General features: G+C 32.8%; 5 protein-coding genes across 7 annotated transcripts; 1 reads left to right on the forward strand and 4 right to left on the reverse strand.

The window, feature by feature from the left end:
• Window positions 1-399: 399 nt before the first annotated feature.
• LOC106666244 (vesicle transport through interaction with t-SNAREs homolog 1B) lies at window positions 400-5,754 on the reverse strand. Its single transcript, XM_024229666.1, has 3 exons — window positions 5,712-5,754; window positions 5,599-5,627; window positions 400-957 (listed from the first exon to the last, which is right to left on the reverse strand). Exons 1-3 carry the CDS (start codon window positions 5,737-5,739, stop codon window positions 604-606), a joined length of 411 nt encoding a protein of 136 aa, XP_024085434.1. The 5' UTR covers window positions 5,740-5,754; the 3' UTR covers window positions 400-603.
• A 148-nt stretch (window positions 5,755-5,902) lies between these two features.
• LOC106666245 (TRAF3-interacting protein 1) lies at window positions 5,903-13,445 on the forward strand. Of its 3 annotated transcripts, none has more exons than XM_014393305.2 (11): window positions 5,903-6,223; window positions 6,290-6,404; window positions 10,941-11,053; window positions 11,120-11,595; window positions 11,657-11,853; window positions 11,910-12,012; window positions 12,069-12,164; window positions 12,234-12,357; window positions 12,425-12,565; window positions 12,635-12,846; window positions 13,100-13,445. In XM_014393305.2, the coding sequence occupies exons 1-11, from the start codon at window positions 6,089-6,091 to the stop codon at window positions 13,248-13,250; spliced, it is 1,863 nt and encodes a 620-aa protein (XP_014248791.1). In that variant the 5' UTR covers window positions 5,903-6,088; the 3' UTR covers window positions 13,251-13,445. The 3 variants fall into 3 exon arrangements, with proteins under 3 accessions (XP_014248791.1, XP_014248792.1, XP_014248790.1); XM_014393306.2 differs by having other exon boundaries at window positions 5,905-6,223; window positions 11,654-11,853; window positions 12,237-12,357; XM_014393304.2 differs by having other exon boundaries at window positions 5,906-6,223; window positions 11,654-11,853.
• A 2,105-nt stretch (window positions 13,446-15,550) lies between these two features.
• LOC106666236 (lysM and putative peptidoglycan-binding domain-containing protein 2) lies at window positions 15,551-27,959 on the reverse strand. Its single transcript, XM_014393291.2, has 3 exons — window positions 27,551-27,959; window positions 17,302-17,573; window positions 15,551-16,969 (listed from the first exon to the last, which is right to left on the reverse strand). Exons 1-3 carry the CDS (start codon window positions 27,716-27,718, stop codon window positions 16,729-16,731), a joined length of 681 nt encoding a protein of 226 aa, XP_014248777.1. The 5' UTR covers window positions 27,719-27,959; the 3' UTR covers window positions 15,551-16,728.
• A 6,796-nt stretch (window positions 27,960-34,755) lies between these two features.
• Window positions 34,756-40,720, reverse strand: LOC106666267 (glucose-induced degradation protein 4 homolog). The gene is made up of 4 exons (XM_014393345.2): window positions 40,405-40,720; window positions 40,042-40,209; window positions 35,930-36,162; window positions 34,756-35,477 (listed from the first exon to the last, which is right to left on the reverse strand). Exons 1-4 carry the CDS (start codon window positions 40,549-40,551, stop codon window positions 35,414-35,416), a joined length of 612 nt encoding a protein of 203 aa, XP_014248831.1. The 5' UTR covers window positions 40,552-40,720; the 3' UTR covers window positions 34,756-35,413.
• A 1,770-nt stretch (window positions 40,721-42,490) lies between these two features.
• On the reverse strand, window positions 42,491-51,440 carry LOC106666241 (ribonuclease Z, mitochondrial). Its single transcript, XM_014393299.2, has 13 exons — window positions 51,064-51,440; window positions 45,293-45,479; window positions 45,064-45,230; window positions 44,876-45,006; window positions 44,562-44,786; window positions 44,352-44,496; window positions 44,129-44,288; window positions 43,940-44,052; window positions 43,669-43,875; window positions 43,426-43,605; window positions 43,243-43,360; window positions 42,771-43,187; window positions 42,491-42,695 (listed from the first exon to the last, which is right to left on the reverse strand). The coding sequence occupies exons 1-13, from the start codon at window positions 51,321-51,323 to the stop codon at window positions 42,528-42,530; spliced, it is 2,478 nt and encodes an 825-aa protein (XP_014248785.1). The 5' UTR covers window positions 51,324-51,440; the 3' UTR covers window positions 42,491-42,527.
• Window positions 51,441-144,179: the final 92,739 nt, after the last annotated feature.

Consider the following 144,179-nt stretch of genomic DNA (forward strand, 5'->3'; position numbering starts at 1 on the left):
TACTTCCAAAAGCTCCTTTTGATTACGTGCAGATTTTGTAAAAATATTTATAAGTCCCTTTTGAGTACTTGAAGATTAATTCTATCATAAATTGTTCTATTTTATGTTGTTTAAACAATTCAATATTTCTCATTGGTCAAGATAGCAGATTTTGTTTTTTAAATACAAGTTAGACATGGTTAAAAACAAGCCTTTTAAGATAAATGTTTATTTCTAATAATATATGTACACAGTATATGAATATAAAAATATTCTATCACAAATAAATGTTATAATGGGATGATCTATGATGATCAGTTTATTAATGCCCATTAGCAAAAGGTCAATATTAAACAAATTGTAATTTTTTTAAATGAATAAATGCAAGTAAAATAACTAAACAACACATTAAAAATCAAGAATAGAATGTATATTAATTTGTGTTAGAAAAAATTATTTTAAAAAGATATATATATATTTTTTTAAATAATTAGTCATATAGGAATGCTAACATGTGTGAATATAACTTAATAAAAGATAGACAATTAAATAAAACGGTAATTAAAAATGGTAAAAAATAATTGAATAAAAATACATTGAGGAACTATTATACAATGGGTATAATTAATGGCGGATAAATTTTAAATAAATCAAAGCCGCGAGTATGCAAATTTCACTTATAATAATAACAACAAGTATGACTTTGTTCATCAGTACCCCCCTTTTCATAAAATTGATCAACTGTTGTGATTTTGTGAGGGAGGTCTCAACGTCACCAAGGCGGTTTGAAGCCCTGAGCAGTGTCTCTCTCTGCTCGGCGAGCTCAGAAATGACGTTAGTCCCTAACGACTCGGTCTCGACAGCGCACTGCTCAGCCCTTGTGAGACTCGCAGACGTCCTGTTAAGAGCTTCAGTGCCCTCCACGAGGACAGATCTCTGTCTCTCTTCCCACATTGTAACGAGGGAAAGCTTAAAGGCCTGCAACAATTAATTATAACATCAAATAAATAATTCATAACTGGAATTTTATTTAATTTTTTTTTTAAATGCAATAAAACTTCACTATTTACTATAATTACCTATAAATAAATAATCTTTAAAAAATATATTACATTTTAAAAAATTCAAATTTAATGTTTAAAGCTATAAATATAAAGCGAGATAAATCACAAATCTATCATGTGTTATCTTCAAAAGGCAATGTACAAAATAAAAAAATCAAATTAGTCTTATAGCAAAGCTTGCACAACTTTATCCCTCAGGGTCAATGATAAAGAAAAATCCTGGGAAAGTTTTTAACATTCAAATTACCATACATAGAGAATCAAAGTTGATAAATAAATCTCAGTACATACAGAAAAAAAACTTTATTCTTCTTTTTTGTACAAGTAACTGAACTACCGAAAGCCATCAGCCGGTGGTGGGTCCAAATATATTGTATTTGCTAAAGGAGACACAAACCGAATCACTGAGGATGGCAAATTCCCTAAATGGCCAAACTTCTATATTAAAACTGTACAAATGTTAATAAATAATGTCCAGCAAGCAATGTTACTCATTTTGTTCGTATAATTCAGTGATTCCCAAAGTGGTCCCTACGGACCCCCAGTAGTCCCCGGTATCATTCAGGGGGTCCGTGAAAAATTAAAATTGATTTGGGGGGGGGGGTCTATGAACATCGTCAGGGTGTCCTTGCAAGGTTTGATATAAAATAATGAAAATGATTTGCGACACAATTTAATTAACTTAAGAAATGACATAGCCTATATGTCTGATTTATTTGCCAAATTTAACAAAACTAATTTGAAACTACAAGGTGACCAATTAAATTCAATCAAAACTGAAAGAGTAATATCTGCGTTTGTTGCAAAACTTTTTCTTTACAAACAAATCTTGGGATTCAGTTTCCAAATCTTTCGAAATGGCAAATTAGAGATGAAGATTTGCTTCCTTACAGCCAACACATAACGGCTCTTCATTCAGACCTGAACCAAAGATTTGAAGATATTCTTCACTAGGACATTCCCGACTGGGTGTTGAACCCTTTTGCGCGTGGACAAACTCAGAACATAATACAGGAGCAGCTTATTGAAATATCCACAAATGAGGAACTGAAACCAATGTTTGAACAAGGATACCACAAATTCTGGTTACAAAAACAAATCTCAATTTTATATCCTGCATTATGGGTTAATGTACAGAAATTGTTGACAGCTTTTCTGCCTTCCTATTTGGTAGAACGTAGATTCAGTGCCGTTATGAACCTCATCACAAAAGAAAGAAACCGATTAGAAATTATACACTCATAACATCTCGCATTTATAATTTATAATTTCAAAAATACTTCTTCAACAAATCTTTTTTTTTTTAATTTGTAATTTTTATATTATGCATTTATGTGGCTTTTTCACTTGGGGGTCCGTGTGTAATTTTTGACTATAAAAAGGGGTCCATGGGTCAAAAAAGTTTGGGAACCACTGATATAATTGAAGGGTGTTAGCTCCATATTGAGAGTGGGTACGAGTATGTGTCTCCATTCCAGTTTTTGGAAGAAACTAATGCTCTTCCCTAAATAAAAGTAATTCCTGCCATACACGAAGGCTTAACATCCGACTAACAACAGGTTTCATGGACAAGAAGGGGCTTAAACCACTTCACAATATTTTCTTTCGCGTTATTTTCAATTACAAAGCTGTGAACTATGATGGAATTTGAACACAGAACCACTAGCATGGCCAATTCAAGTTGGATGCCTTAACCACTCAGTTTCTTTTGAGTGTAAAATTAAGTGTATTTATTAGCGTGAATGTGAAGTATGAGAAGGCTGATGGCAGAATATATACCATGAACCCTCAATTAGATTTGTTGTATAGTTTGTGAATAGAGTGATGGAGGAACATCGATTCTACATATTCCCCTTGATAACATGTACAGGTGTATGTGGGGAAAAAAGTATTAAGGAACTAAACATATTAATACATGTCTAGGTTAAAAACTACCCTTGCGGGTTGAAATGGTCAACCAGTTGATTCAGAATGAAACTTGGTGGGTAGGATGGACATGTCCGAGATCTAATTTCTAATAAAACTGTAATAATAAAAATTTGAAAACTGCTTCTAAACTTTGTGAATATGTCAACATCGGCAATTTTACCATGGAAATGAGTATTTTGGTCCCCATTCGTTCTCATGGCGTTCTCTTCCACTCGCCATCATCTCACTTTTCCATTTAATTGAGATTAAATATATATTAAATAGATTAATTGATTTATTATCATGAGAGTTCTGATGGCGGAATATTGAGTACCCTATAAACCAAATCAGACGTATATTTTCTGTAAAAATTAACGGAGGATTATCAAATATTACGATGTATTAAGTATGACGATAACCCAGATCGTAACTTCAGTGTGCAAGACAAATAAGACTCAGGTCTGAACCCAGACTGCCAACAACCCCGGAATGGTGTCTAAGTATAAGTGTATAAGTCTAGAAGTATAATTTCCGATAAAACTGTAAATAAAAATATCTTGGTCCTCTGTTCCAACTTTTCCAAGAAACAGGGCTGTTTTACTGAATATAATGCTTTAAAGTTTCTCAACAGAACCCTGAATGATTATTCAGAAATTGTGACACGCGGTCTGGTGTGATATAGGTTTCAGAAAAACATTTTCTTTATCATGCCACCTATGATTGAATATAAAAAATATATTTTTTGCATTGTATAAATTCACTTTTTTCCACATCCTACATGTATTTGTTAAATTTAAACAATGCTTGTAAATCCCAGGCCCTGAAGATGATCTCAATAAAGATCGAAACGGCACGATAAAGAAAATGTTTTTCTAAAACCTACATCACACCAGACTGCATCTCATGATTTCTGAATAATCATCGGCTAACGGTCACTAATCACCACACATTTCTATACGAGAACCCTGAATCTTAGGGGCGTCGGTGGCCGCAACGGTTTAGGCGTTGACACAGCACTCATCACTGTAAGGTAAAGGTCCTGGGTTCGAATCCAGCGGCCCTGCATTCTAACCCGACATACTTACAAATGGGCTTTTTTTCAAAAACACCGGCACCCTGAGGGTTGATATAACCTCTGCTGTTGCGAACCCTTGTAAAATAAAAATTTAAAAAAACCCTGAATCTTCATCATGAAAAGTTGGGAACTAAAAATTATTAAACTGATGGAACACATTTGCATTTTTCTTGCCTGTTTTCCTATATTTTTTTTTCCATTTTGTATTATGGGTCATTTATTATGTGATTTGAACCTTTGGCCATGTTTCATTCATGTGAAATCCAGAAGACTAATTTCCTATAAAACTTTAAAAACAAGGTCCATGGTACCAGTGGTTATTCTTGGCTCATAGACAACTGTACTATTAAAAAATCATAACAAGTGATGTGATACCAATTTGTATTATATTGTTATTAAAACGGACAATTTGGACCATATTTTGGAGAATATTTTTGTTAGAAGCATACAATTGCGCAAAACCATCAAATATATTGTATTTGAAAAAGTAAAACCCACTATTAAAGTTGGCTGAATGCCGAAACTTATCAAGCGAGAATAGTCGGAACAGATTGATCAAGGCGCAAGTCTCAAAACGCCACACAGTCCATATTTGAAAATGTCCCCATTCCCATTATAATAATTAAATCCATGGGATTTTATCAATATTAATAAATTCAACTCAATACAATTGAACCTTTAATACCACCAGTTGCAAGTATAAAAAAGATAACTGCACTTTAGAAAAAAATGGTATAAATAGTTTTTTGTTCATTTCCACTCATCCTGAATACAAAATTAAATAACACGAATTTTGTGAAAACCTGGAATCCGGTTTATCAACTCATTGGTCGATTTATAAATTATTTCAACAAATTATAAATATTGAAATATTCACATTGAAACTTGAATTATACCATGAATTCCTTTAAAATCTTGGTTTTACCATGGAATGTAAAGCTTCTTTAATTAATTTCTTGTCAACAATGAGTTTTATGATGTGAACTGTTGCTTAAAATTTGGCAAAAATTAGGATATAAAAATATTTCAAATGAATCTCTGACACATCGATTGTACTTTAAAATTACAGCTTTCTTTGAAATGAATTTGAATTAAATATTCATCATAAATTGCTTAGGATTTAAAAGAAAAGCATGTCTTTTTATTGAATGAATAAAGCCATGTGTAACGCAGAACCAAGCCTCCTATCAATACAACACTAAAGTTGGAAATGTCATCGATAATGTTGATGTCTTCATGTTGAAACATAATTGAATTATATCATGAATTATTTGACTAGCTTATCCATAAAAATCTTGGTTTTATCATGGAATATAAAGCTTCTTTAATTAATTTCTTGTCAACAATGAGTTTTACGTTGTGAACTGTTGCTTAAAATTTAGAAAAATCATGATATAGAGTACATCAATTGGATCTCTGATGTATTTTAAGTTTCCAGTTTTCATTACAACGAATTTTTATTTTATATTCATCATCAGATCACTTAGGATTTAAAAGAAAACCATGCCTTTTTATCCAATTAATGCAATCTGTAAGAACAATTTATTGTCTATCTTAATATTAATATATTACCTGTAGTATTAAAAAAACTAAAAAGGAGTCTGTTACAGATAACAATTAAAAATAAATATTTAAACAAAAAAACAAATAGGTATGATAAAAAAACAAAGCATAAATGAAATAACCATTAAATTGGGGAAACCTCAGAACCATGCCTCTTATCAATGGAAGTAGAGTTGGAAATTTCATCAATAAAGTTGGAAAGTTTTCCAACAAAAACAAAACGATCTCTTCGTTGTCAATGAGCTTAATTTAAAAAAAAAAGAACTTTCTTCCAATTCTTTAAAAATATACCGAACGTCGAATTGATTTATGTTTAGTCAGCCATGAGTTGCTGTGGGAACAAATTATGAAAACAAATGCTCAAAAAGTTTTACAGTTTACAATTGCATTTATAGAGACAATTTATTTATAAATTAGGATAGTTTCAAAAAGAGAACAGCCAGTGTTTTGAGCTTGTCAAAGGGGTCATGTCAAAATTATGAAATATTGACAAAAAAAAATGAGCGAAGACATCAGCCCTGAGTTAATTAAAAAGACTCAGAATTCACTTGCCAAATATGTGAAAGAGTCGCTGCTCAATGAGAAATATTTGAGAAAACCACCTTTCAAATATCTTCAGGACATTATTAAAAATGTAAGCAATACATGGCACATATTAGAAACTGCACGGTTTAACTTGAATTTTTCTTTTATCGCCCAGGTAATTAAAGAGACTGGGTTCCTGAAAGATGTCTTTGCACAAGATGAACTTGTCGACTACGGCAAGGACAAGGAGAGGAAGATAGCATTTCTCAAGAAACTGATTGGAGCAGTTCGTAAGTCTGCTGTGGCAAATGCATTCTCTTAAGATTTTTTAAATTTAAGCAAAAATTCTAAAATCACAATTGATATAGTTTATATTATTATATAAATTTTTAATTATAGGATAAATTGGTTTTTCAGGCACATTTAGTTTCCATTTTCCTTAACAGTATCGTTCACCTGAGTTACTTGTGTATATTACACTACAGTTGTGGATTTTATGGCTCTTGGCAAAAAAATCACCTTGAAAAATTGCCCAATAAAAATTTAATGTTAGTGAATGTTCAAAATCATTCAAACGTAGATATAACAGATTTAAATGAAAAACCCTGTGAACCTCCACATTTAACAAACTTATACTTTAATAGAAATAATTGGGGTTAGGTGAGTAATTTCATTATTTAATGTATTCTTCCGAAAGGAGGGCTTATATGACCTCTTCTGTTGTGAATCCTCTTAAAAAAAAAAAAAATCTTTTATATATATTGAAATATTTAATTGCTCAGGTGTTTTCTTGATTTGGCTCAAGATTCAATTGACTCTCTGGTTTGCTGTAGAAGCTAAAACATAAGCATGCCTGCTCTGTCAGAAGGAACCAGAGACATCATCACATATACTTTGTGAATGTAAGGGCTTTATTCATTTCACATACAATTTAATACTTAAATCCTGACAGAGTGGTTCTGCTGCATCTTTTAGGGAACTGCTTTCTCTTCTTATATTCACATTAAGCAGGTGTCCACCAGGGCAGCATCTTAAGGCTCTTCCTACTCACAATATACACAGCTGACATTCCCTAAAAATATATGCCCTTTTTGCTGATGACACAGCCATACTGTCATATAATTTTGCTCCATCCTAGCTAGTCATAATATCCAACTCTATTTAAACTTATCTTATTTTCGCAAATTGAGAATTAAAATTAACAAAGTCAACAACATGAAACGCCCAGATATGTACTACAACATCAGGTGATTTTGACCCAACTCTGTTTTTAAGTGCAATGAGTCATATTTTTCAACATTTTTGGGAAATATGAAGACCTTTTTTTTTACAGTTCTTATTTTTATTAACCTTGTAGGATACAAAACTCCCTTTTTTTTTTTTTTTTTTTTTTTTTTCAAAATGGTTTAAAACATATTGTAATCACAATAAAGACAGTCTAGCAAGGAAAAACTCGAAGATTTTGGGAAATCTTTCTTTGTAAAAATTTAACTTCGAGTTTTTGATATTATCTACAAAACTACAATCACACTTCTTCGTAAAGTCCACATTAAATTCTTATAAAATTAAAATGAAAAAGGTAACTTCGCAAAAATGGAACAGAGTTCACAAGGAATAAAAATGACATACATACTCCGAAAAACGGAAAACAAAGAAGGAAGATAAATCTATTTTTGGACATCACTGCTTGAAAAATCAATGGTCTAAATAGACGACAAAATATGTCTGAGACATTCAGGTTCAAATCCATCATAATGCCACTGAAAAATAAAAGGCCCAGCTAAGCTTTCACTTCAAGACCAACTGTGGGTCCAATATAGCGCTGGTCAGGACTGTATTGAGTTTTTATTTATCAATATCTTCATTGGTATATTTTACAGTGACATCAATCATGGCTTGGTTGATGAATAAGGATTACAATGGATTCCGAGCATTTCGTTTGGCACCAGGCAAATGGGTAATCATATTCTTTGAAGCTAATCTGACATTTCTGGATTGTAAAAGATCAGTATCAGTCCAGATAGTTTCGCCATCTTTCCCCAACACAAAGTTTCTGCTTTGTTCTCTATCTTCGGAACCTAAATTTGAAAAATTTTCTGGGTTAAAGCAGTCCTCTGAGAGCACATCGTCTTCAGGAAGAATGTCGAAAGCATCAGGTTTATCATTGTCATTTGGTAACAAATCATTTTCATCTTCACTGTAAGTTCTGAAAAGAATTCCTCATTTTCATTATCACTGATCTTATTTCACGTCGAATTTCTTCGTCAGTTACAAAATGTGAACTATTTGCCATGGCTGAAACAATCCAGAAAGATTACAAAGAAAAGCATCGAGAAAACTAATTAAATTTATAGAAAAGAAATTAAATTTGAACTAAAACTGAAAGAACATGTCGTACAACGTGGGGTCATATTGACCCATACCATGACTTTTCTTACTTTATTCAATATTACAAGGTCACTTACATGTAAAAAGGGTTCCAGTGGCGTCCACGTCTACAGGAAGACTAGAAGGAAAGCTACTCAAAGCCTCAACCCCTTCCGATCACTACCCTCTGACACACGCGCGTTTTTGAAATTTTTGGGTCATTTTGACCCGTACACTGTAGAACAAAGGTTTAATCCACCCATATGACCTTTACTCTTCCGAAAATGTTGGGAGGTGATGCAGAATACAATTCCTTCCTCTACTGACCTGAACAGATCTAATGTGGAACCCGTTTAGCTTATAGCCATAGAGAAGTCCATTATTCCTTATAAAACTAAACACTTTCCTTGGTGCCTCTTTGTAGATATCCTTGTGTGATGAAATCTTACTAAAGTAGCTGTACTGTAAACAAGCTAACATAATACATTCACAAAGTACATGACTGATGTCTCTGGTCCCTCCTGACAGAGCAGGCATGCTTCTGTCTTAGCTTTGCCCATCTTCTTAAGATGATAGTTAAGAGGTCTGTGGCCAGTACAGAGGCCTATAATTGTCTTCCATTTTGAGATGTTCATAAATCTATCTTGCCTCATACCTGCAGTGTTTGTCCAGTGAGCTTTTCTTTCTCAATCCATATTTCCAGTTCCAATTTAAGTACACACTCTGGAGAACTTAGTTGTGGTTCTGGTCCCATGGGTGAGAGGGTTGCTCCTTTTTTTGCTGGTTAGTTAGCCTCTTCATTTCTTTCTATGCCTTAATGTCCGGGAACCCACTTGAATGTAATTTTGTTTTGCTTTCCCAGTCATTGAGTTTAGACACTCCCAGACAAGTTTGGAGTTGAAAGCATACACATTTAGTGCCTTTATAGCTGCCTGGCTGTCTGAGACTATGTATATCTCTGTACCTTTCATATTTTTCTTTATTAATTCATGTGCACATAGTTGTATTTCATGGACTTTAACTTGGAAAATTGTTGGGGTTAGCCCAAGGAGCTTTGCAAGGTGTATGGCCCTTTTACTATGCATATGCCTACTCCCTGTTCCATCTTGAATCCATCTGTGTGCCATATTAGGGCCTCATCTTGAAACTTGGAGCCTCATTTTCTTCCGAATGTTGCTATTGTCTATGTCCACTTGGAAGGGTTTGTCAAAGTTGAGGAAAATTCACTTGCCCTACTGTCTCTTTCAATGAAAACCTATTCCAACCTCAGATACAATGAGCTACCTCTTAAAAAAAACTAATGTGGAATCCCCATACATAACTGAAAAGACAGGAAACTAACCTCACCACCTAATTGACCATAGATCTAATTTGCACCTCCCTTTTTACAAGACCCTCCTGATACCAAATAGAAATATGGAATTGATGTTTGGTGATTAACAAAAAATCCAATCCATACCATTATATTAAAATATTAAGCTCTCCTTAAAAAGAACCATCCACAATGACTGCCACATTCCATTTGTAATTGACATTAATAAATCCTGGTAGAAAAACTTCCACTAAAATTTAGACCATCCCAATTTACTTGTCCAACAGCTTTCTTGAACCACCGCTCTTGGAAATCTTTCATGTCGGAAACAGCTGTGGCTAATAGATCTCTTGAGAGATTGATTTACTTAATGTGAGTGAGTATCAATGCTGGATGACTTCCTTCATCATGTGTAACACGCTAGATTTTCATTGTGTCATTTATCTCATTTGCTTGTTATGACTAAAAATCATAGTTGAAAAAATCATATTTGTAATATAGTTATCGAACACAAGTCAATCTTAAACAAGTCAAAGCCCACTTCTAGTTTTGTCTAATATTTAAGTTTGTTGCTAATTAAAAATTCATATTAAGTTCTTGTGAAATAATTCTGAAGTTATCACTTCAAACAAATCAAGCATAACTGTTTAAAAATATATTCTTCTTTATAGCTTATACTTTGTTTTATCGTTAAACTTTTTTTAAATTTACTTATTATTTGTATTTTGTCCATTGTTGAATGTAGTGATAATGGAAGACATATACAAGTCAGGCTAATCAACTGAAATATGTGCAAATCAATTTTAAACATGGTCAGCAGTTGACCAGTAGAAAGAAAATGTAAATCTTTTCCACAGAAAATTTGTTTTTTACTGCATGGACCGAGAAAACTCAGCTCTTCAAAGCGAAATAAAAATAAATCTTTGTACAACCCCATACAACACACTTATTATTAAATTAAATTCATTCTTTTTTTTAAGTTAAAGGCCACCAAAGTCCTTCATGTCATGTTTGTTTCAACCACCCACAGTAGCAAAAAAATTAATATGTTGTGTATTTATGATAATTTCATGTAAAAACATTTGAAAATTATATATTTTTTGCATTGCATTTCTCCACGGATAAATAATTTTTTTTTTTTAAATAGATGAAACAACTGGCGATACAATAAGTGCAAGGCCCAATAAAATTATAGCAGGACTTGATGTGCCCAAAACATTGGAACTTTTACAAGAATTGGGAAAAGCGATCAATTTGAAGGTTTGATCCTTTATTAAACTAAAATCAAATAAACATTTTAGTACTTTACACCCTATTTTAATTTAGGAGAATGGCGTTAAAAAAACGAGTTTACCAAAGCGTGATGAATCCAAAGAAAAAAAGAAAAGGGATACTTCCGCGACAAAAGAACCTGTCAAAAAGCCCAAGAGTAAGCCTGATGCTGTAAAATCAGATGAAAATGTGAAAGAAAAGACGAAAAAGAAGGTTAAACCAGATTCAAAAGAAAGCGACACAAAAGAGAGAAAAAAGCGGGAAAAGCCAGAGAGGGATTCGAGCAAAGATGCCAAAAAGGCTGAGGAGAAGAAAAAGGAGAAAAAGTCGAGCGCAGAAGGCCATCAAGAAAAAAAAAGTAAGGATCCATCCCTAAGTAAACAAAGTTCTCTTGACGAAAACAAAGAAAATTCTTCGAGTAGAAAAGGAAGCGGACAGAAATTAAAATCTCCTAAGGAGCCAAAGGAAGAAAAATTAGAAAATATACCAGAAGGAAATATCAGTAATGATGATGAGCTTGTACCATCACGGTAAGCTAATGTTTGTTTAATAATTATTTATCTAATAATTATTAATTATCCTTTTAAGAAGTAAAAATTCTGAAGTAAACGAGGAAGAAGAGCCTAAAGAAAATTTGCAAACAGAGAGTAAAGATAATGTAGAAAAGGACAAAGTAGAAAGCAAAGATAAATTACAAACAGACGGCACTACAAGAAAAGATGATGAATCTGCTCCAAAGACTGCAAAAGAGCGCAAGACAAGCAGTCGAAAGTCATCTGCTAAGCCAAGTGAGTAAACAACTTTTCAATATTATCTAAAATAAGATCAAATAATATTTTCCCAGAGCTCGAGAAAGTGGAAAAACCTGAAAAAGCTTCTGAAAAGCCTAAGGAAGTAGAAGTTCCTTTGCTGGGGGCCCCTGATAGTCCAGTTACAGTTCCAAAATTGTAAGTCTGAAAATCCGTTGTAATGTTTTTATAATTATTAATCAATGAATATTTAGGGAAAGACCAAAGACAGCCAGAAAAGCTCCACCAAGTGCAAGAACAGGCGCACCAAAACCAAGAGATAGGGGTGAAGTTCAAAACGATTTAAATGTGTAATTATTTTTTTACTATTTGCTCATTGTAATAAAGTTTTTATCATTAATCATTTTTCTTTTTTTTAGAAGTTCTTCCGATCTAGAACCAAAACTGGTACCTGTTATTATTGAGACTGACAACAAAGATGACGACAAAGAAAATTTAGTTGTCCTCGAAACACAACCTCTTTCCATGGACAATGATATTCAGGTTTTTAAATTTTATTTTTAAATATTATAATTGATTATTAATTTTCGTTTTTTTTTTAAATAATTAGAGTGGTATTATTATGCCTGACATGGAGGATGAAAACTTAGGTGAAAATGAAGGCGTTCTTGTTGCACAAATATTAGAAACAAAGAAAGAACTAGACGAGAGTAAACAATTATGGGCGCCAAGCACCAACAAAGTTGAAATTGTATGTTTTATAAATATTAAACAATTTATTTTTTGTGTGTTTGTGTTGATGAAGCTTTTATAAACCAAGGAATGGGAAGGCGGTAAAAAGCAAAAAAGGGAGGCAGTTATAAAAGAAGTCAATAAAATGAAAGAAGGTATACAGCAGTTAACTAGAGCGACGAACCCTCTGGGAAAACTTTTCGACTTTCTTCAGGAAGATGTGGACTCGATGCAGAGAGAACTGAAACTTTGGATGGATACTAATGCAAATTACTCAAAACAGCTAAAAGACGAACAAAGGTAAGGATAAATTTTGCTTATTTTCGAATTTACTATGCAATCAGGTCAAATTTCCCAATTGGTTTGGGAAAAACAACTGTTTCTGCAAGATGATGTCTATTTTGAAAGTGACTAAGTTACAAAATTCTCAGTTCTGATTTTAAAAATAGATCAATATTGGACGCAGTGGATAAGGTCGTAATGAGGCCGACTCTTTTTAACCTTGTATATTTTTTACCTATTTTTTTATTCTTTATCTCACGAACTTTTTCAGGTTGTCAGAAAGCTCATTGGAAACATACAAACGCCAGTTGGCTGAGCTCGACAGTCTTATCGAACAGGAACAAGAAGCTGTCAGAAATTTAAAAGCGACAATTTTATCCAACGACAAAAAAATAATTAACATCGTCACTCGGGTTCCGTAAAATTATTTCTGGCATTGCCTCCGTATCTGTTTTAAAACTTTCTCATCTCAGGATTTACAGACTACTTTGCAGGTTGTTGTAGGAAAAACTTAACATTTAAACTGTGTTTGCATTCAAGCACAATTCAAGTGCCTCGATTAATTAATCATCAGTGCCTTTATAAAAATGTAAATAAAAATAACCACTGTAATTTGACCTAATTAAATTATTAATCAAAATATTTGTAAAATGTACTATTGATATATATACAAATAAATACTGTGCCTTGTAGTTGTATTTATTAAAAACTAGATTTATTTTTTAATATTTTTAAATGTACTACTGTAATAAACATAAGGGATTGTGGTTAGCATTTGACTTGTATTTGCCATTCTAGGGGTTCAGGGTTCGAATCCCCAGTCCAAGGCATTATGAAAAAATATTGTAAAGTAGTTTTACACCTTGTCCTCGACACCTAATGGGTAATTGTACACTAAGCCCTCCTGTACTTTACTATAATATATATAGTATCAACAAACAGCTGAGATCATCCGGCCCTTTGCAAGTTTGTACTTCTTTTTGGGGTCTTTCACAGGTCTTTTTCAGCCTGCAGCCATTTGAGCGCCTAGATATGTTACTGGCCCTCTGCTTTTGTATGAAAACTAAGTCAATATCCTAAAATGCTAACCTCAGGTTTTCGGTTTTCATTTGTACCTCAGGTTTTCAGCTACATAATAGACACTAAACATACGATACATGTACAACACCACCCTATACAAACATAGAAGTCTCACATTCACTAATATCATACTATTCATGGTATGGTATGGTAGAAAAGGATACTAGGAAGCGGGGTTTGCGCTCCCCAGGCACTGTAGCTTTCTGGCTTATTGTACCTTCCTAGTTCCTTAGTTCAGTGCATTAGATAATCCTTCTTCTTAGAAGTATCAGGTCATTGACTATCTCGCTGCTACAATTTCATTCCCTACGTTTTTTGTATGTTAGGTTGAATCTCCATTGAGCTGTTGCTTCGCAGTCAAAGATGATATGGGTGGCTGTTTCCTCCTCCTCATTATATAATCTGCAGATGGGATCCTCGTTGTATATTTCGATGTTGCGTAATGTTTTCTCAGATGCCAGTGACCAGTTAGTAGTCCTACGCTAGAGTTTATCCACTTCTCCTTTTGTTTTGCTTGGATCCATTCTGCAATGGAGGATTCTATATTTGTTTTTGTTATCCCAAGAATAAGTTCGGGGCCTATGTATGGTCTTGCAGATCCTCCTCTGGCCAGTCTGTCTGCTTTCTCATTACCAAAAATTCCCCTGTGCCCTGGCACCCAAGATATCATCAGGTTGTTGTTTCCTCCAGGTTTTGGATGCGTTCACTAAATAATTTTGATGTGATTCTTTTACATGCTAATGCTTTAATGGCTGCTTGGCTATCTGATCTTGAGGATTTTTTGTCCATGTAACCTCTTTTAAGATTTTCCAGGGCACGAGCATTGATGGCATGTATTTCTGCTTGAAAGACCGAAGTGTGCTTCCCTGATGAGTTTGATTGCTCATGTTTTGGGCTTGTACAGAAAACGCCCGATCCGGTTCCTTCGTTTGTTTTGGAGCCATCTGTGTACCATATCATTGTATCTGATGTTCTGCTGTGTTCTTCCTCATAATATTCATACTCCTCATAATATAAAAATATTCCTCAGGTCAGGGTTGAATTCACACCACTCCTGCTAAGAACTTAACTTTTACTGTCCAGTCATCTCACACTCACCCCAGAGTACTTGATATTCCTCGGGGTAGAATTAAACAACCACACTAATAAATTACATTAATTCCGATAAATTAACAAATATAAATATTTAAAATCCTGGTACCAGAACAGCGCTCTGTGCCTGCTGGCCAAGACAACGCACAAATTCAACAATATTAAAATATTGCCTTCAAACGTCATCTTCTGCAATTAAAATTTGTTTCTGTTATTTTATTTTTGCATGAATAAAATTGCTTTCTGACCAGAAGGGTGCCAGTGGGTTATTTTTTAATGACTTATGCACACTCTTGTCAGTGTGGCTTTTTCCCTTTTCAACCTGTTCTCCACAGACAAGGAGCCGATGTTTTTCTTAACTTGCCACAGTTTGGCAGTTTTTTATCTTTATTTTTACGAGCCCAGCCGTTTTTCCATTCGGCTGTTACTGTATTTGAAATTAATAGTTTTAAATCCACTAGGCAGGTTGAGAATTTAGTTGAAGAAATACTGTAATGAATATAAGTTATAACTAAATGATATCTAAGGATAAAGTAATAATATACAAACATTAGGCATATAAAAAAAAATGTATTTAACAAATTGCTCAGGAAGCCTCCATAGGCAAACTGGCTATATTTTTCCTACAATTTTCTTAACAATTTGAATGTTTTTAAATATTTAAATTATTTCTCAGTATTAAACAAAACCAAATATAATTTGAACAAAATAAATTTCAACGTTAAGGTACACATCACTTTATTTAATTTAGTAAATACCTACACCACAAATATACATTGTCCAGCTTGTATCGTGGATTTATATAGGTCAAAAATATATTTAAATTGCATAAAAAATGTAAAAGACACATGCGAACATTTTGGTACCACAATGGACAACAATAGAACATGTAACACGGTTTCAACTATGTGCTAGGTTTGATATGGTTTCCTCTTATACTAAACACTTATTAAAATGAAAAGATGTTCACCCGCATACAATGAGAAATTATTAAATTTGGTAAATAAAAATTTAAAAAAATATTGAGATATGTAAAAGGAAATCAGTCAATAATAATACTTGGTAGGCCAAGTCTAACTCCAACTTTTCTAATCCTTCCGACTAATCAGTGCAAAAATAAGTGGTTTCTTTTCTATTTTTTTTTTTTTTTCATCTATCTGAATTCATCAAAGGCTGCATTAGAATATACTAAGATGAGTAAAAAAAATTATTTTCTTTTTCCTGATTAGTCTTGGCAAATTATAAAGCCAACCTCTGATTTTTCTTCATATATCTTTCTCAGCATCATGTAGGTACTGTACAATTTTTTCATCACAGTTAGAAACATTATGTACATTCTTCGAAGGAGACACTAATATTGTCATGAGGTTTTTCTTTGTTAAACAAGCTACCAAAGACAAATATGAACCTGAATGAGCTAACAGAACAAAAGAATCCGAGCTAACAAAAAGAACTAGTAACGTATAACTTTCAGCTATGATTTATAAATAAAATATCTTTTATAAATAATAGAAATATATACACTAAACAAAACTATTTACACATTTAGCACAAAATTATAATAGCCCAAGCAAGCAAATATGTGATATATTGGGTTGTGCTATTGATATTTTAAGGTTAAATAAAATTATTTACATTTTGTTTTTGTAAGAAGTTCTTTTGTGTCTGTACCTGTGAATGTGTGTATAATGAAAATAGAAAATATCAAGATAAAGACAAGGGATTTCGCTACAATTCAAACAGCTCGTCTTGTTCCTTTTCTAAGCGTTCGAGGGAGTTGCGAACTTTTCTACCTTGTGTCATCACAGTCGGCAGATCGGTGCCATTGCTGGTGGACTGTTTCGAATAAATCGAATTAGGATGTCTGTTTATTTCCTGATAACTCTGTTGTTGTTGCATCTCTTGTTTCTGTTTCAATCGCGAAACGGCACCTTTCCTTTTCCAAAATATCGAGTCATGTTCGATAAACCTAAACATAGAAAATGAACATATTTGAAAATAAACAACTGCCAATTTACACAGAAACAAAAAATAAAGGTCATACTTGTTTGTAAACTATACATATAAAAATACATTTTATTTTATTATATTTAAATGGTGTTAACATTACTGACATTGTTAAATATATGGAAAGTTTATATGGTTAGTACAGATTAAAATAGTAAATATTGTATTATTGATAGCAATAGATAACTAAACAAGAGAGAATATTTTTCTAAATTATTACAGATAAGATAAAGATTTGTATACGTGTAAATTGGTTGGTAAGAGAGATTAAGAAAAACTTGAAATAATTCTCACTCGCTGTTATCTTGGGCCACCATAACTTGGCTTTTTGTCGTTGCAATAGCACAGTCTATTTTGACTAGGAAATCATTGTAACTATGTTCTTCCTCGGGGATTTGGTGATGGTGGTTGTTGTTGTTATTGTTTGGTAGTACATCGTCTGCTTCAAGAAGCACCACTTCACTCGGCGAAGCAGCTTTGTCACCGGTCACTGGGATTAAAAGTGATTTTCGGAGGAACAGGCTGTCGTTCGCCCATAACCGGTTCGCCCTTCTTATCTGCTCTGTCTGAAAATACAAAATCAAATTGTCAGTCATCGCTGTATTATAAAATAAAAGCTTAATAAAAAAAAATTCTAATTAGAAGTTAAGAGGATAAATACAAATACTTTCAAATAAAGTATCACATGCTTCAAGAAATTGTGGTTTCATAATATAACACTGTTATTACGTTATTTACTAACAACATTATTCATAAAGTAAAAGTAAAGTAATAAGCCCTTGGGTGTCACGGACAGGGGGTCAAGCCACTTTACACAACTTCTCCATATTACATAAAATTAAAAATCCTCTGGCTTTTTTCCAGGGAGTCAGATGCCATAACCATTTGGCCACTGTGGTCCCCATAACATTATGCATAGTCTTAAGGTAGCTCCAGATATGCAGGATTCGCCAAATGCTGAGCAAAGGTTCCTGGGCGCTCGGTTTTTCGCCAGGTATTAATATTCACTGCTCACCTTGCTCAGCTAATCGTCGGTTTTCTTGTTTGCTTCAAAGTGAACGAATATTCGTGAAGAAGCCGAATTCAAAGCTTCCACTTCGTAACTATTATAGACATTGAAAGAACAACAGTATCTTAACACTCTTGGAACACCTCGATCTACACCAAGCAGAACCAAAAATTTAAAACATTTCTCTTCTGAATCACAAAAAGAAAAGAATGAGGTTTCAGTTGCATGAAAACAGATCAAAAGTAAGATAGGGCAACAGTACTCTGTGACTGATTCGTGATTGAGTTTGTAGCCACTACGCAACCACAGCTGAATGACAATTTCACTATTGTCCATCACAATTGGTGAGGACTCGCACGGCACTTGGCAAATATGTATTTGCTGTATCCGCACAAACTGGGTGATTGTTGTGTGTGCATGCATAGGCATTCTATTTGGTAAATGCTAAGATGAGCATCTTGAGACTGGGCAAATCTTCAGTGGCAATCGGCCTTGGGTGAATAAAGGCATGTCTGAAGCCACCTTTAGACCATTCCAAAGCTTTCAACTTGGTTGACCATTATCCTTTACTTTGCTAGGTGGAAAATGTTGGAATTCAGGGTGTTGCTAATGATCTTTTGCTTATCTGCAGGATTGCTACCAGAAAATAAAATTCAGTGAGGAACTGTCTTCCAAGATCACAATCAAATATGGAGTACCACATGTTTCCATACTCAGCACTCTTTTATTTTTAATATATATTACTGATTTTGTACGCTAAGATGGACATTTTTATCTTTTTGCAGACAAAAGTTCCTTAATCATTGCGGGAAGTACATCCTATGAGTTATGGTTGAAAATTAAGCACACAATGGATAATGTCATGGCTTGGTTTTTGGAGAATGATCTTGATCTTAATGTAAAGAAAACAGTATCTCAGTTTTAGTGATTTCCTTGATTTGTCATTGACTGGCATCTTGGTAGATGGCGAGAGTCTACATTGAACCCAGTCTTACAAATTGTTGGGTGTTTTCTTGGCAGAAAATTAACACAGGAGGAAACTTTTCCAACTCCAACCTAAACTCGGCCGACTTTGTTTTGCAATAAATATGCTTAGGCGATTGACAAGTAAAGTGGTTTATACGAGCTGTTTCCAGCCAATTCTCAATTACGGACTGATTTTTTGGGGCAGTAGCTCATTCTTAATAAAATAAGCTTTGGGGTTTTGCCTACAATCACAATTAAAATAGAATCAGCATATGTGATTGAAACGACAAGACCTATACAGTTGCTAAGGTCTACTTTGCAAACGTTTTGGATGACAATCTAAGCTAATGGATCTACAAAATTGTAGAACAACCTATTTGGATGTAGAGTATAGAACTGCAAAGAACCTTCTAATGCCCATTGTTTCCAACCCTACAAAGTCCTTAGAACAATATTGTGTGGCCTAGCCAACAAGGTCTTGCACAAGGTGAGTTCTTGCCACCTGAGGTCACATACACAACCTCACCAGCAAGGATCAGATTGCACATACATCCTCATCCACCCCGAGTATAAGGCGGGCCTGTATTGAAGATCGTCAGACAAAGTCGGAAGCAGAATTAGATTGAGTAAGAACCTAAGTGAGAGTCAGGTGCAGTCCCCTGAATCTGGAGTCTGAGTTTGGAGGTTAGTCTTCCCGAGGAGTTCGTCAAGAGAAGAGGACCCTCCAGCAATCGTGATCCATCGCCTTCTACGTCCCAGTCGACACTTTCCTCCTCTACATGAAGAATGCTGGTCAATAATAAAGCAAAACCAGGGGGTGCCTGCCTCCTTAAACTGGAACATTTATTCAATTAAACCCTTTTTCCTGTTTAAAATTGTTTTACATCTTGAGGGAAATAACGCTGGATTTGTCTCCAATACTACTCTCCATGACTTTAAAATTTATCACATATCCAAAAATCAATTTCTAAAAAATTGACCTAGTCCCATAGTACATTCTCTCATCGCCCCAAATATTCATCAACCAAGCCTTGTTCAAAAAATCCACCCCAAATCCCAAAAAGCTTCTCATGCAGAAATAGCCCCATGACTTCCTTTCCGAGGAATCGTGATAAACCAGTAAAATGAAGTGTGGGAAAAAAACAATGATCGCATTCCTCAATGCAAATCAACTAAGTAAATATTTATAAATATATATAAGTATTCTTAATTACATGTAATTTTGAATTGCAGATAGTGATATATTACTTATAAATAAAAAATTCAATGTAGTAGGGCGAAATCACTCATAGATTTATACTACTATTATCTCAACTAAATTCATTTGGCAATCTACAAAAGTTATAACAAATATTAAATCAATCATGTCATTTTTATATGCGTGCAATTGAAGATGCCAAAATGCTGAAATGCAGGGAAAAACATTGAACATCCAGGTTGATCAAAAATGACCGAACTGCAGACCCACTGACCCAAAGAGGAAATCTTCTAAGTTCAGATTTCAATTTTTCTTTTACTGTTGATATATATTCAACAAGACATGTTCCATTACGACGAGAAAACTCAATGACTTCTAATTATAATATTATTTTATCCTGGGAATTTTTCCACTGGGAAAAATAACAGCACTCCATCAATAGTTGGGAATAACAGTTAATATTAGAGACCCTAACTATTTTCACATCCGTAATTTATGAAAATGGATTCTCAGATATTTATTTCTCAAAACAAATGTTCTATAATTAAGACAAATTTGTAGTTGTTTAATTTAATTTATATTACAAGCACAAAAATTTTTACTACACTTCAATTTCTTCTTTATTACTACTTCTCCCCCCCCCCCAGTTAATTTGAATGTTAGATAAAGATCAATTGATTCATACACTAATAAACTGCTTAAATAATAATAGAGGTGTGTCATGACTTACTTGGCTCCATACAGAGAGCGTGTAAGCATGCCGCCAAATTTAAGAATGGTTCTTGAGCACAGCAGTTTCTACGTTCCCTGTTTCAATTTTCAGAGGAAATAGGGATATTATACTGTATATAATTATATTCTAGGTGTCTTATCATTGTGTTTTGTTTGAATGTGCGTATTTATTAGTGTGAGTGATGAGGGATGATGGTGAAATATAGCATCATAATCGCCCCTCAGGAAGTGTGTGCTTAGGGTCGATGGCGGAATATTTATAAAAGTACCCCATCGACCCTAATTTAGATCAGAGTATTAGTACTGCGTATAGGTCGATGGAGGAATATCCAGAACTCCATCGACTAATCAGTATGCATGAATGCTTTTATATGAATGAATGTATTTATTTGTGCGACTGACTTATCCAATTTATGTAATATTAGGCTAGATTATAGTTTACATGCATCTGGGGCTGAAATGACCTAGCTGCCGATAGCCCCCGTCGTAGCCTAGCCTAAATTAAAGTTCCCGGGACATACTTACAAATGGGCTTTTTGTCAAAAACGCTGGCACCCTGAGGGTTCATGTAACCTCGTAGTTAAAAAAAAATTAATTAAATAAATTTAAAAAAATATTAATTAATAATAATGAAAAGTAATTTACTTTAGTTTTGTAATGAACACAAATTTCGATGGCGATGGTAGGATAGGTTTTTTTATACGTCTATTAATTTATGTTATGCATTACCATTAATTAAATTAAGTATTATTTAATTATTATTAATTTAAAATTATTAATTAAAAGTATTAAGTAATATTGAAACTGTGATTTAACTTCAGCGAATGTTCGGCTTTCTAAGAAATATTTGGAAATTAAGTTAATTATTTTCTGGAATTTGCCACTATTTCTATCATACACTGGAATTTAAAATATATTATGCTTTATAGTAAAACAATATATAAAAATTATTCGTGCAAAATTGTTTCATTATTTTATTTGTCTACTAGGGAATATTTTATATCTTAAACCACAAAAATGTAAATAGTTGTGAAATAGCTTGATATTTTTCTGCCAGCTCAACAAGTAAATCACAGAAACTGAAGAGTAAGTTAAATACAGAGGAGGAAAAATGTCAATAAATTCCTAATTCTACTGAACAAATCACCTTAATTAAATATTTTCAATTGTTAGCCATATAAAAATCCATCATTCATGGCCATAAGTGGTTCTTTGTGATGTTTTTAAATCTAACCAATGATTTCAATGACAAAAAATTAATTAGACCATGTTATGTCTATTTTGTTTGGTATGCATTATTAAATTAAGACATGGTTACGGCCGTTCGAATTGAACTAATCTAAACAGTTTTATCTGTGTCAATGAACCACGATTTGAACACATGATTGTTTAAAATTAGATAAGCCATATAAATAAACTAAATTTGTGGAACATGGCCATTGATTAAAATCCTCCTCTTATAAGATATTTATCAAGATTATAAATTTTATGCTAAATCAATATTATAATTGGAAAGCAGACCAGAAAAAATCATGAGATGTCGTTTTTGTGTGAATAATTAAGGGAAAAACTTAAAACTTACACACACACACCATTCATTCATTTATATAAGCTCAGCTCTGCAGATACATACACATACATACAGGACTGAGCTTATGACTTCCCCCTGGCAAACTGTGAGAAACTTCAGGTTTTGGCTCCCCATGGGCTGACAGGAGTTTGGTATTTTCAGCCCCAATGCATGCAGTTTTTAAATCTAGATACACTCACATTCTCATTCTTTTTTTAAATACATTCTTTTCTATTTTCATATCATTCAAGTTCATGTGTGTGGTGGAGTTCTTGATATTCTTCCATAACCTTTGCACATAGCTCATATAATTAAATGTTGAGGTGAGTGCCCAATATTGAGTAATATTCCATAATCAGTGCCCTCATAGTACACATTCACGCTAATAAGTACATTCAATCTCAGTAGACGCAAAAGTAAACTCAGAACACTGGAAAACCCTCCAGGTATGGGGCAAGCTAAGAGGCTGATAAATCTCTCAAAAATGAGGTAAAAGAACTTGCTCTCAGCAGCTTATTGAGAAGAATTATAGGCTTTTGGCCAGCCATTGCCCTCAAAATTATCATCTTAAGGTGGCTCCAGACATGAAGTATTCGCCGAATGCTGATTGCCGCTGAATATACACTAAGTCTCGAGATGCTCATCTTGGCATTTGCCAAATAACGCGCCTACAAATACATACATGCGAGGTATGTACAACGACCCAGTTTGTGTGGAAACAACAAATATTTGCCAAGTGCTGAGCAAATCCTCAATTTAGTACCAATCGTGATGGACAACAGTGAAACTGTTTTTTTTTTTTTTTTGGTTACAAATCAGTCACAGAGTGCTGTTGCCTCATCTTACTTCGATCCGTTTCCACACATTGAAAAACTCTTTCCGATTTTTGTGATTCAGAAGAGAAGCATTCTATATTATTGGTTCAGCTTGATTGAGGAAATCCAAGACTGTTGACTGTTATGTTGGGCCAATCCTTTCTTAACCAATAAACAATGCTGTGTTATTCTTTCATTAATACATCTATACTAGTTAGAAATCGTTTATTATCAAAAAAATAAATGGCAGTAAATAGAAATAAATAATTAATTTTACAATTGATTTATTGCACAGTACAGTTGATTCCCGAACATGTGAATGCAACTTCACGAATATTCATGTACTTTGAAGCGGACAAGAAAACCGACTGTTGGCCAAGCAAGGCGAGCACCGAATATTGTTGTTCGGCAAATAACCGAGCACCCGACCACACTAGTTGGGTTCGGCGAACCACTGCTCAGCATTTGGCGAATCCCACTTGTCTGGAGCCACCTTTAAGACGATAAACAAAGCTGAGACAGAAACATGCTGGTTCTGTCAGGAGGAAACAGAGACATTGGCACATATCCTTTGTGAATTGTTTACGGTAAAGCTACTTTGGTAGAACATTTCTCACACCAAAGGACATCCACTAAGAGGCACCAAGCTCAGTTTTACAAGGAATAGCGCACATTCCAAGGTATGACTATAAGCTATAGGGGTTCTATTATGTTTGTGTCCACTTGTTGAGGTTGTGAAGGAAATTTGTCTTCCTCATCAACCTCCAAAATCTTATTTTAAAAAATAATTAAAATAAATAAATACAAACGAGACACCTATCAGTACTATATACAATAAAACAGCTCTGTTTACTCCAAAAATTGAAAGAGGCCTAAATACTCGCTGCCAAGTTCATTTTATCGAGTGGCATTCCTTCATGGTCAAGAAATCCCTTCAATCAAGTGGTATACATAAATGAATCTTTCTCTACATGCCAGATAAATTTTTTGCAGGCTTTGGCCCAAAAGTAAGAGTCCATGTATGGACTTGCATGGCCTATTCTTAATTGGGTGAAGATGGCCCCTCTTCTACAAGTCAGTTGCTCCAAGGGCCACCTACTGACAGTCTTAATACGTAGATCTCTGCCGATCTGGCCCACTGAAGCTGCCGCTTTCTTTAAATCATGTTTTTACAGCATTTTCTTGGATCGTAGTAGTTAAGTAGTCCAGAGGTTGGGACTTAGCTCTTTCATAGAACCATTTACTGAAACTGCAATGCTTAGACATATCACCGACCCAACAACAATAATTTTTATCTTTTATCATTTTTTTTCACCCTTTTTCTCAATTTCTAATAGTTTCATAATATTTTATAAAAGATTGCCTTGTTGATTGCATTAGCAGCAGGAGGTAATTAATGCACGAGCAAGATGCACATTACTGGGCACAAGAGTTTAAAAAGTAAATGTGAAGATCGACTGAGCATGAATTGCTTTCACATTTTTTACATATGTAAAACCCATGTCCCAAATCAAATTGGTACTTTCTGCTCTCTTGGATTTTACAACTGAGTATTCTCCTGGCTATATCAATGATTTAAAACTAACCAAACAGTAATATAAAACTTTACTACCTGTTTTTCATATTAAGCGGATTAAGCTGAAGACCTTCATAGATTACGGATGTGATTAAAGGATAATCCTTCATAAAAGGTGCAAACACGGCAAGATATTTTTAATATGAGTTTTGACTGTATTTCTTTTATAAGTCTGAAAATTTTGGAGTAAACAACAAAAAGCACGCTAATCCTTGTGGGTAGTGAATGTTTTACTCGCTGGAGGTTGAATTTAAAAATAAGTTATGAAATTATATTGGGCAAAGTCTCAGATGCCAAAAAAAGGCCAGATAATTTTTATTTATAATCTTCTAAACTACCTCATTCTTGATTGTTCCTCATGACTCCAACAAATTATTTATTTATAATAAGTTCTCTCATATTTTAAGGTCTTGCATGTCCATGAAATTGTATTGATATTTCTATGCATTAATATTATTAATTGAAGTCATAATTTTATTTTTTTTCTTAGAGTAGATTATACGATAATTATAGTAAGATTATTATAAATATAAGTAATATGACAAATATGAATTTGAATTATAAAACTCAGTTAAAATTAAAAAATGTCTACTTGGAAAATATTAAACTGTCACAAGGTTCTTCCATATAAATTATCAGGATCAATTCACGATAATTAAAAATTACAAACTCAATTTTATTACTTTTATCTTAAGGTAGTAAAATCATTCAATTGTCAATGAATATAATCAACTAAATCACAAATGCACTGCCTCAAATCTTTATTCATGGTTGAAGTGCTTTGTGTCTTCCAAATCAAAATTTCCATTTCTGAACCGACCAAACCACACACAGACGATGCTTTGTCTTAAGAGTCTTCACCGTACACATTACAAATTGTCTTAACTGCATTAAATGACAAAATGTATTATTTTCCATCCATTTTAAATTAGCAAAACACTTTGTAAAAATACGAGATCTCGAACGAAACTGACAAATAAAAACACCTTAACTCATCCCTTTTCTGTGTGTAAACAATATAACGACTAAATAAACATTGCATCCATAAAATCTGATAATTGAAAAACGCTATTGACTTATTTTACAACCCGATACAATATCAATCTTTAAGTATGGTTAATTAAATATCATCGTTAATTACTTTATCTAATTAAATATGTATTTGTCAAAGAAATAAATCACTTTTTATAATCTACAAGCACAATTCAGAATTTGTCATTTCAACCAAAAATAATTAATTGATATATTGAAGGACAAAACCGAATAAGGGAAATGAGATAAGTGCTGATTTATCAAGTTTCGCCACGAAGGAGCAGAATTTAGTCCATGAATCGTAATTATTAATATACAGTTTTTTATCTTTTTGAAATGATAAATGTTTTCATTTACCTAAGAAACATGCAGACAGCCTTGACCATAGTAATGTCTATTAAAAAGATCTGTATTACTCTTATTTTGTTACACTTTGATAAATAGTTACAAGTAAAGATATTATTATTATTAGACATAAGATGTATTCATAAAATAAATATTTATCATTGATAGAGTGTGTATTCTTGTGATTGTTTTCTTATTACGTAGAGAAATCGAAGAAGAGTTAGTATTTAAAAACAAATTATTCGTTTTTTTATACACTTCTCTCTCTCTCCAACTCATGAGTGAGTGAGTGGGCAAATGAGAGAAAGAGAAAGAGAAAGAGAGAGAGAGAGAGAGAGAGAGAGAGAGAGAGAGTGTGTTTTCTGTGATTGCTCTCTTATCACAAAGTTAAATAGAAGAAGTTTAAAAATTTAAAAACAAATGATTATACTTTTCTTATTCACTTCTTCCTCCTGCTCCAAGTAATTAAGTGAGTAAGTGAGAGAGTGGAGTGAGTGAGTGAGTGAGTGAGTGAGTGTGTGTGTGTGTGTGTGTGTGTGTGTGTGTGTGTGTGTGTGTGTGTGTGTGTGNAAAGAAAGAGAGAGAGAGAGAGAGAGAGAGAGAGAGAGAGAGTGTGTGTGTGTGGTGTTCTTGTGATAGTTTTCTTAGTACATGGAGAAATAGAAGTACAATTACCAATTAAAAACAAATTATTTTAGTTTTCTTATTCAATTTTTCTCTTCATCTCTTGAGTAAGTGGGTGAGATAGACTGTGAGCGAGTAAATGAGAGTGAGATAGGGTGTGAGTATGTGTGTGGTATCAAGATATTTTTCTCTGTCCACAAAAAGAGAAGAAGAGTTAACGTTTGCAAATAAATTATTTTAGTTTTCTTATTCCATTCTCCCTTACATGAGTGTATGTTTATGTTGGATGTACTCGTATTATTTCATATTGTAATCAAATAACATGACATCAAAACATGACAAGACACATATAAAACAAAATATCAAGCAAATGCTTAATTTTAAAAGTTTTCAATTATATATTGGGTTTTTATATGTATTTTATTTATTAACATTTACACATGAATGTAACAATATTAATAAATAAGCAATAACGTTTCTTTTTTCGGATAAAATAGGTCAGTGAAACCTGTGGTCATCTGCAATAAGAGACCAATTGGCAACTTACTTTCACAAGTCGTCCTTTTTTATATTGTTACAGTTTTCCGAATAAAAGAAAACCGTTATTGTTATTTATTTATTATGATAGTTATTAAGATCAGTCTAAAAATAAATGGAATCGATTGACTGTACTCACTGTAACGCCGTACTTAAGGGCCAGTCCCTGTAGCGTGTCTGTCTCTCGTACTTGGTGCTTTGCGTACGTCTCGTACCTCTTTAGGTTGCTCGAGGTGGAACCGTACTTCTTGAGAGACCTGGCGGTGTCCCTAATGGCGATCCTTTCTTCCATGCTTATGTCGTTCATTTTTCATTTTCGAGTGGGAGCCCTTTGTTCGAGCGAGGGTCCGTCCCGACGGGGGAGGCCCTTCACGACAGCATAAAAAAAATCGCGACGCCTCACGGTTTCCTGATGCGGTGACCGAACAGAAAGACGTGAACGAAAAGTGAGACTGATAATTCGACCGATAGGATGAGTCCTCTGGGCTCTGAGGATTCCCACCGATGAATAACCTAACGGGCAGCTGTCATGGGGAGAAACTGACTTGGTAGTGGTACTCAAAATGACAGCGCACCAATCTGACGAACGGTTAACTAACATTGAAAAAGAATGTGCCATTATTATTTAATAAATTATGAAATTCGTTTCATTGTATCATTTATATTTATACATTACTTTAATTTATAGTTTACATATACAGATAAAGATAATACTTAGCTTTCTATATATTTCTTCCTTTTGAAAAACTAGTTTTAATCATTTATAACTGATATCTCAAAAGACAACTAATAATGTAAAAACTTTATTATATTCAAATTGTTTAATAAAACAAAAATAAACGCAAACAAATTGAATGGATAAGCATTCAAATAGACATGACAATATATTTTAGACACTTTAATATCAACATCACAATGCAATTTTCTAATAAAAGAAAATTGAAATCTAGATTTAGTAAAAATAGATAAATATACATTATATCAAATGTAAGAACCGACATTATTCTTTAAATAAATGTTCTTTTTTTAATTTAGAATACAATACATTGTGCTGAGCACTATTTCTGTGAGACCTAGAATATATAGCACAAATAAGCACGATTCAAATGTAAGTACATTTCTCCGTTAGAACTGAAATAATATTCATAATTTATGGTAGGCTTTGTTTAAAATATTATCATATATAAAAGTATAATATTAATTTACATTATTTGCAAGCATTCATTGCTTTTATATTTTATGTAAATTGTTATTATAGCGTACATCAAATTAGAATATTAAGATAGAAACATTGTATATAGTTATACTATATAATTGTAATAAGATTAATTTAGAGTAAGCAAAAACGTTTATAAATTGTCTAAAACTGAATATATTATGTGAGAGAATGGATGAGTAGTCCAGAATTTTGATTAAATTCTGCACTCTAAATAAGACCATCATTCATTCAATCTCTCTCACTCACTCATCACTCTCTCTCTCTCACTCTCTCTCTCTCTCTCTCTCTCTCTCTCTCTCTCTCTCTCTCTCTCTCCCTTTCTCTGTTGTGTGAGTGATCTAGTTTTCTATGATTTTTTCTCTCCTTCCTGAGTGTATTACATGTACACATGCTAATCAATCTTAATATTTATATGTACAAGATGACTTTTTTTACATTAAACAATTTTTTTTTTTTAAAGTGAGTGGTTGTTTAATAATTTGTTGGATTCATGAGGAGCAGTCAAGAATTAAAAAACCACCTTTTTTATATTTTTGCCTGTTTCAACCTTTATTCGGGTCATCTTCAGAGCATAAAGTATGGTGTTATTCTTCTGGGATTATTATTCTTGTATGTTATGTTATTCTTCTGGGATTCTTCTCCCTATTCATCTCGTGTCATATCGGTGGAATATCACAGCTCCATACTTTATGCCTAACAACAATTTCACACAATACCAACATGACACCACAAGAATAGCACCACACTTTATGCCCTGAATATTACTCGTATAAAGGTCAAAACATTGGCAAAAAAATGAAAAAGTTTTTTTATTTCCATAAAACATTTTTTTTAAAACTGTTTATACCATGTTCTAAATTGGGGCTATCAATGCACAGGTGCATACACTTAATCTTTATTGTTAGTTTACTTTACTTTTGTTTGTTTAGGTTTAGTTTTGATGGAATTTAAAATTTCTATTCAGTCTTATATGTGTTCTAGTCAAATCAACCGTTTAGTTGTGTGCATGTGGTTTAACTCAATTTTGAATTTCAAAGTACCTCTTAGCGTTACATTGTTGTTGTGTTTCATATTTACATTTCTCTTGGCAATTTTCATTTGTGTTTTCACTTGTCGTAACAAATGAACACAGCATAAAAAGTACAGTATTAACAGTTATGAAGAATATTAAGAACAGCATTTTTTTATGGTCAAAAAAATAAAAGCCATGGGTTTTATTTTATTTTATTTATTTATTTATAAAAATAAAAGGTTTCTCCATTGAGAAACATGTTTTAATAATTTTATACCTAACAGACATCACAATAGACAACTAATAAGACAAAACTTTATTACATTCATACTGTTTAAAAAGACAAATAAATGCAAAAATTGAACGGATAAGCTTTTAAGCTTATTTGTGGACTAAAAATGTCATAGTTGAGAATCTATATCTTTGATATTCTGTGGTGACTTTAATTTCAACATAAAGAGGGCATTTCCTAATTCAAAAAATTTAGTATTTTTTCGTTTGGTCCTACTCATTTAGTGTAGGTGGTTTTAATTTCTCTCAATTCGAACTACAAGGTGACCACATTGCTCCTCTATTGTTTAATATCTTTACTAATTATTTTAATTAATTATGCTTTTTATCTAAGGTCTTGGTTGAGATGAGAAAGCTAGTGTTGTGAGGATTCGAACCCACAGCCGAAGGTTGTATAATTAATTAGGTCAATTATGACTACTAAATACATATATGGATCTTCATTAATATTCTTTCTGTTTCCTTAATCATATTGCTATTTGATGATGTTTTTAAAAGAAAAAAAATCTGTTGATTGTCATCTTCAAGAGCCTCATATTCCTCAGGGTGAATGTATGAAACATTGACAATCCCAGTGCTTACATTGCTGAAGACGGGTAAGTATAATTTACATCTCTAATGTTAAGAAGACATTCCAGTCTTTGTGATTTTTGAAATCGTTTTCCTTGATTTTTAGTCACCTTACTAGGGCTGTAAATATGAACCATTGTTGTATACAGCCAGTATTATATTTTTAGATGTATGCAGTATTTTACTATGAAATCTGATCCATACTTGTTCTGGCTTTTGCCTTTTTTCCAGGTGAGCTTTTGATCTGGTGTTATTCCCAGATACTTCTTTTCCTTAGAGAGAGTTATATTTTTATTTTATTATTTTTAAGATGGTGCTTTTAGATTTCTTCTTTTTGTGAATGGTATGATTGTATTTTAAAATTTATTGAACTTTTTATATGCGTCGAAGCTTTTCAAAGTTAGAATTTTACTTATAAAAAAGTTTCCATGTTTCTATTCAATTCAATTGCACTGTGGCATTTTCAAAGTAACAATATTCCACATGGAAATTTTGCACATTGGACATTTTGCACCATCGCACTTTTTTTTTCCATCAAATCTCTGGTGAACCATTGGGTATTGAGGACAAACTATATTTTCCCTTCAGGTTTTTTTAGGTTGGAGAGTATGTCACCGGCCTCAGGGTTCAATATAGACTCACTATAAATCCTAAGCTTCTCGATTTAATCAATTATTCAGTCTGTCAGGCTAAAGACACTGGAATAGGCAATTTTTCATTTTGCTAATATTTGTTTTATCAAGTTTTGCCCCAAAGGCCTTTTACTGTAAATTCATTTCTTATAAAACAGTATATTTATCCAGATTCAAGATATGTAAACCACAATTGACAAATAATTAAGATAAACATTTATTACTAGGAATTATCATAGGCTGGCAAATTTAGCAAATATAATTTAGTTACAGCAGAGTCAGCAACTACTTTCAGATGCTCATTAAAAGAAAAATAGGCAGAAAGAAAAAAAAAGGCCAGTGACAACTCTAGATATTTGCTGACTAGCAGTATATCTCAAATGAATAGCTATAATTTAAAAAATTTGAGATGGTGTCAATTTCCTTTCAAATAATCATTACAGATAGAAATATAACCTTGAATGACACATTTTTTTTTGGTTTGATGTGAACAAGGGCTTAAAGAGAAATTATTGTAGGATACTTTAATTCTTCGTTACCAAAACTTGCGAAATCTTTCATCTGGAGAAATGGCTGGCCTTTTTTTATCAACCATTTTTTTCCTGGCGCGTTGCCTAGTGGTTTTTAAGGAAATGTGGGAAGATATTGCAAAGGAAATTCATCATTTTCACAATTAACACGGTGTACCAATAGGCGCCAAGTGAGACACCATTGGTACCTAAGCCTTAGGTGAAGAATTGGTTCAATACTCTACCATCCCTCCTCTAGTAATGAACATCAAATAATTGTTTCAGGATTTTAATTAAAAAAGAAAAATAAATAAAAACATAATGTCAAAACAAAATAATATAATTATTTATTATCAACAAAACTGTACTTGTAAGAGAAATTACAAAAAATAAAACTAAAACAAAATAGAAAAATATTTTTTAATACAATATTTTACATATATATATTGACTTACATGAAACAGTATTTAAACAATAAAAAACATAAAAAAATCAAGTTAATATATTGTAACATAAAGAAGAAAAAATAGATTTGAAAAGTTGTTAACAAAAATAAATTATGTATCTACAACAAATTCAAGAATAAATTTGGAAAAGTTTATGAAATTTATCAAACTTCTAAATTTTTTTTTTAAATATTACAATCCTAACAAACTATTGATGTTATCTTGAAATGTTTAAATAATTTATGTATATTGAACATTTAACATTTAAAATCCGTTAATGAAAATAGTTTGTAAAATACATGAAAATTTTTTTGATAAAATGGTACATTAGTGTGCTAATGGGATGGAAAAATTTTCATTCGACCAAATGTTTTGTCATGTTAACAACAACAACAACAACAACAAAATTCCAAGTTGCCAATTATCAGAAACATTATGAAAAATATTTCCAAAGATATTGTAAGGGTGCAAAATTGGTATACAAACAACCCTGGTGGGGACCGTCTTTCCCGGGAGAAGGTCATTGTGTGGCTGGAGACGAGCGAGTCGACAACGGTGACCGAAATCCTTTATTTTTCTGTAAATTCCTGGATCAGGGAGTGTGCCCGCTCCTATTTTAATTAAGCGTATTTGTAAATAGTATTTCTTTAAAATTGATCTAAAGTTGAAATTGTGTTGTTTTTTTCTTAAGAGAATTTTTTTTGTTAGCTATACATTTTTTTAGTTTGTTTTTATCACACGGCATTTTTTGTAAATATAGCTTTTTATCGGATTTCATAAGGTCAAATTATACATTTTTATTTTATATGTGTAGTTGGATATTTCCTTTTTCCCGGTTCTTGTTTTCCTTTTGGAAAAACTTAGAATTGTTCAGTCGGGGACCGACGGTCCATTTAGACGACTAACAATATAATCGGGTAGAAACATATCTGTTATTTATATTGTCCAAATAGATTTTCTATCTCCAGACGGTTTCCATCTGTTTTTAGCACTGTATAATACGGCTTCAAACATGGCTTTAAGAAGCAGAGGACGTGAAAGTGCCAGTGGACGTTCAACAGGGCAAAGTACATCAAATGAAGAAAATCAGACTAATCTGAAAAGAAGAATGTTCGATGTTGCCTATCAGCGTCTACAGGCTTTTCCAGCTTCTGTAATAGGCCGCAATTTAATCATGAGGAATATAAATATAGGATTTGAAAATCTCATACATACAGATGCTCCTGTATTCAGACATGTTTATATTCGATTGGCGTATGTGAAACTTCAAATCTTAATAGAGAAGAAGGATCAATGGCTAACACTGTAATGGAAGCCATAGCTCCTTTTGTACCCGAGGAACTGTTCTTAAATACCGCTGATGCAAGAAGGAAGTATTTTGTCGCTTGCTTAACTTTCTTAGGCAAGTACATAACTCCAGCTTATTACAGACCCCCTGCAGGTGTTGACAATGATAATAATTATGATCGTTTGTCACGTGTAGAAGGTGGTACTGCTACTGACTTATTTAATCATATCTTCACAGTAGAGGAATGTGGCAACAACACTTTTTCGGTATAAGACCTTATTGTATTACTCTGTGTAACATCATGCAGTTCATTGCTACCTATCCATCTCCAATTATGAAAGATATCAACACCTCAGCTTTTGTGACTCTACACGTTTCGTTGAGTAAAAGAGGAACAATATCAGCTGATAAAATGGGAAAGATTACAGATACCGTAAGAGAGGATACAGGTAAACATAAATGAACACAGTATACAAGTGACTTATGTGGATGAGAAAAATGCTTTCTCAAACGACATGAATGAATTATCTTTAAGAATGCAATTAACCTTAATGCAAGCTTCTGGTTCAGGACTAACATCGTATAAAACAATTAAAATTGCTATTGCAACAGCTACTACTTTCCCATGGGGTAGAGCTGCTCAATTAATACCCGTTGATTTCCAAAATTTTGTTCAAGCTATTCATCATGTAGGTGATAATGATTATTTTGGTTTTGCCAAAGATTTGGGTGTTGTTAGATTTACTCTATATAAGTCACATTAGTGACTATCAGTCAAAGTTTTAATTAAAGGTTGGGGAGCTGAGTATAATGCCCTGAATAGATACGCTGGGTTGGTCGAGGTCTCAGACAAACCTCGAGATTTACAGGTCTTATTAGATAATTGGAATCCATCTGATATAGCACATGAGCCAGTACCTGAAGGAGTCATGGATACTCTTAAATTATTGAGACAAGATCGTTTAGGTGAAATTATCGGTGAATGATAATCCAAAAATGATCTGCTATATAATAAACTGTTTTAAGCTATTTTATCAAAAGTGTTCACAGTTATCGCATCATAAATACACATGAGATATAATATTGTTAAAAAAAAAGAAAAAATTATATTGTTAGTCGTCTCAATGGACCGTCGGTCCCCGACAGAACAATTCTAAGTTTTTCCAAAAGGAAAACAAGAACAGGGAAAAAGGAAATATCCAACTACACACGTAAAATAAACATGTATAATTTGATCTTATGAAATCCGATAAAAAGCTATATTTACAAAAAATGCCGTGTGATAGAAACAAACTAAAAAAAAATGTCCTGTTAACAAAAAAATAAAAATAAAAAAAATAATAATAAAATAAAATAAAAAATTCCTCTTAAGAAAAAAACAACAACACAACTTTAGATCAATTTTAAAGAAATACTATTCAAGGATCCAGGAATTTACAGAAAAATAAAGGATTTGGCTCACCATTGTTGAGTCGCTCGTCTCCATTCACACAATGACCTTCTCCCCGCTTATCATTCTCCCGGGGAAGAAGGTCCCTACCAGGATTGTTTGTATACCAATTTTGCACCCTTAGAATTTTTTTTTCTTCTCCCTACATATATAACCACATAATTTAATCTTCTACTGAGCTCGACCTGAACGGTAACCCGATTGTCCCAAGTATAGGGGGTTGGGTAATGGACCAGAAGTTTCTTTCGTCTTCTTCGGAATCCTATTTCAGTCTTATGTCTTCTCCATTTCTCATTCAGTGCATGCACCAGCACATGATTTCCTTACTTGCTACTTCCACCACTCTATATAACGAGAAATTTAAACTTTAGGGGAAAAAATGGGGGCAGTAGTAGTAATTAGACCTTAGAGCCATCCCACTGTCAAATTTAACACAGTAGAAACTTTTTTTTTTCTTTTTTTTTATAATATTCTGGATATATTTTTTATGAACAAAATTGGTGAAATATCTAGAATTGGGGAAGTTTCAAAGAAATAACTATATCTGCTGGTGCATGGTGTGTTCCGTATCAATTTCCGATCAATTCATCTAAATTCGTAGATTTGTGTACTGTGCTCTGGCACGTGAGTTAGCGTCAAAGATTGGTACCTAAAAAATAGAATTGGTCTATATTTGACACAGTACAAATTTTATAAGATTGATAAACTGAAAATATATAACAGAAAATAAAAATATAAAATAAGAAAACATAAACTTACATTTCAATTAATCTTTCTTTTTAACTAAGGTCTTGATTAAAATGAAAAAGTTAGTTGTATAAAGTGAGATTTGAACCCACGATCTTTGGCTTGAAAAATGGCAAAAAGAGGGAAAATTTGAAAGTTTGTAGGTTGGGATGGGAAGTTGGTGTCTGAGTGGATCCAAGTCACGATAGCTCAAGTGATTAGAGCAGCTGCGTTTCAGCCAAAGGTCATGGGTTTGAATCCCGCTTGTGTCTACTGACTTTTTCATCTCAACCAATACCTTGGATAAAAAGAATAATTAATTGAAATAATTAATATGGTCAATTATGACTGCTAAACATGTACGGATAAACTTACATTTCGGAACTTCTGTGGTAATAGTAACCTTCGATGGTTGCTGAACTTTTCTGGAAACAAATATAGTAGAAGCCAGCAAAAGAGGCACCGTTTATATCTCTAATTGTATGGTCTGGAACTAGGAAATGTTCTTTCCACCTCATAAAAACAAAATCGGTGGATTTAATCTCATCGTAATCGAAGCAGTCGGAATTGAAGGTTTTAGCATATTGGCAAAACGATGAGAATTTACTCTGAAACAGAAAAGAACAAGATGGAACATAAATTTATGAGTTTTAATGTATGAACTTTTTTTTTTTAAACCCAATGATTCATGAGGTTTAAAACTAACTGAATAATAACTGGGTAAACACTATTTTATTTCTTAAATAAATAAATTATATTCACATAATAGCCAAATTACCTGTTTGTTTTGTATTGACATTATATAGTTTGATGAAAATCGGTTAATTTCGAGAACGGATTACCTAGCAGTAAAAGAATTTTTTTCTCTCTCCAAATTATTTATTTTAATTTTCGATGTTTCACTGATGAAATTTAATTATTGGAAAGAAAGAAAAAACAAAAACCAGTCTGTAATTTGCCTTAAGGGATTTACGGTTGGTGGTCAATTTGGTGAACCGATTTTCACCAAATTATTGATTAGGCATGAACCATCACAACAACGCTCAAGTCCTTTTTTTTGGTTTTGTTCTGTTAAATTACAAACATACTTAGTCTGGTTCATCTTGGCCAATACCGGACGGTTGTTGTAACAGTGAACACGAGTGAGCAAGCGAGGTGTCACCCGAGAATCCCACTAAAGATGATTGGACCGCGAGGATGGAATTCCATTTCTAGAAACAAAACACGAGTAAGTTTTTTTGGCCTATAAATTTAAATGGATATCTAATGTGTAGTATAAAACAATTTTGTTTAGCACTCTTAAGTTTGTTTTTATCAACATGAATGGATAACAAAAATTTACTTCAACCTAGTTTTCTATTTTTATTTCAATGTGAAATAAGACTACTTAAATCTATTATTTCGTCTCGGTTGGCCTCTTAGAACCACACATTTCTGTTAAATTATATATACATTAATAATTAACTCATTTTTATATGTTGACTAATGAAACTGAAAATGATTTAGGATGAATATCGCAAAAATTAATTTCATCGGCGCCATTCTTCTATTGAAGAAGATTTTTCCAGTTTGCTGTAAGCCTTGATTATCTAAATGTCTAATAAAATTCAATTTCTGACGGAAAAAAATCAAACCAAAGATAAAGTTAAACAAATGTTATTTGCTACATTATGCTAGGACTTATATTATGCATGTATGCTTACTTAAATTATGCTAGGCACCCAGACAGATAGTATAAAATCCGTTTCTGAACTTAATAAAATAAATCAAAATAAGATATAGGAAAAATCCTTGTTCTGCTTATACTGAAATAAATAAATTGAATTATAAATGGTACAGCTGTTCCCCATGATCATATGAGACTTGATGAATTAAGTCAATGCAAACTGAGGCTCTGCTGGTAAGTTCACATTATCTCAGCGAAGGTGAGACTTACCAAAAGCCAAAATTGATGTATTTTTACTCTTCCGGTTGTTGACTTTTTGTATTTCTTGGATTGGTCAAATACAAAATTGATGATTCATTAAACTGTTTTTATCCACCGAGGCATTCTAATGTCAGACATAAGACAGATTTTAACTAATTTAAAATGTAAAGCAATTTGTTAACACTTTGAGAGAAGTTTTATAATAAAAGCTACATGATACCTACATGCAACACGCTCATAAATATTTTCTAATAGATTATATTCATTTGTCGCGGTGGAAGAAAGACACTGGTCACGTGACCCCACAGAAAGGAAAAAAAAATATACAAAGAATAAATGAAAGAAGAATACATCAAGTTTAAGTACTTAAAAGCTTTAAGCATTATTAAGACTTAAAGCATTATTTTTGTAACCACTGGAAATAATGTTAGAACGTTGCCATCTTTTTACCTCAGTTCCTGTGGATTGTTTACTATCATTTGCCAATTGTCCTTACTAAATCAGTTAAACTGTTCGAAAGTTACAGCATTTTTGTTTAAAAGTTTATTGTGGGTCTCGTTATCAGACAAAACAATTAAAGTTCATGTAGTGAATGCATTAACAACAGCTCGCATGACTTAACTTTTGTTGAAAGAGACTTGAATCAGTTTTTGTTCACTTTTGATTTGCAAACCATTGAATGTTCTTTCTCATGGTTCTAACCGTCTTAATTTTGTTTTTCTATTCAGTAAGTTTAGCACTTTCAATTTCTTTTACGATATAACTCAAAGCATATTTATCAAGTAGTGTCATTATTAGGTCGCAGGGTCCAAAAATCAAAAGGCGTCTTTGACTCATAGTTTTGCCTAGTATTTCGATGGAGTAGGTAAATGTCTTAATTTTGTAATATAAATCCTGCAATTTCCATTTCTTTGACAATAGGACTAAAACAATTATATGTCAGTCATTCCAAAGAAATTAATGCTTATGATAAAATTATAAACATCAACAACTTTTGTACCAAAGATGCTGAATAGAACAAGGTGATTTTAGTATCACATGCCAAGTTTACTTGAAGCTCATTTTTGTTTATGAACTATTTTTTAAACAAAAAACAAACACATACATATTGTAAAAGTTGGACTGGAAATGGTCAACTGAGAAGTTCACACGTTTCAACTTGAAAGGAATGATTCATAAATTCTTGATTTAAACACCCACTATCAACTTAAACTGGAAAGTTTGATACACAAGCAGTTCTGGGTTCGAATCCTAGCAAAGACTTCTTTTTAGTTGATAATGGTATGAAAAATATGTTGTAAAGTGGTTTGAACATATAGTTGGACATTAAACCATCCTGTCTGCCAGGCATTACTTTATTTTTTATTTTATTACAGTATAATTATTTAATTTGTCTACTGGGCTAATGAATAAAAACTTAGAACTAGTTAAAAAAAAAAAAAAATGGTTTAGGCATTGACACAGCGCTCATCACTGTAAGGTAAAGGTCCCGGGTTGGAATCCAGCGGTCCTGCATTTGAACCTGATATACTTACATATTTTTTTCAAAAACTTAGGCACCCCGAGGGTTCATATAACCTTGTAATTGAAATACCCTCATTAAAAAATTACATTGTTTCATAGATGAAGGTAAGGATTAGGGTGCAAGTAGTAGGGCTGTCTATTTTTTCCTACCTGAGTGAGTAAAGTGAATTATATTAACACTTACTGCACTTGAAAAATACCAACAAAAAAATTACAAAGTGGGTCTGAATAGACCCAAGAATCTTTTTTATCTACAAAACGAGTAATAACAATAGGAGCCATGATGATGCGAAGTCGTACTTCCCATTAAAGACAAAATATTTCCTTGGCTACATGCTGCTCTTGTCCGCGCTTCACAAAGTGACCCCTGACTTTCAGATAAATAAATAAGTTTTAAGCCACAGGCCAACATCACTCATAATTTTTTTTAAAATAATAACAATTACATTTTTGTTCAAAACTTTTAAATAAAATTACTTTACCTTCAGGAAAGACCTAATAGAATACAGTGGAGGGTAGTGAAAAAATAATAATTAGACAACAAAACCAGGAGTGGGACCTTAAAACCTTTGATGCTGGGGTGAGTGTTAATATTACACAAAAACCAGATTTTTGAATAAATAATTTCCTCTCTGAATTCATTAACACGTTTGGATTATTGATGATTAACGGAACGGCACTGTACTAGAAAGTTTAAATCCCAGCGAACTACTGTGAATTCACCTAGGGACACTTGATTCTGGATCGAAGGGTGCTTGACATCCACATGTTCTGTTGTATAGTACATAATTGACAATAAAAACACCTGCTAAAGATGTTGGGTGATTGTTGAACTTGAGACAATCTGCCAAAGACCCAATTTTAATCATTCTGTGTAACTAATACCGGGATGTAGAATGACGAAAGATGAACTTCAGATATGGATAAGATGAATGACTGAAATGACCTCTGGATCAATTAATATTAGCATTCGATTTCCAATGATTGTAAAAAACCCGTACAAACGTCTCAAGTGCGGCGATCTGATTCAACTTACCCAATGCTTCTTGTCGACGTCTTCATCCGCTTCCCATTTCCTCGTCAAGAATGGGTACTTCTTGCTTATGATTTCCCCATCGAAGAAAGTGGTGAGCGTAGGGAACTCTTCCGTCAGCCCTTTTATTTTCAAATACCCGCACAAATAGGCGTTCTCCTCGTCAACATACTGAAAACGGAGAAAAACAGTTATAAATCAGCCCCGAAGGGAAAGTGGGCTAGGTAAAAGTAGTTCAGTGGAGCATGTCATGCCAAATGGAGAAACGCCGACTTTTTGGGGGCAAAAAGTACGGCACGGATTTGACAAACCGGATAAGGTTTTTTATAGGGAGATGGAAAAATAACAATAAAACTTTGTTCTGACCTGGAGGACGACTTCAACCTCGTAGCTGTTTCCCTTTGATTTCTGGTGCCCTTGGAATCTAGAGCCGTTGTACAGCAAGGAGCGGTTCACCCCCGGCTGTTTCGAGTTGGCAGGCGGTGGTGGTATGAAGTCGACCCTTACTGGCATCTTACATCTAAATTCGGTTTCATTCAACGATTTTTCTTCCTTTCGCCAGGTGTTTGGGCCTTGGCTGGGCGTACTAGGAAGAGGATGAGGCTGAGCTGAACCTTAAGCTAAACGGAGCTGCGGTGTCTATACTCTACTTGCTCCTAAAGGATACTCAATAGCATCGATTAACCATCGATTCGAGTACCATCGCTCGATGCTAACTCAACTTCCAGTAACACTTTTCCAATTAAGCAAAAATCTATTTTCTCTTTTACTCTCCGTTTTAAGTTTTTATATTTATATATTTCTACTTTTCCCACCTTTCCTTTGTAGTTTTAAAAGAACATTTTTTTTTCATTGCTCAATGTGATGACAGCGCTGCGACACCTTGGAGAAGTTTTCGTACCAAGTACCAAGTATGTCGCTTTCTTCCTATAAAGCTGATAATTATGAAATAAAAAAAATAAATGAAACAAAATCACAAATAAATCTAATGATTGATTTGAAATTTAGTTAATTAACGACCCTAAATTAGGTTAATTATACAGGGTGTTCGGCTACACGTCATACAAACTTTTCCAGTAGATTCTAAATTCAAAATGGAACCAAAAAGTCCTAACAATGGCCCGAATCCAAATAGTTTCAGAATTATTCCCCTTTTTCTGATTTTGTAAACACTTGCACTATGCGGTTTCGAACCCAAATTAAAAAACGTTAAATAAATTTATTCAAAATTTCCTTAAGTTTGTTTATTTATTTACTTTTTTAAGTCTTTACACCTTACCAATCCGTCAACCATAGATTTTTCCTTTCCTTCATCAATTTGTTCATCTTTGAAAAATTAATTAAAAAAGCAATTACACCACTAAAAAGGTTATTAAATGGAGTAGGCTATCTGAAATTTGCTGGTCTCTAGATTTAGAAATAGTAATTTAGAAGCACTAAAGTAAGTTTTTCAACTTATAATTTTTTTTTCAGTTCTGGCTACTAAAATGCTTATTTCAACACGTTTATAAATTTACCAATCCGTCAACCATAGATGTTTCCTTTCCTTCAATTTGTTCATCTTTCAAAAATTAATTAAAAAAGCAATTACACCACTAAAAAGGTTATTAAATGGAGTAGGCTTTCTGAAATTTGCTGGTCTCTAGATTTGGAAATAGTAGTTTAGAAGCACTAAAGTAGGTTTTTCAACTTATAAATTTTTTGTTCAAAGTTCTGGCTACTAAAATGCTTATTTCAACAAAGTTTACAAATTTAGTATTGATCACATCTCGTTAGAAATTTAACGTAGTTTTCAATAGTATCAATGGATTTGTCCAAAAGCTTTTAGTTTTGGAATTATCACTGGTTATTTGAAACAAGGTCATGAAATCTTAAAAAATCAGAAAAAGAGGAATAACTCCGAAACTGTTGAGATTCAGACCAAAGTTAATTAGGACTTTTTGATTCAATTTTGAATATAGAATATACTGGCAAAGTTTATAATATGAGTAGCCCAACACCCTGTAATAATTCTGATATAATTCTCTTACAAAAGTTGGGTTTCTTAAAAGTGGTTTGTCTATAAACATTTGAAAAACCTTTTCACTGTCTTTCTAACAAAAAAATTCTGCTCTTCTTACAATATTAATAATAATATTGATTTAAATATCAAAAGATGTTGGAGGTATGTTTCATCCCAATATGCTATTTCATTGTTAGTAAATAAGACTTTTTTACACTAAGAAGTAGTGTAAAGATTTAGAATAATATATTTGTATTTGGAGTTTTTACAATTTAAAATGCAATATTAGACGTAATTATAGTAGAAAGTGGCCAGTACTAGCTGGAGGGAGACACAAATGGCCCAAAAGTTTTGTTCTTCCACCAGGGTTTAACTTCTATTTTCAACGCCATTTTACATTTAACTAGATTAGGTTTAATTATACAAAATCATTTTTGTTTTGTTTGTTTTAATAAAATAAACTTTATTAAAATATAATATATTATTTTCAAGCTTGTACTGCAGCTTGTTCAGCTTTTATCCTTTTCCTATTTTCTCTTTCTTGCCTCATTTGCCTTTTCAAAGCTTTCTGTTCAAGTTCATCTAAATCCTCTTGGAAAATAAGTTTCATGAGAGGGTAGAATCGATGTAGCTTTGGTAAATCGCTAAAAGAGATCTGAAAATATAACAGTTTAGTTTAAAAAAATAAATAAATAATAATTAGACTTCAAGTTTAACCATCTAAAAATACCGTCATGTTATCAAAAGCGATGCCGACATTTTTCAGCATGTTAAAAGAGTCGAGTCGAGGAAGCTTCGCGTATCTTTGACTGAAGTGGGTTAAAATTGTGTATTCTGCTTCCATTTTTTGTCCCACCTCAATCGCTTGTGAAGTGGTTGAGTGCAATTTGAGCTTTGCTTCTGCCTCCAATTCATCTTCCATTGTTGCTTCGTGAATCAATACTTTGCTCCCTTTTCCGAGCTCCACTAGCGAATCTGACGGAACTGTGTCGCCAGAATAGGTCAGTTTCCACCCGTCTGAATGCGTCAAAGAGATTCCAAAAGCGTTTGGGCAATGTTTTACATATGCTGTCTCCAATTTGTTCAAATTTAAACTTTGAAGAAGTGACTTTTGGGTTGCCTCATTGAGTGTGTAATTAAAAAAAACCTGAAAAGTTATTTAGGTAAATTAATTTTAATTATTAGAAAAACTAACTAGTTACCACTTCTGAATTTGGTATCAGCTCCAAACAACCAAGAATTGACTCAAAATACGTGTCATAAAGATTAAGCCAGTGCATAATCTGCTTTGGTGCTAATAAATATATCTTTTTCAATGGACTAAAAAAAGTATCAAAAGATGAGATCAAATTTAATAACAAGTGTTAAAATGCTTTAAAACTTACTCTAATTTTTGAATAGCTTTCAAAAGGCCTATTAGGCCAATATGGTGATCAGCATGAAGATGAGAAACATAAACAGCCTTAATATGATTTAAAACTTTTTCTACCTCTTCTGGGCCAAAATAGCGGACTAACTGACCATAAGTACCTTCCCCGCAATCTAGGAGTATTGACGAGTTATCGCTGTAGAAAATGTAAAATTAAGAAATGTCATGGTTTTCTGTAGTACATTAATTTGTTTTATACCTCACGTTTAAAAGAATCGCCGAAGTGTTTCGTACTTTATTAGGTATGCATGAGCCAGTCCCAAAAAATATAAAACTTGGGTTTTGTTGTTGGGTCGAATCCTGTGATGTCAATTCATTTTTGAGTTTAATAAGCTCGTTTCTTAAATTGTCATCACCCAAAACCTCATTTTTGTATTCTTCAGGGTTAATTTTGACTCTCACTGAACTGAAATACCACTGTTTTAGTCTACATTAATTTTTTTGCCATAAAAAACCCTGGTTAAATATACTTTTCTAGACTAATCTTAGGTTTCAGATAGAAAGTTGTGAATGTCCTTGCTTGTGATAACAGAAATTCTTTTTCTGAACCATTCTGGTTTGACTCTTTGGTTTCATTATCATCCTATTAAATTAAATAAAATTTAATTTTTCCATTAGAAACAGTAAAATGAATAATTTAAAATACTGTAAAAACATACCAATAAAACAGAATCATTTAGCAGAGGAAAAATCATTGGATCTAATAGATTTAATTTATGCTGAATTCTATGGACAGCCACACTTCCCATGCAAGAATTGCTTTCATTTATTAACAGATGCTGTGTACTGAATGAGAATTTTGACATCCATTCTTTATATCTGTAATGTACATATATAATAAACTATACAAGAATGAATTGTTAAACATTAAAGGCAAATTACAATGGGTTATTCATTATTTCCGGTGGTGAAAAATGAGCTATAAGAACAGGTACGTTGTCAGTTGTTGCTTTGTCAACATGGTATTCATGAAAGGATGAATTATTTACAAAAGTATCGAGGAATTTCTCATTGGGACAGTCAACCACTATAAAAAACAAAGACATGGTAAGAAACAATTTACACAAAGAAAAAGGAAATTTATTGTAATACCGAGGAATACTGGCCCCGGGTAAACAGGCTCGGTGACATCAGCAGATCTTACAAGAGTCCCATTTGGCAATATAATATCTTCACCGTTTTTTAGTTTTCCTAAAAGAGGTCCAGCTGGGACACCAGCTTCTACACATTTGGATAAACACAAACTCCCAAGCTTGGGTTGTAATTTAACAGCATAGCACATTGTAGTCTGTCTGTCTTCTTTTGGTTTATAATGTTCTAAAATTGTAGTTATAAAAAAATTAAAATATAAAAAATTGATATATTGTTCTTTAGGTTGATTGATGTATGAATATGGTATAACATACTATTATTCTTAAAAGGGTTAGTAAATGGTACCATTTTGTTTTTATTTCCCCTCATATTATTTTGAACTTTTGGTCTTTCATGAGCATAGTAATCGATGTCGTTGTCATCATCACTAGATAAACTTTCTTGCCTGAAATCGTTTAAAATAAAATATTTTAAAATTTAAAGATTTATAATAATTACATACTTAAGAGATAAAGCTTCCTCGGACAAATTCTCTCTTTCCAGAGTCAAAGGGATGTATTTCACAATAATGGCGTTATCCTCAAACTTATTTTCCGGGCTGCAGTTGGCCGATCTTATTGCCAAGTTGCGAAGCACAACAAAATTCCTTGTAGCATAAAATATTTGCTCCTGTTACCGATAGATAATAAATTATATGAAAAAACAAAAACAAATGCACATTTTTCACTTACAACGCCTTCTGGCCCATGTAAGGTAATTTCAGGTACTCCGACGTCTTGTATGGTCAATGCAACTCCAGGAAGTCCACCCATATTTTCCCAGCTTGCATGAGTGATAAAAATGTGTTCTAATTTTGACAACTTCATTTTGTGTTCATGAGCCAACCTCTGTGTTCCCTCTCCGCAGTTGAATAAATACCTAAAGCAAACAATTTCATGATATCTTTTATTCAATTTTTCTTAAAAAATATAGCTAATAGGGATTCCAAACAAAAATTTTTTAAAGCAAATTATTAACAAAACTGGTTCTGCCTTAGTTATTCAGTAGAACCTATAAGACTCTAAATTTATGTTCCTTTACCAAAATAAAAATAAAAAAGTATTCTCCATTGTGCTTTGAATGCTTTTTATTTATTTATTTTTTTAGTTCCAATTCCAGACTCTGTTTCCTATAAGTCCAACATCCATTTTGACCAAGAGATCGGACATTGGACTTTCCATTTCCAAGACTCATCTGTTTCATTTGTATCGGATTTTATATGGATAACTCATTTGTACTTTTTGCTTCAGTACATTGATGAATTTTTTTTTGTTTTGGTGAAGAGGGGAATTGGTCAAAAATTCCAGAAGTGACAGTGGGATTCGAACCTACGACCAAGACCTGTGTGATTTTGCTATTTGCCTATGTTCAAGTAGGGCAGAGTAGAAAAACACAATTCTTTGGGGTTTCAATGTTTTATGTAATTAGATTGCAGAACGTTTCTTTATTTAAAACTTTTTTTATTATTTAGAAATTGTGAGATGCGGTCTGGTGTGATGTAGGTTTCAGAAAAACATTTTCTTTATCGTGCCAACGTTTTGATCATTATTGAGATCATCTTCAGGGCACAAAGTGTTTGTCTTCTGTGTAATTGTGCCATTCTTGCGTGTCGTGTCAAGAGTTTATTTAAAACTCCTACCAATTTAAGAAAGTTGTTGCAATAAAGTTTATTATTTTTATTATTTTATTTAAATAATACATATCTCCACTCATGAATGTTTATACTCTGGGTCTCTAAATTTCAAAGATTCAAGATTCATTCTTGTGGTCCAGTAATGATTCCTCTCGCCTGACATGAAAGCACTGGACTTTGGCCACACGATATATGATGCCATATGATCTTCCAAGAGCCATTTCATACCATCTCTTATATATATATATATTTTAATGATTTAACGAAAGAGACAATTTGATATGAAAAAGGTTAACCCATTATTTCTCAGCATGATATATCCTATGAAAAATACCATCCCTTCTTTTAGTTATTAATTTTTCACTAGGCAACCTGTTTGACATAAAACATGTTACAGCATGCCTCTCTTACAAGCTTTCCCATCATTTCTACCCCCACTATTATTTAATTTAATTTTGTTTTATTGGCTTTAAAAAAATATACAACAATACTACATACTATATCAGAAAATACATTGCACAATATATTGTAGACACTAGAAGTTCAGACTAGTCTTTGTCAAAAAATCAACTATAGCGGGGTAAACAGACACTCTTTTGTCAGGCAGACGCTGAGTGATACTTCTTGGATGTCTTTCATTTCCTGTTGATTTGGCTCTAGTAATCGCCTACATGGGAACTTGTACTTTGGGCAGAGCTCAATTTTTGGTATCTTCTGGTGCTTTGCATAGTAAACAATTAGGATTGTTCTTAAGTCCAAATCAATGACTCCCACTGTTGCAGCAACGCGGAGAGGCGATAAGTGGTTTATATTTATTCTACTTCATGTTTTCTATTTTAACCTATAAATTAGTTTGAAACGTTATCACTAGTGAATATGTTTTACTAGAAATCGATAAATCTATAACATTTTCCATTGAAGTATGTTATGTTTATGTATGAAATTTCATACATTGTACAATAAAGGATTTTTTTAAATTTTAAGTTCATTTTTTAGCAATGATCCTGTTAATTTTTTAAAATTTAAACTTAAAACTTTTCAACAATTCTCCAAGAACTGGATGATGAGGAAGCAACAAGTCTTCGGCTTGCCAGCGTTGATGAGATAAAATTAGACAACGTCCAGCGATATCTTCTGAAGTTCGATCTGTATAAGGATCATCTGGTGAAGCTCGAAATCTAGAGGTTTCTCTTGCATCTGAAGTAACAAAAAATTTGCATAGGTTTTCTACCTGAGCAAAGCACTGCCTTTGTAGGTAATTACTTAAATTCTTTTAGTTTACTAGAAACCCTCACAAAAGTAAAAATAAGTTGTAAGATACAATAAGATCCGATTGTTTTGAAATGGCACCCCTCAAAGATTTAAAAAAACAAAATGCCATAAGGATCATATGAGGCAACACAAGACATGAAGAGCAATATCACTTTGTCATCCATGATAACAATCTGGTATCGTTCTTTCCATCCTTACAAGCCCAAAAATGACAATTGCTCCTAGAATAAAGCCGAAAAATGCAAAAACTGTTTGTATAAATAATTTAAAGTTCTTCTTTTGCCAAAAATATTTACTTATTTCATGTCTTGGATGAAATAAGGTATGATAGGAATAATCATTTAGTCTTTGAGGGTGGGGTAGCTAGTGCAGGAAGTGTACCAAATTTAAATGTACTAAAAAAATTAATTGAAATAATTAATATGGACAATTATGACCACTAAATATTATGGATTAATTGAATGTGATGTACAAGTAGGGATAAAGGGGTCAAATTACACCCTTAGTAAAACCCTAGTTGTTGAGGTCCATGCAATCCAACTCTATGCACAGGAATTGATAAAGAAGAATATGAAAGGTACACAAATTTACATACCTTTGGACAGTCAGGAAGCAAAAATGCACTAAATGTGTATGCTTTTAGCTCCAAACCTGCTGGGAATGCTTCATGACCAAGGAAAACACAACAAGTTACCTTAATTGGGTTCCAGAATGTAAAAGTACAGAAGGAAACAAACATTTTGACCAAATAGCCAACAGGGCCACTCTTCTCATCCATGTGACCTAGCCACAACTAGGTGCACCGGAGTGTTTGCTAAAAGTATGAACTGGAAAAATGGGCTGAGAAAGAAAAATTCAAGTATTGGATAAAAGCACCAGGTAAGAGGCATTAGAAATCTCTTAAAAGGAAGGCAAAGGTTCTCTCTTGCTCACCAGGCAAAATTTGAGAAAAATTATCGACCTCTATACTAACCACTGCCCTCTTAACAACCACCTAGACGGGCAAAAACGCACTTTCCAAGGTATGGTAAAAAAAAGACTTAAAAAAAATCAAACTGAATTTTATTATACCAAATATTCAAATTAGTTCTTGGAAAATTGAGAACGTCAGCCATACATATTGTCATCAAATGTTGAAACACATCTAACTGACAAAACAGTGATTACCAATGACCAGGTAAAGATCATACCCATGTTTCAAATCATTTATTTTTTGTTATTTATCAATACAATTGTGAAGTACCATTGTACAAATAAAGTTTGTCAAAAATAAAACCATTAAAGACTTTGTTTGCTCAGATGATCAGAGGCGTTCATCACTTGATAAACTTCAACAAAAATCTTTTAAAATTGAAATTTCCTTGTTTTACTAATAATTTAATTTATTTAATTTATATTATTGTTGCTGATTCCACATCTGTAGGTTATTTTTTCTTTATTCTTTGGTTTGTTGGCCAGGACAAGGACAATTTAAGTTTTGATTTTCTTTTTGTAATGCCCTTTAGAGGTGAGACTACTGGAAGCTTCTTTACATTAAAAAATAAAAAAATAAATAGACCTTTTAAAAAAACCCACGTGGATCTTGGAGCCCCTAATTTAAAGAATCTCTTAATCACTTTTTAGGAAGGGAAAAATGTAAAAAATATAGAAATTTAATGTAAAAATGGGATTATACACAAAATAAATGCTTAACTAGTTGTTGGGCAGTAGAGAATTTAAAATTTTTCTTTCCGCCATAGTTTTCAGAAGAAGTTTTCCTTTATAACAGGGCTACGTATGACTTTTGCTTTTTTATTTACCTTTGATTTGATATTTCAACTTTCATATTTAAATTGTTTTTTTTTTTTAATTTTTTTTAAATTCATCATCTTTAGTACAATTAATCCATTAATATATCTTAATATATAAATAATAATGTTGCAGGGGCGTAGGTGGCTACAATGGCTAAGGTGTGACACAGGGCTCATCTCTATAAGGTAAATGTCCCGGGGTTCCAACATTCTTACAAATGGGCTTTTTTTTTTAAATATTGACACCCTGGGGGTTTATATGTCCTCTGCTGTTGCAAACCCCATAGGAAAAAAAATGTTGCACTGCACCCTACATACAGCCAGCTGGGATCAACACCCTTCATAAAAATCACCCTTCCAAGGTTTACAAGGTGAGGTCTCGCCACCTGAGGTCACATACACAGCCTCGTCAGCAAGGTCTCCTGGTCCCTCTATCAAGGTTTGTAACCAACGGTAAGCCAGTACAAGCCTGTACTCAAGATCATCAGTTAAGCCTAGTACTGGGATTCTTTGTCCCAGAGCTGCACCTGGGATTCATTTTCTTGCATCCAGGACGCTGCACGACAATGAATCTTGAATCTGGTGTGTTATGTTTTAGTAAGGAAACTTAGATGAGATTCTTTACTTAATGTTGCTAAACACTGAGTCAGTGCGGATCAAACCGACCAGGCCTCTCAACCATTCTCACACATTATTTATTTTATTATTTTCACTTTTGTTAAAATGTGGATTCCACTTTACAGATTTTCAAATGCGGCGATGTTTGTGGGATGTTTCGTCAGTAAAATACAAAGACAGGGGAAAGAAAGCAGACACTGTGGCTGAGTTAGCCCAAAAATATGGTTAGGCTTGCATATGAGTCTCCACTTGCGAGGAAACGGAGAGCGATTGCTAGCCTATTGGTAGCAGAAACTAGTACCCTAAAATTTGTCTCTTTTTTCAAAATGTGTGGTCCAACCGTTTCCAAATGACATTCGATGTGGACTGGGCTCATCCGACCAAAATTTCGGAATTACATTCCGTCTTCCAATCTCAGTGTCAAGAAGATCGTGCCCAGCTTATTAGACGATCCTAGTTTATCTGAATCTACCAATGTGATGGCTTTTTGTTGGCTCTTTTTTTTACTCCGTAGAGCTACATCAAGTGGTACTGCAATCCCTGAGAGCATGGCCTCGTTCAATATGGCTCTGACTCAAACTAGATGCGTACACAATTTCCGAAGCAACAATGTTGCGGGGCAAAGAGTCTGCGACATGTATCCGAGAGTCTGAACAAAGAATTCCAGTGCGTACTAGGTGTTATGACATAGAATCTGGGATACAGATTCTGGGGGAAGTCAGATAGTTGGATAAGATAATGCGACATCCATCACCTAACTAGAGGTTGTCTTCCAGAACAGATCATCAGCGAAAGAAGGCCTCCAGTGATCCACCACCTTCAAGACTAACTACTCAGCCTGACAACATTCCTCTCATGCGTGAAGACTGTATGCTGAGCAATAAAACTGACTGTGAGCCTGAGGCACCACCTCTTAAGATGGTGTATGTATTCAATTAAGCATTCTTTTCCGTAAAAGACCGTTCTAACTCTTTAGGAAGATATTCAGGGGCACAAGAGACAACATGATCTGTACAACAATTATATAATACAAAAATAATTCTGCTATATTTGTACATTTAATTATATTTCAAAATATTGTTTTTATTGAAGCAAAAAAAAAAAATTAAATAAATAAATAAGGAAAACAAATCATAAAAACATGCAAAACCTTGATTGATCGCTGAATAGATACAAGGATCTGGGGGCTCCTTTGGCCCCACTGCCGATGACTTGGAGAGAGAGATTGCTTGGTGAATACTTTTGCCCTTTTTCCTTCAGTTTGACCCTCTGCTTCCTCAGGTCTGTCGTGTGTGTCATTTCTTTTGGCATTGTCTGAAGGAGTTCCGTGATGCTGGTTGAGTAAAGTCGTATATTTGCAGAGAGCAGAGCCCTTCTGCGTATGCGAAGAACGGTTTTGGCCGTGTTCATCAAGGACTGCAAGATCGGTCTGTTTCAGTTGGAAAGTATTTTCAAATGTAGTCACATTGACACCACATTCTTGTTCAAAAGTTTCAGCCCAGGTTGCAAAACGGGAAAACTCTTGAAACCTACTTTTGCACGAGTTGACCTCTGCGTTGGTCTGCCGTATTCATGGTGGACGTCATGGTACGAGTTGATTAGTGATGAACACACAACAGTCAGTTTTGACAGAATTTAACATAAACGATATATCTAATGATACTATTACCTATAAAAATAAAAACATGAATAAAATGGATCTCGTTATGATCCGGATGAAAAGATAAATTCAATCGTTATCTGCCGAGCTTGCGACCTTTTTTAAGGTTATCATCATCAGGGTAAAACAATCTTAAAAAGCGAGGATAGGCGGACCAAGATTATATTCAACTATCAAAAAATAAGTTTTTCATCCCGCAGACAAAAAAAAAATCTTATAATATCTTGATCAATGATGTTTCTATTTTGTTTAGTGTGTTTTTTAGTGACCGGTTCAACAAATTTGTTTAAAGGGTTTTTTTTTTTTTTTTTTTTTTTTTTTTTTTTTTTTTTTTTTTTTTTTTTTTTTTTTTTTTTTTTTTTTTTTTTTTTTTTTTTTTTTTTTTTTTTTTTTTTTTTTTTTTTTTTTTTTTTTTTTTTTTTTTTTTTTTTTTTTTTTTTTTTTTTTTTTTTTTTTTTTTTTTTTTTTTTTTTTTTTTTTTTTTTTTTTTTTTTTTTTTTTTTTTTTTTTTTTTTTTTTTTTTTTTTTTTTTTTTTTTTTTTTTTTTTTTTTTTTTTTTTTTTTTTTTTTTTTTTTTTTTTTTTTTTTTTTTTTTTTTTTTTTTTTTTTTTTTTTTTTTTTTTTTTTTTTTTTTTTTTTTTTTTTTTTTTTTTTTTTTTTTTTTTTTTTTTTTTTTTTTTTTTTTTTTTTTTTTTTTTTTTTTTTTTTTTTTTTTTTTTTTTTTTTTTTTTTTTTTTTTTTTTTTTTTTTTTTTTTTTTTTTTTTTTTTTTTTTTTTTTTTTTTTTTTTTTTTTTTTTTTTTTTTTTTTTTTTTTTTTTTTTTTTTTTTTTTTTTTTTTTTTTTTTTTTTTTTTTTTTTTTTTTTTTTTTTTTTTTTTTTTTTTTTTTTTTTTTTTTTTTTTTTTTTTTTTTTTTTTTTTTTTTTTTTTTTTTTTTTTTTTTTTTTTTTTTTTTTTTTTTTTTTTTTTTTTTTTTTTTTTTTTTTTTTTTTTTTTTTTTTTTTTTTTTTTTTTTTTTTTTTTTTTTTTTTTTTTTTTTTTTTTTTTTTTTTTTTTTTTTTTTTTTTTTTTTTTTTTTTTTTTTTTTTTTTTTTTTTTTTTTTTTTTTTTTTTTTTTTTTTTTTTTTTTTTTTTTTTTTTTTTTTTTTTTTTTTTTTTTTTTTTTTTTTTTTTTTTTTTTTTTTTTTTTTTTTTTTTTTTTTTTTTTTTTTTTTTTTTTTTTTTTTTTTTTTTTTTTTTTTTTTTTTTTTTTTTTTTTTTTTTTTTTTTTTTTTTTTTTTTTTTTTTTTTTTTTTTTTTTTTTTTTTTTTTTNTAAGGCACGCCCAAGTTCGGATTTAGTAAATTCTCGAGTTAAAGCTGTACTCGAGTGCGAATTTGTTATATTTAAGTTAATAATTGGGCCTTGAGGGCACAAGTTTTGAACAAATTCATTCGTCCAAGGTCCTACTGACGTAGGAATACGGTTGTTTGATGTGTTTTTTAAAGATTTTAATTTTGACCAAATCATGGATAATGGAGAGTTTTTATTTAAGGAATTACAGAATTCCTTCCAACTAGATCTTTTTGCTACTTTTACTGCATTGAGGAATCTTCCGTTGGCATGTTTATATTCGGCATAACTCTGTGAAGATGGACAATTTTTAAATACAGCTAAGGCTGTTTTTCTCCCTTTTAAATAATTTTCACAATCAGAATTCCACCATGATTTAGCTAGATAGATTCGGCCCTGCATTTTTTTAAGTTTAGGAATGGCTATTTCGCTTGCGGAATTTAAAATATTCTCAAATTCTTCATACGAAGGGCAATCGGAATTTTCAGTAAGAATTTGGGAAATTTCCTTGAATTTAGACCAATTTGCTTTTTTAAGGTTCCATTTGCGACTTGATAGAACAACTTGTGGGATTTCAACATGCTCGATTCTTAATAGAATGGGGAAATGATCCGAACACATAGGGTCATCCAAAACCTGCCAAAGCCCTTTCGGAGCTAAATCCGAGCTTAGCAAAGTTAGGTCAACTGCTGATTTTTTTGTAAGAGCCGAAGGACGAAAGAGAGTAGGTGAACCATCATTTAAATAAACAATATTTTGATTTTCCAATGCTTCTATAAGCGAGCGTCCATTTGCGTCGCACCAATCGGAGCCAAACGCTGTGTGGTGGACATTGAAATCCCCTGCAAGAATAAAGGGTTTAGGAATACCATTTATAAATTTCTCCCAATCTGAAGAAGTAATTTTATTTACGTTGTTGTTATATATCGATATTATACTTAAGGGAGATGAAAGATTTTTTACTTTAATCTGTACACCCACGCACATAACGTTTCTTATAACGCAGTTTAACCTAATGGGAGAGAAAGGTAACGATTTTCGAATGAGTAAACCAACCCCACTATATCCGTCAAATCTATCTTTTCGCACAAAATGGAAATCTTGGAAAGTCACCTTCTGTTGGGGGGTAAGCCAAGTTTCGGACAGTAGAACAATATTGATTGATAATTGATCTATCAGTTTTTCCAACAAGCCTTTTTTTGGGATAAGTGATCGGCAATTCCATTGCAAACAATTTAATGTTTGTGAATTAATTGTCATTGTGATTATTTATTGTATTTTTTACTAAATATCCTGATTCTGATCATGAGGTATTGAGTTAATAATCATTTCGAAGTCTTTAATAACTGTTTGACAGACCAGAAAGATTTTTGAAAGAAGTTTTTCAGGATTATCAGATTCATTTTCAATTTCCTGCAAACGTTTCTTAAATAAGCTTAAATAATAAGATGCATCTTCTTTTTCGGTCTTACCGGGATAGGGATTGGGATTGATCTTTGGACTCGAAAACACATTCTTGGATTGGAGATGATTTGCTCTATCTGAAGCCTTTGGGGGACTAGGCTGTTCTAATTTATTAATTAAATTTGCTTTTTTGGTCACATATGGGGTATGTCTGAAAGAAGACCGGCTTTTCATCGAGCGAGTTTTATGTGTAGATTGTTCGTGTTCAGTCGGTTGCTTCAGAGGAGGAAAATCTGATAGATTGGCTAATAAATTAAATTTATTTGACGTAACTGTAGAATATAGAGTGGATGATATCGCTTTTTGCCTTTTCAGTGAGATAAGTCGGACATATTCGGGACAAGTCTTATCCGAGGCCTTGTGATTTCCTGAGCAATTCGCACACTTCATTAAATTGTTACAGGGAGATTTTTCATCGTGACTGAGTCCGCAAATTTCACACCTTTGTTTACCTCTACATTGGTCTTGGAAATGGTTAAATCGGTAGCATTTGCGGCATTGACGGAGAGGTGGTACGTAAGGATCCACTTTACACCTCGAACCGTAGATTGTAATAGATTCGGGCAACAGTTGTGAATCGAAAGTCAAAATACAAGTACCTAAATTAACTTTACGAGATTGGTTATTATCTTCAGAGAAAATTTTTGAAATTCTCCTCACCGACTTTACAGAAACGGGAGATTTTATAACATTCAGGATTTCATTTTCCGGAAGGTCAGGGTCTACACCTCTTATAACGCCCATTTTATGAATAAAGTAGGATGGGATATAAGCTGATAGATTTAGTTCTTTTAAGAAGGAAGAAACAACAAATTCATTTGCCGCTACCGGCGCTTTAAATTCAACCTTGATTCGGTTTATCCCCGAGATAGACATGTTCATAANTAAAAAAAAATGTTTTTCTGAAACCTACATCACACCAAACCGCATCTCAGGATTTCTGAATAACTATTTCAAAATTATCATCAGGGTAAGACTATCTTAAAGATTTCTACAAATTTCCGTAATTAGATTGTTCGCGCCAAATATCGCAAATTATAGTTGTTTATTTTTTTCCCAAATGCCACTAATCTGAAATCCTCACCAAAGAAATCCTAACCTACCTCTGCGCCCACCCGCGATCCTTCCTGCTTTGTCTAGTCCTGCTCGCTTCCGAATCGCTTCCATACAGTCCACTAGTTAATTAGCCTCCAACAGTTATGTTACTTAAGTTTTCCTTATTTCCAAGAAGAATTTTTATGTTTTTTACATATTGAGTATTATGGCTTCGCAAACCACGCGAGTGCCGCCTCGTTTATATTTAGTGGGACAGCTTTCGGACAGAGCCACGAAGGTAATTAATAGAATAGGATTCTGTTTTACCATTGCTAGAGTTATTACAGGTTTTAGTATTAAACGCTCTCTCCCTTGGTTGTTGAGAAAATCAGAAAAACCGTTGATAAATTAGTACTTTATTTTATTTTATTGAGACACACAAAGTTTAAGACGTTGAACGTGTAGTTTCCAATCTTTTTGGTTTATGTGGCCTAGCTGGTGTTTTCCCAGACGCGTTACAGCGTTTGTACTGCAGGTTTGTGCAATGGAATTGCCATTTATTTATATGGAGCATTAATTTTCCTAATAAAGTCCTACGACTGAGGATGGCATGAAGCCAAATCGCTCTGATAGACAAACCAGAATGATCGTAACCGACCAAATATATCAATACATTGGGCAATATTAAATAATATTAGTGAAAGTGAGAGAGAGACAGAGAGAGAGAGAGAAAGAAAGAAAGAAAGAAAGAAAGAAAGAAAGAGAGAGAGAGAGCGAGAGAGAGAGAGAGAGAGAGAGAGAGAGAGAGAGAGAGAGAGAGAGAGAGAGAGAAAGAGAGAGAGAAAGAAAGAGAGGTGTTTCTTTGTCTTCAGAGAGGATTATAAGGACCTCAAACCTGGTGCTTCCGCCCGGTGCTTGGAGTTTTCTTTCTTATTTTTGCTACACCTTGAGCATACTCTCCGGTGCCCCTTTTTTTGAAAATTGTTCAGCTTGTTCATTTACTTCTATACCTTCATGTTCCGGATGTCCGAACCAATGTTATGTTAATCTTACCGTGTCTTCCTAGAGCCATTAGGCAATTTATGAATTTCCAGACTAGTTTGGAGCTAACAACGTACACATTTGGTACCATTATAGCTGCCTCACGGGCCGAAAATTTATACATCTGGGCTCCTTTCACATTCTTCTCCATCAACTCCTGAGCACAGAGTTAGATTGCACTTCAGCTTGGAAAATAGTTGGAAAGAGTCCAAAGGATTTTTCAATGGTGTAATTCTGCCCGTTTACCCCTTCAACTACATCATATTTTATAACGAAAAATATATCTAAAAAAATCCATTAAGTCATTAACATTATAAAATGTAGGTTTCTTATAGGTTGTAAATTATTATTTTTTATGCAAGAGCAACGGCGTTTCTCCAGGTCGCAAATAGAACCAATTTTAATTATATCCAGAATCGAAGATATTTTTAAAAGTTTTAATAAGGATTAAATAAAATAAAATCGAAATATTATGGTTTTGATATAATTTTAGTAGCCTTTAAATAAAATATTAACGGATATGGAAAGGATTTTATTGAAGATAGCGTCAAAAATAAGAAAATAGTCGTGCCTAGCTGTCCGGATATGATTAAATAAAACGATCAACTCTCTTGTAAATAACTTCAAACGTCATACACCATACATAAATCATGCCCTAAAATATAAATTTATACAGATTCAATGTTTTATATCGCGCTGAAGATAAAGTCTAACATTTCGTTTAGTCTTTCTTATTATGAGTTAATATTTTATAAAACCTGACCACTATTTCATCCTGCCTTAAAGGCTTAAAGTTAAGGCTTTTCTGTATCCTTTTGAGAACAAAACCTTGTTTTTATTACTTCAATTCTCAAGAGAGAGGATATCTATCTTTAGTTTCATACCTGTCAAAAGTATTATTAAATGTGCTTAGAATTTTTCAATTAACGTTTTGCCATATTTTTCATTACAAACACCAATGGTATTTTTAGTACATTGAATATAAGGGCTGGATTTTCTTAATATATACTAAAGCCAAGACTTCATTTTCTTAGACGACCTTAGACATACAGTTTATGACGTATCTTAGTTCATCACCAACCTTTGTTCATCATTGTTTATTAATAGTTATTCAGATATCGTGAGATGCGGTCGGGAGTGATGGAGGTTTCAGAAAAACATTTTCTTTATCGTGCCAACGTTTCGATCTTTTATTGAGATCATCTTCAGGGCTCAAAGTGTTTGTCTTCTGTGTAATTGTGCCATCCTTGTGTGTCGTGTTGAGAGTGGCCACACGACACACAAGGATGGCACAATTACACAGAAGACAAACACTTTGAGCCCTGAAGATGATCTCAATAAAAGATCGAAACGTTGGCACGATAAAGAAAATGTTTTTCTGAAACCTACATCACTCCCGACCGCATCTCACGATATCTGAATAACTATCGATTAACGGTCACTAATCTCTACACATTGTTTATTAACTGGCGATTTCCCTGTGTGCGGTGATGAACTTGTAATTGGATCGTTACCGATCATTTTAGTCTGTCAGACGCTTTTCGGCATTTTACCGTCTTCAGGTGGCTCAACGATCGGTACAGAGTACACAGTATGTAACCTCTTCGCAGGCATATGGCAGGCATTGCAGTGAGCGTTCTAGCATGGGAGGAATGCTTAGATGACGTTCCTCTACCTTCCATTAGAAGTGTGGCCGGTGAGTTAGAAAAGGTGAAGTGAAGTTCACGATTCATTTAAATAACTTCTCTGATCCTATGCGACCAGGTGGTAGTCCTGGGTATCGGTAGTGGTTGTTTAGTTTATGACCCTAGCAGACATCCTTCTTCGGACCTACGCCCGAATCTTGGAGAGTCCCTTGCGGGTGGTTGGGACGACTCACCACGTAAATCTAAAAACTCCGCCTAAGGAAATTTACTCTTAGAACTGAAAGCGCTTGACGGTATGTCTCTGTAGTGGAAGGCTGGGTTCATGTCAACCGGTTGGCTGCTCTAATGCGTCTGATGCATCACTTGCCCTCAAGTGTTGCAGGTGGTTACGGACCTAAAACTCGTGTGGTTTACATAGGGCCAGGAGTTGTGTTCATAAATACGTCAATGGTCTCCTCCTGGGCACACCAACTCGGAGTGTAGCCCTCTGCTGCTATCCGAGGGTTGCGTACTAGAGGACACCTGGCGCAAAGTACAATTGTAGATATAAAGTTGATTCCATTGATTACAAGCGAGGTCTTCTTGTGGAGGAGGATATCTTTTATTATATAATTCGAGAGATAGTTTGAAGGTTTGGTGCTGAGACCTATAAGAATATCCTCGAGCCCCCCAAAGAGCACTAAACCTGGAGGAACAATGGTGTTTAAAACGGGGACTTAAAGTAAACCCCTCAAAAACCACCTTAATTGCTTTCACCAAGAAAAGAAATATAGAAATGCAAGGATTACGCTTCTATAACGAAATGGTGCTATTAAAAAATGAGGTCAAATATGTAGGAATAATCTTTGATAAGAAATTAACCTGGAATCCTCACCTGCAACATACTATATCAAAAGGTAAAATATCGCTAATGACCACAAGAAGGACCTAAGGCAAATCTTGGGGACTAAAACCGAAAATGGCCTATTGGCGTATTATATACGGTAGTAATAAGACCCAAAATAACCTATGGATCACTAATCTGGTGGAACAAAGCTCAACAAAAAGTAGCTACCCAAACATTAGGCAGCATATAAAGACTAGCAAACCTATGTATCACAGGGGCGATGAGAACAACCCCTACAAACGCATTAGAAACTTTGCTAAACCTACTTCCACTGGAAATATTCATACAAGGAGAGGCTAGGAAAAGCTCACGTAGGCTCCAGAAACAAATTGGAAAGGAACTAAACAATTCGGGCATGAAACCATAATCAACAAAATCAGACACCCATTATTAGAAATGGGGACTGATGATATGATCCCGGAAACAATCTTCACAACTTCCTATAATGTCTCAATGGACTATAAAGGAGAGGAAGAACACAGGAGAGCATCAGATACAATGATATGGTTCACAGATGGCTCCAAAACAAACGAAGGAACCGGATCAGGCGTTTTCTGTACAAGCCAAAAACATGAGCAATCAAACTCATTAGGGAAGTTCACTTCGGTCTTTCAAGCGGAAATACATGCCATCAATGCTTGTGCCCTGGAAAATCTTAAAAGAGGTTTCACTGACAAAAAAATCCTCATAAAATCAGACAGCTGCTATTAAAGCATTAGCATGTAAAAGAATCACATCAAAAGTAGTCAGTGCATGCATCCAAAATCTCCAAAACCTGGGGAAACACAACAACCTGATGATATCTTGGGTGCCAGGGCACAGAGGAATTTTGGGTAACGACAAAGCAGATAGTCTGGCCAGAGGAGGATCTGCAAGACCATACATAGGCCCTGAACCTATACTTGGGATAACAAAAACAAATATAGAATCCTCCATTGCAGAATGGATCCAAACAAAACAAAAGGAGAAGTGGATAAACTCTAGCGGTGCTAGACATAGTAAACTTATGATGAAACAACCCTCACCGAGACTGGCGAAAACACTTCTACAATTGGAGAGGGCCAAACTCAGAGGGGTGGAAGGACTACTAACCGGTCACTGGTATCTGAAAAAACATCTACACAACATGGGTATATACAGCGATGATCCCATTTGCAGATTTTGTAATGAGGAGGAAACAGCCACCCATATCATCTTCGACTGCGAAGCAACAGCTCAATGGAGGTTTAACCTATCGTATGGAAAGAACTTAGGGAATCAAATTGCAGCAGCGACAATCAATGACCTGATACTTCTAAGAAGAAGGATTGAGTCTATTGCACTGAACTAAGGAACTAGGAAGGTACAATAAGCCAGAAGGCTGCAGTGCCTGGGGAGTGCAAACCTCGCTTCCTAGTATCCTTTTCCACCATACCATATCATACCATCCTCAAGCCCTTTTTCGGGCGTTCGTAACTACAGGTATTTTGCCATCTTCGGTTTTGGATCTATGTGATTTAAGTGAAATCCAGTCTTTATAAGGTCGTGAGGTGACGAAGTGAAGTACATATGTAAACTCCACCTCTAACGACCATATAAAAGAGACTTGACCACATAAATCACACAGACACAACACTGAAGATGGCGAAATACTGAAACGCTTGTGACAGACCAACACAGCAAGGTAGGCGGGGCAAAATGATCGGTTACAACCAAATTAGATATTTATTACCTTTTTGCTATTTTGATTGGTAGATAAGACTTAATTTTATTGATCTACACATGCTAACGTATTATTTAAGTTTAAGCAATGTATGAACTATTCTACGTCTAAAGTTACGTCGTTTGCTATTATCTGTCAAACCATTAGCAATTTCAAATAACAAATCATTCATTCGATGTAATATTCTTACATGTTAAACTTTATTTATTTACAGTCTAGTTTCACTTAAACAAATATCTTAAAAACACATTAGTGAAAATAGCTGCACGCTCTAGTCTTCAGACAATAGATACTAAAACGTTTGAAGATATTATGGTTTAATTGGTCCTATAAAACAAACAGTTCCGTACTGAACCGCTGATTAAACGTGTTAGAGATCAACTTGATTAGAAGCCCTAATCTAATCTTGTCCAAAGAAAACGTCTGTTTTTTTTCACGACTTGAATTAAACTTATGCTAATTACATGTTGACATCATTAAACGGTTTCTTACTGAAGATATTATGATGCCGAAAAAAGAGTGGATCTACAGCTAGACTAGATGGACCCAGTAAAATGATAGATGTCGATTCGATGTGTTCATTCGCTCTCAAACCAACCAACACCACCTTATATTATAATTTGAAAATGGCAAAAAGAAGGAAAATTCGAACGGTTGTGGGTTGAGCCGTTGGGATGGAGAGTTGGAGTCCGAGAGGATCGAAGTCACGATAGTTCAAGTGTAGACCAGCGGCGTATTTAGCCGTCGTGGGTTCGAATCCCGCTCGTGACACTGACTTTTTTATCTCCACCAAGACCATACATAGAAAGAATAATTACTTGAAAGATTATAATTTATATTTACGTAGTGTAGGTTTATGTATTTTAATTACAATTACACTGTTGTGATGTTGAACGTTTTTTGAAAAAAAAATTCTTTATTCTTGTTTGACCAATGTTCGCTCAATCTGCCCAATCAAATTCGGTTAGACGGTACTGTAGTGTACCATAAATTATTTTTTATTATGGATTAGACAGAGTTTTAGACAGTTAGAGCTTTATATAAATAAGTGTGCAAGCAATCAAACTATAGCTTCATTTTGCAGTCTTCAACAAGTAATATTACAATTTCTATTAACTTTAGTCAAAAAATTTTCTGCTCACCTGGCTTTAAATTGAGAAAAAAGATTTTATGTTTATCAAGGCACTACAATAATTAAACTAAATTTTACAAATTATGAATTGTTACGATTGTTACAAACTAAATCAAACTTTTAATCAGTACTATAACAAATGGTTATTATTCAAATGAAACACATATATATTAATCTGTTTTCGCTTCTGATGATATAGGGCAGTAGGGTAGTCCCGAGGGGGTTGATCATCCCCCTGTTATTAAACCGGAGCTCCTCTCTAAACAGTTTTCTTCTCACCACTGGCCGTGTAATCAGGAGCTGCTTCCTTCCCAACGCCCATCCAGTTATCCAGGGACAAGAAACCCTGAAAAACTTAATAAGCCCCGGGGCCTATCTTAATTAAGAGCGCCCCAGGGATTGCCGTCTGAACATCTGCTAAAGCTCAACCCTTTTAGATTAAAACCAATAGATGTTTTTTGTTCGTAAATATTAATAGTTGTATAGAAAATACAAAGTTTCCAAATTTGTCAATAGAGTGTTTATATCTCCTTTGTTTTTATTTTATTTTTCTCTATTTATTTTCTAATATACAATTTATGTTTCTTTTTCTTAAACTAAATTCTGAAGGGGCTCATTATAAAAAATATCGTTCTTTGTAAAAACAGGTTTTGTAATAGTATATATGTTTAATTACAGTGAGTAGTTGCATGCTATTGATCTCGGTGTTTCAGGATGGGTGGGGAAAGGGAAAGGGCCTGGGTGCGAGGCTAGAACTCAGTTCTAGTCAGACCTTCGTCGGACACACATCGCCTAACCTCCCTTATTATTTTGATATCACACCTAACCCAAAAGGGAAGAGGACTTAGTGGACGTTTTCCCGCGAAAATAAAAAAAAAAATATCGACAAAACAAAAATTCGTTTCCGATAGTGGTCTAGTGATTATTTCTTGTCAAAAAGACAAAAAAAATAAAAAAAGTAAAAATAAAGAAAAAATTCGCACCGGAGTATTACAGGCGAGTAGTGAAAAGTTCGGTGATTTTTTCGATTTTCGTTTTATTATCTGTGATATCATATATATTTAACAAAAAAGATACAAAGCCCTGCCTCGTTAAGGTACCCTGTGATAGATTGTAATTTACTAATATTTTAAATTCTAATCGAAGTGTCAGTTTGTTTACATATTTGTCAGATATATCGGAGTGATTAATTGTTATTAGTAAAAACCCATTTGACAAGTGTTTAAACCGTCTGAAAAACTTTCATCAATTTTATAGGGTAAGTTGTGTTTTTTTTACAATATTACTCAGAATTTTAATAATTCAAGCATGTAAATCACTGATCCAATGTATGGATTGTGACAATTAATATTTTAGAACAAAAATTTATTATGTATTAAATTGAAATATTATAAAATTCGAATAATCGCGTATAAAAAATAGTAAGAAAACATAAGTTTCCCTAGGAACTCAAAACAATATCTGATAGAACATTTTTAATAATAAAACATTATTTTATAATATAAAAAAAGCCATAAATTTATAAAATGAATTTTTAAATAATTTGAAACGTGAATTTTGTTATTGTTTTGTAGCAATCCAGGAGGCGTTGGCGTTGTGATAAACTGGTGCTGCGAACTGTCAACCCTTCTCTGATTCTTGAGGAAGGGGGCAGTCTCTTTGCCGACAAGACAAAAGAGCTCGAGGCATCAGTGCCGCGGTGATTTGTGCTGTGAAGTTTCCGCTGTCCGGGTCCACGTATTGTGTGATTATTGTGTCGAAGGGGCCGTGTAAACGGGTAGCCTCGGAGCCGATGGGACACTGTCTGCAACCCTCTAGGATATCAACACCGCTTTGCTGAAACCACCCTAGGCGCGATGTGAGTACAATATTCTTTAAAAATGTATTGTTTTGAGAGAAAAAAAAACACAAGCGGTTGAATAGCATTGCTGAAATTTTGCTATCTAAACTCATCGAATGTATGCTATTTTTCAATCACCGGATTAATTTTAATTATCTCTTAAGTGAAATTAATTTAATCCTAACTTGTTTAAAAATAAACATTATAAATTTAAAATTTTAATAACTGATACGAAACCTTCCCTAAATCTAATCACTGTAGTTGACCTCGTTTCCAATCCACAATGGCGGAGTCTTCCATTATTTACACCCTTTCCTTTTTCTGCCCAACAATAAGTTCTGCATTTTATTAAATTTTAATTTAGGGCAATAATAATACATAATGGATTATAATAATGAACAGTTTCAACAGATAATTCTTAAAATTATACGCATTTTTGCAATTTCGTTTTAATAAGGTTTTTTGAACAAACAATTCTCCGTAGTGGACGTTCATTTGTATCCTCCATAACATTTTTTCTCTGAATATCAAATAATACAGGCAAATCTAAGTTCAGCTCATATTTCAAATAATATAAAACTTTCTGACAATTTGAAAACACCATTTTTAACTTTCTCCTATTAGCAATTGCCGATTCATTGCTTTATATTATTTGACACAAAGTTAACAATTACTATAATTTTTTTAATAATGTAACAATTATTTTTTGACAAACATCTACGAGATTTATTTTAAAATCGAAGGGAAAATAAGATGGGGTTTGCATTAAAGGCGATAAAAAGACGGGGCATAGGATGCTAAACCCGCACAACCCAGAAGTGTTACTAGTGGGGTATCGGATGTAGCCGTATTTTAAAACAACTACGTAGGAGCTTTTATTTAATTTATGGGCTTTTAAACATTATAAAAATGTTTATATTTTTACATAGAAGTTTTATTTATTGTAATTGTTTTCAATTTTTAATCATTAAAAAAATCATGTCAATAGTCGGTGTAAAAAAATTATTCATTAATGTAAAATTCAGTTTTTCAATCAACTATATTTACTGTACATTTGCACAATTTTACTATAAGTACCAATAAAAAGTCAAGGTATTTAATTGTATTAGTAAAAGTTACAATTTATGGCAAAAACTAAATTGAAATTCATGGATTTGATTAATAGCACATATCGTGGCATTATTGCGGCAAATATATTTATATTCATACCGGTTGAGTATTTTATCAACTTTTTTATTTATTTACTTTTCCAGGAATATTATCAAAATTGTTAGCAAGCTTCAGGAAATATTTTGCTCTACTAGTATCCAATGGTGCTAAATGAATTTCAATCGGACCTACCATTCAGCTGCTATTCGTTAAAAAAAAAATATTTTCAAATAAGTTTCATAACTCTTACAGAAGTGCTTACTTAAAGAATCTTTCATTTCAAAAACTGCTACACTGAAACGATGAAAATCGTTCGATTAGTTTTTGAGACATTTTAAATTTGTCGGCGTAAGATGGCTGGACTGGAATTTTTTAATACTATTATGTTTTTATTTATTTACCAGCACAACGAAAATGAAAAATAACAACTAAATAAATTATATGAATAATAATAATTATTATATAATTAAGATAATTTGTAGTAACTAGGTAATATTAATTAATTGGTTAGCGGAAATAATTTGATAATTAACTTAAATTTCTTTGTTAACTAGTAAATAATTCAGTACAAATTAAATTAACCTCATTCCATAGTTGTAGGCGTATTTGCAGTAGTTGGGCAACAACATCCAATTAGGCGTCAACTATTTCATTGCCTGTAATATTCAGTTTCTCAAAATATTTAAATATAAATATAAATTAAAATTTAGTATAGAGGGAGAAAAAGAAAAATATGGTCAGTAACTCCCTTATTGCATAACTCAAATTATTCTAAATTGTCAGGATCATATTGAAATGGCAGTTATCCATTCACAATTCGCCTTAAATTAATAATATAAATTGCTTTCATAAGGCACAAACTTTTCTCTTTGAACAAAACAAACATCAATGTTTTTAGTGTTGTAATTTTTTAAATCTATTTTTTATGTATTTTGTTTACAATAAAAATATTTTAAGTATAAAAGATACAACAACAGAAAAAAAGTGTCAATAAAGGCGTTAGTAGTAATTAAATTTAAAAATTATCTTAAATAAACAATATACCAGATGTATATTTAAGATTATTCGCCTTTTTTACACTCAAAAGTTAGAAAGAATTTATTGTCCAATTAAACTTATTGCAAGTATTTTTACAGGGAGGTCCTTTCTTTTTCCAAGAGAGTCTTTAAAATTATAATTTATTCAGGCGTCAAACATAATTATAGTTTTTTGAATCAACCGAGGGATTTGGTATACATACATAAAATCCTTTAAATTAAATATCTTTTACTCTTTTTTTTCGGTGGTTGATTTTTTATATTTCTTGGGTTTCTTTTCAAGAGCTAGACAACCATCAAACTCATTTTCTTTTTATTGATATCGATTTCGGAAGCATCAGCCTCCCTTCATCAGTCTAGACAATGAAAAACAATGTGAATATTTTATACAATATTAATTTATATAACATTAATTTTATTAAAAACGTTTAAATTATTATATTGAGAAAGACGAGATACCTACCTCGTTTTCTTTTTGGCAACGCATAACTTTAGTAGTTTTTACCTATTTATACTATTATCTCTCACTGTTCTTCTTTTACTGATCTATGATGTATTGCTTTTAACATGTCTTTCTTTACAGCAATTGTTTTTAGAGTTTTTTCTTTCTTCATTTACATATTTTTTACATTTATTTAATCTAACACTGTACATTATCATATTCAAATTCATAATTTAAAAGTTTTTAATAAAATTAATGTTGTATAAATAGTTTGTATAAAATATTCACATTGTTTTTTATTATGTAGACTGATGAGGGGAGGCTGATGACTCCTGATACCAATAAAAAGAAATGGGTTTGATGGTTGTCTAGTTCCTAAAAAGAAACCCAACTATTTAAATTATGTTTGTATGACAAAGAATTAGCTTAAATGTCAATGTCAAATGCTATAAAATGGGTTCCACATGAAAGGAGAATAATGAATAATGAAATAATTTATTTAAACAACATTTTTTTAATTACCTTACTCATTTTTGTACTATTGTTCGTTTGTTCACTTATGCAGTCTAGAAGAGTAGCAAAAGTGCAAAAAATAGCACTTTACCTTTCCGATAGTTTTTTACAACGGTCAGATTACCGTTCATCGCTTCTCAGCAGATTTCCCTCAGAATCTGTTGTTCGGCGATTTTATATGAAATGTTTTTCTAAGATCTCAAAAGCCGTTTGTGATTTTCATTTATGATTTCACTCAAAAGTGTTCTTGCGGTTGTTGTCAATACGGTCACTCTGCAGTAAATCAATTGTCTCACCGAAACCAAGGATGCCGAGCTTACTTTTATCAATTTGATAATTTAGACAAATACCTTTGAATTTTGAAATGTTATAATATGTAGAGTGTCGGTAATAGCAGTAAATTTGAAATTTTAATGAAAAAATTGTCTTTTATCTCCTCTATAGTAAAAATACACATATTAAGTGTTTGAAAGATGTGTGTGTCATTGGAATGCAATAAAGTGTTTATTTCTTATATAGAAACATTTAAAAAATAATCAAATTGGACTTTTATTTGATATCACCGTTTGTAATATTTTGTCGAACCATGAGAATGGGTTTGAAAAGCATGGTAACGACCTTGAACCTTATATTTTCTTTACCTTTTCAGAATGTCTAAAAGTTACATATGTGTGTTTGCATAAACTTCTGTTAGCTTTACTGAGAGAGCTATAAACCATCTTGTTTACAATTAGTAAAATGCGTTGAAGACAAATAAAAACTCATTTCTACGATTATTTGTTAATTAAATAAAATCATTTAGTTGGATAACTAGTTCAACTGCTTAGACTTCGTTCCTTCGTCTATTCCAGGCTCAAAATATTCTCATTAATAATGATGAGTCAGGTTAATTGAGCCGTTTAGTTTTAAATGGAAGGAAATAATATTTCGCCTTGAATAGAAGCCGTTGCAGAGGGCTCATGAATATCGATGAATGCTGGCTGCTTAATGAAATTCTCTCCCTAAATTGTGACGACGAATAAATTGATTTTCACAAAAGAAAGATAAGCATAAAATTCATTAAGTCTACATAAATGCTTTTAGTATGAATTAGTGTGACATTTATCTTAGTGCTGTTTTATATTGGAATTTTTTGTTTTAATGTGAAATTAAATAGGTATTTTTAAGACAATCCGTTCAATTTTTCTTTATTTCATGTGCCATGGCCGTATGCATTGCATGAACACACAAATTTGATCCAACATGGATAACGTATATTTTCAATTTATATGCAAGTTTCAAGCGTTTTTTATTACGGTATTTAACGAATATGGTTGCAAGATGTAATCTAATAAATAAATTTTAAAATGACAACAAAATAGCAGATCAATAAGAAAATAAAAATAAAGATTTAAAGAAACGTCTGGAATTCTAGTTCTTGAAGATAAACCTACTCCATAAGATCCATCCCTTAAAAGAAACAACAACGGGATATAAGTTCAATAAGAAACTTTACTGAAAATACAATTCCACTTTTTTAATCAAAACTTTGATCAAAGTGTTGTAGAACCAATATTTCTACTTTTTATATATAAAAAACTGTGAAAATAAACATGACTTACTTTAAAAAGATAACATTGATGACGACGGGTGATAAAGAGTTTAGGAACTTGATTAAAAAATAGATCAATCTTATTGGGTTGTCCGGAAAATAATGCAGGATTTTGGTATTAAACAAAAAAAAAGAAACTAGTTACTTTAAAGCAATGTTCTTTAATCAAAATAATTTCCCANACAGAATATTTTATATAGATTTTTTTTAATGAAAACTTAAAATCCTGCATTATTTTCCGGACAACCCAATAGAACAATGGGACAATACTTTAAGAACTATTACGTTGACTACCAATATAAATTCCCAAATTGGGTGAATTTAACATTCTCATAGCCTTTATATAAAGCTCTCGATTGTAATAAGAAAAGTCATTTACAACAAATCAATTTAAATTCCAGGACATAGGATGGATATGACTTTAATGTTATTGACCAGAAAATTTTTAATTTAAGATGGATAAGGGTATCGGGGTGAGATATTTATCAATTGCCGATCCTTCGGCTTATATTTGATTTTCATCATGGCTAAAATATAATGTTGATATACAAACAGCGAGTTTAAAGAGTTTTTACCAGAAGAAGTTCAAAAAATAGATCAAAAGTTTGGCAATAGACCTGGCAGTTGACTGACCACAACCCTGATTCCCTGATAACTGATACATTACGTTTCTAAAATAAGATAAATTATGAAAATCTGGGGTGACTTGTTGAAGTTTTTTTTATTATCCTTTCAAGAAAGGTAATAACTATTGATTTGTCTGTTCTCAACAATAAAGAAAAGAACTCATTAAAGTCATAACTCAAAATCGAGTATCATTCAAAGATTCGGTACAAAAGAATTGCACAGTTTTGTAATAGTTAATGTGTGTAAATAGAAAATATTGGCAAATTTTGGTGCAATACTGCAAAGAGGCATATAAATTCAGGTGGGAAGAGTTTTTACTAAAAAATTATTTTATTTATTTTGATATAAAAATGACTGCTTTAGTTTCTATTTTGCGATAAATTAAATTTTTTAGGTTAGCAATGATATTGTTATAATTATTTAGTAATAATATAGTACTATATAATTTACTTATTTATAATTAGTCTTATAATTATTTAAAAAGAGAATGTGGCAACACCAGCAAGAATGTTGAGTATTTCCAATAATTTTATTTGCTTATGTACATATTCTTCATAAAATACGGCAACTACTGATGCCTTACTTATTATACATCTGTGTTATGCTGGTGTAGCATATATACTCCAATTTTCGCCAAAAAAAATAAATAAAATTAAATTAAATGTTAGTAACCGTAAATGAGATAATAAATAATTTTTGTAAATAATAGCAGTATAATAATTTAAATATATTTTTAGTTGAAATGATAAGGCTAATCAGTCAAATAATTTTCTTCTTCATGGTTTATTTTAAACTGACGAAATGTCTTGGTGCTAGGACCTTCTTCACCTTAATAAAAGCTTACCTCAAAGTGTCAAACCAAAAATTACCTTCATCGCGAAGGTCCTAGGACCGAAATATGCCGTTACATTAAAATAAACCATGGTTGAAATTTGTTCGACTGATTAGGACAACCGTTCAATATAAAACTAACAATGGACAGTCTACCAAATCACAACAGTGATAATAATTTAGACAATATTTCCGGGTGCTAAGTATATTTTTGTTTTTTATTAGTCAAATTTTAGCGATCTATATTGTATAAATTGTATAAAATATATCGTATGTGTAACTATTTTCTTCTTTTTTATTTTAAGGGGTAGCAACCGTTTTTTGAACGAACAACTATTTTTTTGTTTTTTAAAGTGATGTCAAAAGTTGTCATTTTAGGTATAATTTTTTAAAATTATTTTTGATTCTTTGTACCCAATCGTTTTTTTTCTTAGTTTAGCATAAATTTGTAACTAGGTTTTTTTTACAAATAGTTAATCGTTAAGCTTTTTGCCTTAAAATTCTGACAAAAGTTGACACATTTTTAAAAATGAACTGTTTTTTTTTTTCAAAATCCCAGGGCGAGTTTTAAAATCATTGTTTGCTACGATTGTATGTCTACTATTACTTTAAAAAAGAAAAAAGAGTCGATTCAATAAATTGAAGAGGTGTAGGAAAAAAGTATATCGAAAAATGAAAAGATAAACCTTTGGTAAAAGACGGTAAATATTGGTAAAAGTCAAGTTTTCAAACAGCGTTGAATACGATTAGTTACAAGTTCATTAACTGAAATGTACACCAGAAAATTTGATTTGAAGCTTTCAAAAAATTATTTTCAGCAATTCCGAAGCTCAGAATTACATGAGGTCAGTTTCATTTCGTGCAAAAATGGTTATAGTTTATTATTAAAATTAGAAAACAAATATAAATTTTGGAACGAAAAAACGTCTCTTCAACATACCGAAAGCATAAACTAGAAACTAGACTTTATAATTTAGGAAGAAGAAAGTGCACATGTTAATATAAAAAAAGCCGAAACTGAAATGCTCTTAATAGCATGTTGCGTTACAACGTTACGTTTAATTTATTTCAAAATGTGTGGTGATTAGTGACCGTTAGTCGATGATTATTCGGAGATGGTGACATGCGGTCTGGTACGACGTAGGTTTTAGAAAAACATTTTCTTTGTCGTGCCAACGTTTCGATCTTTATTGAGATCATCTTCAGGGCCTAGGATTTCTAAACATTAAACATTAAATTTAAACAATGTTTATAAATCCCAGGCTCTAAAGCTGATCTCAATAAAGATCAAAACGTTGGCACGTTAAAGAAAATGTTTTTCTAAAACCTACGCCATACCAGACGATCTTGGAATAATCATTTATTTCAAAATTTAACCGTTTGTCGATGGTAAATCGGTGGCATATGTATTCCGGTCCCTTTTGGAACACAAAAACACAAGTTTACTTTGTGGAAACAGTAGACAACTGTTTCAACTCTCCAGACCTTTCTGTCAATACGAAACTTGATACGTTAATCTTCGCAGAACGCCCAAGGCGGCCTGACGAACTTTCCACGTTTTGATTCCACATTGTACATACGCAAAATTGTGACATTGTAACAGTTATATGACAAGAGGAGTTTACTGAATACTTTGTAGTTTTAATTAGTTGGTTCAAAAACAATTTAATATTGAATAATTCTTGAGTAACTACGCCAGTACGTAGAGATGTAATGGAAGTTTGTTATTCGATGTGAAGATGAAATATATATAATTATTTAACTGTTTAAATATTCTGTAAAATAACTTGATTTTACTTTTACATCCTTTATTTATCTCTAACTGTATACTTTTTATACAGAACCAGCAGATTGGGTTTCTGTTTTGTCAATGTGTCATTAATTTACTTTATAAACGAAGCTAGCCATTTGTAGACACTTTGGACTATATTTTAAGCGAGAGACAATTTTCTAATTTAAGGGGTCTCTAATCCAAATTCTTTTCAGTCATCAACAACGTAATTGTAGGGCATAGAAAATTTGTACTTGTGTTTTAGTGTGATCTTGCATGTTACAGTAAAATTGTTTGCAATAAATTTCAATAGAAGAAATACAGTTGACTTGTGAATAACTCTGTAAATTCTTGTGAAACGGAGTTATATCTATGACAAACTGAAAAATTGGCTAAGCAAGGAAACAGTCTATTCCGCTCAGTCTGTCATAAATGTGAATAGAAAAGCGACTAGGCAAAAAAACTTGCTTTAAGTAGCCTATAATTTTTCTAGCTTACTTAGCGTTAGATGTACTTTCAAATGTAAGAAATGGTGCAAGGTGGGGCTTTTTAGCCAGACAGTAACAAGATGTTTTGTTATACGATCATTTTTTTTGTCTGTCTATTTTCGCTAGTTGGTCTGCCAGATTCGTTCGGCATTTCGCCATCTTCAGTATATCTCCGCCACATTACGAAGTTTTTTCATGTCAAAACCATCTGAAATCAATGTATAAAAGGTTGTAAGTTGTAAAAACAAATTATTTTTAAGACAACGAAACGTGATTTGGCTTTACTTCAATGCAAATTAACAGTATTTAAATTTTGATGTATGAATAATTATTTATCTCTCTAGTTTTCATCATCGCTAATTGTTTATGATCTACAAATTTAAACCAGTTAATGTAACTCTATAAATTATGAAATAAAAATGCTTTTAAGGCTTAAATCTTAGCTAAAATGTTAATTATTGTTTGTTGTCGACGATTCTTGTAAAAACATAGAACATGCACAAAAAAAAGCCAAGCGGTTATTCTAGGTATATTCTAGAAATAAACAAAATCAGAAAGCGTAAGGTTTTTTAGAATATCTTCGTTAGATTACTGCTGGATAACCAGTCAATTCGTTCGAATTTTGTAAGCAGGGGATGAAATTGTTTTTGATTCGTGTCTGTTTGGTAAGTTATTTATTCAAATATTGTGTTTCTCGCTTTTCGATGAGTGTATTACAAAAGGAATCAGTTCAAATGTTCAGGAGTTCACTTTGTGCTCCTTACATTTTCCTTTTTTCTCGTAACGATTCTTGCCAACTCGTGAATGAACCTCTGAACTAGGCTCCAATCAGAACATGTTTAACACAGTTCAGCGTTTTTAAATTAGCTTTAATAATTAAAAGTTAATACAAACATTAACTTTGTATGCCTGCTAGGTTTTATTAAACACACCGAATATTCTCTCATTGAATAATTCTCTAGGGGAATATTTAAATATGACGAACAGACTAATAGCTTTTAAGGTCGTAAATAATCCACATTTAATTTTGCCCTTGAAATTTTGCCAAGGGCTGGGATAGACCACTTATCATTGGCGAAGAGACCCGTTTTGTCTTGTACTAAAATCCTTTCTGGAATATCTTTCATCATGAACAGCAATGTTAAAACTATTAGCTATGCTGTTTAGACAGGTTCAACTTTAAAGGGATCTTCGCCGAGTCTTTTATATTTCAAAAGTCCTACAGCATTAAATATCAAACTATCGGTGTTGTCAAAGCCACATCCTTTTGTAAGAATTGTCTAATTGATTTTTAATATTTCAACTTATTATAACATACGGCAGAAATTAACCGAAATCTCTTTTTTTTTGTTCATACATCTAAATCTGTCATGCAGATAAAACAACATATTTCAAGCTGTTTAGCTTAAGTGGAATAGCACTGGAGTATCAATCCGGATGTTGTGGGTTTGAGTCTTACACGTGACACTAATTTTTCATATTAACCTTCATTGCTTTCATAAAAATTGATATATTCAAAAAATTGATAATTCGTTGGGATAATTAATAAACATAACAACCTACTTTACAATACAATGTAAATACTTTGTAATTAATATACTATATACTCACCGTATAGTGGTGTTACGGCTGTTTGGTCTCCGCTCATTTTAATTTACAATCGTTACGCTACGGAGTTATTTTACAACCCAATATTTTGGTGTAGTATCTATCCATTCAGATATTTGAATTTAATATTTTTCGTTAATTTATAAATACAATTTTTTTGTAAGTGCGTTTAAATTATTTCGGTGGTCTACACTTTACTAATGTGTTTTAAGAAGTCACCCAAAGCCTTTTCAATTTGTTTAATTCGAGATTAAAAGTAATTGAAGTCCTGATTTTGCTTAATTTTTTTTTCTTTTACCTCGCAGACTGTTTCCAATACATAAATCGCTTCGGGGTCTCAGGCGTCATTTCAAACGCCATTTGGCAATAGGGGCAGACCAGAATGGACGGGAAATTAAATTTGATCGCACCGTTTGGCATTGGGCACTCATGGAGAAAGATCTCCGGCCGAGGGCGGCCGTCGTAAAGCTGTAATAGTGGGTAATAAATAGGCCGTCAAACTGGTTAGAAATGCAAGGATAAGGTTGGGTGCATCTAGGGGAAAAATGAGAAGAATTTGTAGAATCTTGGTCGGAGTTTGTCCTTGGTCGGCCATATAAAACGGAATTGTTATAATGTTAAAATCGAAAGAATCATAAATTGTTTAAATTTACTTTCGACAAGTGCTAAACTTGGAAAAGTTAGGTTTTCGTACATTGTTTCAGCATTTAACAACTTTTGATTGAAATTTTCTCCTCGTTTTCAGACATCTTTTACGAACAATCTGAAACGTTAAATAATTACTTTTAAAGTACAGTGATTTTATATTGTTTGAGAGTTTTGACTTTAATATAATTAAGATGGAAACAATTAATACAATGTTTGATAAAATTGCTATTCCTAACGGATGAATAACACGGAATCGTTTTTTACAGCTAACCCAAATTGTCACCTTTCGCCTAAGTGTAAAAATCGGTATTTCTTGGTCACGCTATTTACAAATTATGCTATCAATCTTTATTTTATCTACATTGAAAATAAAGAATTCGTCAAAAACAAATAACTTATTACTTTTTGTTAAAAACAACTTAACGATTAAACAAGAAATAATAGAACTAAATAATTTTAGTTAAACAAATAAATATAATAATAATTAATAGCGTTGTTAGTTTTCAGTAAGTAAAATTAACATAATTTCTTAAATTTTTATTTAAGCTGTGGTACGAAAAAGTAATAAAACGTTCAATTTGTTGTGTTAATTATACATTAAATAACATCACCCCTCGGGCAAATCGTACTGTCTTATTTTGTATTAAAAATAGATTTGAGGGGTGTGAATATACTAAACCCGCATGACTTGCGAGTTTTGGGTTAGTTAATCAGATATCGTGAGATGCGGTCGGGTGTTTTTTTATACTTTTAGCTGCGTGTCCGTATGTAGTTGAAATTTGTTCATGGAATCCCATATTCTTCTTTCTTCTCGTGTAGAAATGTGTAGAGATTAGTGACCGTTAATCGATAGTTATTCAGACCCGACCGCATCTCACGATATCTGAATAACTATCGATTAACGGTCACTAATCTCTACACATTTTGGGTTAGTGTTGCCCTGTAGCGCCGTTAGACCGTACTCGGACATCTATTATAATCATTATTAAAACTAATTATTTTAATTGTAAAATTATCAATCAAACGTGCATTTGTAGTATTGGGTTGTCCGGAAAATAATGCAGGATTTTAAGTTTTCATTAAAAAAAATCTATATAAAATATTCTGTTTACGTTTACAGGATTACTCATTTGTATGNTTTGATTAAAGAACATTGCTTTAAAGTAACTAGTTTCTTTTTTTTTTGTTTAATACCAAAATCCTGCATTATTTTCCGGACAACCCAATACTTAAAATTGATAAAAACCGGTTTATATTCTGCATTTATCGGCGGGTTAATCCTCAGTTATGCCTGATATAAATCTGTTCACTGATTAAACTGATTAAACAGTTTATGCTGCACCAGATAGCCGAGGTGTAAATTTATATAAAATATTTATTTATTATTTATACATATTATTAACCGTGTAGTCATTAGATAAAGTGTCTAAGTCCTGATGAAAGGGATGTATTTATTGAAAGCCTGATAAAGAAATTGAGTGCTTTTTTTCTTCTAAAATTCACCTTATCTCAGATTTTTTTTATACACTTACAATATCAGGAGTACTAAAACAAACAATTGTAGTTTAATTAGGTTGTACTCTTCCTATAATTAGTTTTTCCAACAAATAATCATCAAAATGTATTTAGAAAATCATATGTTATAAATTATATATGCGTAATAATTATTATACAGTGATATAATATAACGTAAGTATATAAAAATTATTATATTATTTAATTTGATAAATATATATGCGTAGTGAGATTTGGTTGGAAATGTTGTTTTGCACCCTTGAAGCTGAACAAAACAAATTAATTCGGATGAGTACGCTTTATAACAGAAAATCTGTTTACACAATTAAAATATGCGACGTAAAAATTGGCAGTAATGTTGTGGCCTATTGGCAAAAAAACACTTGTTCTGCCCCTTTTAACAACTAAGCAATAATCCAAACATTTTCACCATTTCAACATTTTTTTCTAAACCTACGTCACACCAGACCGCATCTAACGATCACCAAATGGAATAAATATTATTTAAAAAAAAATCTATTAACCGATGAACTATAGTTCCAAACAGCACTCACATCATTATCCAATTAATTCAATTTTTTCACATCCTACATGTATTTGTATAATTTGAACAATGTTCGCAGTCTTCTTTTGTATTAAAAATAGGTTTGAGGGGTGTAAATATACTAAACCCGCATGACTTGCGAGTTCTGCGTTAGTGTTGCCCTGTAGCGCCGTTAGTCCGTACTATAATCATTATTAAAACTAATTATTTTAATTGTAAAATTATCAATCAAACGTGCCTTTTTAGGACTTAAAATTGATAAGAGTCGGTTTATGTTCTGCATTTATCGACGGGTTAATTCTCAGTTATGCCTGATATAAATCTGTTCACTGATTAAAAAGTTTACGCTGCACCAGATAGTCGAGGTGTAAGTTTATATAAAATATTTATATATTATTTATACATATTATTAACCGTGTAGACCATTAGATAAAGTGTCCAAGTCCTGATGAATGGGAGATATTTATTGAATGCCAAATAAAGAAATTGAGTATATCAGAAATATATTCAGTGATTATACAGTTAAACATGGGTTAAATTTACATATAATGTTTATATAAATATTACATTATTTAACCGTGCAGATCATTAGATGAAGTGCCCAAGTCCGGATGAAAGGGATATATTTATTGAAAGCCTGATAAAAAAATTGAGTGATTTTGTTTCTTCTAAAATTCACGTTATCCCGGATTTTTTATACAATTACAATATCAGGAGCACCAAAACAAACGATTGTTGTTTAATTAGGTTGTATTCTTCCTATAATTAGTTTTTACAACAAATAGTGGTCAAAATATATTTTGCAAATTATATGTTATAATAATATGTGCGTAATAATTTTATACAGTGATATAATATAAATATATAAAATTATTATATTATTTAATTATTATAAATATATATGCGTTGTGAGCGTTGGTTGGAAATGTTGTTTTGCTTCTTTGAAACTGAACATTACAAATTAATTCAGATGAATAGGCTTTATAACAGGAAATCTGTTTATACAATTAAAATATGCGACGTAGTAATTGGCAGTAATTTGGTGGTCTACTGACAAAAAACACTTGTTCTGCCCCTTTTAACGAACCAAGGAATAATCCAAACATTTTCACCGTAATAAGCACTTACCAAATATTAAAAATAGACAAATAACATTGCGTTGAAGGTTTTAACCATGATTCATATCTGGGATTTAACACAACATAAATGGCATATGTCTGCATGTATGTACATGTGCGGATTTGTGCCTATACAAATCCAAATACCAATCGAAAATCATTACATAGTATGTTTCAACATTTTTGAAAACGTTGCATACACATTTATTTATATTCTACAAAGAAGTTAGTTTTCATAGATGAACTCACATATTTATGGTATATGTATTTAATAGATACATGATTTTGCGTTTTGGTTTTATGATTATTTTTGACTTTTGTAATAATTATTAAAGTAACCATACTAACTAAACTAAACATACATTGTTGTCAAGCATGGAATGTTTTTTATACTTTGGTATAATATGAAAGTTATTATTACACTTTCTTTTTCTATTTTATTTTTCTGTTAAGAAGAAATAGTTAAAATATATAGAAATGTTGTTATATGGTGAGCTGTTTTATTTGTTTATTTAGCTCACGGTAGCCGTCTCGTAATAAAAGTAATAAAACACCTTGTTTCGAGCGTTTGATTGCTTTGATGCAATGATGGCCTTGGTAATGTCTGTGCTGTAAACATTTGTGCTGACGAGACATCAATGTCTGGTAACGTATACTCGGTTCTCTTGCTAGGGTTTATAGGTCGTTTCTAGGATCTGTTAAAATAAAACGGCAATCGACTTTCCGCATAAATGTCGCCATCCTTCAGTAAATGTCTACAATTTTCTAGCAAAATCGTTTAAATTTTTCAATTGGTAGGATTTTCATTAGTACCCAAGTTTCGAGCTTCAAAAATTTGTTAGGAACTTTTCCCGTGGATATAATTCACTGGAGTGACAGATTTAAGTAAGCGAACTTTACCCCCATGAAGTTTAAAACAATCTTCACCATCAATCAATTTTCAATTTCCTGTTTGGTATCCAAATCCGGTATTAGGCTGAACATAATATGGGATTTATAAACTGGTCACATTCTATACAGTAGTTCGCTATTATTTTGGAACAAATCAGCTCTATTATTTATAATATTTCTCATTTTTTATCAAACTTTTTCATTTAGACGAATAAAAAATTGAATTATCCGGTTGTAACTTTAAAAAATAATTCAGTAGTATTAGTTGTTTTTGTATAGGGAACCGCGGTGACTTAGTCATTAGGGTCACGCTGACTCGTATCTCCCGGCACCGATCGTGACTTTTTAATTGAGAAGTATGAAAAAAGTACCGTAAAGGCGTTTGACTCCCCATCCGAAACACTCAACGGGTAGTCGAACCCTTAAACCCTCTTGCATGACAGGAATTACTTTATTTTTCTTTCACTTTATTCGTTGTTTACAGTTAATACATTACGTTTTAATACAATACATTTATCTGGATTTTTTTTATTGGACTCTTTGTTCCCGGACATTTAGGGTTAGTCCGAACCGAGTGGCCAGACAAAGCGGATAAGAAAACCGTGATAAGATTAATGAAGAAATCCGTGAGAAATAAATGGAGAAAATGCTGAGCACAAATTTGTGCCAAATTAAGATTAATTAAGACTGTCATTGCGTAAGCTACGTTTGGACAAAAAGGGGGTGTACTTATTACTTACAAGGCTACTCATGGTCATACTATAATTCTTGATTTAATTAAGAAGTAATATTAAATGCCTAACGGAGAAATTTATTAAAGGTAATATAGTTATAAATATATTAGCCGAAAGTAGAGTGTTCGAATCCAGCTCGTGACACTGACTTTTTTATCTCGACCAAAACCTTAATTAAAGAATAGTTATAAATATTATTAAGTATTGAAGTGAATGTTTCATCTACAGTTTGACAAGTAGCTAACTTCCTTGCACTACCAATCTCTGTCAATGGATTCAATTGTATCAGCGAGTGCTTTGAGCAGCAGCTTGGATAAAATTATAACTTTTAAAGATAATTTTAAAAGAAAAGATGATGAAAAATGTATGACCGGCGCGAACTAGGATGAATAGGCCGTCCAAGATGACCGAAAATAGTCAACTTTTCATGATCTCGTAGACAACAACGCTATCTTATAATTTAATAAAAAACTGTCCTGTTGTTTAAAAACGTAACCCAAACAGTTCATCTACTAGCAAACAAGGCTAAGCATAGACCATACTAGGCGTAAATGGGCATTTTTACAATGCACAAAATTAGAAGAAGAATGAACTATGGAGTTGTATACCTCTGCTCATATATGAGCTGCAATATGGTACGGCAGCGGACACGGATCGATGTTCCAGTAATTCAGAGCTATCAGATTTTTTACATTTATCTAGTATATGTTTATGTGAGGAGTATTCTATGTTAGTGGGTAAATTACTAGTGTAAATGAGAGGACTATTCCCCACTCCAAAAGATATCGAGTTTTTTTTTGAGAATAAAAGTAATTTATTAGCGTATATGTGGCTCAAACCCGCCACGAGGAGTATCGAGTATTCTGGCAATAGTGAAAAACTTTTCGTGCGTTATTTGTTTGTACATGCGTCCTTTCAACAGTTATTTTACATCCTGATGTAAAAAAATAGGGGAGCAAGTATTGAAAACCAGAAAAAATATGAGGGGGGTCTGTTCAGGTGTGTGAATAAATAAAAACACTGCAAAATTTTTTGTTGTCGGACTAGATTTTCGGATCATAACACTAAATGTCATGTCCTACATATCACACAAATTGATATTTTCTAATTTTTTCTGTTGAAATTATTGATTTGGAATGTAAAAAATAAAATCATTAGTGAATGATGTTCTGTTTTTAGACTTACTCATACTTAAACGGGCCAATTTATATCGAACTGATATGACCCTTTGTTTCTTAATTGCTTATAATTCATTATACTTTTTAAAGCATATTTGTTGATATTTAAGAAGCTGAAATTTCCAGCCGAGGTCACCAAACAACGCAAAGTCCAGTTTTTCCTTGCCGTATTAAACAAGGAATAAAAGGACTTTGCAATGTTTGATGACCTCGGCAGGACATTTCAGCTTCAACCTTACTCCAGGTATGATCTGTTCTCATTTGTTAACATTTTTTTATAAAGTGGTTGAAATTAAAATAATCTTTGAATTATCTATTGATAATATAAGACCAATGAATTCATCAATCACAAACAATAAAACAAATTGTTGACTAAATTATTTGAAAATTAACTAATTTGGAACTTTCTAGTCAGTATGAAACTTTGCTAATTTTTACAACTTGTCATATTTTAAATGTTACTTAAATAAACAGTTTTTTTTAAAAACGTTTTTCATTAACGGCCATAAACTTGTCATACTGTCTACAATCGATCTTCTATGACAATCAAACCGTTTGTTTTATTTATTTATTTATTTTTCGTTTGTTTTTTGTTGGAGGAACTAATTGAATTTTATTTCAGGTACAGTGGCTGTGGACTCAGAGTAAGCGGTAGCGACGCTCAGGGTTACCACCCGCAGCGCACGAATCGCTCCTATTATACATCAGGTGATTATTTATTGTTAATACAACATACTTTTTCCTTTTACCTATTGGACGTGCAGGGGGGGCATATAATAAAGTCATTAAATAGTTTCTAGGTTAAATAGTTTTTTAAATTGTTTCATATTTAATTGTTGGGGCCCCTTTGGCCGAGTGGCCACGGCGTATGACCCATATTTGCCATGCTAGAGGTTCTGAGGTTGAATCTCTAAAATTGTAATTAATAATGATTTAAAAAATAAGTTATTTGAATAAAGTTTAACTAAGTAGGTCTATTTATCATCGCTGTTTTATTTATAAAAATTATTATTGTAAAAATTTAGTTAGTTCATTTTTAAAATGGTTAATATGCCAACATTTAGTTTAGTAATCAATTTATCCACTTATTAGTAGTCATAATTGACCTACTAATTATTTTAATTAATTATACTTTTACTTTAAGTTCTTGGTTGAGATGAACAAGCTATTGCGGGATTCGACCCCGTGCCCTTTGGATCGAAGTTACGATAGTTCAAGTGGTTAGAACAGACGAAGGTCGTGGGTTGGAATCCCCCTCATGACACTAGCTTTTTCATCTCAACCAAGACCTTAGATAAAAAGTCCATTTAATTAAAACACCAATTTAGTTTGAACGAATTTGTGCACTGTATTAAAAAAATAATTACGGTACAAATGTTGCAAAGATCCTCCCCCCCCAAATATCCTGGTATATCCGATGGCCGTGGGCCTATGGATGGTAATATTAATAACTTAAGAATGCTGGATCAAACACAATGTGAAAAATTCTTCAGATTGTGTCTAAATTTTTACAAGGGAAACGCCATTCCGGCTTGAAAGTCGCGGAATTTGAGCTTTAGTGATGCGTATCACGTCTTTCACGTACGATGTTTCGACGGTTCGTTTTTCATACTTCATACTTCTGGAATATTATCAGTTTTAGTTTCCAAACTATTGTTTTGTTTTCTGATCGTTTTATACCTAACTTCGAAACGGCCTATATTTGTTGGCAGTTTGTTCGGTTAATTGTTTTATAAACAGAAGTTTTAAACAGCAGGAATAGCTACTTTTCAGAGAATATTTGTGTAATTCAATCCTATTTTCTACATTAACTGCTCGCGCGTTATTGTATTGGTTTTTCGAAGAATTATCTTTTAAAAGAAATTTATCGCTTTTGTTATAAAGCTACCTGACGGTTTATCAACTAACTTGCAGGTTTGAAGAAGAGAAACTTTCTGGGCCCTGAAAAGGTCAACTTTGTAGGCCACAAAACCTCAAGAGAAGGGGCACATTCCTGAGGGTTGCAATAAAATCTCCTTTTAAAGTGAAATTTACTTCGTTGAAATTAAATTTACAATGATACATTTTAGTAAGAATATAAATACAAAAATGTAAGATTGTTGTTTATGGTCAGACAATTTCATTGTTCCCTATTAGTGCATTTATTCATTATATTTTATGTTTTTTCTGTTCAAATAATTTTAAAAGAAGAAATTTTCTTGTCGTACTCATCCTTACTATTTACATAAATAAATTTTCCATAAATTCCAAATCCCAAATTTTATAAAGCTTTTATAAAACGCAGTACCGTAATCAACTTCTAACACATTTCATCCGAACCTTTCTCGATAATCCTCTAAAATGCCCAAAGTGCTAATAGCCTTGCGATTTTCTTCTTAATAAGGAAAGTCTATAGTTTGTGTAAAACATGTAATTAAGGGAGTATTTATTTCTTCAAAATTATAATTTTATAGTTTACAATTCATAAAAACAGAAACGTTGCTTTTACTGCTCTAGCATTATTGTAGCACAATAAATAAAACGTTTCTCATAAATACGTGTTTTGTGTGAAACGACCTATAAATCATATGATAACAATGATTGATAACGATAATTGTAACTTGAACCAAAAAGTTTATATGTTGAACGAGTGTTGGGGAGGAAGCCAGCACTGAAATACTCAAAAAATTGTAAACAGCTTTCGGCCTATTTAATGCCTTCATCAGGCAATTTTTTCCAGTTTTTTAACCAATATTAAACGTTCCATTATGTCGGAGCCCTTCGACAAATCCGTGTAAACAGAATGAACACAACGACCGTTTTCCAAATGATTCAGAATGCGGAGAACTATGTTGATTATACTGCAACGTCCTTTCATGAAACCATGCTGTTGCTGAAGAATAACATGTTTTAATGAAAGGTATATACTATATATAGGTTATAAGAATCGAGCTTAACTTAAAACTACTATTTCAGTATAATTAAACTCGAAATCAGACCGGAAATATGAATGAAGTTTAGTTTAAACTGGGAAACGAATTGTTGAGCAATCTTGGATAGGGACAAAAATTGTTTACCATCATGGACTATTTCACAGGGATAGCCTCTACGACCTCGCTTACTAGTGACAAGTGACCAAAACCTTTTGACATCAAGGGTAGTGCCGAGCTCAATATTATAAACATATTTCAATTAATTAATCTTTATGTAAGGCATTGGTTGAAATGAAAAAGTTAGTGTTACGAGCGGATTCGAACCCACGACCTTCGGCTAAATACGCCGCTGCTCTACCACTTGAGCTATCGTGACTCCCCTCAGACACCAACTTCCCATCTCAACCCAATCTTTGGAATTTTCCCTCCTTTTTGCCATTTTTTAAATGTCAAATAGGACCAAGAATGGATATTATAAACATAGGACTTATAATTGGATATCCTAAACTTTGAATCTTCTCTATATTCAAAAAATTACTTATAATCCTCGTAATTGCCTGTTTTCTTAAAGCTTCTGTGCGCCCTATTGCTTTTCTTTAGCAAGATGAGATATGTCTCATGATTTATGAACATATTAGGAACGAATTCGTCGATAGAAAGTTCAAATTTTTTATAAAAGCTGTCAAGAGTCTCAGCAAGGCTAGCTGAAAACAAAACATCTTATTCAACCTGAAGGAAAAAGTCGTTAATTAGTACATAATTCCTTTTATTAAAATCCTTAACGAATCTCGACCTTAATTTATTAATATTGATGACTTTTATTGGAATACAAAATCCCAATAGTCAATCTGCAAGATTGAACGAATGATCGCTAATTTTAATTACAATATCATCATGATAAGACAAAACAAAATCGAGTATTGCACGCCGACTATTAGTAATACAATTTACCTGAACCAAATCATGGAAGCTTATTAGCACTTAGCAAGTTATTCTTTACTGCAAACAAGACCCCTCTTCCGCGTTCGAAGCCAGTGGTTACAATAGTCCTTTCTTTTTTAAAAACTATGTAATAATCGGAGGGTTGTTTCAAAGTAAAGAACGTTGTCACAAAGCCTTGTTTCAGACAAAAGTATTATACCGAACCACAGTATACCAAAGCATTAAAAAACGTAGTACATTTCGAGTGGAGACCGCGAAGGTTTTTAAAAAGTCAACTGTGAATCCCATTTAGCAAAGTCCTGTAATTTGATGGATCCTTCCTCTGGGTTGGATTTAGTCCATCGCTGTGACGTACAAATATAATAATTAACGTAATAATTTTATGTAAAACACCTACAATTGTTTTTAACGAAGTCCTGAAGGCTTTAAAAAAGCCGAAAGCTAACAACGTCAGATGGCCGATAAAATAACACAAAAGTTAACATTTTTAAGGATAAAAAGTTTATAGATATTAAATTGATATTTTATATACCACCAGTTTTTCTAAATTAATATTTTTAACAAAACAAAGTTAAATGATGAAACAACTTATATGATTTAATTTGAAATTGCTTTGAACATGGTGCTGTTGACATGTATCACCATCTATGCCATCGTGTTGCTTAATATTAAAGGCTGAAGTTAGTTTGATAACATATTAAACTTTAGAAAATTACCTACGCGCCTCTGGGAGAAATGCTGGTCAACAACGGGTGATCATAGTAAGCTTTTGATGCGCCTCAACATAAAAGAAAAAGATAAAAAATATTTAAAAACAGTTATAATCTCTCGTGGAACATGGATATCATTTTAATTTACGCAGAATTTATAAATTACAAGATACATTTTCTGGGATAATTTGAGTTACGCGGGTTCCGAAAAGTGGTCGGCTTTTCAGTCAAACATTTTATTTTGATAAAAAAATCTTAATTTGATGATGGATCTTTAAAACGCAATTACGACATTAATACATTGAAGGTTAAATTAATAATTTGAATTACATATAAAAGACTGAGTGATTTTTTCTTACATGATAGCTTAAAGCAATAAAGAGATCGTAGGCTAAGGATTTAGCCAATAAATTGTTTTTATGTCAATTTATTAACCATTTACTCTCAATCGTTCCTGATTTTTGTCCTTACAGGAATTAACATTGCGTTCCTTCATCTAATTGAGAGACTTCTGATTTTCATATGATTGAGCTGCAAATTGAAACTTCATCCCCACTGTCATGAACAGTCCATTAGACGGGGGAAAATCATTGTAAATTATCTGCCCAAAGGGTATTAAAAAGTGGACAGTGGTTGCATCAATTTCAAAGACAGAAGCTTTGGCGAATTTATTCGGACATTGTGTGTTGAATTCAGCCGAAATTAACAGTTTTGATTATCGAATCGTACAACTTTAAAAATATTCAGTAATCAACAAAAAATAAAAAATATTATGATTGCAAGTATTTACTTAAAAAATAAGATATATATAATAAGATATAATATAAAACAGGGTGGTCTCTTTTGTTGCCTCTCGTTTCTCGGCCATAAAACTTAAAAAAAGTTGTTTATCTATTATTACAAATAGTATTTTATGTTTTTTAATGACTTACCCTCATTACCAAAGAGTCGAATGTTTAGGGAGTCCGACTCGTTTTGCACGCCAGCGTCTTTGGGTTTGATCATGGCATAGACTATCGAATTTTAATCACGAATGGTTGGAAAAAAAGTACTGTAATATGATTTGCTCGTGATGTTCAACGGGTCGTTTACGTTGTTTCTTTCTAAAATCTTTCTAAAATACAGGAATTATTTTATTTTATATGAAAAAAGTAGTGATAACTTTATACTATTTTATTCGATATAATGCACGCGGATAAATTGGATTTTGTGACGATAGTTTGAAAAATTTTGTACCAGAATAATTGAAAAAAGTGATAACCTATGGTGACAAATTACAGAGCAGAGGTAACAACTAAATAACGCGTAATATAGATTCGTTTATAATGAACACAGTACTTTGCATAAGCCGTCATGAAATGTACAAATCATTGTACGTCATTTTTTATTAAAATCTGTTGACCGCACAGGTTAAACTATGGCAGTTCGTGATAAAAAGAAACTTTCCTTACAATTTGCCAATAACAAATAATAAAAACCGTTGAACTATTATCAAACACTTTTTGGTCGTGTCAAAATTTTCAATTACATTCAAATTTCTAGTAAAAACAGGACTTTCCTAGTACGGTAGCTTGTTTAAACACATTATATCGTTAAACCTCAGCACCGTAAACATGTTTGTGACACTGTGCAGTTCCGATATATGATGGTGAGTCTGGCAGCCTCAGAACGTAGTTCTGCACTACCGGGAGCTTGTAGATATTAATCCTGCAGACTTCAGGAGGGGCACGCATAGGCCTGAACACGACCTTGTACTTCAGAGGTTTATTGGCCTTGTTCATTTCATCATTAACATAGGGAGTAAAAATAGTTTACTACGGTCCATTATCACCCCAAAATATTTATCCGACTCGGACCAATACACAGTCACGCCAATTGGGATTTGTTTGTGCAGCAACCGACTCTATTTGCTAAACTATTTACTAGAAGGTAAACTATTACCTCCATGTCAATATGATTAATTTTAGTTTTCCAACGATTGCAGGTACTTTCTAAGCAGCGCATTGAAATGTTTAACTTGTTCGATTTTGTTTATACCTATCCTCTGAAAGCAAGAGTAGATAGATGGCTATGTTATTAACATAAAGAGGTATTTAAACTTTTTGGGTGAGGTATTTTGTTAAAATATACAAGGAATACGATGGGCCCAAGGATAGCGCGGTGAAGAACTCCAGCAAAAGCGCCGTTCGGTTGGGAAAGGGATGATCGAAAAATCTCTGAATTAGCACAAAAAAAAAAAAAAACCTAAGCAGTAGCTATTAAAAGTATCTAAGGAGTAATTATTGTGTGGTAAAGTACAAGAAATTGTTTTGTACTAGAAGTTTAATTTAACGTTTTCATCTTACAAAAATTAAAATTATTTTTTTACATATTAAAAGTATTTGAAAAACAACATTTTTTAACATTTGTGTTCTTTCTATAATTTAGAATGTTAGTTTTAATAACAATTTCATTAGCACGATTTTCAGTTAGATGGAAGATTTTCTTAATTAGCTGATTCCACTTACGGGATAGACGGCGTCAATTAGCGTCAGAAATTACTTATGTAATTAATTAAATTAGTTCTATTTTCAATACAGTGAAACAGGAATAGAAATGTTCTATAGATTTGTACGAACAAAGGAAAAACCTATTTGTACATTACAAGATGACAATAAAGAAACTTATTTTTTATATTCTGTTTAAGTTAGGTACTTTGTCCAATTCAGTGATCGTTGAACTGTTCTTAGTATACAAAAGAAACTAGAAATCTTAAAACTTGAAATAAAAAAAAGTCTTTAAAAAATACCTTAGAATAGCGGTGTTCATAGACAAAAAATTAGTTTACTCTTTGGTTTGTTGGGCGATATTTCTCTGTACGAAGTATGGCTCTCATTGTTTTTTCTAAAAATTTTTGGATGGTCAGGAATATGCTATTTTTTAAAATATATTTTAAATTTATCGCCATTTAATTGCACTGCTATTTCAACTCAACTGTCAAGTGATAATAAAACCTGTCACTTTTTAAATTAATTTTTAACATCGATTAAACTTGAAATGGCCTCGACTTTCCCAGTTTTCAAATTGCTGAAAATTATTTGATTGAGATTGACTCCGATGATTGTTTCCGGCGTGTTCCGGCTATTACGACTTGCTAATTCATCAGCACGGAAAATTGAAGGCGAATTCCGTCTTGAAATTTTGCCACATGCTCAACCCATCTACATTTCAAAGGTGCGGAAGGGGTCAATGACATCCGAAGCTTTCTTAGGTATTATTATATATAATTAATTTAATTTTTTAAATTAAAAAATGATTATACCTGACGACGAAGTTGGAAGAATCTTGTATTAACAAACCATCATATTAGAAGAATTACTTTGGAGTTTGTTACTTATGGTACAAAAGTGTCACCACGTAAAATTATCATGACTTCCCATTAGCTAAAACCATGTGTTTTTCATTTATAAATAAAGTAATCCAAGCAACCTCCAACCTTTGGTATATCAAAGACTAGTGTCACAAGTGGAGGACAAGAATTAATATGGAAAATGTATCCAGTGTATATTTAAGTTGAATTAACAACCTTGCTCTACAGTGTACATCAACAATAGGCATCACCAATCAAGTCATATACTTACTAGATAGCAGACCATCGAGGATTCCTCACAAAAGACTTAAGAGATAACAACTTACCAGAAGACTTATAGAATTAGGACGACCAAAAACTGTTCTGGCCGTTCGGTTCCGCAGGGCCATCCAATATCCAGCACATTTAAAATTACCAATCAAAAGTCCTCAGAGAAATTTATCTCCACAACAATCTCAACATTCCTTTTGTCGACGAACTGATCCGATCTTGCTTCCAAAATATCCATACCAATGTTGGTTTCCATCCTAACCCGACAGCCCAAGCCTTATCTAAACTTTTCATTCACGATGACCTCCTCGCCACTTTCATACTGAGTGCAAGTGCTTGCGATAATTTTACTATTATGAACAGGAACAAGAACAATATAGGCATGGCATATACTTGTACTATGAATTTTCATATGTACAGGCTACAAATAAATTATTTATTAAAAATAGATAGAAATTTCAAGGTATATATTTTAATTGTACGGTTTGTGTAGATTACCTCTAAAACTTTTGAATATTGACTTCTTGTACATGTACTCTATCCTTATTGTACTCCTTGCAGTCAGCACAAAAATTATCATACTTCTTTATAACAGATGTTTATAAATTATTCAAATATTTTAATTTTCTGTTTTTCGAAGTCAAACATAAATATTATTGTGTGGTGTTTAGTGACGTCAATTAATGATTATTTGGAGATCGTGAGATGCGGTCTGGTGTGAGGAAGGTTTAGAAAAACATTTTTTTAGCGTGCCAACGTTTCGATTTTTATTGAGATCATCTTCAGGGCCTGGGATTTGTAAACATTGATTAAATCATACAAATACAAGCAATATGTGAAAAAAATTGAATTTATACAATGCTAGAAATTTTAAATTCAATCAAAGTATTTGTACTCACTCAAAGTGTTTGCTTTCTGTGTAGATGTGTAGTTCTTGTGTGTCGTGTTGAGAGTGCCACTGAGATATAAATACTTTGATTAAATTTAAAATTTCTAGAAAATGTGTGGTGTTTAGTGACAATGATAAAAATTTTAGATTCAATCAAACACATTTCTCTCTTCTGATAACTTTAAAATACCCTTCAGAAACTATAAAATAATTCACACACTTTTTTTCCAAAATTAAAGATCCCACACTAGTAACAAATAAGTCTAATGTAATTAACAAAATCAATTGTTTAAATAGTCCGGCAATTTACATCGGAATTACATCCCAATATCTGGCGTCAATATAATCCTGAAAGGATAATCTAGTCGTACCAATACCTATTCTTTCCCATTTTCCTTTTACCTCAAAGAAGCAGACTCCTCATATAAAAATGTTTTTCTATCCTTACTTCCTTCCCCACCGCTTTAAAATTCAACGTATATAAACATAAAACATATACTTACATAAAGTCCCTGGCACTCTCAACTCGACACACAATAATGACAGATCTGCACAGAAAACTAACACTTTGAGTGAGTAAAAACTAAACTTTGATTGAGTCTAAAATTTTTATCCTTGTACAAATGCATTTTTTCACTTCCTACATGTATTTCTATAATTTAAACAATGTTTATAAATCCCAGGCCATGAAGATGATCAAAATAAAGAACGAAACGTTGGCACAATAAAGAAAATATTTCCTACCTGCGTCACACAAGACCGAATCTCACGATCTCTAAATAATTTTTATTTAAGCTGTGGTACGAAAAAGAAATATAACGTTCAATTTGTTGTGTTAATTATATATTAAATAACATCACCCCTTGGGCGAAACACACTGTCTCAATTTGTATTAAAATAGGTTTCAGGGGTGTGAATATACTAAACCCGCATGACTTCCGAGTTCTGCGTTAGTGTTGCCCTGTAGCGCCGTTAGACCGGACTCGGACATATATTATAATCATTATTAAAACTAATTATTTTAATTGTAACATTATCAATTAAACGTGCCTTTTTAGTATTTAAAATTGATAAGAGTCGGTTTATATTCTGCATTTATCGGCGGGTTAATTCAAAGTTATACCTGATATAACTCTATTCACTGATTAAACAGTTTATGCTGCACCAGATAGCCGAGGATTAAAATTATATAAAATATTTATATATTATTTTATATATTATTAACCATGTAGATCATGAGATAAAGTGTCCAAGTCCTGATGAAAGGGATATATTTATTGAAAGCCTGATAAAGAAATTGAGTGCTTTTTTTCTTCTAAAATTCACCTTATCTCAGATTTTTTATACACCTACAATATCAGGAGTACTAAAACAAACACTTGTTGTTTAATTAGGTTGTACTCTTCCTATAATTAGTTTGTCCACCAAATAATCATCAAAATGTATTTAGCAAATCATATGTTATAATTGTATATGCGTAATAATTATTATACAGTGATATAATATAATATAAGTATATAAAAAATATTAGATTATTTAATTTGATAAATATATATGCGTTGTGAGATTTGGTTGGAAATGTTGTTTTGCACCCTTGAAGCTGAACAAAACAAATTAATTCAGATGCGTACGATTTATAACAGAAAATCTGTTTACACAGTTAAAATATGCGACGTAGTAATTGGCTGTAATGTTGTGGCCTACTGGCAAAAAAAGACTTGTTCTGCCCCTTTTAACAACTAAGCAATAATCCAAACATTTTCACCATTTCAACATTTTTTTCTAAACCTACGTCACACCAGACCGCACCTAACGATCTCCAAATAATCATAAAAATTATTTTAAAAAATCTATTAACCGATAAACTGTTCGAAATAGCATTCACATCATTATCAAATTAATCCAAAATAGTTTAAAAATGAGTTCAATGAATGAATTGTTAGGAAAAACTAATAAAAATGGATGTAGCAGGAATTTATGCTCATACACGTGCATATATATGTATATACATAACAATAATATAACAATATTTTATACTAGAATAAATTCGAGCTGTCAATTTTATCATAAATACTAAACCCGCAAGACCTGAGGGTTTTGCTGTAGTGTTGGTCTTTCGCTCCCTAAGATCTGACAAACTGAGGATATAGTAACTAATAAAATCCAAATTGTCTTGCTTAATGCGAAATTTTAGTTGATAAAACAGCTTCAAAATATAAAACTTAAGACAATAGAAATCATGGGTGTAAGTCGCAAGAGTTATTAATTTCTGATCAAACAATTGCTTCCGTGTGTTAAACAAAAATGTTCTAGTTTTTTTGCCTTTTTTAGTGGAATGAATGAAAAATTGGTAAATCATCATACTTGAAAATGTTAATAATATCTTTTAGAATCTGTAAATCAATCCTAGTCTATGAATAGAATTTATTGCGTATCACGGTGTCGTAATCAGAACTGTATAAAAGAGTGGAAATAAGTATAATCATTTCGGTTTATCAACGAAAAACCTATAAGAGCCGCGTAGATCATGAAATGAGCAGGATAATGTTAACGAGCTTTCGTGATAGTCCCGTCCCGTTCATCTATCACTGTCACATAAAGATAAAAGGGCCATTGATTCTTAGAGCTTCGAGCAATTGTCAGATAAGTGATTTTGAAAATTAATACGTGCTTTTTTAATTATTAGAACGAGTGATTTTTAAAAAGAAAATGAATGATAAACCGTAATTTATCTATGTAAATTAATTAACATCCAACATGAATATTTAAATAAGCAATGTTGTACAAAGAGCATGCATTCTTTTAATTTGAGTTCACGCGAGAGCAATAATTAAAAACATGTAAATTTACTCTGTTATGTCACACCATGCAGATAGAGTGTTGCATATAACAAAAAAACCTAATTTTTTCCCCCGGATGACATCTTATTAAACGGGGCGATGGCTTGCTTTGTCTCTAAGATTATGAACATTTTTACTTATTAATTAATAATATTTAACGGCTTTCAGGTGGTTGCGGTGTTGATATGGATAGTGGAACATGGACACGTCCCAGGAGAGCCCAGAGTGGCGGGACAGACTGGCCTGAACAGCCCTGGTGATGTCACCGTCACACCCTCCTTCACTCGGACATCAGGTTTGACAAATTTATTTATTTCTCACGTCATGTGGGGGGGACTGTAGATGGCTGTCTTTATTTTCTCTGCCTCACAGATCACCTTAATAAATCAAGTCTTTACAAAAATGCTTAGCAAATTTATGATTACAATAACGGATATCGTTAGTTTAAAATAAAGTGGGGTTTTTAGGAACCCTAATAACATATTTTAATATGACCAGTATAAAATTGTGCAGTGCCATTCATGATTAATTAAAAAAACGACTACGCAGTATAATAAAGAAATGTAATTCCTGTAACTAGAAGCCCTAGTAAAATCAATATTTATTTTTAACCTTGATTTCGAATTTAAATATTTAATAAACAATGGTTTTTCTGTTGTATTGCTTTTTAATATTTACTGGACAAAAGATGTCTGATTTAACGATTTAATGAAAAAAAGAATTTGCCAGATATTTTTACCCTGCAAATAGGAAAATAAATTCGTAACGTTTCTGATGGCAAATTCAGTTATAAACCATTCTGTTTTACTTCTTGCCCATCGAGGAAGTAAATTTGAAATTCAATCAATCATCACTTCCTCTTTCTCAGGGTTTTATGCGTTGAATTCTATAATTTTTTTCTGCAGTCTTGTGGTAAAGTGAAGTTTTTCTCATTAATGATGTTTTACAGAACCTTAAATAAATAAACATCTGAAAGGGCAATGCCAGGCAAATACGGTGACGTGGAGCAAGCGTTATCGTGGAGGAAAACAATATATTTTTGATTAGCCAGTCTTGGTCGCTTTTGGTCGCTTTTGGTCAATTGAGTGTTGTTGATTTTATTCGATCCAATTGGGTGCAGTGTACCCTAGAATTAATATTTCATTCTGCGGAACAAGCTTATACTAAAACACCTTCTGTCAATCCCACCAAATGCACAATATAACCTTCATGGAATGTAATTCGAATTTTGAAGTTATTAACAGCAGGTCGCTGCGTTTTCCTAAAGATTTTCCTTTATTGAACATTATTTTAAAGGACACAATTTTCATTCCGAGTCAACAATCTTTTAAAAATGGCTCGTTTCATTGCATTTTGGCAGGCAATTATAGATGAAGGTACAGTTCAATAAATCTTTCCCAGTCAACATGTGAGAATCCAATATATTGCTCTGACAAGTTTGTCCAGCTGTTTCGTGTCGTTGAGTGTGAGCTATGTGTGACTAAAACTTGAATTTGGTCATCATCAAAAGGTCCAAGGACGACAAGGTTGTTTACAAGTTTGTATCTTCTGAAGCAAAATTTCCGCATATGAACCGAGCAAACTACTTAGGGACGGTGCTATGTCTTAAACGGCATCACCGTAAATTTCCTGGATTTTCCTAGTAAACTGATGGGCGGTTTTCAGTGTGTAATAATCATTTTTAATTCTCTTCTTTGCTACGATTTAACAATCAGGATAACATCTTGTAAAAATACAAGATCTTGAAGGAAAGTTATGAAACACCTTAACTAAGCTGTTTTCAAATTATATAAACAAGAATGACTGAATTGACAACACTCAAGAGGGATAAAATCGGATTATTGACAAACTCCACGAACTTATCTTACATAGTAGCCAATAGTCTTTTTCTTACAGAAATGTTAGGGAGAAATTGGTTGTAAAAATACAGTTGCAAGTTAAAATTTTATATTTTTAATTTTTTTAAAAATAAAAATTCCACTTTGAAACAGTTAATGAATAATTTTTTTAAATTTTTCCGGTTACAAATTAATGAAATAATTTGATTAAAAGTGTCACGATTGCAATTTCCTTGTGACAGAAGAGGATATTACAATAACATTTATCAGGGGAAATATTTTATTGACCTTGACAGTCAAATGTTTCAATATAATATATTGAATTCACTAGTTTCATGGTCCGCTTAATAATTATCTTACAATTAATTAAGGTTTTCAGTTGAGATAAAAAAGTCAATGGCACGAGCGGGATTCGAACCCACGATCTTCGGCTTGATACGCCGCTGCTCTACCGCTTGAGCTATCGTGACCTCGATCCACTTGGACACCAACCTCCCATCTCAGCCACACCTTTTGAATTTTCCCCCCTTTTTGCCATTTTTCAAATGTCGTGTAATCGGATTGGATTCTCGTCAAAAATTCAAAAGGTGTGGTTGAGATGGGAGGTTGGTGTCCGAGTGGATGCCATTGACTTTTTTATTTCAACTAAAAACCTTAATTAATTGTATAATATATTGAGAAGAATTGTTATATTTAATCTTATTTTTTTATAGTCTAGCTAGGGCCTATTTTATTTTTCCGTCAAATATAGTAAGTCATAAACGAAACAAATTAAAGTTTTCTATTTTTTTATTAACCTTGGCTTCTACTTCAAAATTAATTAGCGAAAGCTAAATTAGATTGAGTAAGTAATCAAGGCAATATTGGTTTGGACAGAATCGAATGCAACCCATTTCTAAGAAAAATATTTTTACGGGTTCTTCCTATCGATTCACTTCTCTTTTAATAAATACCTGGGAACGCTTTAATGGGAAACCGGCTTGAATATTTAATTTGAAGGTTTATATTTTATGTACAACCAGAACGTGTTTGTTTTACGTTTTACATAAATATAAATTTTAATGTTCGTAGACACTTTAATGCCTGGAATAAAAGTTTACTATTTTGTATAAGGCCACTGTATATTTAGCCTGTTGGTTTCAGCCGGGAAAGCGGGATGAAAGGACACCGAGCATTCTCCTGAACTCATCTTTATTCTCCTCATAGGCCCCGGGGAGCACCGCTGTTAATGACTTTTGGCCCTCTGCCGAAGCGTTCCCAGTTTGGCCTAAAATTCGAGGCATTGTCACCGTTTTGAAATGTATGAAGTACAAAAATGTGTCGTAAAAAGGTTCGTCCTTTTATTGAAATGGATATCCCGGTAGGTTGTGATTTGTCCTATTGTGTATATTAAACGTAAAGTAAATATTATGAAGATAAACCTTCGTCGTTGCTTTTTATTTCTATAACAATATGTTCAAGAGTAGAAAAGTAATTAGTTCGAATTTCATTAAAAATTTCTTCTTGCTAAATTGAAACTTTCAACGTTTGTACTACTTCCTCAAGTAATTTTTCTAAGTTAAAAATGAAAAAATTAAACTAATTACTTAATTATTATTTCTCTTCGATAGAGGAATAAACATTTAAAATATTCATAAAAAATAAAATCTGTGTATAAGTTGAACAAAGCTCAACAAAAAGTAGGTACCCAAACATTAGGCAGTAGACAAAGACTAGCAAATATATGTATCATAGGGGAAACGAAAACAACGATATATGGTATACTGCTCAGCAAGAAGACCTTGTTAAAGAAATTAGATGAATTAGATGTAATATACATAGCAGGCTTAAGAATCGTAACTGGAGCCTGTAGGACAAGTCGGCCATGGCCCGTAGAGAATTTGGAAAAACGTAACAAAATAATATTTACAAGGTTGCGTTGGTTACAAGGTCACACCCGTCTCACGCATGGTCACGTCTTAGTGGGTAGAAGTCAAAAATGCTGCCCACTCTGTGGAAACCCGGTAACGGTGAGACACCTATTAGAGGAATGTAATGTAAGAGATTACCGAGAACGGTGTGACTTACCATCTAATCTGGAAATAGTTCTTAAGCATAACAGTGGCTTCAAAGATAATCTTATTAGGTACTTAAAATTGATAAATGCGTATTGATACATATAACCAACTACACGTGGTATATCTCCATTTTGCAGTGTGAATGCATTTATTAGCGTGGGTGATGAGGTATGTCTGGATGTGGCTGTGGCTAAATATCGAGGAGCTCACAGGCCCGCCAAATTAGTTTAGGTAATTTGTTGTGTGATGCGAATGACAGGTCACCACTATCAAGGTTGTAGTAATACAACCGAGATGCTGCGACCTCTCCAATATGAATGTATTTATTAGCGTGAATGTTTTGTGTAAATGGACGTGGATGTCGAGGAATATAGAGTACTCCACAAGCCCGTCAAAGGTATTAGTCTAATGTATGAATGAAATTCTGTACGTACTGTATGAATGTATTTATTAGCACGAATGGAAGGAAGTCGGTAGGATAGTCATAATCCTACCAACTTTTTATTGTGCACATGTACTCTGAGCCCTGCCAACTGTAGATTAGGTAATCATTTTCTTAGCGTAAGTGGGTATTGTTAGTGAGTCTGTAAATATTGAAGTATTTTTAACAAACCACGTGTGGGATGGTAGGAACGAGCAACAAGACACTCCTCTATTTGGTCGGTAGGAAACAAAATTGAAAGAAGAGATATAGTGAATGAGATAGAGATAAAGTTGAAATTAAACAAATAAAAATGCGAGAAGCTTATTCATATACGTGAGGTGCCGGCAATGACCCTAGCCCCCCTAGCCGGCCGAAAAAAACAACAACCTACAAATGCATTAGAAACTCTGCTAAACCTACAACTGGAAGTATTTACTCAATAAGAGGCTAGGAAAAGCTCCTTTAGGCTCCAGAAATAATCAAATTAGATGGGAACTAAACAATTCGGGTATACAACCATAATTAACAAAATTAGACACCCATTCTTAGAAATCGGGACTGACTATATGATCCCGAAAATATCCTTTGCAAATCCTATAAAGTCTCAACGAACTATAAAGGAGAGGAAGAACACCGGGGAGCATCAGATACATTGATATGTTATACAGATGGCTCCAAAACAAACGAAGGAACCGGATCAGGCGTTTTCTGTACAAGCCCAAAACATGAGCAATCAACCTCATTAGGGAAATACACTTCGGTCTTTCAAGCAGCAGCAGCAGCAGAAGAAGAAGAAGAAGAAGAAAATTTTATTCTGTGACTGGGGTCCCCTAAGAATAATTTACATGAAATAAATAAACGAAGTTCCTTCTATGAAGTTAAAAGTAAAAAAAAATATAGAAATCTTGGCACAATGTATACCAGTAAGGCAGGCCAGAAGAGAAAATTACGAGAATATTAAACAAAAATATCAAATGTTAACGTGAGGTCTCTGCTTGGAGGGAGAGGAGGTGATTATACAGGTGGGATGCAGAAGTACGCCATCAATGCTTGTGCCCTGAAAAATCTTAAAAGAGGTTTCACTGGCTAAAAAATCATCATAAGATCTAATAAATAGCCAAGCAGCCATCAAATTTTAGCATGTAAAAGAATCACATGAAAATTAGTCAGTGAATGCATGCAAAATCTCTAAAACCTAAGGAAACACAACAACCTGATGATATCTTGGGTGCCAGGGCACAGAGGAATTTGAGGTAACGAGAAAGCGGAGAGACTGGCCAGACGAGGCCTACGTACGACCATACATAGGCCCAAACCTATACTTGGGATATCAACAAATATAGAATTCTCCATCGCAGAATGGACCCATACAAAACAAAAGGAGAAGTGGATAAACTCTAACGGCACCAAACACAGTAAACTTAAGATGAAACAAACCTCACCACGACTGTCAAAATCACTGCTGCAACTGGAGAGGGCCAAACTCAGAGGAGTGGTAGGACTACTAACCGGTCACTGGCATCTGAGAAAACATTACACAACATGGGCATATACAACGATGATCCCATCAGCAGATTATGTAATGAGGAGGAGGAAACAGCCACCCATATCATCTTCGACTGCGAAGCAACAGGTCAATGGAGATTCAACCTAACATACTAAAAACATAGGGAATTAAATTGTAGCAGTGACAGTCAATGACCTGATACTTGTAAGGAGAAGGATTGAGTCTATTGCACTGAACTAAAGAACTAGGAAGGTACAATAAGCCATAAGGCTGCAGTGTCTGGGGAGCAAAAACCCCGCTTCCTAATATCCTTGTTACCATACCATACCATAAGTGGATATGGGGAAATTTCATTATGTAGACTTTCAAAGAACGTTTAGGTTTATTTTAGGATAAAGGTTGTACCAGTTGAAATGCAAACAATTTGTCCTTGTTACTAACGAGATCCAAATCTCACGAATATTCTCTAATTCAGGTCAATTTAACTTACATTTTGTCGGTTAAACTGGAAAGAGCTGTTGTAGAAAAATGACCGTTTGCTTTTCAGACATCAGTTAGCAGGAAAGGACTTCTCCCTATGATCCTAACGTAACTTGTTTGATTACGTACTTTTCAGAAATGGACAAAATTGGCTCATTTACTTTTCCCACGACCGCTGAATCGCTTCCTTATAGCCAAACAATTTTTGCTGTCTCAACCTGTTTGAAAGATGTAATTCATTGTCGTGGTATATCCAAAACAAAAGATTATGTCTTTTTTATTTTTCCACTAATAAAATGAACTCAAATTGACCAACAGTGCAGGAAAAATACGTAATAAACGCCCAAAATATGATTGAAAATATATATAGCCCAAAACTAATTGCTATATACCAACACTGAAGATAGCGAAATGCCGAAACACGTTACAGAAAAATCTAGAGGATTGCTCAAATTACAATGAAAATTTCCTAAACTTAATCTATCATTGATTAATGAACTTTATTAAGAATTAAAGTACTGCCCAAGATCTTTAAATAATTGTAAAATGATTCATTTATTTATCTCCGTTCGTGTTTGTTTCGACTCGTGGTCAATGAACAAAAATATGATTTTATAGTACTTAATTCAAAAAATAAATAAACGGAAACTTCAAAAGACCAAATTGATGAAGTAAATGCTGATTTGCGTTAGACATACACAAAACAATATCTCATAATTGATAAGTAATATTATTAAATTATGGTTAATAAATTTATTATTAATGAACCCAAGGAAGAAAAAAAAGACTGAAAGCGGATGAATTTTACATGACTATTCATTGCCGGTTTATCAATCATATCCTATAGCACTGATTTAACAATTTATTGTAAATCAATCGATCGCCGACGATAACTGTAGCGCTACGAAACGAGGAAATGGTATCCAGTAGGAAATGTCAAAATTGATTTTATCTTTCCTGCTGATAACGCATCCATTGAATTACGTGTTATCGTTTCATCACGCAACTCCGGCTCGGAATTGAATAGAGCGTGAGTCGCGAGTTGCGGACGGGTGTTATCGTTCTTGATATCGACGTAAATCCGCAGGTGGGTGTAAATAAGTCTACATAAGAATAAGACGTGAGACAAATCGTGCAAGCAAGTCAAGAAAGAAAAAAACACGAGTAAATCCTTTATTTTATTATCAAGTAAACTTTTATTGTGTGTGCGATGGTAAAAAAATCAATTTGGTAATAACATATAAACTAAACTATTTAAGAATGAATTTAAGAACAAAATGATTGTTTTGCAAAACTAGCCTTGGCTTACTTATTTACTAATTATTCAGAAATCGTGAGATGCGGTCTGGTGTGACGTAGGTTTCAGAAAACATTTTCTTTATCGTGCCAACGTTTCGATCTTTATTGAGATCATCTTCAGGGCTCAAAGTGTTTGTCTTCTGTGTAATTGTGCCATTCTTGCGTGTCGTGTTAAGAGTAATCACCACACATTACTTATTTGCTTTAAAATAATAGTCATGACAGCTGATAGTTAAGCCGTTCGATGACAAAACTTACAAAGGTATTGAGGATTAAGAATTACATTTCTAAAGTGATTATTTTAATCTAAAAAAAAGTACTAACATTTCACTTACTTAGGTGGTCCGTGAGGCCAGTCACGCTTGATTCGTCGGGAAAGATAACTGGAAAGTTGCGGGACGAAAGGTTACTGATATGAGACTATATGATAGAAATGATGAAGGTGAAGTGTGTATATAGATCCATTTGTTGTAAATTATGGTTTTACTCACAGATTTGAAATTCACTTCTTCACAAATCTATGAATAGAACTATCATTCACAAAACACAATTACAAAAAGTGAGAGTATTTGCGAAAGGATTATCTTTTGGAAACCTTTGTCTACTTGAAGGACATATTGTATATGAAGTCGTGGATTGTAAGTTGAATTTATTTTGAAATTATTGAATGTAAGTTGTGGATAGAGAGTGAATCGACAATGGATCGGAGTATTTTGGATTATAAGGATTCGTTGAGTACATTGGATGTTGAAACTCAAAATTTGATACCGTAGGATGAGTCTGTGTATGATGGTGTAAATGAAGCGTTATACAGAGCCAGTATTTCAACAGATTTCAAGCGCCTGTTAAGTCCGTTTTGTTAAGTCTCGTTTGTATATGTGTAATATCCCGTGTAGTTTTCAACTCTTGAAATAAACCGAAGCAACATTCCTTTCCCTCAAAGCGGTAGCTGTGATGTCTCCAACGATGGCACTAGTGAAAAGCAGAATAAGAGTATCTGTACCCAAACTGGTAGTCAGGAATAAGATCGCGTGAGTAAAGATGGGGTGAATATGTTTAAACAAAAATTTTTCTAGGATTTTGCCCATTATTTGCGGGATGGTTTAAGCATTATAAGCAATAGACTAATGATGGAAGTGAGTTATTTTAGGCTTTGTTGTCATCACCTTAATAAAAATTGTAAAAACCCCATTATATTTCGAGGTCCGATTGACCAAATAACTTCTTTCAGTTAATTAATCTTAATATAAGGCATTGGTTGAAATGAAAAAGTTAGTGTCACGAGCGGATTCGAACCCACGTCCTTCGGCTAAATACGCCGCTGCTCACTACTTCAACTATCGTGACTTCGATTCAGTCGGACACCAACTTCCCATCTCAATCTACCTTTCGAATTTTCCCTCCTTTTTGCCATTATTCAAATGTCGTGTAATCAGGATTCGATTCTCGGCGACAGATGAAATGGCCACGGAGAGCTTTAGTGATGATATACTATATTATATATAGGATATATCCTGTTAAATCCATTATATTTCGTGGTCCGATTGATTATACTTCTTTAATTTAATTAATCTTTATGTAAGGCATTGGTTGAAATCAATTGGTCCGAACATTGGTTCGAAAAGATTAATTGGACTTTTTGATATGTTAAAAACAGACAAAATACAACAATAAGTATGTAAAAATATAAAATGATTCAATGCACAAATTACAATATGTCTGTTTAAGAAAACATATTACATAAAACTACAAGATTTTTTCTAAATTAATTAACTCAGTTTACCATTTTATTGCGACAGTATTATTATTAAATAAAAGAATATCCCAACTACAAATAATCCAAGACAATTTACTTTTATAATTGTTAGAAATACCTAGATGCGAAGAACATCAGTCTTATTCAATTTTTAGTAATAGTAACGTTATAAAGATAATAATATTGTAATAATAGTAGTATTGCTTCCTTATTCTTCTAGAAAATCCGTTTAGCCAAGGTTGACAAAATATTATCAGAGTGACTACAAATAAAAAGTTTATAATAAAACAATAATGAAAATGTTGTTTTTATTTTTCTAATTACAAAAACCAGTCTTTTTATTCGGTAGTTATACCTTTCTTAAAAGTTATATAAAACTATATCATAGTTTTATGTTAATATGTTTATTTACTTTATTGCTTATTGTTTTCGTTTTTTTACGAGGGTTCGCAACAGCAGAGGTCATATAAACCCTCAGGGTGCCGGTGTTTTTGAAAAAAAGCCGATTTGTAAGTATGTCGGTTTCGAATGCAGGGCCGCTGGATTCGAACCCGGGACCTTTACCTTACAGTGATGAGCGCCGTGTCAACGACTAAACCTTGTGGCCACCGACGCTCCATTTTATCGTTTATTATAAATTACTTAATTAATTAACCAAGAGCAAGAAATATTTATATTATTTTAAATAAAAATGTGATGGGTATTTCTGTTTATTACAATTTATCATCTATTTCATTTTAATATGTAAATAACCTTCATTTTGTATAAAAACTTGTTACGTAGCTTCGTGTGATCTATAACGAGTTTTCACCTGGCAACACCCTTGAAAAAAAGGCATTTGTTAAAAGAAGCGAGAATGAAGAAGCGGGCATGGTCGAACAGTCAAAGGGCGAAAGGGTTGTTAACGGGTTGGGGAAAAGGTCTAGGGCCTGTCTGACCACCGCCTGCTTTACCAAGTTCCCTTCAATATACCACTTGTAACCAGACCCAATGAACTGGATGCACAATTAATGTTACAACTCGTACGATTCACGTTGTTCATTTTCTTTAAATAAATCCACAATATAAATGGTGATAAAAAATTCAAATGTTATAGACCTTGATGTTAAAAAAGGCTACGATTTATTGTAGTTGAATTAAAAATGGAAAAAGAAGGTATTTTAAGGTTGCCGATTGGTTAGGGAATCTTGTCTTATTTGCCCCGCTAGAGGTTCTGGGCTCGAATCCCTAAAAAAATATTTCAGATTTATTTGAAAAACGTATTGTAAAATGGTTTTGATCTCTCATCGGCGACACTTAATGGTTAGTTGGATGTTAAGCGTCTCCTGTATGATAGGTTTAATTTACTTGCGCAACAACAGAGGTCATATCAACCCTCGGGGTGCCGGTATTTTTGAAAAAAGGCCCATTTGTAAGTATGTCAGGTTCGAACGCAGGGCCGCTGGATTCGAACCCGGGATCTTTACCTTACAGTGTTGAGCGCCGTGTCAATGCCTAAACTGTTGCGGCCACCGACGCCCCCTTTTTCATATTCTTACAGTAAGACATTATACATTATGGTATTTTATAGTATTATTATTGCATTACGTTAAATGGAATTTAAATAGTGCGTACAACTGTGAGTCTGGGTGTTCCGCAAGGATCATATATCACCATTATTATTTAACCCATTATATTTCGTGGTCCGATTGACCAAATTACTTTTTTCAATTAATTAATGTTTTTATGTAAGGTTTTGATTGAAATGAAAAAGTTAGTGTCACGAACGGGATTCGAACCCACGATCTTCGGCCCAATACGCCGCTGCTCTAACCACTTGAGCTATCGTAACTATTATTATTATCCAATATTTTTGTGAATGATATTACTAAATATTTTATTTACAGTCACTTTTACACACACTCCTTCTAGAAAATCTCCTCTTTTCGAAGCTTGTAGGATGTTGGGGCTATTTATCGAATTTACAGGCCTTTAGTTTTAATACTGCTTTGTCAACGTCACTGTGAAGACTGATTTTTGAGTTGACCATTTTACATTTTGTACGATTTTTTGCTAAACAAAATTTCCCCAAATTAGGTGATTTTTTCCTCATATCGTTGTGATATATATTTGTCTTGGTGAAACATTAAAAAAACAAAAATTTTCATTTGGAAGTGTAACTGAGGGCAGCACGTCAAAGGAATGTTTTTGTTAATCTTTTTAGCCTTTTGTTCGCTCGCGGTTTTTAATTAATTTATTTTTTTAATAATCTTAAATAATCTGTAAATATATTAATATATAGCAAATTTTGAAATAATTACAGAATTTGTAAATAGTTGTACCGCGCAATTAGCTTTCGTTTATTTTAATAATACGCTTTAAATATATATTTTGTATATAAATACCTACATATAAAATAAATGTTTTACAATTGTGTTTAATTGTTTGTAATTATCTAAAATAAAGTTGATATTTAATGATATGGAATTAAATATAGAAAAGTGTAATGTCTTTTACTACCATAGAACATTAAGTCCTCTTAATTTAAAATATAATCTGTGATATCGAACTAAAAGTTTTAAATAATGTATTGTTTTTATTGTTTAATTTTTGACTCCTCACTTTTCTTTTTTTGGTTTCTTGAAAAGAAATATAAAAGTAATAATTAATTCCGTTCGATTTCGTGGTCCGATTGACCAAATAATCTCTTTCAATTAATTCATCTTTATGTAAGGTATTGGTTGAGATGAAAAAGTCATTGTCACGAGCGGGATTCGAACACACGAAAAACCCATGAAAAATGGCAAAAAGGAGGGAAAATTCAAAGGGTGGGTTGAGATGGAAGACGACCTACAAAGCGTAGTTGATAAGAGATGGGCAGTTGGTGTCCGAGCAGATCGAAGTCACGATAGCTCAAGTGGTAGAGCAGCGGCGTATTGAGCCGAAGGTCGTGGGTTCGAATCCCGCTCATCCCACTGACTATTTTATCTCAACCAATACGTTAATGTTTGCTGTTTAAAAATGTTGCACTTTACATCGATATGACCTATCTTGGAATTCTACTCAGTTGTGTATCATATAATCAAAAATAATTCACAGAACTGAATATGTTTATTTATTCGATTCCTTAAATTGATGAATTATTACTTAATTTGATTTATTGTTCTGGAATACTAGAAAGAGTCTCGTACAATGGACCTGAGAGGAAAACAAGATTTTCTAAACTTTTCTGTATACCATATTGTAAAACGATTTATTTGATTTATGCTCCGCTAGCTAGAATATGCTCTAGAGCTAATAATATACTCGATCGGTTTTGCACTTCTTTAAGAAAATTCAAATAGTTGTAAAAACAGGTAGTATGTCCATATGTATATTTCATTATTGGCCATTCGCCATTATTGTAATAAATAAATTGTGGTTATCATAACGCCCCGGCGAACCCTACGTTCATTTAAAATATTTCCCTTTCCAGATCCACCTTGGTTCATAAAAGTGTATTGTTCTGAATAATTCATTCAATATGGTACAAGGTTAGTTTTTCAATTTACGGTGAACCATCTTTCCATCCCACCAAATACAAGTTTAGCGTGAAATAGGCAAATTCTATTTTAACAGAAAGTCATTTTCTTGAACGATTTCCTCGAAAGGGTTCCCTTCAGCCCACAGCCACATGTTTATTTCCCTTCAAGCATCTAACAGTATTGTCAGTGAATGAACAATTTATAGGATAATAGTTATTAGGGAGAATCATTGTTGGATCAGCGAGATCGATACGGTGCTTGGGTAAAGACAGGATTTATTGCCTGGAGGAAAACGCTTTACAATTCGGCCGCATTCATGGAAGTAATCACTTAACTTGAATGTTTAGGGAGCTTACCACCTGCGACCGTACACTCCGGGCGGTCCTATCCAATCAAGCAAACGTCCAAATTAGTTTTCCTGAATTATTAAATACCCGGGAAAATTCGTTTCTTGGGAAAGAATACAGCGTGAGAGTTTCTATTTCTTCTTCCCTAGAGAAATCTTTTATTAAATCCTCTGATAAAACTATTCCTCCCCAAGACGTGTTCATGAAATAAACATCTTTTTTTTCTTGATTGAAATTGTAGAGAAAAGGTTAAACGAACAAACTATTAACCTTTCAGTTATGAAAAGATGGCCTCCTTTTATGATAATATAAGTTGCCCTAATTTTTTCTCGATTAGTAAGGAAAGTAACCACAATATATATTTGTTATATTATACTTGTAGATTGGATTTAATTTGGTTTGAAATCTCTTATCACTTAAATAATTATGGCAAAAGAATCGAAGATATGAAAAATATTCTGATGTAGCAATTTGGACAACCATGATATGCGTAGCTATAAAGTGATGATGTTATCTAAGCGTTATTAATTTTTTTACAAAATTAGGTCTAAAAAAAGTATTTTGAATGCGGTCCAGTATGGATGAACCTCCTTGATCCGATTATCTTGCTGGTGGCGAGCTTAGAAAGTTTTGAATGAATTATGTGCTTGGTATAAAAACACAGTTCATTTTTTATTCTAGTCGTCAGTGCCGTTTTAATTCCTCGTAATATTTAAATAATAGAAGTAGTGCGTCGAAAGATTTTTGAAACAATCCTGGAAATCGAACCCATAGTCAGCATGTAACAAACGCCCTGAATATCTTTCAGCAAAGATTGTGTAGATATTACAAAATATAAAATATACAAAGTGCCTGTCTGTTTTTTAACTGATATATTTTTTCAATGTCATAGCCGGCTCTCAATATATGCTTTCCTTTTTCTGTGTAATTTATATTTCTCACTATATCTCTAATTTTGAATCCCTGGTCTGATGAACTTAAACTTAAATAGCGAGCTCAGTTGGGTGATTCAACAGTAATTTGGTCATTTCTAATCATGTTGATTTACCTACCCTAGAGGATTGAATGTGGACCCCTCTGGGAGCGGTTAAACACCCTCCTTTCGCGCATATAAATTACTTTTACTCTCTTGTCAGTGCACTTTACCCCAGAGTACTCGTTATTTCTTGAGGTCGGGGATAGTTCGTTCATTCACGCTAATAATTTACGTTCATGCCAACACTCAACACATGCTATACACATTTAAAAACTCTTCTAGGGCTGAGGTACTGAAAAGTAATCCGTGCTCGCTGCAGTGCCATATTGGTTCACATAGGTAAAAATGGACTCGGTAGCACATCCAGCCGTTTTATAGTTCTTTCAGTACATAATAGTAATGGGCACTGAAAAGTTTCTTTTTGTTTTCTTTCTCGTCAGGAAGCGTGCACGTAACCTTAGATGACCTTTGCGTAATTTTGCAAGTATTCAGAGTTTTTAGTTTCTCTGATTTCATTTAGTTGGGTTGCTAGTGGATGGACTATTTTAGGTCTGAGAAGTTTTAAAAATCAAATTTATTCGATCATCTTGGCCTGCCTCTCCATCCTTCTTTGGGCCTGTTCTTCAATGTTTCAGCATCTTTTATTTTTTACAATTCCGTGAAAATTATAATTTTATCCATGTCGTCATTGCAGCAATCAGATATTGAATTCATGGACAGACATGGGAAGTACAAAAACTTTAGCTGTAGATGATTCATCACTGATATTTATTAAAATTTATAAGACTTTCTAACTGTATTAGCTTTACTGACTTTTTCCATTAGTCTTTTCTTAAATGGGCTTAATTAATTCCAGTGATAATAATTATAAATTTATGCATTAAAACAATACAGTTTTTAACTGTAAAGTTCCTGTCAAAAATATCTTTGCCAGCAGAATAGGATTTTGATTGTACGTTGAACTTGGAAGAGTGATTTATTTTGTACTATAATGCTCCGGAAAATTTTACATATTCACGTCAGGAGAAGGGAATTAAAGTGAAAAGTTTACTGAGAATTATTCATTTTGATGAATATTTTCAAATTAAATATTGAAGGAAGATATTCAGTTACATTGTTTTAATTTAAGAACAAGTTTAACCTGAATAAATAATGCATGTCATGGTAGGAAACGTAATATTGTTGTTTTATTTTAAATGCTGTCCACTCACGTATTTTATTATATACTAAGAATAGATCCACCTATATAGGTTTTGTTTTATATTACATCCTTGCTTCATAAATAATTTGTTAACGACATATACTGAGAGTGGCGATAAAAATGTTATGACGTTATCCACCGTCCATTTTATTTTCACAATTTCCATGTTTATGTTACATCATCAAACGTAAAAAGGCGGCATGGGTGATATACGGATAATGGCCGAGTGAAAAGGTCCACTCCAAGACATGTGCATATGATGGGCCGTTTCCCACATCAGCACAATGCCCATTAGACCCGCGATAATAAACATTTTAGCAATAAAAATAAATATGTAGAATAAAGATATACACAAAAGGACATTGGGTTTGACCGGTATCGATCACAGTTTTACTTTCTACACGCGGGCAGACGTTGGACTTAATAAAAGTAGCCTGCCAAGACTCAACAGACTGACTCGCACTGATCATGGCGTGAAGCCAAACCACCCCTGTTCACAACAAGTCATGGCGATGATTAGATATCTCGCGTGACTCCATCAAATCGCAGACCAACAGAATCAAAATTAATTAATCTACGATGTGTATTCAATCGGAATAAATTGATTCGTGATTATAATTATCGGATCTGATTCCCTCAACTTTATTTGACGACAAAAACAAACGATATTTTATCACGACATGCCAATCATGCTAAACCAACAAATATCGTTATAAAATACAAAAATAGCAATAAAACAAAACCCACTATAAAACCCATTGAATATTGAAGAGACATTAGTATAATAATATTAATGATCTTTAAATATTAGATTGTTCTAATCTGTATTTTACAGTATAATTAATGCCATAAATAGTGATATGCGCATATGGCTTTTATTACTCTTGACAGAGTGAGCTTGTTTTTGTCTCGAATTTTCTGCAATTCCTTCGCATTTCTTTTTGAGTGGTTTATGAATCTGTTAGATTGCGTCATACGTGATGTTTTGGTCCAGTGCTTGAGTTTTTATCACTGCAGCCAGATTTCCAGCTAAATTTTTAGCTTTCCGTTGTACCTTTCTTTTCCTTCCAAGGGGTTTTTCTTTGGGGTTGGCCCTTTATCCCTACATCTACTTCTTGTTTCACCATTGTAACATGTTAAATGGGGTCTTTTTTTAAAAGATCTATTATCTATGATCACTTGGAAGGGTCTATCAAAGTTGAGTTTTCTTTTCATTTTGTCAGACCAGACATTACCATCTCATTTATTTTAATTCTTTCGAGAAAGCTATTTTGATGGTTTTATTTAAGGACCTCTTACATTGACGTTGAATTAATTATTATTATTCAACAATGCGAGCAATTGTATTTATTATTGATTTCGACTTGACCTAGTTTTTATTAACGTTGTTAACTCTGTCTTTTTAAAGAGCCTTGGACCCTTAAAAAAACCAATTCAGTTTTATTTACGGAAATTCTGGAAGACAATTTTAACAATCCCATTGCCATTAACGTTGCCCGAAATGAAAACAAATTAATACGGTTTCTTTTGTCATTAGATACAGCCTATTTACCGGCGAATACTGAATTATTTTTCTGACCTGGTTGTCACTTCTTAAAAATATGAATGAGAAAGAACTTTATTTAAAAAAAGAAGATACAGTCTACTAAGGAAGTATAACACAAATTAAAATAAAAATAGCTCTTATACAGCATTGATTACAAAACCGCCTATTGGAGGTGGTGGCAGGCTGAGATTTACTCGAATGCAAGATATGTACATACGAACATAACAATAAAAATTGAGTAAAAAAATTAAATTAAGTTAAAACTATCAGCGCTCTCTGCATACTCCAGTGTACTCTTCGCAAAACCAACTAAGCCTGAACAATCCGGGAAATTACGTTTCTCGATCAAACCACTCTCGAAACTCTAGTAGTTCCCGAAAATGGAACTAGGAACTCTGAAAGAATGGGACACTCAGCCAAAAAATAGAAGACGTCTTCCCTCGCGCAAGAGTTACATTGAGCAGCATTCAACAGAACTGTTTGGTGTTTAGTGACCATTAGTTAATGGTTATTTGGAGATTGTGAGAGGCGGTCTGGTGTGGGATATTTAATTTTGGAAAAAGTGTGTGAATTGTTTTATAATTTTTGAATGAGTTACATAGTCTAATTCCCTAATTATTAAATTATTATTATTATTATTAAATTTCCCTAATTATCCCCGTCTATGCAATTCTGAAAGGATGCCCCATTTTCCCATTGTCGGCTCCTTTCACCTCAAAGAAGCCGACTCGTTATATACAAAATGTCTTTCTATCCCTACTTCCTTCTCCACCCCTTAAATATCCAACGTATATAAACATAAAACATCAATATCTCAATGCAATCTCCACACGACACCCAATAATGACACATCTACTCAGAAAACAAACACTTTGAGAGAGTACAAATACTTTGATTGTATTTAAAATCTTTACCATTGTATAAATGCATTTTCTCACATCCTACATTATTTGTATAATTTAAACAATATTTATAAATCCCAGGCCCTGAAGATCATCTCAATAAAGATAGAAACGTTGGCACAATAAAGAAAATATTTACCAAACCTACGTCACACAAGACCGCATCTTACGATCTCCAAATAATTTTTATTTAAGTTGTGGTACGAAAAAGTAATAAAACATTCAATTTGTTATGTTATATACATTAAATAACACCACCCCTTGGGCCAATCTCACTGTCTTATTTTGTACAATATTAAAAATAGGTTTGAGGATTGTGAATATACTAAACCCGCATGACTGGCGAGTTCTGCGTTAGTGTTGCACTGTAGCGCCGTTAGACCGGACTTGGACATCTATTATAATCATCATTAAAACTAATTATTTTAATTGTAAAATTATCAATTAAACGTGCCTTTTTAGTACTTAAAATTGATAAGAGCCGGTTTATGTTTTGCACTTATCGGCGGGTTAATTCTAAGTTATGCCTGATATAAATCTGTTCACTGATTAAAAAGTTTATGCTGCACCAGATAGTCGAGGTGTAAATTTATATAAAATATTTATATATTATTTATACATATTATTAACCGTGTAGATCATTAGATAAAGTGTCCAAGTCCTGATGAATGGGATATATTTATTGAATGCCAGATAAAGAAATTGAGTGCTTTTGTTTCTTCTAAAATTCACCTCATCTTAGATTTTCTTATACACTTACAATATCAGGAGTACTAAAACAAACAATTGTTGTTTAATTAGGTTGTACTCTTCCTATAATTAGTTTTTCCAACAAATAGTCATCACAATGTATTCAGCAAATCATATGTTATAATTATATATGCGTAATAATTATTATACAGTGATATGATATAATATAAGTATATAAAAATTATTATATTATTTAATTTGATAAATATATATGCGTTGTGAGATTTGGTTGGAAATGTTGTTTTGCACCCTTGAAGCTGAACAAAACAAATTAATTCAGATGAGTACGCTTTATAACAGAAAATCTGTTTACACAATTAAACTATGCGACGTAGTAATTGGCGTAATGTTGTGGCCTACTGGCAAAAACACTTGTTTTGCCCTTTTTAACAACTAAGCAATAATCCAAACATTTTCACCATTTCAACATTTTTTTTCTAAACCTACGTCACACCAGACCTCATCTCACGATCTCCGAATAATTATTCAACCGAACCATCAATCAGAGGGGAGTAAAGATAGATACCACACCTAAGTTTCAAGAACCACGTTAAATTGATAGAAGGCAACTTTAAATTATTATTGGTTAAGTCGAAAAATGCATTTCATCAAGTTCTCTGTAAAGCAGAAATCTGTTGGATTTGAGAGCCAATTCGGTACAACGTTCAAACTATTTACTAAATATTAATTTTAGTAAATTTATGAAATAATAAAATATGTATTTAATAAACGTACCTTGGCGGAGGTCGTCATTACTTGTTATTCAACATCTGAATTATGCAATAGATTACGAAGTCGATTCATTGTTTTACACGGAATTTCGTTATGTCATTCCGCTTACAATATCACCAGAATTGGGATAATTACAAAATCAGATTGCCCTGTTTGAACGTCTTTTTTGGAACAATTTATAATTTTATACAAGATGAAAGGAAACTTTACTTGGACAATAAAAAAAGCTGAGTATTGTGTCGACCAAGATTTGAAAACACCATTTCCTATCTTACAAAACATTTCTTTGGACAAAAATCACCATATGTTGAATAAAAATGTATCCGTCTTATCATTAATTTAACATTATTCCAAGTTTTATTTGTGTTTATTGTTAATATTAAATTGTTAAATTTGGGCTCCCTGTTCCAAATTTTGGAGTCTTATTATATATAATACGTGTTATATTTCTCGTTTTGTGTGATTGAGTGAGAATCACTCAACATTTAATGGTTGTTTTCATTGGCTGCTTTCTGTTTCAATTGGAAAAGATGATTAACATGCATTTTTTTGCACGAAAGGCTTAAATCAAAACACACATTTTAAATCATCACATCCGTAATATGTTAAGACAACGTTTATCTTGAGATAGTTGTAAATAGTTAGAGTAAAATTAAAGTGAGTTAATAGTAGAGTTGTTAATAAAAAGTCTCTTTTTAGCTCCAGCACTATTCATAATATGAACGGAGTAAGGGAGAGTTAAAATCACGGGAAAATATACCGCGCTTTAAATAGTTCGACTATTACCATTCTGGCCTCAATTACGAACAGAATTTTGTCTCTTAATTTAACAAATTTAGATTGGAGATAACGTCTCATTAGTGGACCGGCGATAAAATCATTGCGGAATCAATAAGCAAATACGAGAGTATTGTTTCCGGCCTGGGTTTTGGTTATTGCCGGGTTGGGTAGTTGGAGGAGGAATGTTTTAGAATTACAAATGAATTGCGCGATTCTACAATCTTCGTCGACGAGAGTCATTAAGTTTAAACAGAGACGTTATCGGCCACGGAGTCCAATTAACATTCCCCTTCGATTCGGCTCAAGAATGCGCAGGTCGCACAATTCTACATAATAGACTTTTCGGTTGGTTTTTGTTTTTGTGAGATCATGCTGGTCTAATAAGCACTGATGTATACTTTTTTCTCTCAATCTAACCTTTGAGTTTATGCGTTTTTCGCGTTTTTAAAAGCTGTTTGTATTCAACGAACTTCTCATGCTGAATTTCAGCTAAATCGCAAGTTAAATCTATAAAAACTACCAGTAGCTATAATTAATAGAGACTGGTTTAATGTTAAAGTGCATGTTAAAACTTAATGCTAGGCTTTTCAAATGTTAAACAATTACTCGGAAAACGAGATATTTTTCCTCTTACTACATCACATAAACAGGAGATTCAATTCTTACACAACAAAACATAAAACTTGGTCAATCAAGAAATCAAATATATCACTTTTATGCTTCACTCAGCTCACTAATAGGCATCAGTCTGTACATGAGTGACTATTTGTAGAACGTATTGCTATATTCTACTGTGCACACATGGATATAGTGCCTCCATAAATTTTTTTTTAAATTGTAAACTTGAGTAAGAACGCCAAAAAAGATACTTTTCCAATTTTGATGATTGTTTCTTCGTAATATGTCAACATTTTCTTTTAAGCTTTACATTTACAGAATGTTTTCAAATTTCATCCTATAACATGAATCTCGATCATATGAATCATATAAATGTTCAACGGTTGATAATCCAAAATTCAGGGATTGTAACCAATTGAACATGATCGACATTAATTTGTGCTTTTTACACTGCCGCAATCCGCCATTTTAGCAAATTGATGTTTTTCAAAGAAAAAAGCCAGCAATAAAAAAATCCTCTATACATCTGATTTTTGAAAACAAAACTAAAAACAAAGAAAAAGTGGTTAATTTTTGAGAAAACCCTGCATTAACTATCCACAACGTGTACTGACCATTAAACGACAATGTTTTGAATTTCAAATTTGTTTCTTGACAAAATAATTGGACTTGATCAAACCATTTTAGTTTAATTTACTGTTTCTAGGCAATAATCCTGCACGTCATTTGCTTTAAAAGTTCAAAATCGGAAGGAGTTAGAGCCTCGCCTAGCCCGGCTTATATTCCTTATGCTGAGGATTCTCAGAATATGCATTTCGTTCCAACAGCATTTTTAACGTTTGATCTTGTAAAAACTGAAAACTGGGAGATTAGAATTATATTTAAATTAAATTATACATAAATTGAAATGATTGCTGAAGGACAAGTCAGAAGAGGAAATATTTCAGGACTAAATGATTTCTTTATTATGGAGGGGAAATTTCATAGCAGTTTTATATCAATTTTACGAACAAAGGTCTGGAACAACCAAATATTTGTAGAGTATTACAAATTAATTAAAATGTAAAATGTGTAAAGTTTCCTAAAGAATGTAGGTCAAATTTTTGTGTAGAGTGGACAGGCGTTATTTTCGTTACACTTAAAAACTGTTTCACTATTCCAAATAGATTTTTATATTTGTTAGTTATGCAAATGGTTAATAATGTTTCAAAATTTTGTTGAACGTGTGAGGGCTCATAAGCAATTGCAATGTACTGAATTATGTCAAGAGAATAGTAAAGTTAACGTTTTGTAGAAAATTGATAGGGTCAATCGGTTTAGAAGATCTTAGTGCTCTGTTTGACACATCTCGGTCATTGAAAAGAAACCATTAAAAATATTAGGTTTTATGAATAGAAATACCAAGCTCTTTAGTAATATTCAGTCAATTAAAAACCTTTTTTATTCTCTATGTAGATCACAGTTTGAATGTGATTTTATTATATGACCTCCTTACTACTAATCCCACTCTGATGGCATTGAGAAGGTTCAAAATAAGTTCCTAAGGTCAACGCATGAAATCAACTATTCAATATTCTTCTGACACTACTCACTTTAACTTCCCTTTCATATAGACGGACGGGTTTGGACATAACGTTAGTCACAAAGTCATATTGTCTGTGAACAAAGTTTACAATTAATTAATTTTAATATTCCCTCCTATGTCATACACCGTAACAGCTCCCTTTCAAACAGCCTTCCAACAACACAAACTATTTAACTTGTCTTACAAAGCTTGACGAAGGAACTGTGCGGTTTTTTAAAAATATTATTTGCATATCTTTGACTTTAATAACAAACTATATTACTGAAGACACATGTTGACATGGAACATAATGTTTTTATTACTGTCAGTTTCCCGAAATAAATGTTTTTTATTGGGTTATTTTGCATGAAATGTCCGTTTTTCTTTGAAGAACTTCATAGCTGATTAAAGGGTTTCCTGTTGTTTACCGCCGACATGTTTATAGATTATAAAAACCAGTTAATTAATCTTGTCCTTTCTGTTTATATTGATTAACTCTTCAGCATTAGATATTCTTTAGCATATTTTCAAATTCTTAAAGATAAGCAATTTTCTTGTTAATTTTTTACGCGTTTAAACGTGTACAGTCAGCAGACTAGTCTGCAAAAAACATCCTTATGGTGGATAGGAGAGTTAACGAACGGACTATCCGCAGTTGGTTTGCAATGTTTTTGCCTTGAGATTAGGAAGCCGGCCCTGAGGAATTCATCCATCATTAATTTACGACGGAAGAAAACCCTTCTAAGCCTATTAGAAGACTCTCAGTACAACTGAATACAAGTGCACTCCAAGTTAAGACACTTAAAGAACTTTGGAAAAGTTAAAAAGTTTAACTTATGGGTATCACTGGCTGGAGGAGTTGCAGTGCTATTAGACGCGTTTCGTGCTAGGTCAAAATCAAGTCTTTTTTCGAAAAAATAGTTCTTCCAATAAAAAAATATGTGAAATAGGTGTGACAGTCAGCGTTAGTTTATAACGACGAGATGGTAAGACCATGCCACAACTGAAAATATACTCAAATAGACTGATGGTGTCCATGGCGGTGAGGCCATAACCTTTAACCTACTGCATCGAAATTGATCGATCTTAAAAAGAATCAAAACACAACCTTCATGGGTAAATCGGAAGGGTTTTATATTTCTACACTACGACGCCAAACCTCATGTTTCAAGGAAGACTGTGAATAAATTAAAGAAACGAAGTCCTTGACCACCCGCCTCATTCTCCAGACTTGTCTCTAACAGAACTCGTCTATTTAGGAATTTGAGCAACTTCGTTAAAGGAAAAAGTTTTGAAAATGATTCACGTGTTCAAAATGATTTCCCTTAATTTATTTCTTTTTAAAACTGATTTTTTATATTCTGATATTACCGTTGGGATTGTGTGTAGAAAGGATAAATACTTTGAATAAAATGATTTTGATTTCACAAACGTTTTGTACTGAGCAATTGATCACAATAAAAACGGGTATTTCATGTGAAACAGCACTATGAATAAACTATGGACTGCCACTATTAAATGCCAGTAAAAATTATTCTATCGTAAAAATAAATTTTTATCGTCGTAAGGTAGGTTGTGACTTGATTTACATAGAATCAAATCGTGATTTAAAGAACATTTAACACGACAGCCTTTTTAATTCTGCAAAAAGTTGAAAATGATACTTACAAAAGTAAGCACAAACACACTTAATTTCTTGGATATCCCTAATTTAATGATTTGGGTAAATCGACAAGATGGACAGAGTTTATCTAGCAATAAATTGAATTTGTTATGAATAAAAAAAAAGATTTTTTATTGTGCAGATGAAGGCAGACACTTTCTTATCAATTTTGTTCTTTATATCGTAGTTAGTATGCACAATATTTAATTAATATAACAATTTAATTGCTTGTAGATTCAGCGTATTGATAGGATTGACATATTCCGACGATTGAAGCAACATAAGTAGTTTTACTTTAACCAGTATAAAACTGGATTTCAAAATAATAATATAGTTTTTCATGTTAAATTTTAATAACCAATATATTGTTAACTTAATTTAATGAAAATTTGTTATTGTTTATCTTTGTCAGAATTCAGTCTTCAGAAAACTATTGAAGATATGAAAGACCATTTGTTCTACACGAACAATATATTTAATTTTTGTAATATTTCTATCAACAAATTCGAAGTCTCCTTGAAAGGAGGATATAAATGTTTCCTCACTTTATATTGAAATATAATAATTTAAGCCGTACGAATTAACGGAGTTAAAACAGAAATACCAATATTTCGGCCGAGTTATAATTGGACAAGACCAAAACCCAACCTGATAATTGTTTCCTTGACAAAGCATTTTATAAACTCTACATTGAAGACAAATATTTTGCAATATAATAAAACAATGTGAAAAAATATGTATATTGGAAAAGTTCTGACAATTTTATATTTGAACCTAGGACAAACTTATGATCATACTTTATTTATTTAATTTAAGGCTAAATTATTAGAAAAACAAATCGTGTGTTTATAAAGAAAGAAATTTACCTTCAGTTATTATGCTGTATATAAAATGGGCCATTTTAATCTCGCTGACTATAAATTTAATTCGTGATTTCAATATACTTGAAAATTCACGATCGGTAAATATATATTGAGGACTCGGCTATGGGTCAATTGAAGTCATCTATAAACGAGCAACTTTAACTAACCTACTCCCTGCTTCACTCAAGCACAATTCTAATATCGATAGGCATTGCTACACCAACGAATAGCACCCTTCAATTATGTGAGATATATCGAGTTCTTCATACCAAAAGTAAATATCCATGTGTCTGCCCCTCATAGCTCCTTAACGGTTGGGATGATCGCTGTTTTACAATTCAGATCCTCAGAGAGCCATCAACGGTGCTACTGACACAGGAGCTTCTCTACCGATCCTACCCACTGACGCAGTAACTTCCTTTTGATCATATTTTTGCACATACTGTAAGGGGTAGGCAAAAATCTAAATTAATCCTGCCTTAATTTTGTAATGTAAATTACCTTCAACCCAGATTGGGTATCAGTTTATGTAAATTAACTTCTATCAGCAAGGGCTGCCTGGAGATAAAAATTTACTTGAAACCGAAGGTTTCAAACTTGTGAATGGATATTCGTTAACCTTTTAAATTATTTTTTTCAAGTTCTTCGAAGGAACTGAGTGTTGTCTTCCTAATGGGTTTTATCCCTCATCGTTTTTTTATGTAAAATTATAATATTAAAATGTTATATCGGACATGCAGATGACGCATGACAAAGACACTATATACGCCTAAACATCGCAACAAAATCTGAATTAAAAAACCCTTCTCCATTTAAAATTGGCCTAAAAACAACACAATAAAGATTATATAACATTATTATGAATAAAAATAACAATGTAAAATGTAGATAATTACGCCCGAAAGTAATAATAGACTTATTCTTGTTCATTAAAAACTATTTTTAGGTTTTTAACAAATAACTTTAAATTTTTGATCATTTCATAGTCACAATTACATACTAAGACGGAAGGTTTTTCTGTTTTAGTTTCTGTTTCAGTTTGAGAATCTCTTTAACCGAAAAAATGAAAACAAATGTTAAAGAATGACCAGAATTATAGCATATTATAAGAAAAGCTATTAAAAAATATGTAAATCTTTGAATATTTTCTAGAAGTTAGGAGGGCTCTACATAATGTAGTATATTAAAATGAGAATTAAATTAAGTCAAACAAAACATTAAGTCTATATTCTATTTTGCTCTTTAAATATGTTTGATGAAAATAGTTTAGATTAAAAATGCAATAAAATATAATTTAAATAATCATTGTATTTTTAACGCCTTGAAAAATTAATTCAATTTGATTTCCTTAAAAAAATATTGTACGATGTTAAAATTATAAGTGGATGCCCAATAAAAAATGTACGCATTTAGCAATTTTTGGATTAAAATTTTTAATTATATAAATTTTGTTTTTGGCTGTCGCGCGAGGGAGATTTGGGCTTGTTTCAGGACCAACCCCTGTAACCAAGTCGTATGTAGGTCGAGGCAAGATGGCTGCGGATCGATCTCAAGCCCACGCACGCACGCACGCCGCCTTCCAATCTTACAGACGAACCCGTCATTTTCGCATTTTTTTGGAAAAAATATTTGCAAATCTATCGAAACCGTAGTGGCGTGAGAGTATTTGTTTCTTCTCCGCACGTAACATTTTTTAATACGATAATTTAAGTTTGTGACGTTTCTTAAGGGGACCAGTAGTTTATTGTTTGAGAAGTATAAAAGTTTTATTTAAAATAGAACTCATAACACGTTTTGATTCCATTCATGAAATCTACCAGACTAATGACCGCTAACTATTTAATTCAAATTTTATACCAATTGTTCTCTGTATTCACTAGTATTTTTTTGGGGGGGGATTTCTTAAACTTAAAAAAAGTAGTTTTTCCTTTTAGACATATTTGAAAAACACATTCTCACGGAGTCAAGATGAACTGCAAATACAAATTTAATAGAAATTGTTTATCAGTTTTACCGAGTAATCACTATAACTCATCCACAAGGGGTGAGTCAATTTTACTGTTCAGACCTCAATGACTTTCCCGAAAACTTTAACTGGCGGAGAAGCCAAGTCGAGAGATAAGAAAGTAGTTTAAGGCCATGAAGTAATCTGGGCCCTTGCAGCCACGAACAGCTTATGAAACTCCTTCATTGTCTTCATTTGGTTTTGTTTCTCAATTTGCAAAATCTACACTTGACACTTTATAATGAGATTCTCTTTTAATTTCTTAATTGATTTTGACTTTTTTCTCGTTATAAATTGAATTAGGTCAAACTTTTTACTTATTTTGACAGTAACACAAAAACACTACGGGGTGCGGTTTTAAAAATTGTCATAGTAAACTGTTATTGTATAAACGTTGGTTATAAAACAACTATACAATTGAAACTTATTAATAGATTGTATAGAATACGCTTCTTTACATTCATTTAAAAAAGTTTTAGTAATTTTATTTGTTATAAACAGTTTTTAACGTTAAGACAAATTGCCATGTTGTAAACTTTATTTAAACTGTATTTTGCAAAATTTTCTTTTCGATGTAATCGTACAAGAAAGCTTTGTAAAACGAAATACTACTACTCCAAGTAAATAATCACTGTTGCAGCTTAAAATGTAGAGACAATTCCAAAAGACACCTGTAGGTGCCATAAAGTATTTCTAATATTATTTTAGCTGTACGATAAAAGTAGAAACGTAAAAACGGATTGAAACATTAAGTCAAATAGTTATACGTTGATACATATCGAACATATAATCTTTACTTATATTTGTTTTGTATTTTGTATTTGTATCCGTTTTTGGTAAACTAAGAGAAAGAGTCTACAAGTTACAAGAAATTAGTTAGTAAGCGTTAAGACGATGATAACTAATGGAAACTCCTCGTGACACTTTTATGCTTCGAATAAATTTGATAGGATCTATTAGAAGGTCTACAGAAGCTGACTAACTGAAATTTAAAAGAAAAAAAATAATCTGGGACTTTACTGATTCAATTGAAAGTAAAGCACCTTTTAATTCTACCAGGGAAAACTTTTCCTCATGCGTGGAATTTAATAACACTCTTTATGTCATTTCTATTTTCCAACGTAGTGCATTATTTGGTCCATTTGTGAAAAATTCAAGGCCGCCCCTTTTTAGAACGTCAATTATTATTTTAAAAATTATGAAAAAAGTTATGACAGAAAGTCGGAGAGATTTTTATTAATATAGATTACATAACGTTATTGCCTAACTGATATTACTTGCTCAAGTCTGAATGAAAAAACATGTAAAAAGAGCATACTTTTATAGATAAAAAAACCAATATTACACCAACAGTAAATAATATCGAATATTGCGTATTACAATATTTATATATTATACAATTTTTTATTATCTGTTTTATTTTAACCTTCTCCTAATGAAACAAAAACAGTTTCTTCAACAATATTATATGTATATCTATATAGATTTTAAGTTTTTTTATAGTAAAAAAAAAGAAATGCCAAAAGATTTATTATGCAAAGTCACAAGACCAAATCAACTTTTTTTTCTACACTGGGAGGCAAAAAAGTGGCTACCCTTAATATATTTAATTATCTCTTGGACAATCATCTACTTGCCCAGAAATTCTGACAAGGCACAGAAAAGCTCGATTAAGTTTCGCAAAAAGTCCCATCAGTTTGTCTGAGCAAGATTGGACTAAAATCTTGTTTTCGGATGAGCCAAGGTTTTGTTTGAGGCTTTCTGACGGCCGAGAGAAGGTTTAGAGAAGAGCGGGAGGGCGATATATCTTGGAACAGTTTTACTTCGGATAAGCTATGGAGGTGATTGTGTTATGGTCTAATATTGGTTTCTATGGAGGTCGCACAAACCTGATCTTCAACGAGGGTTCCTTAACAACTGCGCGATACATTGATGTTGAGTTGTCAGAAATTGTTCCTTAAATGCCACTAATTGGTTTTATTTTTACGTATGATAATGCGAGACCTCTCACAGCTTGGATCGTTGGTGACTTTGGAACGGGTTTCAATTCTATGTTTGGTGTGGTTAGCACTTAGTCCCCACATAAATCTTATCGAACGCCTTTGAGAAGAATTATGAAAGAACGTCGATAGTCACTTAGTGATACCAGAAAAGTTGCAGTAAGTAGAAATAGCGCTGTTGAGAAGTTTGAAAATATTCCACAGCACTACATAGAAAACCTCATAAAATCGATGCCACATCGAGTGCAAGCGATGATAAACGCAATACTCCGATCTGAATTGAATATTTTCTTCATTGTTTCCATAGGAACGTTTTGTGGTAAAAGCGTTTTACTCTGTTTAATTTTTTATTTAGCTATATCTTATATTTTTTTAAATGACCAGTAAATAATAAAAAAATAAAATTATAGCAATTGCAAGTATTTACTAAAAAAGATGGTAGCATCTTTTTTGCTACTCAATGTTTACAGTTCGTTAAAAATAATTTCTAATAAAAATGCTTACTTATTTTTGGTGAAATATTATTTTAATTGAAGTGCCCGAGTATTTAGTTAATAACAAATTTTATGTTCTAGCGGCGTTAAAGACCAACACTCCCGCAACACATGTCTGTCATGCGGTTTCCAAAATTGACACTAATATTTGATTTTAACAGAATTTAAAAACATTTAATTAATTTTTATTTTTATAATTTATAATGTCTAATTGCTTCTAATTGCTTCAAAAATATTTGTTTTCCTAAAAAATAGAAAGGTCTCGGGCTCCAATCTCAGCAACTCTGTCTTTCTTAAGAAAATAACCGGAAACTCAGTGGTCGGCATAACTGATATTAAATAGCAGCAATTATTGTAGAAGGAATAAAACAGTTGAATGGTAGCTTGGAAATAATTCTTATTGTTGAGAAATGTGAAAAAACTATGGCAATATTGCGGATTGTTATACTCAGATTAAAGTCGGTGGAATCATTCGGAGAGATAAGAGACTTGATTTAACTCAAAAATGTGATCAAAGAATTTTCGGTCGTACTTTTTAATGGATAGGGCTGTTATCCTTCCAGTCTCATGTAACCTGTCGAAACGTTATATCAAACATAAAATATCTTCTCATTTGATGCTAAACATGGGAGAAGTTGGTTGATTACAGTTTTAAGAAACTCCGGTTCCGAATTAAATCTAGTCTAGTTTACATTCAAGGATTGATCTAACAAAAATAATTTTGCGAAAAATTGAATATTATATTATTTTTGCAATTTTTGAAAAACCAAAATCACTTTTGTTACAAGGTAAAACTTATTTAATAAATACTACTTACAAAAAAAAAGTTTCAACATCTCGATTGTTCAATAAAATAACTTTCCAATCGCTGTTTGTTCAAAACAAAGAATACTAGGAGCTTCACTTGTTAAATGATAACAATGCCGTTGGAAAAGAATAGCAATTGTTTTGCCGCGAGAATGCCCGCTGTTTATTTTCTTCTTGGTCGACTCCATTAAAATAATTGATGGAATCATCGACACTTAATCGTTTTTGTTGTTTTGGAGAACAACTACATGCTGTTACCCAGTGTCCAATATAATTTAACAGATTATATTGAATAATACCCGAGCCTTCTACATGGGTCCGTCTATCATGAAAACTGGAGAATTTCGTTTAACTCACAGCGTGAAATAAAATGTGTTATTAAGTCTTAAGAACTGATTATGTGTTGCAATGCATTTCTACCAATTTACTGTAGTTCTGCTTAAATTAATTGAAGGATATGAATAATAATTTTGTTCTGAGCTCAATGAATTTGGCATAGAGTTGTATATTTATTTTTTTAAACGGCATCCGACAGCTTAGATATTTCTGCCCCGAGCGCAAGCAAAATACAATAACGCACACTTAATAGGCAGTCACACACATAAATACATTGACTCCTATATAAATTGCATTCATTCTACTTAGTACTTGGAGTACTCGAAATTCCTCTGTCGACCTGAACCCAATAACAAACTAATCTAATTGGAGCCGATCGGGTATTTTTTATAAATATTCCGCCATCGACCCAAGTCACGTACTCGAGGGGCGATGGGGATGCTATTCCACCATCGGCCCCTTCCCATTCACTCAAATAAATACACTCACTCATACAAAACACAGATTTGACGGCTAAATAAAATAAAAAATTCCCAATTCCCCTAAAAAGCGGAACAGGGAATTGAAACTCGCTAGCGTGTCCGAGAACCGTTCTTAAATCCGGCGCCATGCCTACACGCTCTCTGTATGGAGCCAAGGCATATTCTATTATGTGGTACACATCAATATATACATTTGTATTAGATTAAATGAACTGTGAACTGAACAATGTGAGTGTTTAATCCGACTCGGGATTAATTTTTCAAATAATTTTTTTAAAGAACGAAAGATAAAGAAAATAATAGAAAAAAATGGAGAATGCCCGGACTTCCAAGGAATTCTGAAGTCTTCAATCTTGACGTCGAGGGGTGGGCTGTTAACTATGATATGTACTAAGTAATTCCGTGAAGAAGGGTGCTAATGAGAGGGAAGAGGAGAACTAGACAAATGAAGATGTTATGTCTTTTAGAACAACTTAACAAATTGTTCAATTAATTAAGATTTTTAGTTGAGATAAAAAAGTCAGTGTCACGAGCGGGATTCGAACCCACGACCTTCGGCTTGATACGCCGCTACTCTACCACTTGGGCTATCGTGACTTCGATCCCCTCGGACACCAACTTCCCATCTCAACCCCACCTTTTGAATTTTCCCTCCTTTTTGCCATTTTTCAAATGTCGTGTAATCGGATTGGATTCTCGGCGACAAATGAAATGGCCACGGAGAGCTTTAGTGAAGTGTACTTTATTTTAATTCATTAAATTCACTAATTTTCGTGATCCCCTTGACCAATTAATAACATTCAATTAATTAAGGTTTTAAGTTGATATAAAAAAGTCAGTATCACGAGCGGGAAGTTACGATAGCTCAAGTGGTAGAATAGCGGCGTATCAAGCCGAAGGTCGTGGGTTCGAATCCCGCTCGTGACACTGACTTTTTTATCTCAACTTAAAACCTTAATTAATTCAATGTTATTAATTGGTCAAGCGGACCACGAAAATGAGTGAATTTAACAAATTGATTTAATCAATTTCTTTAAATGAAAATAAAAATTCATTCCTGTCATAGAAGAAATGATTTGTAGCTTGTTATTCAACGTTTAATTATTAGAAATAAATATAGTTTTGAATAAAGTTGATAATGTTGTAATAGTAGTTACAAGTTGGCGCAAAAGAAACTAAATCACAATTTGTACAATAAAATAAATTTTATAAAAAGTTATAATTTAAACATAAATTACATTAAGTGGATTATCAAAATGATAGAGTAACTTCTTTATTGAAACAACATAAAATTCAAATCACCGAATATTATGCTCATTATTCAATTTGAAGGGCTGGGAAAATGTGTATACTTTGTGGTGGTCTGTTCAAAAGATTTCAATACTAAAGAAAAGGTTGATAGGACCATTAACGGCCTCCCACGTTTTCTTATTCTCGTTTTTTGAATTACTTCTATCTTTGATGTTTAACGCTTCCATAAATTAACACAAAAACCAATCTAAGTTTGGTAGGATTCTAAATACCCCTATCACACTTCAAATAGATAAACTATAAAACTAAATAACTTAGACTGACTGGATGGAGCTATGGGTATTCGATAATCATAACACACTCCCATCACATAAAGAATAAAACATACTTTAACGTTCATGCTTATAAATACATTCGCTAGAATTAAGGATATTATTTCACTTAACGTTTGAAAGAGCTCCATATGCGACCGTAAACGTTTATCTGCTTTACGTATCAAATTAACAACTTATAATAACCAATACTGTATTTTGTAGTTTAAAGACGGGAATGCACTGTTATATTTTTAATTACCACTGTTTGTCCATAATATGTGACATCGCAGAGAATTCAATTTATAACAATTACGATGCTAGACATACCATGAATAGTTGAATTATGTAGATTATTATTATTACTTAGATGATAATAATTTTTAGGCAATTATTTTGATTTAAGTATTAGAACTTTAAAGATGCTACTTTTTATCAATAAATTTTGGCAATATGTTTTTCCAATATGATTAGGAGAGGTAAGTTTGTACGTACGATCTTTCAAGTCTCGTGCTATATTTTTTCATTTTTGTTGAATATGGAGACTTACAATTTGAAATTCTGTCAGACCCAGTAGGTTTTTTATTCCTACCACAACGGATTATTCAATAAATTGGAACAATTTTTTTTTTAATTTTTAATTTTATTTTTTTATCTCTCTATTTGTGGTTTATTTGAGATATGTTTTATTCATTTACTTTATTCATTTAAGTGAAAAATGTTTGTAACACAAAACAACGGAAGAATCGTTAAAAATATACTTAAATTTGAATGATTTGAAAAGAAGGGAGAATTAAAGTTCGTTCATTCTTGAAATACTGGAATATCCGCGGAATGTTCGAACAACCTGCCTGGTATAATAATTAATACACTTTTAATTATGGAATTTTTAAAACCTTGATTCAGCTGTTACCTCAGAGTGCACGTTTTTAACTTAATGGTTCTTTTTCTGTTATTTAGGTGAATTTTATTGCTAGATTTTTAATGAAAGCGATGAATTCACCAATATTTGAAAGCCATTTCTGGTAAAATATGTATTATTTTATTTGTATTTCTTTATTTACTATGAATCGTGTTTTCTGAACATTGTTTTACGTTTGAGATTCATCGTATTATTGCACTTAATTGGCGAACTGAAGCTGTAACTATTCCGCTATTCCGTTAAGCAGATAACGTTAGACTGGTAAAGACTTATCTAACAGAAACAGACTGGAACTATCTGCCTTTTAATTAAGAAGATTTATCCTCCCTCCTTAAAAACATACAATGTACAGGTACAGTTTATTGACTAGAGCTTTCTATTAAACCGGCCTCCTTCTACCATTTCAGCTACAATGAACGTTTCCGAATCGTAAATGGCTTTTAATGAGAGAAAATAACGACTAGATTTCCATGAATGCATTGCTTTCGTAGGCGGTCATTCTTTTTTTATGTCCGATTGTTAACCTTTTTCACCCGCGCTTCCTCCTCAATTTACTGCCGTGGAAAAATAATGAGAGTGATAAGCGATTAATGCTACTACTAATAGGCTGTTCCTGTTAGAAATTGCAAATTCAAATGAAGGTGGAATAGGGAAGCGTAATTAACAAACGAAATAACACAAGGGTGTGCATTTGTGTTGAAATTAACAGTTAGTTATTTTCCTCTAAATACGGCTTCATTTCAATTTTTAATTTGCAACTTGTTTTATAAACTCTGATTGTTTCCTGCTAAGGAAGACATTATTCTAACAACCTTCAGTAATGTTTTATATAGTTTAAAAAACGTTTGCAAAGCAACAGGACTAGTAATAACAGGACCATCAAAACAGCTAAACCATGTATGTTTACATGTTATAATATTTTTCCTACTCCTATATTTCAAAACACTGTAATCAACCGCGTACTAACTCAAGAATTGCAAATTACATAAAATCTCGTCTGGACTGAAACTTGCATGTGGACAGACTTATTTATAGAGGTCACGCAAGGTTGACTTTGACAAAGTTTTCCATGAGCTGTATGAAATCATTTGTACAAAAGATTGTAAATCATTTGGTATTTGTGATGTTCGTCTCGTGGTATTCCGGTTGATGGTCTTTTGCATTAAGTATCCTTTGGCTTTTAGTCAAATCCTTCCCGCCTGACTCCCAACTCTTTATGCTGTATGGGATACAAACTGATTAGGATTGATGATCATCAAAGACACGATAGTTTTCCACAAAATTCATTTATGTTTTCATTTATATACATTCTATATAAAGTACATTATTAATTGTTACTTCACCATTGATGCAACTAATTGGATATTTGACATGCATGAACTAAATGAGTTAGGCAAAATTAACTTCAACTTTTAATGATCATAAATTGTTAGAGAAAGACAAATTTATGTAAAATCGCTGTGCCATTAAGAAACAAATGAGTGGTGGGTTGCACTTACGAACTTCGGTAGATTGCTTATTAAAACATAAACTCCCAAAACGGTTTTAGAAAGAGACTGATTAGTTATCGACAAGTATGAACATTTTCCGATTTTGGTGCTTAAGCCATTGACATGACTGAAAAAATAATTAGTTGTTCCCGTTTCAGTCAAAATGAGAAAAACCACAGACATTAGTTTGCTTCAAATAACTACCGTTCCATCTTCCTCTGAAAGAATGATCATGTTCGGACGTTAATTCCTAAGCCACTAACCTGATAAAAAAAGCAATTGTGCTCGGTGGTGTCTAACAAAATGAACATAACCGATTGGTTGAAAATTCAGCTTAATACGAATGGACGTTTATTCTTAAGAAACTAACATACGACGATTTCCTAATGTTGGTCCATAAACGATTTGCCCGAAGAGAAGTACTAGCCCTGCTCACTCACCATCAAACAAAAAGAACAGTAATCCTTGGTAATCTTAATAACTGACAATGTCAATGTTTACCAGCTTTATTTTCCATCCTAATTAATTAATAATTAGTTCTATTCTAAAATTCTTTTTAACTTTCAAATACTATTCCAACCTTCTGTCAACCGATTAATATGATATCCACATATTTACAAGAAAGATACATTACACAACGTAGTGCAATGTAATGCAAATAGTAATAATTACGTGCAACTTGAACCTCTCATGATGTTAGGGATAGAAGATAGTGCAAAGAAACTAAAATTCAAGGAAGCTAGGAAAAAGTATATGTCCACGAATACCAACTTTCGCCTACTGCTATAAAGTCCATCGTGCTTATTCTTAGGTAACAGCATCTTGCTGTAAATTATGAAGAAAAACAAATTACAGGACTGTGCAGAGCACAAAATATATAATTAAAAAAAATTAAATCTATATAACTAGACTAGACTTAGGATTTTAATTGTATTTACACAAATCTACTATTCAAAAAAAGGCAAAATGCCGGAAAGTGTGTACCGGCCGAAAACTGTGAGTGTGGGCAGACAAAGGTCTGAAACGATCAACCTTCGTTATTCTTCAGAAGAAACCCTATAGGGTTGATGGTGACAAAAATAATATAAAAATATGATAGTTTCTAAACGTTTTCTGCACGATATACTTAACATTCTGTCCATACAGTCTCACGTGGTCTATGTCAGTCCTACAGAGTCTTATTCCTAACACCGCAAAAATATCTTTAAGTACAATTATGCGTGAACAGCTAATTTGCCATGTTTAAGAAGCCTTGTTATTAAATAGTTAGAAATCATTGTTATTTTTGAGAAAATTGGAGAAATCATGGTTCAATGATGGTTAATGAGGTCGTACTGTGTCATCATGTTGTCGTATCTGAGTAAATTGGCTGATATTAAATACTTGAACAAACGCTTTTGTGTCCAATACACGAAAATAGTATTCATTACACAATAAATATATAAATCGAGAAGGCTTTATTTTATTGGTACCTGTTGTTCGGAAAATAACGAGCACTAATATCTTCTCACCATTTGTCCCTTAACACGAGACCATTTTGTTTCTCCTTGGGTCCTTTCCAGACATCGCATACTAACCTTCGTCCCCTGCATTACAACTTTTCTACTATGGATAGATTAAGAACAGCCAGGGGCGTACCACGCAAAACATGACTGTGATTATAACTGAAACCACTTAGCCTCGTTTTGAATGGGATTAAGCTCCAAACGGCTCTAAAAGGCTGACCGGATTTCGGACCCGGCTCTCGAAAGTGAATACCATTTCGTAGATAGCTTTTGCGAACAAGGATGCTGCACTACAGGGCTAATGTAACAAAATGAATATTCATGAAGGACGAATGCAGAATTGTTAAACAATTGTTTACAAGAGCGGGTCATTTGTATTTCCAATTGACACTAGTTATTCAATCGGTTTATTCTATTTATCGCCGCTATAGTTGTCTGAAAAAAGTTTCGATTTGCGTGAGTATTTAGAACAAGTTAGTGGGATAAGTATAAAACCAAGTAATTTGACCTTTTTTCTCAAGTCTATAATTGTAGAACACTGTATGACCAAAATATAAAATTTTCCTAAGGATTGACTATGAAACAACAAATTTAAATATGAACGTATTAGTTATATTGCATATAAACTGATAGGCAAAAGATTCCACCCGCTATTAATATAACATGATTTCTATATATTTTTATATATTAATCAAAGTGTAAAATAGAAAAAAATACAGACCAATAAAATTTGTTTTAATTTTGTTTTGTATTTTTAAATAATATTTCAACATAGCGTATTTCCTCCTTTTGCCAGAATTACATCTCAAAGACACTTCGGCATACTTTCTACCAGTTTGGAAATGTCTCTTTGCTGGAGGTTAGCCCATTCTTCACGGAGAGTCTTTTCAAGATGTGGATTGTATCAGGAAGTGATAGACGTACTCTTATTCGTGTTTTCAAGTTATCTCATAATCTCATAAATTTTAGATAGGGTTCAAGTCTGGAGAAGGGGCTAGCCAGGCTAAGACCCTGATGTTATGCTGTTGAAGGTACGTTTGTACTATGCGAGCGACATGTGGACGGGCATTATCGTTCATTAGAATAGGATTGTCGCTGATTTCATTTAGGTAAAGCGTGATGTTGCAAAATTTTATCCACCTAGCGAGTGGCCGTCAAAGACCCTCCACGAACAATAACCAGCTCTGTGCGACTCTCCATTGAAATTCCCGCCCACACCATCACTGAGCTATGTTGAAAAGGTTGGCTATAGGAAAAATTACAGGCTTCATAGCTTTCATTTCGTTTTCTACACACTCTTTCACGCCCATTTGGAGATCGTAGAACAAATCTACACTCATTTGTAAAAAGTACAGCAGACCAATCGTCCAAAGACCAATGTGTCCTCGAGCAAATTTAAGCCGTGCAACTCTGTGTATTCTGGTCAATTCTGGCCATCTTATGGGGCAAAAAGCCATCAGTCCATACTGATTTAATCTTTAGCAGTGCGTTCAGAAATTTGGACACCTCGAACTTACTGGAGCTGATGAATCGCTTGAACAACAGTAAGGTATCGGTTTCGCAAAATTCTCACAGTCAAAAAATGGTCATCCATCTTACCTTAGGGCATCCAGAACAGGGCCTTCTATGGTAGGACACAATTTCTCGAAAACGTGTAACGGCGTATCGCAGAGTTTTGTTAGGAACTGCGATGGCAATAGCCTCATACCTGATGGAATGTCCATCATCAATAAGAGAGATACCTCGCGCAACTAAATTTAAAATTGAAATGAACAATATAAAGATGAAAACTAAACAGTTTATTGCTTTAGAATTCAAATGAGACGGAAGAAACGTTTTAAAATCCAAAAAAGTAAACATTAAAAAATCCTTTATCCTCGTTTTCGATTAAGGATTACGTCTGTTTGCCACTAATTGATAGTCCCTAGTTTAAACATAGCATAAACCAATATTTATTGGTAAAAACAATGAAATAAATTAAGGGCAGAATTTTCTTTTGTCGAAAAAGTGAAAAAATCAATTGGGTGGAATTTCTTGCCTGTCAGTGTATATTATTTTGTTAAATAAAACAAATCTCAGATATTGTGGCCAGGACTTCAACATAATAAATCTTCTATTTAAATTTAAATATGAGGCTGATTAGAAAGAAACCAAATAGTTCCTTCATCGAGTTTTTCTTCAGTCTTGTAAAGTTATAATTACTGACTTGTGAAAGCTAACAGTTATGAATGATCTATTTGCAACTGCGAAACCTGTGGTTTCTATGTTTTCAAGTTCAATAAACCAAGATCATATTCTCTCATATGTATCGCATATACTCTAAACCGCATGATCTGGGCTTATCTCTCGCTCTCTATTCTCTCTCTCTCTCTCGCTCTTTTACAGAGAGAGAGAGAGAGAGAGAGAGAGAGAGAGAGAGAGAGAAATATATAGATTGATCACGCAAGATTTGGTATCAAGGACCACTCTTGCNATATCCGTTTTTCTAACTTTTAGTCAGTCTGGCTGTCTATAATAATTCCTTTCTTCACTCTTATTACTTATTCATCCGTTGTATTTGATGATCTATCTATTAATATCTATCAATCTAACCTTGCATAGTAATAACTGTAAAAAAATTATAACTTAGAACGATGAAAGTATTTAACTCTTTTTTTCTCATTGGATTGAGTCCTGAACAAGTTTTAATATTAAGAAAAATATTTAGAAAATCAGAAAAATAACTCTATGAAAATTTACTTCTGTATTGTTAAAACAGAAAATATGTGATCAGGCGTCCAGACTTTGTGCGACGTGCCAGAAAACTTCTTACACCCTGTTTATTTTTTTAGTATTCTTAACAGTTATATTTAAGATGGGGATTAAAGTATTCTTGGAGGATTGCGATTTCGAACTAATAAACGCTTTAACTCAACTTAAAAAGCATTATTCCGCTAGTGCTATAAACTTAAAGCACTTTAGTAAAATCACACTTCACAGGTGTTTTTTGTTCTAATCATGGAAATATTCCGATGCAAATTTCACCTACTTTGAAACTTATAGACTAACGATTTGAGACCCTCGGTGTTACTGTATTTTATCTTGAAATGGTTTTTATTATTATTAAAATCCATCAGCATTAAATGTCTATTATGGTAAGTATATGACTTTTTTTATACAACACCACAGCGTTGATAAGAACAATAATAATTATAATAACCATTATTTTAATTGGAATGGCGATTGTTTCTACTGTAATTATTGAGTTAAGTAGATTTCTTGTTAGATATTCCAAATTTTTAAGCGAGATATTTAACTTTCAAGCTACGACTTATGCAATTATATTAGAGCAATTTATTCTTGATTATTAGCATAATAGTCAGGAAATAAAAAAGGACATTAATTGGACATTACCGTTTTCTTTACTGACTGACCGAGATGTGGGTCAAGTGCGGCAATTTAATACTACCAGAAAAATAAACAAAATTTTTTTCATGATACTGCCAAATTTGTATAGCAAAATATTAAACTAGTTTAATACCGATAAAATGCTAAAAAAATTTAAATTATAAAACAAATATAATATAAAATATATAACAATATTATTAATATATACATTTATCTTTCAATGAATGTTACACACACATAAACCAACCATGAAGAATCAAAATGACAAGAATCTGAAATGACCATCTGAAAAACAAAATGTAATAAAAATAATTATTCAGAAATCGTGAGATGCAGTCTGGTGTAATAAAAATCCTCAAACACACTTGATAGTAAACAATATATTATTTATGTCAATACAATCCTAATACATAACCACTGTATAGTCTAAAATAAGTAAATATTTTATTTGTGACTATATATGTTTATGTTTTAATAATAAATGTTATGAAATGAAAGGGTTACCAATGCGGTCATTATCCCCACTTTGAGCCGAAATAATCATGAATACCTTTTGCAAAAATTATGTTCAAATCAAATATTCAAATTTAATTAAATCTGTACTTTTCTGGAGACAATATATAGACGATATTTCTATGTATATGGTCGGGAACACTAGTGGATCTAAAACATCTTCCAATTAATTAACTTTTTACTTCTTAATGTAAGTATTACATTGGAAATAAATGAACATGGTTGTTTAAAATGTTTAGACTTAAAACTATTAATAATAAATAAACTAATTGAAATAGACATCCATAGAAGCAGATTCTTCTTACCCATGGATCCAAAAACCTACTCATTCATTTGGCTCATAAACCGAATGTTGAAACTCCAATAAACACCTGCACTTCAAAAAGTATTACGAACAATTAAAACTTTGGCTCAAAATAATGGATATCAAGAAATATTTACCTGTAGGATATTAGTAAAAAAATGAACTTTAAAAGAATGCATACTCTGACTCAGCCACCCCACAAAAATGAATCATTAGAGTTTCGTTGCTTGCCATAAATTATGGAACTATCAGAGAAAGTAGATAAAATTCTTAAACGAATAGGTTTTAGAATATTTTTCAGAAGTGCGTGTTTACTTAGAAACATCATCGCCAAACCGAGAGACAAGGTTGACAACTTGTCAAAAAGCGGAATTTACAAACTTAATTGTAATTATTGCGATAATAAATATATAGGACAAACCGGCAGAGACATTAAAACGAGACTTAAAGAACACTTGCCTAAATCGAACAAATTTTTTGTATTTAAGGCCCATCTAATAGAAAAAAAAACCACAATTTAAATTTAAATAAATACAACACAGTTTCAACAAAGGGGAACTAGATTGGTTTGAGAATTTTGAATAAAAAATGTAAAATTAAACATGGAAATCAATGCATACATAATAGCATAGATTTGGATTTATCTTCCATTTTAAACATTAATGTAAATAATATTTGATATAAAAATTAATCACTAATTTAAATTATTTGCTTAGAGTATTTGTAAGGATAGTTGCGTTGTAATTCACGTTTTTTGCATGTGAAATCCAGATAGTTGTAAACAACAAATCTGTAAGTAGAACCATAATTTACAAACGGTGATTGCCTATGTAGATTAAACAGTGTTTTTTTAGTCTTTTAAATTTAAAAATTGTTTTTTGTTTATTCAGTTAAAAATTAATTGAGAAGAAAATAACTTTAATGTAGTTTGTTATTTTTTTTGGCAAAATGCAATGGTATGTGTTGTTTGGGAAAAGGCAAAAGGAAGGCGCGATTTTGGGCCCCCTTTTAAATATTCTACAGGTACGGTCGTGTTTGGGGTGCGTTGACCTCCACACTACACAGGAAAGAAAAGGGTTGCAATTCTAAGTAGGTGGGCGTACTAAATGTTTTATGAGTTTACCGCGAAGCTTCTGCTGCATTTCTCATGTTTCTATCTCAAGGCTATTTGCTAGTTGGAAGCGATGGGAAGAAGAGAGGCAAGGGAAGGATTTATTTTGGTAGGCCCTTTTGGATAATGTATAATTTTCTGAATAAAAGAAAAAAAATTTTATACGGTCGGATGTTCCGGAAAATACCCAGAAGCGGGAGAAATCGTGTATCAAAGAGAACGAAGTCATGTGTTTAGTAAACAATATTCCAAATGCCTTCACCTTATACTTAGGAATTTATTTTTTACAGCTTTGATCCAAAGAGAAGATCAAGCAATTTTATGGGTAGTTAGTTGAATATAGCGTTTAAATTATTTTTAAAAACGCATATCTCGAATGTATTTTCGACTAACCAAGGGTTACGATGAATAAGATTAATTAGTTTGTTAATTAGATGCTGTGGATTTGAGAAAGCCTCCGAGTCTAAATCACCTTGCATACCGCATATTAATATGTACGTTTTTGCTCTTTCCCTTGGTGTTTTCTTACAGCCTACCTAGTTTTTGTGTACTACGTGGAAGCTCACTGTTTTCTTTACACAAATCGTGGTTTACGCGATTATAAATTTGTTGTCACGTGTTCAGTAATTCATTAAGTCTGTCGTATAAATGGGTCTTGGGGGAAAATTTATAAAAAGATTTATCCTGCAGGTTTGAGAAAACAAGTGAAATAACGATTTCCTTTTCGGCAATAAACATGTTATTCGACGTACGTTTTAATATAAAAACGTGAGTTTATAAATGTGAATAATATTGATGCCAACGTCTTTAGTAAATTTTAAGGGTAAAAAGAACCAGCCTCTTTGGGACAAATATAATGTATTGTAATAATAATAAAAAAACATTTATTAGCATCATAATTTATCACTCAATATGCATCCAGACTTTTTTAAATTGAAGTAAAGGCACTGCGCATTGTGTGACCTCGAAATTTGGATTGGATTTGGATATGTATATCGCACATATACGTACATAAACACAAACACGTGATGAGTTGAGCCTATTGGTATTTCGTCATCCACCGACAATTCCAACTTTTGCAATTTGCAGTAATTGCCGGCACACTCGAAAATCACCCACCCCGGGTGTTGGCTGTCCGAGGACAAACCTCAGTCTTATCCGTCCAGCCACCGGGACTTGGCTCCGGGGGGGGGGATTTCTGTAAACAGCTAGATAAATTCAGCACCAAACGCATGCAGTTCCAACCCCATTCGAACTCCCTTTTATTCTTAAATACATTCGCTTCTATTTACAAAACATTGGTGATGAAGTACTCAATATTCCTCCATCACCTTTTACACATATTATACAACTACCCTAGTTGAGGGCCGATGAGGCCCTCGATATCCCACCCTCTCACATCACACATTCACGCCAATGAGAGCTTCTCTGTCAATCCGTCCCATTGATGCTGGCACTTCCTTTTAATCCTGTTTTTTCCATTCACTTTCACTATCAACACAAATTCACTAATTTCGTGGTCCGCTTGACCAATTAATATATTCCAATTAATTTAGGTTTTTAGTTGAGATAGAAAAGTCAATGGCGTACATATTCTCTCGATTGTTTTATAGGGCAAAATGAATATCCAAGTAAATTCATATCGCCCTGTTGAAATGAGCTTGTAAGCCACACATCAATAACAAAAAGATACCGATTTACTACAATTAATTAAGGTTTTTAGTTGAAATAAAAAAGTCAATGGCACGAGCGGGATTCGAACCCACGATTCGGCTGGATACGCCGCTGCTCTACCATTTGAGCTATGGATCCGCTCGGACACCAACTTCCCATCTCAACCCCACCTTTTGCATTTTCCCTCCTTTTTGCCATTTTTCAAATGTCCTGTAATCGTGGCCACAAATGAAATGGCCACGGAGAACTTTAGTGAAGCGTACTTCATTTTAATTCATTAAATGCACTAATTTCGATAAAAAAGGCAAAAAGGTGGGAAAATGCAAAAGGTGGGGTTGAGATGGGAAGTTGGTGTCCGACTGGATCGAGTTCACGATAGCTCAAGTGGTAGAGCAGCGGCGTATCAAGCCGAAGATCGTGGGTTCGAATCCCGCTCGTGCCATTGACTTTTTTATCTCAACTAAAAACCTTAATTAATTGTAATATATTAATTGGTCAAGCGGACCGCGAAATTAGTGAATTTAATGATTTAAAATGAAGTATACTTCACTAAAGTTCTCCGTGGCCTTTCATTTGTCGTCGAGAATCCAATCCGATTACACATTTGAAAAATAGCAAAAAGGAGGGAAAATTCATGTACCCACCTCGCGACACATGTGTGCCTTACACCTTCGTCAGTCCGTAAAGAAGAGCCGAAAACTAGCATACCTCGATCTAAGCTCCAAGAACTTAACTCGGTAAAGGTGTAGCGGAGTGCCTTCAACGAAATTTCTTTGACTACGTTACTGTTATTGTAAATGTTATTTAAAAGTAAGTTTTGAATATTTTTAATAATCTTTCTAAATGAAACATGTAGATTACAGAACTATTAATTTTTCTTGAACCTTTGCTTTTCAAAATTTAATGTTTAGAAGTATAATATAATAAAAAAATCCAATGACACATTTTGTTTTAATACACTCCGTATTTCTTTCATGGTTCTATTTTCATATGATTTGTTGTTATCATACTTTCTTTTCTTTTTCTGAGAGAATTTCTCCCACACTTATTATAAATTATTATGAAAAGGGGAGTAAACATTAGATGGGCGTAATGTTGTTGGCCCACGGGAGAGAAATGTCAGTAACTCAAGGCGTTCAATACTAAACACGCATGGCGCGACCGTCGTGCGACACCTAACCCAGATTAACAACAGTGGTAAAAAGTGATTTTTCCCCTCCAAACCTGACACATGGATGAAATCCAATAAACACCAATACATGGGCAATCTCCGCAGATTTTATTTACATTTAACTTGCCTCCGTGATAGGAATATTGACGGGTTCGTGTTTGTTCGCCTCGCCGCTTCCCTTACTCCTTTTAACCAGGGTGGCCGAAAATCGGTGGGGAAAAAATCCCATCGATTGGATATTTCCTTTGATAGAATAATATTTTCGTAACTAACCGTCTTTAAAGATTTCATGTTTATTCCATTTACAAGACCAGAAGGTGTAATCGATCCACGAAATGAAACTGAATTGAAATAAGTTGAACCAAATTAATTTAAATAACTGCTATTTTTAAAATTGGCGTAATAACACGAATTGTCATGTTGATTTCTTCACCATGTTTTGTGTTGTAACTAATAATAAACGTATAGCGAATAATTCCACACGACATGTACACGATAAGGCTCGACTATTGAACGGACTTTAAAGACCTTGTTACATTTTACAAACAATAGGCAATGTAATAAAAAACTAGATTATCTTATATTCATAATATTGTTGTTTCATTATATAGGTTGATATGAAAATTTATTTTTTATCCATTTACGTTTTAGTGGTCAATTGACCAAGTTACTTCTTTCAATTAATTATTCTTTCTGTAGAAGGTGAAAATGGCAAAACGAGGTAGAATTCGAAAGGATGTAGGTTGAGATGGAGATTTGGTGTCAGAGAGAATCGAAATCACGATAGCTCAAGTGGTAGAGTAGCGGCGTATTTAGCCGAAGGTCGTGGTGGGCTCGAATCCCGCTCGTGACATTGAATTTTTTATCTCAACCAAAACCATACATAAAATACATTGATTGAATATAAAAAATATATTTTTTTGCATTCACTTTTTTTCCACATCCTACATGTATTTGTTAATTTTAAACTATGTTTGTAAATCCCAGGCCCTGAAGATGATCTCAATAAAGATCGAAACGTTGCCAATAAAGAATCTAAGTCACGATAGCTCAAGTGGTAGAGTAGCGGCGTATTTAGCCGAAGGTCGAGGGTTCGAATCCCGCTCGTGACACTGAATTGTTTATCTCAACCAAAACTTTACATAGAAAGAATAATTTATTTTTTGTCTTGATCCACTCTATTGCAGAGACGGAGAAAAACAAAAACACACTTTCACAAAAAATTGTATATTTTTTTAAACAAGTATCGATTTCGGGGTACTGGTAACATGTTTTTTTTTAATTTTTAAATTTGAATGTTTTGTATTTTTAAGTACTGACATAACAGATGAAGATGAGGAGCGGGCAGCACTCGAAATCGATACATTTTTTCAAACTACTTTTTTTAAAGTGTGTTTTTTTGGTTGTCTCCGTCTGTGGAATAAAGTGGATCTTGAGACAAAATAGGTGTTTTAATGAAGGGCACCCGAATCGGCAATACCCGAATCTGAACAAAGTTTATTTATACATAAGCTACAAACCTACTTCATTACGTTCTTACGTTTTATAATTTGCATATTTTTCCGTTGATTAAGTGCAATTTGACCAGGGTGGTTGAAAATGATGAAACGAGTTTTGACTAACAAAACATTCAAAAAATCTCAATCTGTTTAACATAGGATATGTTTCTTAGCTGTAATTTCAGAAAACATTATTAATCAACGGTGATAACAATTAAATCCTAAAAAAAGCAAACCACAAAAACCAAGAGTCATGTATTTTCAACAAATATAGCAACAACAAAAAAAAATTCTCATTAATATGCAACACATTCCTCCAGTTGAGTTTTTAATAGCCGAGACATTACAGCTTGGGGACTTAATGTATTCAGAACAATGATTAAAAATAATAAATAAAGGATGAATTTAAAATTCTCGGATGTGCCCGATTTTAACAAAAGGCCTCGAGATTTTTTTTCTACTTTTTGATGACTAATTGAACCTAAAAATATGTCGACTGCAGAACGCGAGTTTTGCTTTACGTTTTTTTTTTTTGTGTTGGTGTGTTAGTGTTTAATTGTTATTACATGATATATTTTTGGTACAAGATTATTACAAACATTTATGAAACCTAAATTAGGGTTTACTTAGTGGCCAGAAGTAATTAGTAACTAAAGCCAGGTTGTTAGTTATTTCTTGAACTAAAAACACTAATTATTTGTATTAAGCCTTTTATTTTAGTTGTAATGCAATTCGGGTCACGTCCGTGGGCTTCATAGCTAAAATGTGCTTTAATCACCATAAATATTTTTATATTAAAACAGAAAATTAAATCTTTATGCTCATATGTGTTGATTTAGCTAAAGGAGCTAAATAAAAGTGAAATAAATGGCTTCAAACAAATAATTTGTGTTTTTAGTGAAATAAATGACATGTTTAAGTTGATCTTTCAGGCTCGAAAAAGGTTAACACCAATTTCATATTTGACAGTAAATATTTACAATTAAATGTACTTAATTTTAACTTTGTGAACGTTAATTTTTAATTGTCGCTGACGAGGGGACTTGGGAAAAATATCCGTGTTACCCAAGAAACTGGTTGTTTCGTTCTATTTAAAAATCCTGTCCACAGAATTTTATACACAAGGTTTCTCACTTTTTTCAGATTTTATGTATCAAGAATAGTGGGTGGAGCATATTCTCATAAAAAAAACATAAGTACTATTATCACTGTTGTCAATATTTAACATTAAAAACCCAGCTTCGTTGCCATTATTTCAGTGTCATGGGTCAGTTCATCAAGGAATATGGTGATATTTGGATTTGGGGGATCAGTTGGCCAAGGCCGCATCTAAGGACGGGAGTTTGCCAATTAGTTTCCGACAACTTTCTCCAACTTCACAGAAGTAAAGAATAGGGAAACGCAATCTAGAAGAACGGAAACAATTTTGGAACGACTCTTTAAAGGGGCAAGACGACCAGGGACGTTCTTTCTAGCAGACTCAATCCACCATGGTTTGCAACACTCGATTTATTTCGGGGCATAGGAAATTGGCAGCTTGCCTAAGTTCAATACTATCGCAGTTTCGGGCAATCTGATTAAGACCTAGAAAGTCCAACATATTTTACTGTAACAGCCTGCATTATATGGACTAACGAGGATATTATGGGAATTGAAATGTGTAGACTGCTGAACTCTAAATGATTTTTATTAAGATTTTAAAAGAAAAAATAGATAAAGGTGAAAAATGAAACATAAATAGTGTTGCGTATGAGAAAAAGAGAGTCTTGTCTCGTCTCATCTCTCTATTTCTATCTCTCGACGCTGAACACCGTAAAACCATCATTTGTCATTTTTCTTTTACTACATCATATATTTATGTTACTTAATTATTTTCCAAGCAATAGGAACTTCTGCCAGCTCACAAGCTGATTACCTATTAAAGAATTTCAATGTTTAGTTTTACCCTTACGGTCAATAATTATTTATTAAATAAAATTCTTTATTTTTGTTTAATTTGATGGTAAAATATTTTAAATTCAGGTTGTTGGTATTATGGTGAATTGTAGGAGGGTTTCAATCAACACCATAGATGGTCATGATTTTTTCGTGATCTAATTTCAAATATTCATCTACAGTTACATTTTTTTATTCCTTCTTGGATACAAATCCAACATATTCCTATATTTGTTGCTTTTTTCCCCTTATCTTGCTGCAAATTTACATTGTTTTCCTCTAAATTTATTTACACGTTTTCCAGTCAGAATAGTTTTTTGGATTATTTTTCCTTGCATTATTTCCACTTCATAAAATTTGAACATTTGGTTTTGGTTTACAGCATGTTGAGATTACAAGAAAACTTAGGAACAAAAGGGAAACCCAAAAAATTGACGGGTTCTAATCGTGTTTTATCTTTTATTTAGTTTAATTTAAGTTCTATATGTTTAATTTGAATATATAGAAGGTTCTCTGGGATAAATTTTGTTTTATAAACGAAACGTGTATTTTTATTCCATATTTTAGATGTGCTTTTTTATCTGACATTATAATATGTATAATATAAATGTCTCCAAAATGTCGGCAAAATGGAATATTTTTTTAATGGCCTTATGAACTTTGCATATTGACCAAGGAACGTGATGTATTCGATGCGTTTCGTTTTTTTTTTTTTTGGGGGGGGGCGGAGAATGGTGGCGTGAAAAAAATGGCCAGGAGCGACGATGGGAATCGAACCAACGACCGCGGGGTCTGGAGCCGAGAGCTATCACACTGACCACTAGGCTACCGCGATCTCTTTAATATTTCATTCAAACTTAATTTGATTGAACTGTTCATTTTATTACGTTCCAAACATACTCCTCGAACTGGAAAATCAACGCAGAATAGGAGCTACAGTCATAAATATCCAAATTTAAGTGTACGTTTAACTTGCAGTGCCCTCTTAGGAATCCTATTAGGATTCGCAGTTTATTCCTGCTTCCCTTGACACATTCTGTAATTTCTCTTCTTCCGAAATTGGTTAGAAGATTCTTCGATTGTCTGTGTCCAATGAGTAAATTCCATAATTCCCTCATTTTCTTTTTGTCCTTCTGTCTGAGATATTCGTTTATAGTGTGTGTTCCTATGCTACAGAATGGTTCAGGTCTTGTCAGCGGTGTAGCAGCTCCTTGCCTTGCAAGAGTAAAGAGAATGGAAGTGTTAATAGGAGGCCTGGTAGTGGATCTGAACGCATTTCGACGCTTAAGCAGGACAAAAATATTGTCATTGCGGCAAGACGGAACCCATTCCATAGTGCCCGCCAGACCCTAAATGAAGTACAAGATATTTTGGCAAAGCAATTATTCGTAATTGTTTGTGGGAAGTTGGCCTTACATTGTATGCCCCTTTGAGACGACCTGAAGCAACAGCCCGCCACCAGCAACTCAGGAGAGAAAGCCGTAGAGAGAACATCAATTGGAATGCTGTTATGTTTACTGATGATTCGCGTTTCTAGCTGGTCCGAAGTCGTCGAATTTAATATGCTGCAAGTGCCTTTAATCATTTCTGTAGGGATAAAAATAACTATAGTTTGTATAAATCATGTTTTCTTTTATTTCTGGGCTGGGATTTACACTGGAGGACGAACTGGACTACATATTGTTGAACGCAACCTCACCGCAGTCCGTTATGTCTAAGAAATTATAGATTTCTGGGTGACCCCACGGGGGCAGAGTTGGTCATCAATGTTTAGAAATTGCGAATTTCCCATCTGCCCCTTCCCCCATTGTCTCTAGATGTCAATCCCATTTAGCGCATATGGGGTGCGTATGCCTAACAGGTGCACAGAAGGTTTCACTAACATAGAACATTATATACGGTATTAATTAAAAAAATATAGTGTACAATAAATCATATTATGGAATTAAAACCTTTTATTTTGTTATTTTCAAAATAACTGAACTAAATTTTCTCTCAATAAGAAAGACAATAATTTCTAATAAATTTTAATATAATTTTAATTAAAATAAAATAAAAATTCTAAGGAAAGAAATTACTACAAAATTGGCAATATCCCTATTATCAGTTTATATGGGTTTGTGATAATGTTGTAAAATTTCTTTCTAAGAAAAAATTAAGTTAAATATCTTGTTAAAAATGAATTTAGATAATCATTTCGAAATCTTGTTGTGATATTTTGTGAGGATGTTTTGTTTGTATAAAGTTTTAAATTTATATAAAACCTTTTGAGCTTAGGAAGATATTTATTTTAGGTGTTGTACTCTATTGGCAGGTTTCCTAACTGCCGACTTTTTTTGCACTTGACATGAAAAATGGGATTTTATTTTCCCAATAATGTAAATAAAATCTATTCTTAAGTTTTGTTCAGACAAAGCGTGTAGAAAAATTACTTTTTTTAAACAATCTTTATAATAAATTATTTATAAATATCTATAAAAAGATTCACAATATATTAGAATTATCTTAAACCTTGGCTTTTGTTTCTTGCGATATTTCTTTCTGGTATTTTATCGCAACTGATGATACGGATTTTTATATTTGGTCGATGAAACCGACAAACGCCCGAAGGCACGTCGGGTGGAGATGTTAGAATCCTTGTGTTGCCGGGGTTGCGATGAGATTTCACCGTCGCAGACTCGGTCAAGGCCGGAATAAAGCCGTCCAACCCCTAAACCACCCCAAACCCACCCCCAACACCGCAGCCGCCCACCAATGATCCCCCGCCCGCGCAGGGCCATCGTCAAGATTTACAAGTACCCCGTTTCCTTCTCGACTCCTCGCTGTTTGTTCCACACTTCATATGCTTTTGTATGCATTGTACGTTATGTCAATAAAAGTGTCCTGTTTTGCCCGTTATTTCTATAAAGTGCTGTAAAATGTTATCCCATCATCGTGCCTCAACCCATTTTTTCAGTCTATTTGAAGACATTTGAGCCAGTTAGTAGAAACAATAACTATATTTTACCATAATAGTAGTGTAATAACGTTCTTTTTTTGCATTCATTTTTCAAATAAACAGTCAATTAAATAATACTGATAGTCCAAATAATTACAAGAAACGTAGTTTACGCATTATAATGCAATCAATAATAAAGTGTAATCCGACTTGGTCTTGGTGTATATATTTGATAGCATATTAACAAAAGTAAAAAACCTAGTAGACTCTCAAAAATGTTCATCACTTTTTATATTTTTCGTTTATTTTTGTGAGATTTTTCCATGTGGGCTGATGAACCTGTAATCTGTAGTTACCTATCATGTTGGCCTATCCTTGCTGTGCTTGTCTGTCAGACGTATGGCCATCTTCAGTATTGGATTTGGGTGATTTTTGTGAGTTAAGACACTTTTATAAGATCGTAAGGAGGAAGGTGTGTGAATTTCGTTATTTTTTGTCGGTGTCTTTTGTGTTTAACACTAGGTTTTATTTATGCATCCTGTGTGTATTTCTGTTGTCGATTGCAACCACACAAATGCACAATCCAACCACCCACACAACACAAAATTTCTGCACTATCATACATGATGACTAGAAACAATCTCACTCAACACTGGAAATTACAACAAAGAACTACAAATATAGCAATAAAAAAATAAAACAAGCACTGTCCAGAAACTACTAAAAAAAGCACAAAAAGAAACACAAAACTACAACATATAGACAATATTCAAATATACAGGAAAAACTTACATACTAACGAACTTGTCCAATAAACTCAGACTAACAATAAATCCAGCACTAAGGACCAACATAAACACAGCTGAGAATACCTGATTGGCCGGAGGTATATAAGATTTTGGGTCCACGGCCGTCAAGTCCCTTGGGTTTACTCTTAGATGCATGACCGTCATTGCCCGCTGTAGAATAAACTCAGACGTATCTTGACCGAA

Source organism: Cimex lectularius, unplaced genomic scaffold, assembly GCF_000648675.2.
Source record: "Cimex lectularius strain Harlan isolate CLEC.00 unplaced genomic scaffold, Clec_2.1 scaffold5, whole genome shotgun sequence".
In the NCBI taxonomy this organism is placed as follows: Eukaryota; Metazoa; Arthropoda; class Insecta; order Hemiptera; family Cimicidae; genus Cimex; species Cimex lectularius.

Bases quoted from the DNA above. Each gene is read 5' to 3' on its own strand.
- LOC106666244 (XM_024229666.1), bottom strand. From the start codon at position 5,739: ATGGTTCTGAGGTTTCCCCAATTTAATG. The intron at 5,628-5,711 runs GTTATTTCATTT...TATCTGTAACAG, and splicing joins GAGGTTTCCCCAATTTAATG to ACTCCTTTTTAGTTTTTTTA. The intron at 958-5,598 runs GTAATATATTAA...TAATTGTTGCAG, and splicing joins TAGTTTTTTTAATACTACAG to GCCTTTAAGCTTTCCCTCGT.
- LOC106666245 (XM_014393304.2), top strand. From the start codon at position 6,089: ATGAGCGAAGACATCAGCCCTGAGTTAATTAAAAAGACTCAGAATTCA. The intron at 12,165-12,233 runs GTAATTATTTTT...TCTTTTTTTTAG, and splicing joins GTTCAAAACGATTTAAATGT to AAGTTCTTCCGATCTAGAAC. The intron at 12,566-12,634 runs GTATGTTTTATA...TTATAAACCAAG, and splicing joins GCACCAACAAAGTTGAAATT to GAATGGGAAGGCGGTAAAAA.
- LOC106666236 (XM_014393291.2), bottom strand. From the start codon at position 27,718: ATGAACGACATAAGCATGGAAGAAAGGATCGCCATTAGGGACACCGCC. The intron at 17,574-27,550 runs GTGAGTACAGTC...TTGTATTTTCAG, and splicing joins CCCTTAAGTACGGCGTTACA to ACAGAGCAGATAAGAAGGGC. The intron at 16,970-17,301 runs GTGAGAATTATT...TTCTATGTTTAG, and splicing joins GTGGCCCAAGATAACAGCGA to GTTTATCGAACATGACTCGA.
- LOC106666267 (XM_014393345.2), bottom strand. From the start codon at position 40,551: ATGCCAGTAAGGGTCGACTTCATACCACCACCGCCTGCCAACTCGAAA. The intron at 36,163-40,041 runs GTAAGTTGAATC...TTTCTGTTTCAG, and splicing joins ACGTCGACAAGAAGCATTGG to AGTAAATTCTCATCGTTTTG. The intron at 35,478-35,929 runs GTAAGTTTATCC...TCTATTTTTTAG, and splicing joins TACCACAGAAGTTCCGAAAT to GTACCAATCTTTGACGCTAA.
- LOC106666241 (XM_014393299.2), bottom strand. From the start codon at position 51,323: ATGAACACGGCCAAAACCGTTCTTCGCATACGCAGAAGGGCTCTGCTC. The intron at 45,231-45,292 runs GTAAGTGAAAAA...TATCGGTAACAG, and splicing joins TACATGGGCCAGAAGGCGTT to GAGCAAATATTTTATGCTAC. The intron at 43,361-43,425 runs GTAAGTTTTAAA...TACTTTTTTTAG, and splicing joins AAAGCTATTCAAAAATTAGA to TCCATTGAAAAAGATATATT.